The sequence below is a fragment of the Cibotium barometz genome, chromosome 39 (assembly GCF_041138505.1).
Source record: "Cibotium barometz isolate CiBa-2024 chromosome 39, ASM4113850v1, whole genome shotgun sequence".
NCBI classification, from domain to species: Eukaryota; Viridiplantae; Streptophyta; class Polypodiopsida; order Cyatheales; family Cibotiaceae; genus Cibotium; species Cibotium barometz.
The window spans coordinates 46,486,882-46,631,060 of record NC_141084.1 but is presented as its reverse complement, the minus strand read 5'-3'; the positions used below and the strand labels follow the sequence as shown (position 1 = coordinate 46,631,060).

Here is a 144,179-nt window from a genome sequence, read left to right as displayed (position 1 = left end):
GCAGTTAGAGGAATGGCTCGAGGGTGGGGGGTTTGAGTAGGGGATGGTATGGGTGTGACAATGGTTATGGTTACCAATGGGCATGCACTCGGTTCACCTTGGGTAAAATAGGCTCTAGTCAAGGCTTCTTGCTCTTCCACTCATTTTCCCCTCTCACCTCTGGGCATTCATCTCTTCCCTCAACTATCCCCCACAGATTTTTCCTCATGAGCAGATACATGGTTTTTGTCTGCCATGTGTAAAACTGCTCCCCATTAAATTTGGCTATCTCTTGTGCCGTACTCATGATGATGCAAAGGGTGTCTTACCTCTTGATCCGATTTCAAGACTCAAGGGCAGTGTCTACCCTTTTACAACTCAATTTGGTGTTTAGGTGATGATTACAACAGAATATAAAATCACCAAAAATTACATTAAACCAAGGTAAACAAATCTGTACGGAATGGTTGGAGTATCAAACCATCTCCGAATTGCAATTTGAAGTTATAGGGATCTGTATCAGATACCTAATGGTTAATTTGAACCCTCAATTGCACCAAAATATAGTGATTAGTGTTGATTAATCATTGAATAGTAAATTAATCCTCTATTTTATGTGTAAAAAATAGAGTATGCGGGGAGTCCAGATCTGAGGCCTTAGAGTTCAAATGAGCTCAAATCCTTTCAATATCAATTATTCTAGTAGAGGACTAAGCTAAGAAACATAAGATTTGACCAAACATTGAATGCTTAATCTCTGTTTTACCAAAGTCACTTGCAAATTTGATGAAGAGCTTAAATCTCACTGTAGACTTGATCAAATCAAAATCTGTCTTCACCAGCTTGTAGAGCACCCTTGAAAACCCCTAGGGCCAAGAGGAATTAGACCCTGCAACTAGAGAAGAGAGCTTGGATCTCACGGTAGACTTGATCAAATCAAAATCTGTCTTCACCAGCTTGTAGAGCACCCTTGAAAACCCCTAGGGCCAAGAGGAATTAGACCCATTGCAACTAGAGAAGAAGAGATATCATTTTTCCCTCAAAAAAATGGTGCCTGCAAATTAGCAAAAAACCGCAGCTCCAATAGGCAGTTTGACGTTTTTTCTTGATGGGCTGAAGCACAAGGGAGGTGGCTATGTATGGCTAAGAGCTTTTGCCCTAATGTTTCTGCTGGAGGGAGATCAAGCCCCTCCACTGGCTGGGGGTGCAGAGGTTAGTTGAAAAAAGAGGTTAAAAAATCTAATTATATACTAATCTTAATTAGCCAAGTGATTAGCAAGATAATGGGCTCATAAACTTGATGGATTCTAGGCTAGGCTCTCTGATACCATGTTAAATTTGCAGAGCAATGTGAGGAGCTATGGTGGATCAAATGCTAGATCAACATCATTTAACAAAGAGATTAGATGATAATTAAGACGTGATTAGTGAACAATTAACTGATAGCTTAATGTAGGCATGGATAATCAGAAACCAGCGAATTCTCATTAGGCCAATGCTTCAATTTATAGAGTTTACATCCAAGCATCTAATCCCACTGATTTCTCCTTGATTCACTCCACCTCTTTTGCTTGATTCTCTCTACCTCTCCCAAAATATCTCTACACCTCCTAAATCTCCTCATGCTACCCTTTTATTCTCTCCCAGTAGATACTTCTCACCTTTTCACAAGTTCTTTCCCATTTACAGATTCTCTTTTACAGCCTCTTGCTAAGGGCTTGTTCCCGCACACACCCTATTCACTTGTATATTTTAACACCTCCCCTCAAGTGAATACTCCTAGCACACCTAGACCCTATACCAAGTTTCCCTCTTACTTGATAGTCCGTGACCAGTGCCTCAAGTCCCTAAACTCATAGTCCTTGACATTCTCTCTCTCTCTCTCTCTATGTGTCCAATGCTACTACAAGTGCCCGTGACCTTGATTAAAGTGCTCACATATACATCTACCACATGGCCTACATCATCGATGGCTCAGAGGTGGTTTTACTCTGTTGGGGCAGGTGACATTGGGTTGTGGGGTTTCACTCTCTTAGAAAAGATGATCTGACTCCACTTCCTCAGGAGAATCCATGAAGTTTGCTAATGTCGTTCCTTCTCCACTGGGTTTGCTGTAGAGCAGTCTCTTGCCATGTGTCCTGGCTTTCCACAATTGTGGCAAATGAAGGTCCTTCCTCCTACTCTGCCTCTTCCTCATCCTTGTCCTCGAGAGAATCCTCCTCGGGTGAAGAATGCTTTTTCTTCTCCTGCTGTTGAGTCCATCCATTTCTTCTCTCTTTTCCTCTGGTCTCTTGCTCTAGTAGAGCTCCTTCCATCTCGTGTAGCTTCAATTCAGGTACATTCTTTAGTGTTGCTACAATGTTTTCATATTCACCTTTGTCCACACTCTTCAGAAGCACTACTAGTGCCTCATCATCGTCTACCTTTTTGCCAATAGCTGCTGCCAGTTGTTGCTTAATGCTTTTATATCTGTTCAAGTGTGTGATTAAATGTTCACTTTCCTTCATATCCAATTTGTAGAATTGCATTAACAGATTTATCTTTGAATTTTTAGCTTGTGTGCCGAATAATTTATTGAGTTCATCCCATGCATCTTTTGCCCACTGTATCCCTGTGATGTGATGAATGATTTCATCATTTAAACCAAGTGCGATAAGTCCCAATGCTTTTTCATTTGTGCTCTTCCACTCCTTTTTCCCTCTCACATCTGGGCATTCATCTCTTCCCTCAACTAGCCCCCACAGATTTTTCCTCATGAGCAGATACATGGTTTTTGTCTGCCATGTGTAAAACTACTTCCTATTAAATTTGGCTATCTCTTGTGTCGTACTCATGATAATGTGAAGGGGGTCTTACCTCTTGATCCGATTTCAAGACTCAAGGGCAGTGTCTACCCTTTTACAACTCAATTTGGTTTTTAGGTGATCATTACAACAGATTTATCAGCATAAAATCACCAGAAATTACATTAAACCAAGGTAAACAAATCTGTACGGAATGGTTGGAGTATCAAACCATCTCCGAATTGCAATCTGAAGTTATAGGGATTTGTATCAGATACCTAATGGTTAATTTGAATCCTCAATTGCACCAAAATATAGTGATTAGTGCTAATTAATCACTGATTTTATTAATCCTCTATTTTGTGTGCAAAAAATAGAGTATGCGGGGAGTCCAGATCTGAGGCCTTAGAGTTCAAATGAGTTCAAATCCTTTCAATATCAATTATTCTAGTAGAGGACTAAGCCAAGAAACACAAGATTTGACCAAACATTGAATGCTTAATCTCTGTTTTACCAAAGTCACCTGCAGATTTGATGAAGAGCTTGGATCTCACTGTAGACTTGATCAAATCAAAATCTGTCTTCACCAGCTTGTAGAGCACCCTTGAAAACCCCTAGGGCTAAGAGGAATTAGACCCATTGCAACTAGAGAAGAAGAGATATCATTTTTCCCTCAAAAAAATGGTGCCTGGCAAATTAGCAAAAAATCGCAGCTCTAGTTGGCGGTTTGAAGTTTTTTCTTGATGGGCTGAAGCACAAGGGAGGTGGCTATGTATGGCTAAGAGCTTTTGCCGTAATGTTTCTACTGGAGGGAGATCAAGCCCCTCCACTAGCTGGGGGTGCAGAGGTTAGTTGAAAAAAAAAAGCTAAAAAATCTAATTATATACTAATCTTAATTAGCCAAGTGATTAGTACGATAATGGGCTCATAAACTTGATGGATTCTAGGCTAGGCTCTGATACCATGTTAAATTTGTAGCAATGTGATGAGCTATGGTGGATCAAATGCTAGAATCAACGTTATTAAACAAAGAGATTAGATGATAATTAAGATGTGATTATTAGTGAGTAATTAACTGATAGCTTAATCTAGGCATAGATAATCAAAAACCAACAAATTCTCATTAGGCCAATGCTTCAATTTATAGAGTTTACATCCAAGCATCTAATCCCATTGATTTCTCCTTGATTCACTCCACCTCTTTTGCTTGATTCTCTCCATCTCTCCCAGAATATCTCCACACCTCCTAAATCTCCTCATGCTAAACTTTTATTCTCTCTCAGTAGATACTTCTCACCTTTTCACAGGTTCTTTCACATTTATAGATTCTCTTTTACAACCTCTTGCTAAGGGCTTGTTCCTGCACACACCCTATTCACTTGTATATTTCAACAAAAATGAGAGGAAAAAAATCACTATTTTTGGCCCCCCTAAGTTACGAGATTGATGATGTGGAAAGTGACAAGAGATCTCTAATTTGGTTGATTTGGTGCAGAAGTGGAGGCACTAAATGAAGGAGAAAAAGGTGGAGGCATTCAATGATGAGATAGAGTGTGTTTTAGGGGGAGCAAGCACGGTCAAACACAAGATTGACGCGTTGATGGACTCCGCCAATGGAGCTCCCTTGCTCGCCACCCCTCCACAAATCCCAGCCCATATTCTCAACCTCCAGCTCCTTCAACACACGACATCTTCATCGATGACCCCATCTCCCCTACCACCCTTTCCTACATCATCACCAAAACCGACTCCATCTCCTTCCTCGTCACCCTCTTCTTCCAATCCCAAATCTCCTTCTCCAAACCCACCACCCTTTTCAACCTTCCCATCCACCCTCTTTCTACAAATCTCATCAATTGGGCAAACCTCATCAGGTACGGTCGCCCCACCACCAGCGACACGTTCGACCTTGTTCTCGAGGGTCTCTACTCCTACCCTTACCCTTCGTCCAAAACCACCCAAGCCCTCCATTTCATACAGCACCAAGGGTGGGAGACAATTTACATGGCCTATAAATCCTTCCGTCACTATGGGCTCCCACCCTACACTCCCTCTGGGCTCCTCGTCCTATACCACTGCTACCACCTCCAACTCCAAGTCATCCATGCCACTGGGATCATGTAGTTTGATGATTCCCACATGGCCTTCCCCATCGACTTCTCCCCCCAAAAATTTGAAGACGCACGCATCTTCTATTACTCAAAGTGCCTCGACAACAACTCTGACGCAATGATGACAATGATGACGGCAATGACGGAGGAGCCAATCTCAGCAATCCCCCCACTCATCCACCCACACCCTCGTCCCCTCCTCACCAACCTCCACCCCCATCCTTCCCAACCTGACACCAACTCACAACCTCCACCCCCCCACCACCACCACTAGGTACCCACCAACATTGTACCTCAGCACCCCCCACCACTTCCACCACAACTCTTTCCCTATTCCCCTCACCATCCTCTACACCCCCTCATGTACCCTCTCCTCCTCCATCACCAACAGCTCCTTCACCACCCCCACCCCCACCCTCCACCTTCATCTGCACCTCCCCAAACCCTTTAAAGATATACCCTCAACATCAGCAAGGCCCCCACCCTTCTACCACACCACCCTCGCCATTGTAACCTCTCCCTCGACTGCTCCTCCCCCCCACTCGCACTCACATCCCGACCTCCCTTCCCCCACACCTTTGGCAGAAAGAGAAATTCCCCCGCCACCCTCGCAAGAGCACAAAGAGGTGGACCCACCCCTCAACCCCCTCAACTGGCATGACCCACTGGATCACATGGAGTTTGAGCAGGAAATCAGTATCCTACTCGATTGACAACTCCAACACACCCCAATCAGCATGCTTAGAGATTGACTGGACATCCATGTCCTTTGGCCTTATCTGGATGCCAAACATGATGCCTAGAAGCGCCAACACCTACATCGACAACATGGTGGTTACCAACGGCCCCCTTCTAATGCTTGCCCCATAAAATTTAAGCTCATGGGTGAGTAGCCCGTTTGGCGCCGCCATTTTCTCTTGAAGCCTTACATCTCGGAGCAATACTGCAAGGTACCCCGCCACCTGTGGATAAACCCCGCATACCTACCTATCCGTAGATGATGGGCTTGGGACTTATTCCATATAAGGAGTAGCAAATGCTCTTGGTTCACCCCACCGATGAATTAGGGAGGGGGTATGTTAACCACATTGGTTAACATTATTTTTAAGCGTGGTTACGCTTATTGTAACTCATTATTATGTAGTAATCGCGTGCTAAGCACTGCTTCATGATGAATGGGATGACTGAGCTTATGACATGTGTAATGCCAGAGCCATAAGAAAAATAAGCCTGTGTACATAGAGCTAGGAAATCAGTTTTGGGCCCCCAATTGTTAAACGAGCGGTGGGCCATTGTAAAAAGAAAACTCATGTATATAAGTGACTTATGAAATATAGAAAGGGACAATCTCATTATTAAAATTGAGTTTGCCTTCTCTCTCTCTCACTCACTCTCTTCTAGCTAAGGTGGTAGGCTTGTGTTTGTTGATGCTTGCTTTATTGTGGTGTGTGCATGCAGGTGATGGTTCTTGTCTTGTTTCTTCTTCTCCTTCTTCTTGTCTTCTTCTTGATATCACTCTTGCACACATAAAGGCATAGAGTAGAGGTTGAGCTCTCTATAGCTCCCTTCCTCTTTGCTCACTCCATTTGAGCGACACAAGTGGAGGTGGAGTGAGCCCCTAGAGGCCTCACATCAGGGAGTTAATCCTTAAAAGGGTTGGCTATTTTCTTTTTCTGAACTGACCATTAGGGAAATTAGGAGCTCATTTTGGGGCTATCTAAGAAGTTTCATGCTCTTTCTCTCTCTAAAAAATGGGGTCATGGTGAGCCCTATCAATCTTATGTCAGAACCCCTCCATGTGACATATCATTGAGTAGATTATAATGAGTAGATTTCAAATATACAATCTCCGATAACTTTCAAGCAGTAATGCTCAAGATACACCACAAACAAGATTTAAGATGCCAAAATGTAATGTTACATGCCACATAATCACTTTTGAAACCCCTTTTTGGGGAGCTTCACTATCCTATGTTAGAACCCCATGATGTTATATACCATTGGAAAGATCTTCAAGAGTACATTCTAAATCTACTAACTCCAAAAAATTTTGGAATGATGTGCTCAAATTTCACCATGGTCCCATTTTTGAGAGAGAGAAAGAGCATGAAACTCCTTAGAGGGCCCCAAAATGAGCTCATAATTTCATAATGCCTTGCATGGTCTTCCTTCTCTTCTTCTCTCCCTCTCTTGTGCAAGGTAGCATGTTGATTTGGTTAATATATTTCAAGGATCTTGTAACTTTGGCTCGATCCATATTTTAGCACTATTTGGCCCTGGCATTGATACCTAGTTTGCAGCATTATATGGTAGTGATTGTTGAAATTAGGGCATTGTGATGAGCTATGGTGGATCAAACACTAGAATCAATATCATTAACAAAGTGATTAGCAAATAATTAAGATGTAATTAGTGGGCAATTAACAAATAGATTAATGTAGGCATGGATAATCAAAAACCAGCAAATTCTCATTAGGCCAATGCCTCAATTTATAGAGTTTACATCCAAGCATCAAATCCCACTGATTTTTCCATGATTCACTCCACCTCTTTTCCCTGATTCTCTCTACCTCTTCACTTTTTCCAGAATATCTCCCAAAATATCTCCACACTTCCTCAAATATCTCCACACTTCCTAAATCTTCTCATGCTACCCTTTATTCTCTCCCAGTAGATTCTTCTCACCTTTTCACAGGTTCTTTCACATTTACATATTCTCTTTTACAGCCTCTAACCAAGGGCTTGTTCTCGCACACACCCTATTCACTTGTATATTTCAACACCTCCCCTCAAGTGAATACTCCTAGTACACCTAGACCCTATACCAAGTTTGCCTCCCCTTACTTGATAGTCCGCGAGACCAGTGTCTAGCACACCTCCCCTCAAGTTAACTTAGCACACCTCCCCTCAAGTTAACTTAGCACACCTGGACCCTGTACCAAGTTCCTCTCTTACTTGATAGCTCGCGACCAGTGCCTCGAGTCCCTAAACTCATAGTCCTTGACACTCTCTCTCTCTATGTGTCCAAGGCTTACTATAGTTGCCCGTGACCTTGACTAAAGTGCTCACACATACATCTACCACGTGGCCTACATCATCGGGTGGCTCAGAGGTGGTTTTACTTTGTTGGGGCAGGTTACATTGGGTTGTGGGGTCTCTCTCTCTCTCTCTCTCTCTCTCTCTCTCTCTCTCTCTCTCTCTCTCTCTGAGATTTTCACATGGCTCCTCACTCTTTGGAGCCTCACATCTTCTCTTGTCGTGGCAGCTTCTCTCCACGCGTCCGTCTCTTCTTTCAGTCTTCTTGGGGCAGCTTCTCTTCTCGTGTCCATGCCTTCCTTCAATGCTTCCTTTAGATCTTCTTGTCGGTGTGGATCCTCTTCCTGGAAAGAGCTGTTCTTCTTCTTTCATGACTGGGGCCATGAGCTTGTCCGTGTCACGTCTTTTGCTTCATGTGAGCAACATGTTTAAATGTTTTGCTGACAGTTCTTTTGGGCTTTTGATGTTTATCTTGTGTCATTATGCAATCAAACCCAAATTTATGCAGGAGGTCTTACCTCTTGCCTTATTCTGGACAAGGGCAGTGTCTGATCCCATATTTACACTGATGTAATGTGCCCAATACATAATGCGTATAGCATTCATTCTTATGCACATTCCCAAATGCAACTCTGGATGTGAATAATCTTGATTTTGAGTGAGATTTATAGGTATTAACCAAGGGTTAAATTCAAAATGATGATTATCACAATTTATCAGCACAATTTTCCCAAAAATTACATTAAATCAAGGGTAACCAATTTGTACGGAATGGTTGGAGTATCAAACTAACTCCGAATTGCAATTCGAAGTTATACGGATCTGTATCAGATACCTAATGGTTAATTTGAACCCTCAATTGTACCAAAATACAGTGATTAGCACTGATTGATCATTGATTAGCAAATTAATCCACTGATTTGTGTGCAAAAAATAGAGTATGCGGGGAGTCTAGATCTGGTGCCTTAGACTTCAAATGAGCTCAAATGCTTTCAAAGCCATCAATAGCAATGAGTCTAGTACACAATTAAGCCAAGAAACACAAGGTTTGACCAAATATTGAAAGCTTAATCTCTGTTTTACCAAAGTCACCTGCAGATTTGATGAAGAGCTTGGATCTCACTGTAGACTTGATGAAATTGAATTCTGTCTTCACCAGCTTGTAGAGCATGCTTGAAAACCCCCGGGGCTAAGAGGAATTAGAGAGATTTGATTTGATGAAGCAGCAATGGCAAAAACTCCTCAAAAAATTAGCGCCAGCAAAAATCACGATTTCTCTTAAACGCTTCAGCGGTTTACTGCGCTGATTTGATGAGCTTGAAGACCAGTAAGATACCTAGCTAGGGCTAGAATGGTTTGGCCTAATTTAAAGTATGCAAGGAGCTAGAGCTCCTCCACCAGTTGAGGGTACAGAGGTGAGTTGGAAAAAGAGGGATATTTTATAATTTTCTACTAATCCTAATTAGCAAAATGATTAGCAAGATAATGGGCTCACAAAATGATGGATTCTAGGCATGGCTCTGATACCATGTTGAAATTAGGGCATTGTGATGAGCTATGGTGGATCAAACACTAGAATCAACATCATTAACAAAGTGATTAGTAAATAATTAAGAGTAATTAACAAATAGATTAATGTAGACATGGATAATAAAAAACCAGCAAATTCTCATTAGGCCAATGCCTCAATTTATAGAGTTTACATCCAAGCATCAAATCCCACTGATTTCTCCATGATTCACTCCACCTCTTTTCCATGATTCTCTCCACCTCTTCACTTTTCCCAAAATATCTCCAAGAATATCTCCACACTTCCTAGAATATCTCCACACTTCCTAAATCTTCTCATGCTACCCTTTATTCTCTCCTAGTAGTTTCTTCTCACCTTTTCACTCACAGGCTTGTTCCCGCACACACCCTATTCACTTGTATATTTCAACAGTGATGTGTGTGAACACACTTAGGACCGTCGGGGAACTTTTTCCCTTGCTAGGAGGTTTTTTCCCCCGTGTGTATGTACACCCTCTTATTTACTCATTTTAGGGTGTGTACTTATCTTTTGTATCTGGCACACATTTGTTCATTCTAATCTAGTGAGTTTATGTGCTCTCAAGCTTCTCTATCTTGTGTGTGTGTATTGTTGTAAACCTAACCCTAATTCCAACCATTGGTATGAGAGCTAGCTTCCTTGACACTTGATCTAGTAGTCTACCTCCCTCCTCACGACCCTGTTTTTATATCATTGATTGATATGCCCTCTTAGGAGAAGAAGGTATATACTGTAGTTTTCTGTATACAAAGTATACAACTTTTGCAGGGTCCGCAGCACAATTCAAGCGTATTTTGGGCAACACAAGGTTTTTGTAGACGTTTTGGAGAGCCGTCATTTTGGATTGGTTCTACTCGATTTTGGGTGTTTTGGCCATGGAGCACAAAGATTTGGTGTGCAGCAGCATCTACAGTGTCTTCAACATCGACCAATCATAGTTTTGCCAGTAACACTCTATTCTCTACTCTGTGTTATTTTTCATACACTTTGCATGTGATCCAGTCAGTTGTTGGCAACCATCCAAGGTTGCATTCTCAGTGAATACTGAGTACTTGCAGCGTGTTGAAAGATTTTGCATTTGGTAGATAGTCATGGTTGGTAGTAGTAATGTATTCAACATGTTGTCTCTGCTGAGGACAAACTTAATGGAACTAACTACCCATTGTGGTCCTATATAATGAGGCATGTGCTGGTTGCTAAAGGCCTTTGGAATGTGGTCAATGGTAGTGAAACTGGTCTTGTTTCACAACTACCAGTGCAACCATGTGCTATAGGTACATCTAAAGTAGATTTTGATACAGAAGTGGCTCCTCCACATGCACCACCACTACCTCCCACTACTGCTCAAACAAGATGGGATGGAAGAGATGCACAGGCACATGCATTGCTTGCACTTTCTATGAAGAGAAGCATTATTCCTCATATTTGGTCATGTAAGACTTCAAAATAGGCATGGGATGCACTTGTTGCATTATCCCCAGGTATGTAATGAAGCACGTGTTTCATATTTGCGCCACCGCAAACAATCAGAATCTGAGCACATGAATGGGGGAGACTCAATGGACAGCTTCTTGACCAAGATCAAAGATTTTAAGGAGCAACTCGCTAGTATAGATAAGATATATCCTAGTAGTACATTGGTGTCCACAGTTCTCGATGCATTCCCAAATTCTTATCAGAGTTTTGCCTCTACTCTTATACTCATGATGAAGGGAAATCCAAATGCCCTTACATTTGATGAGCTGGTTTCAGTACTCTTACAAGAAGAGCAGTCTAGGAAAAATAGATCTGTTCTGCGAGTTGGTGACCAAGCTTTTGTTGCCAGACATAAAGGCAAAGGTAAAGCTTCTTCGCATGGTGGCTATAAGCCAAAATCAGAATCATAAGTAAGAATGCAAAGAAAGAAGGGGATAAGCCTAAAAAGAAGGGCAAGAGTCACTATAGGAAACCAGGGCACTACATAAATGAGTACAAGAAAAGGCTAGAGAATGAGAAAAAGAAAGAATCGGGCATGGCTATTGGGCTGATGCATCTGCACCAACTGCAGAGAAGAAGGAATCTACAAGTTTTGCTCAAGGTGATTGGGCATGGACTATACATTGCAATAATGATCCTTCTATTCATGATGTATGCATGTCAGTGGTGGCAGAATCGGATGCCTGGTACTTTGATAGTGGTGCTAGTAAGCACATTACTTCACAAAAAAAATTATTCTCATCTTTGGAATCTGTCCCAAGTGCAGGAACCGTCACATGTGCAAATGGTTTCTCATATCCTGTCAAGGAGTTGGTAGAGTTGTGCTCACTACTGTTGCAAATGGGGATGCATTTACTCTTTTTAAAGTTTTATATGTGTCAGGCATTAAGAAGAACTTGTTCAGTCTCAACCTTAGCCTTGTTAGGATTAATGGTGAAATTTGTGAATGATAGATATACAGTTCAAGATAGAAATGATGGTTATTCTATTATTGCCTCAGGTACCTTATTTCATGGCCTATACAAGATGGATGTATTTGAGAAGTTGCAGCATGATGCTTGCTCAGTCTCTACGACTCATGCTCTATGAATGATGCAGAATTATGGCATGCACGATTTGGCCATCTGAATTATGGCAGTTTGTTACGCCTTCAAAGGCATGATATGGTGTGTGAGATGCCAACTCTTGAGACCCCTGCTAGACATGTATGTGAGGTGTGTATTCTTGGTAAAATGCATCAGGCATCATTTCTAAAGGATGGATCTATGAGAGCTGTTAAGAAATTATAGCTTATATATAGTGACGTATGTGGTCCTATGAGGACACCATCTATTGGGAGATATCTCTACTTCGATGATTACTCCAGACATAGCTGGGTGTATCCATTAAAGTAGAAGTCAGAGGTTTTTATGTGCTTTAGACACTTTGTTTCCATGGCTAAAAATGCATGTGAATGTAAAGTCAGCACCCTTCGTTCAGATCGAGGGGGGGAGTATATGTCCAAGGAATTTCATCATATATGGCTGAAAAAGGCATAAGGCATCAATGTACAATGCCATACACACCTTAGCAAAATGGTGTGGCTGAGAGGAAGAACAAGTCTCTCATGGAGATGGCACGATGTATGGTGAAATCCCAAGATTTACCTCATGGTTTTTGGTTAGAGGCAACTATGTGTGCAAACTATGCGTTGAACAAATGCCCTACCAAGGCCTTGCAGTCTAAAACTCCTTATGAAACTTGGCATGGCAGGAAGCCTTCCGTGGCTCATTTGCGTGTTTTTTGTTATATTTCTTATTCTCTTGTGCCTGAGCAACAATGCAGTAAGCTTGATGATAAGGCAGTTAAATGCATATTTGTGGGATACAATTCAAAAAGTAAGGGATATAGACTCTACCATCCGGTCTCAAAGTGGATTTTGGAAAGTAAAGATGTTGTTTTTGTCAAAAACTCAGTTCAGCCCATGCTTTCATGCAGCAAAAAACAATAGAATGTATCCTCACAGGACATGTTTGATTCGCTCCTACCTTTGTTTAATGGAGGGCAGCCATATGTAGAGCAATTAAATGCTCAACCAAGTGCTAAAATTCAACCTTTGTTGTAAGTGCAAAATCCGCCTACAAATCAGCCTTTTGATGAGGTAATTATTGAGGATGTATTGGATGAGGAGAGAGCAGCCATAGAAGAATCTAGGTGTATGCCAAAATGGCTTATGCAGACATTGAGGGATAGCAAGTTGGCAGCTCCTTTACCTAGCAGAACTCATGTAGGTTCTCATCATGCAAATTATTCTCATGTGGATCATGTTCTCATTTCTACTTTATGTAATATGAGGAGGAACCTATTTCCTTTAAGGAAGCACAGGATGATCATTGGATGCATACTATGCAGTATGAGTATAACTCTATACTCAAGTATGACACCTGGTATTTGATAGATCGGTGGCAAGAAGGCCAGTGGTACTAAGTGGGTTTATAAGTTAAAACGCAAAGCAGATGGTAGCAATGATCGCTACAAGGCCAGACTTGTTGCAAAGGGGTATGCCCAGCAAAAGGGCATTGATTATGATGAGACCTTTGCACCCACATCTCATATGACTACCATTAGGTGTCTCATTGCTTTGGCAGCACATCATAGGTGGAATGTACATTAGTTGGACATTAAGACTGCATTCTTGAATGGTGATTTACATGAGGAGGTGTATGTATCGCAGCCTCCTAGTTTTGTTGTGAAAGGAGAAGAGTCTAAAGTATGCAGGTTGAAAAAGGCTCTTTATGGCCTTAAGCAGGCTCCTAGAGCATGGTATGAGAAGATTCATGCATACTTGGTTAATGGTTTTTGCAACAGTCCAAGAGAGAGTACCCTCTATGTGAAGAGGAGTAAGGACACATTTTTTATCATCATTCTATACATTGATGACAATGATGCTGCTCATGGGACCCAATATAGATCAGATTTCAGCCTTTAAGGCTGATTTGCAGTCTCGTTTGAGATGTCAAATTTGGGGCCCTTGCATTACTATTTGGGGATTCAGTTTATGCAACGCAATGATGGCATTGTTATGCTGTAGTCTAAATATATATAGAAGCTATTGAAGAGGTTTAATCTTGAAGACTGTAAACCTGTGGTACTTGACTTAGTCTTCAAGATGCAGGAGACTCTTTTGATACTAGTTTGTCAACAGGCTGTTGGATCCCTTCTATATATGTGCAACATGAGGCCAGATATATAGTATGCGGTCTCACAATTGAGCAGATTTATGCATAGCCCAGGTACGAAGCATTAGCAGGCTGTTAAGCGAGTTTTTTGCTATTTACAGGGCACTCGATATTTTGGATTATTTTATCCAAAGGGGGGTGAGTCACAGCTACATGCTTTTAGTGATTCTTCAGATTGGGCTGGATGTTATGACACATGTGGGTTTTGCTTTCACCTTGGTGATTCATGTATATCATGGCTCAGCAAGAAACAGCCTGCACTGGCCAGTTCTAGGTGTGAATCTAAGTACAGGACATCTTTTATAGCTACAGTTGAGTGTGTGTGGTTAGCAGTTGCGAGGAACCCAATGTTTCATGCTCACATTAAGCACATTGAGGTGCATTACCCCACTATTTCAGGGAAAGACTCTCTATAGCAGAGATCGACTTGGTTGATGTGCCTACACATGACAACATGGCAAATTTATTCACACGAAGCCTCTTCCTCATCATGAAAAGTTCGAAGCCTTTCGTAAAGCTTTGGGCTTACGGCCTTTTTGGGATTGATCGGCCATACCCTATACATGTTCACATCATCACTCTAGGTGGGATTTGTAGCATTATATGGTAGTGATGTTTGTGAACACACTTAGGACCGCCGGGGCACTTTTTCCCTCACTACGAGGTTTTTTCCCCCATGCGTATGTACACCCTCTTATCTACTCATTTTGGGGTGTATACTTATCTTTTGTGTCTGGGACACATTTGTTCATTCTAATCTAGTGAGTTTGTATGCTCTCAAGCTTCTCTATCTTGTGTGTGTGTATTGTTGCAATCCTAACCCTAATTCCAACAATTGGTATCAAAGCTAGCTCCCTTGACACTTGATCTAGTAGTCTGCCTCCCTCCTCATGACCCTGTTTTTCTGTCACCGATTGATATACCCTCTTAGGAGAAGGAGTAGATGAAGCCTAGAATGATATGAAATAGAAATGGATGAAGCCTAAGGTTATTTGGGTATGTTAATGGATGAATGTAATAAGGATTCAACGGTCAAAAAGTAGGCACGTGGAAAGTGCAAGGGTGCACAAGTCATGTGGCCATTTATGAACACAAGGATGGCACAAGGCATGTGGGCATTTATATGAACACAAGGATGGAACAAGGGTGCATGGAACATGTGAATAAGAGCCATAAAATGATGTATCAAACTCATTTCCTTAATTCAAGAAATTGTGATTTGGTGATCACTCTTGAGTCATACCTTAATTATCTCTATTTGCACTAATCTTATGCTTAGCAATGTTATATTCCACTTCTATCCACTATGTCTTTTGTTTCTCTTCATCTCATAGCTCATGTGTAGCTGGAATCATGATTTTTTCAAGTCTGGACACACCTACAACATTAGATTTCTTCAAAAACAACCAGAATAGCTGTTGTGAACTCACTGCACAAACAAAAACCTATTTTGGTAATAAATCTTTTAACCCATGTTGAAATTGCTTAATGCCATCAATTCTAGGTTCAAATTAGATCTTATACACTACTCCTCAAAGTGCTAAGAGAATTTTAGCTCAGTCATAGCCTAACTCCATCAATTTAATGCTCTATTTAGTGCACTATTAATAGTGAGTTAATCTCACTAATTGATTGTGCCTAATCTGAGTTGATCTCAATGTTAATAGTGAGTTGATCAAATCTGAGTCACTTGGTGCAATTGAAGGTTTAATCTTGACATTAGGCACTTACCAGCCCTATATCACTTCACATTGCAAAATCCCCTTGATTTTGTCCCACTCTAAATCAGTCTCTTCATTGTTTTATGTCTTTGGAAGTGTGTTTGACATTCATTACTTAATCATTGTGTTTAGTACTAATCAAATCCATTTGTAAAGTGATTACACACTACCTTAAGTGCTATTACTCAAAGGCAAGACCTTCCTTTATATTACATTTGCACATGGCTAGTCCCACTAAAATAGACAAATTTGAAGGCTGCTCATTTCATACTTGGAAAACTAAGATCGAGTTCACTCTTATGAGGAAGAGTTTGTGGAACATAGCATGTGGCAAGGAAAATAAGACAACCACAAGGGAAGCTGAAGCTATATATGGGTATCCAAAGACAAGAAATCGGTGATCAATTCATTCATCATATTGATGGAATGGATACATCCTTTGAAGATTGGGAAGAGTTGGAAAAACTCTTCTAAGTGCAAGCCAAGAGCTCAAAGATTAACTTGCTCATGAATTGTCTCACAATTAAACTTGTAGGTATTAAAATGAGCATTCATGAAGATATTTGCATTTCTTTGTTGCTTAAAAGTCTACCATATGAAGACTATGAAAACATAGTCACTACACTCACCAATCTACCATCTCCAAAGTTGGCCGACATCACTGCATCCTTGATGGAGGAAGAGAAGAAGATAAAGCAAAAACATGGAAGAAGCCATCTCTTCTCCCATAGTGAGACCTACTACACAAATAATATATCCAATGGGTCTACATCAACAAAAGGATACCTTCAAAAACAAAGCAAATGGTAAATGCAACTTTTGTGGTAGGCTAGGGCACTTCGAGAAGGATTGCTATATCAAGAAGAAGATCTCTACCAACCTTGTGGATGGAAGAAGACAATCAAGAAGAAGGTGAAGACAATACTACTAAGGCCTCACATAAGGCCAACCTTGTCGTTGATATTAAATGGGCCTTCTACGCCAGCTCACTTCTTGCATCCTAATCCACTATACTCATTATATGCCTTTTGAATTCCACTTACTTTGTAATCCTACAATAGGTTGGGGTTATGTACATTGTCACAAGGGTGGGCAAGTCATGAAGCATCCCATGGGCTACTGCTAGGGGTTGGGGTCATCAATTTTAATGTGGGATTATTAGACAAATTGATGTACTTGGGATTCTTGGATGTAGAGCATAAGTCTTAGGTCATTTTTCAAAAGGTTAAAATCTCACAGTATTTGTAAAATTTGTCAATAAAGGTGAAAGAATCCATGAGGTGTACTAGGAGAGCCAGGAGCATTAAATGTAGCCTTCTTTGCTGACTTTGGTGGAAGCTAGAATCTAGGGCATGTGGAGGCTACAATCATGGAGAGATTCTAGGGAGAGAATCATGGAGAGAATTTGAGAGAGAATCATGGAACTTTAGTAGCACTGAATCTTGATTAGCGTTGGCCTAATCATCTTGTACTCAGCCTATATAAGAGGCACACATCTAATGGAAATCATCTTGTACTTAGCCTATATAATAGGCACACATATAATGGAAATCATCTCTCTCATTCTACTCATTATGCCTTGTTTATGTTAATCTTTTATCATTAAGTTAATCTCTCATCATTATCATGTCATCAGCACCTAAACTATGAGCTTCCTTGTGCACTTTGATCCACCTTGAAGCCAACATGCATGCTGAAGCTTGGGCTAATAAAAAAATCTACTAGGTACACATAGGAAATGGAAATCTATATGTAATCTCATGCATATGTGAAATGTATCCTAGATGTCACTAGTGTGAGGTTTTAAAGATCATGACATTTGTCTTGCCAAAGTTCCATTTTGAGGTCCTCCTGCTCACAAAAATATTGTAGTGCTACTAGGTGTCTTTATAGCCCCTTTGTTAAGTTTGATATTGGGACTACATTTTCTAAATGTAGTCCCAATATAGTGCTACTAGGTGTCTTTATAGCCCCTTTGTTAAGTTTGATATTGGGACTACATTTTCTAAATGTAGTCCCAATATTGTAGTGCTACTAGGTGTCTTTATAGCCCCTTTGTTAAGTTTGATATTGGGACTACATTTTCTAAATGTCTTCCAAATATAGTAACATGGGGACCAATGTATTTGGGATCCTCGTTTTTCAAGTGTTTCAAGAATGGGTGGAGAATGTATGGTTTATTAAGGGATGTGATGGATAAAGGCCAAGATGCCTCACAGATAGTCAATAGTGTTGGATCCCACATCAATATATACATGGCCTCCTCATCTCTCTTAACCACTATGAAAATGGTGCAAACATGTAGCCTAAATAGAGTTGTAACTCCCCCTATGATTCTCAAACTCCTACACATACCCTAGTCTCTTTTCTACTATGGACTAACTCATAATAAACATAACATGAGACCTATTGTTGTAGGTGTCTCTTTGGGACTTTATGTATCTCAATATAGTCTTGTTCTATAAAATTTATTCGCAAACCCGCTATGATCTTATCATTGTGTGCCATTACAATTCCAAGTGTCAATATGTATGTGCCAACATGGTGTCATAAACATATGCCCCTATTTGGGGTGATGATCAACAATGATCACCCATCCATCCTTATAAATATCACACTTTCTTTTGTGCTTCCATCACTTGCATCCTACCAATCTTCCTCTACTATACCTATGATGGCATGAGGTTGTATTCAATGTAAATCTTAGTAGCATATAGGACTACCCTCCTTTTTAAGAAGAAAGGAAATTTAATTGTGTATCCCTAAACCTAAGTAGAAGATGTCTCTCTATTCAAGTCAAGAGCTTACCTTAGCCTTGCAGAAGCATGTGTCATTGGGCCTTGCCTTCGAACCATAAATACAACTTCCCAATGTGGGTGTGCTAGCTCATCCATTGTGTTCTCACTCCATTATCACACCAGAATTATCCTTGTTGGCTAATGGGGTGAAGGAAGATCTCTCTATGCCTAGTTTTCTAGCCAAACTTAAAAATCATCTGACCTCTATTATTAGTCTTAAGCAAGTATGTCTACAAAGTCCTTAGGCTTTCCCTATTTGACATTAAGCACAAGATAAGGCCACTTTATATGTTCCAATGTCATCTTACATAAAATAAGTGTGCATGTTTGAGCGGGTAAGATGGCAAAGTGCCTTATGATAGGTCAGGCAGGTGAACCATGTTAACCTATATAATGGTTAATGTACCCCCTTCCTAATTTTGTCCAACATCACCCAAGTTGGTGGTGAAGTTATTGTTGGGGTGAAGAGACATGGATGGTTCAAGATATGCAATAAATTTGGCATGCGAGGTTAAGTGGTATGGTTCAGAACCGATCTGTAGTCGAATATACAGGGCATAGTAGTGAGAAGCTTAGGGTAGCTCTGGTGGTAGGCAGCTTGTCGAGGTGGCATAAAAGCTATAGACAAGGTAGAAATGGCTAGGAACCTTCAAAATTAGGTACTTGGTAGCACCAAGATAGTTCATAGATTGATGCCTAGAGATTTGGTATAGATGAGGTAGAAATGGCTAGGACCCTTCAAAATTAGGTACTTGGTAGTGCCAAGACCGAGTTCATAGATTGATGCCTAGAGATTAGGCTCCTTAATACGTCAGCTAGGGCAAGGGTTAATTGGCCAGTTGGAGGTACTTGCAAGGTCGAGGGTTTTCCAAGGTGATGGGTCATGCCATGGACTAGGCTTGCACTCACCATGGTCTCCCCATCCAAATATGTACCTAGATGGTTGGAATTGACGAGATTAGGTGCACCTGCATGTGTTTGTGATTGTCATGAGATGCAAGATATGAAAAAATCATGTGATGTCTATAGTGAAATATACACGTGGTGCATGGGCAATGGCCAAAAGGTGTGCCCCTGTGTGTGTACTTCTCCAACTCAATTGCTTTCTTCGACTCTCGTTGTTTCTCTAACATTTTCTTAACATCCCTTTGCTTGGGGATTAAAGATCATTATATTGTTGATTCAGAGGCTTGTGGTGTGGGTTTTGTGACTTTAGAACCCAAATGTAGGGGGTTCCCTTCATAGAAGCCTTACACTTCTATCAACTCAACTTGGTTGGGACTCAATGAAATGTAGCTTGATGGGCTCAAACTGGTGCTCGTGATTGCCTAACTCTCTTTGGATTTTCAAATTAGGGTATAGTCTGCCAGATTTTTGAGACCCAAACAAAAGGGTTTCCATCATAGAAGCCTTGACATTTAACATCATGAGAGGGATCCAATGAGGCTTGACGGTTTGGTAAAACTTTGTTAGGTGGGGCTCCCACTTTTGGGAAATCTTTTCCCATGCATAGGCTTCTATCTAAATGATTATTTCTTGATCTTTTCTTAGGCATCGTAATTTTCTTGACTGGCCACCCACTCCTTCTTCGTGACCTCCTTGAAGGGTTGTTAAGGTTGAGGTTTGGAAGGTAGCCTTCATCTTCCTTAACAAGGTTTTGGATCTCCATAATAGTTTGAGGGGTTCAATGTGGCGAGGCAAGAGGAGTGTTGAGTATTAGGGTTTAGCTAAGGTGAGGGCTTGTAATTGGAGGACAAGGATTGGGATGTTGATAGGTGTAGGGTGCCCTACTCCACTAAGGGTACGGTAATAATTCCATAGGAAACCTTGAGTATTGCGATTCTTTTTTGCCAATTCACTACACAATCAATGGCTGCAATCCATCCCCTCCCAAGGATGATGCTCTCTTTGATCGTACCTACAAGGGTCACATAAAACTTGCAAGATATAGGTTTTTAGTTCTAATACAAAATTTAGCTTCAAAACAGCTAACAATCACGGACTGGGAATTGTTTATCGTGGTAATGGTTGTTGTGTATGGTGGGAGGAGTGGGTGGCCTAATGAGATCCATGTCTCCTATAAAGCAACTCTAGATCAAGGAGAGTAGGTTCACCATTGGTTTTATTTCAAAATGCATCGAGCACGAACAAGGATGTGATTTCAGCACTGTCCAATTGTGTAAACCTTGTCCCAAACTTCTATGGAAGAGTCTCCATAGTTGCCAAAACGTGAATCTAATCCTCAAAGTCGGTAGGCTTTGGGAGGGGTTCATATTCTTGGTCCTCATCTTCACCATCCATCTTGTTATAAGCTCTACACATATCAAAGTCGGTAGGCTTTGGGAGGGGTTCATATTCTTGGTCCTCATCTTCACCATCCATCTTGTTATAAGCTCTACACATGGTCTGAGTGGTTGTGTCAAACTCATTAGCAAGAATTCCTCAACCCATGGGAAGAATCTTTTCTATTTTCAAGGACTAGTTATGCTTGCATACGTAAATGTGATTGGTTTCCCAATCAAAAACTAGCCTTGTATCCATATGACCTCATCTTGATCTAGAGCCTTGTGATAACATAAGGGGTCCTATATATGAATAAGTCCACCTTGTACACTTAATAAGTTAAGGCTCATGGAAGTGTCGATGCTCCAACCACCAAGTGATTGTCACTTTGTTGGGAAAATCCTTGTAAGCATGGTCGAATCCACACTTAGCATGTGCCTCCATAAGAAATAACGTTGGGATTTGGCATGAGATGTAGAGTGCTTAGAGCGCTCAAGGGATTTGGTGCACAGTCTTTGTGGGGAGACTCTACTATACGGTGTGGGCCTTTATATCAGTGGCCTACATACCATATTGTTGAGGTCTTTCACTCTTTATTGCACCATGACTTCGAACAGAGACACATATTCAATAAGTGAAGCATGTTCGATATACCCATAGGGATCATATTGCTGCTCATATGGGTCTTGTCGGTCATAAGACTCATAGCTCTCTTGCTCCTAAGTTTATGTTTCTATTAGCAAAGTCATTGGGTATTGTTGTACTGGTGCGGTTATTGGAGGAACCGGATGAGGTGGTAGTATATCGGTAGAGGTGAATATGGAAGCTCAGGGAGTCTATACATGCCTCATAGGTAAGGGATTTTGATATGTAAACATTGGAGCTTGTTCTTATACTGAGGAGTGACTAGGGGCTGCCAAGGCCAACAGTTGTTTGGTGTCAAAGTCCACCCTGTTGGGTTTCCTTGGTACCAACAATGAGCTATGTCATGGTTGTTATCTAGGTCTCAACATTGCACTCTCTATACTCATACGATTATGACGAAAAATTCCACACACCAAACCATAACTCTTTGTGGGAATAGATGTGGGTGCCATGCTTGAGGTGCTAGTTATGGTTGGCCTTAAGGTTTCCTTTGAGGCTGTCCATGTTGCTGCTACACTGTGGAAATGAATGGTTTAGTAGGTTCTTTGCCAACTCATCCACGCTCATGTCCTTGACTAGGACTCTAGTTGGTGTACGTTTGGCACCCTTGGGTCATTGAGCCTTTGGATGATGCATCCCCTATCTCTTGGATCATTTGGATGACTTCTATATCCTTTTCTTGCAGATAATCTTCTAGGTCTATTGCCTTGCATGCAAAATTCATTAAAGATATAGTGTTTAGACCTGTAGAGATGGTCATGAAGCCTCTTACTCTTAAGGCTGATCATAAACCGATCAATGAGTGATAAGTCATCTAGTTTCTCACAGAGGCTACATCTCATGTAAAGATACTTGGTTCTAATAATATAGTCATGCCTCCTCTTGCTCGAGGTTATAGTTCTATGTGATGGGGCTCCATATGGTTCTAATAATAGGCAAGTATCCCACAATGAATATGTGTTTCAAGACCTCGTAGTTGGCCTTTTCATGTGCGTTTAGACACCTATACCATTGGCCTGCTTTGGCTTTCAAGGCATAGTCAGAATGAACAAATTTTGGTGGAATCTTCAATCTGTCCCATGTCACAATTTTGATCGAACTTCTCTAAGTACTAAATGGGATCTCCAATTTTATCAAATTCAGTCATCATTCTTGAGATGTGGATTGGTATTATTTTTCCCAACAACTGTGTATCTCCAACTATTATGTTTGTGGAAACCCCCCTTCCCATCTCCAATGCCATCCTTATTGCAAATTTTTGTGATAATGGAATATAAGAAAGTGGTTGCACAAAAACTCTATTTCAAGGTTTGGGATTTCTTCCTCCATGGGGTTAGGTTGTGCGGTTTCCAATGAAACTTGTCCTACTTTAGCCTGGCTTTGAGGCTTCTCTCATCACTAGGGACTTGTTATGTAAATTCCCTTATGGATCCATTTGGTTTGAGGTAGTCTCGTACATTTACTCTTTACCCTTCCTTGTATTCCATGTTCCTTATTAGAATGGAGAAGGACGAACTTTGTTCCGTGGTAAAGATGCTTCAATAATGAGCTCATGTGGAGAGTGGGACTCTTGCTTGCACTGTGTGGGTTTGGTATCGTGTATTGGAAAACACTCGTCGCTAATGGTATAGAGAAAGAGACATGTCTCAATTGCCATAATTTTGGTTTATTGGGCTGCTACTTGATCGTGGTGGTTAGCTTGGAATAAACCCACCTCAAGATTAACACCATATGTTTGAAACATTGTGGCATCCAGGGACATGGTTTGGCCACTTCTTGAGGAAGTGAACCTTGAGGTTCCTAGTCCTTCTCCTACTCCTTCGCTAGATCTTCACCCAAAAATACAGTGGTTTTTTACCCTTTCATGAAGTTTATGGCCTATTTATAGAGCCAGATGGTGAATCTAGGGCTCAGAGGACTGTGGTGACTCCTATTTCTAGGTGTTTCATTCCAAATCTCCTCGCTTGAGATGGATACAAATGATTTTTACCTTTTTAACAAGGGAGTGTTGTGTTGAGTGCTAGTAGGACCGAAGGCTGAGTGGGTTTGAGGAAGTGTGGTTTGATGTACTATAGTCGATTGTATTATCATTTCCAACAATTAGTCGAGATCGGGTTCGCATCAAAGGCTTCACTCTTGTGAAAAGGTCTCTAGTGCTTCCTAAATTAGGTCTAACACTGATTTCAGACACATCTATTATGCTCAAGTTACAAAAACACGTTTTTTTCACTTTTTGAGTTGAAAGATTTTTTGGGTTTTTTTTTCCAGAGTTTTTGTGTGCTCACGCCTCCAAACTCACATCATTAGGGTCCTCACCACGTGTCCAGAGTCCTTATATGTCCAAGTTCATGTCTACAGGCTCACACTTTATTTGTATGAAGTACGCTCACATACTTTATTTTTATTAAATATGCCTACCTGGGGCACAAGATTTTATATACTAGGCCTATGACAAGGTTAGTGTGCAATCGTTGGGTAATAGTTGTACTTTAATGTCCCAATAATTATAAAGGACAAGAATTTTTCTTGGAAATTATACTAGGCCTATGACAAGGTTAGTGTGCAATAAGTGTACTTTAATGTCCCAATAATTATAAAGGACAAGAATTTTCATTGAAAATTATAGATGGTAAAGATTATTTAACAAGGAAATCCTTAAAGAACATAAGTAGGTATGTCCTTACAAGTGACAAAAAAATCCTTAAAGGGCATGAGTAGGTATGTCCTTACAAGTCTTTAAGTTATGTCCTTACAATTCTTTAAGATAGTAATAAGGCATTTCCTTACAAGTCTTTAAGGTAGTAATAATTGGTTGGTACAACGTTAGGTAAATTTACCTCTAAAACCACATTTGGTTGACTCACGTCAGTTAACTCATGTCTCTAGATTCATGGCTCACCTATATAGGCTCACGGCTTCACGGCTCCAAGCTCACAACTCACGTCTCAATGCTCATGTGTATTGACTCACATGTTTAACTCACGCCGGTTTTTGAAGTTTTTTGAGATTTTGTGAACTTGATGATGATGATTAAGATCGTAATCCTAGTGAATAGGTGATATACAAGCACTTAAGTGTTGTTTGAAGTTTTTTTAGTTTTTTTGGACTTAATAAGGATGATAAAGGTCGTAATCCTAGTGAATGGGTGATATATAAGTAATTCACATCGTTTCATGCAATGTGGTCAAGTACAAGTGATTGATTGGATATTCGATTCGATGCAATAGGAAAATTGAGATTTGGCTCCAATTGCAAAGAAGATCATGTCAAAATTTTCCCAAAATTCTTTGCACATAACGGATTGAAGAAGGCAAAATACAGTGTTTATGATGTGCTTTGGAATCTCATTATGCTAATGATGCAAGGGAGGATGACCTTATACAATTGGAAGACAATTGGACTCTACTAGGAGTCACTTTGACAATTTCTGCAGAAAACGGAAAACCTTAATTCATCCGTGCACAATTGGATTGAGGCATTGACCAAACCCCTTATACCATTGTTTAGTACGCTCTTAGATCATTCTCAAGAGCTAAGAAACTTTCAATTCTGATAAGTTTTGAGAATTCTGGATTTGGTGAGGATGAGTAAGAGTCGTAATCCTAGTGAATGGGTGATATAAAAGTAATTAAGAGATTTTTATTGTTTTTTACTAGATTTGTATGCTTTCTAAGCCACCAATTCAAACAATGCATGAAAAAATATGAAATGCATAGATAAAAATTTAACTATCTCACTCTAATCCACACCTAATAGAGCTTAATGCTCATGTTTTTGGAGTGGATTCCACTCCTAATCACAAATGCTAAGCTATTCTTTGGCTCAATGCAATGAAATTTAAGCCTCTTGGGCTCCAAAACCATGCAAATCACTAAGAAACCATGATTTTCTCCTTCCAAGATATGAAAATAGAATGTCCTAATACAAATAAACAATCAAAAGCAAAGAACTAAACACATCCAAGACTCCAAAATCGTATATTTTTGAAAACATGGCCTCCTACTGAAGCTAAGTTCTAGGCTAGTCCCTAACAAAGTGACACATATGTTTAAGTCAAGAGCTTAATTTAGTCTTATCGAAGCATGTGTTGTTAGGCCTTGCCTTTGGAATACAAATGCAACTTCTCCATGTGGGTACACTAGTTCGTCCATCACGTCCTCACTTCGTTTTTTCACACCGGACTGCTCATTGTCAATGGGTTGAACCTACATGGAGGCAAAAAGAGATTCGTTTTCATAGTGGTCCTTTCTCGCACAAAAGATGGGGGAAGAAGAGGAACCTAATGGAAGAGGGGAACCTACAAACAAACCTATCTAGCATGCATCCATCAAGCAAGCAATATAATACTTATGATTCTCTGTCACATCCTCACTCCGTTGTCACACCGGGATGCTCCTTGCCAATGGGGTGAAGGAACAGCTCTCTATGCATAGATGGAGGCAGAAGATTCATCTTTGCGATGGTTCTTTCTCAGGGGGAAAGAAGAGGAAGCTGATGCAAGAGGGGAATCTACAAACAAACCTATCTAGCATGCATCCATCAAGCAAGCAAGATTCAATAGCATACAAGCAAGCAAGAGTAGAGAAGAAGGGGAGGTCACAAGTATTCTATTGCATAGGAATGACTATGTATTCCTTACTGTCAAAAATGACTTATATACAAGTGACTAGTTTTCACACTATGTCGACCAAACTTAAAAATGGTACATCCTCTATTACTAATATTAAGCATGTACACGAAATCTTTAGACTTCTCCTAGTTGATATTAAACACAAGGTTTGGCCATTTTAGATGTTCTAGTATCACCTTATAAAAAATAAGTGCCTATTCGAACGAGTAAGATGGCAAAGCGCCTTTTGGTAGTTCGGGTAGGTGAAAATATGTAAACCTATGGAGTGGTTAATAGTCTCCTTGGCATATCCTTCCTCGCTCACATAGCATCAACAAATGGAGTCTCATCAATACCAACTTGTTTGTATGACTTCTCCCTATTCTCCTTTGGTGAGCCTCTTGTAAGGAGCCTAATTTCCCTCATGTAGAGAGCTCTAGTTGAATACACTTCTCGTGCATATCTATCGTGATTGCAATTTGGCTTTGGGCATGTTTTTGCTTTTGAATCAATTTTGCCCATTTTGAAGCTTTATCCACTTCCACTGGTGGGGTATGTTGCGGCATAACCATGTATTTTTCCTCCTTGATTTGATACAACTCAATTTTCAATGCCTTCTATTAAGACTCTCATTGAGCTTTCTTTGCAAGTTTGTACCATCACTCTTCAAAGATAAGCTATCTTGAGGCCGGTAATCTCACTCTTATACTACTCTTCCGTGCAGGTTTGTGCCTTACCTTGAGGCCAGTAATCTCACTCTTATACTTCTCTTTTGTGCAAGATTAAAGCTTCCTTCAAAGTCAAACTCGACATGTTTGTTTTAGCTTCCTCCCATTTGGTTGACCATATGAGACTATTTCAAATGCGGCTTATATTATAGAATAAGTTTAAATTTAGGTATGATCTTAATAGATAGAAGTGCAAATACGTGACTTGCAAACCTCCACCATCCATCTACAATCTTGCAATGCATTGACAAGTGCATAGTGAAGAGGACCACTTTTGGTGTAGTGTAATTAACTTTGATACACACAAATATTACAGGTAACTCTGAAAACATCATCTTTATGGGTCGTGGAGAGAGCATCGTAGCTGTTGTATGGGGAGACTGGCTTTTTAAAATAAAACAAAGCTCAAGCTTTAAATGTAAAGTGCGTAAATCAATACCATCTTTTTCTTTTCGGAAGCCCCTTTCAAGGGATGAAATGCAAGCATTGCACCACTCACACACACCACTGATTTCAAGGTTTGAACCTGCGTCCAATCCATTCGTCTGGGTAGGGTAGAATGGCCCGGGCTAGAGACCACTCAAGCTGTGCACGCTGACAAATCAATACCATCTTTCAAGTCAACATGTTACATTAACAAATGTATGTCTTTTCACTAAAACTCCTTGATTTAACATTTCAAAGTAGTTATGCATTAACCATTAGAGAAGTTAAGTTGTCAAGTTAGTGAGACTAGCATGATGTTAAATTGGGCACTTGAAAGTCAAGGTTTTAAATATTGTAAGCACCATCAAAAGACTGAACCAACACCTCCAAAAATTCAGAGATCGTTATACTGAGCTAATCTTTTTTTTGGATTCTTAGCACAAATAATCGATCTGAAAGGCAATTGGCAATGATGTGTGTCAAAATGCTTCATGTACTCTCCTTAACAAAGTTTTACAGCTTGTAAGCACCATTTCATACCTTGACATATACACAGAATTACAATAGCAACAATGTGTCATTGTCGACTTCAAACTCGGCTAATCTTCATTTTTAACTGAGTACAAGAAATGCTCTAGTTGTCAATCTGGAACACAGTTGAGAATGATGTGTGTCAAAATGCTTCATGCACTCTCATTAACCCCCACTTACATTGTTCTAGATTCAGAAGTTAAGCCAAAAATGTCGTGGATGTAATATATATGGATAAGCCTGGATCACGACATCCTGCATTACAATCCAAAAAGAAAAACTACAAACCCTTCTGTGATAAAAATTGCTATCACAAAAAGATCTTCAACACATCCGAACTACAAGCCTGTCAAAACTGTTATGTATACCCCATAGGCCACTAACAGGTGGGTTCTTATTGCCTAACCACCAAATGGTTTCTGCTCTGTTCTATCAATCATGGCTGCTCTGGTAGGTGTGGAAATCATCACTTGAAAATGCATCATACCAACAAGATGAGGGAGAAACAAACCCCATCAGATTTCTCCACTGATGAAATGTGCAATTTTTGTTCATCACCAATATCATGCTGCTGTTTCCTAGAGAAAATCCATGCTTCTTCCATGGCTACCTTAATATTTCAAAATTGGTGAGCTGGTAAATTCGATTCTGAAGCACCTTTTGAAGAATCTGAGGACCTACATTTGATTTGGCTGCTCACCAAAGGCCCGACTTAGCACAAACAGCTCTAGGTAGCTCCACACCTTATTAATGACACCTCGTGCACACACCACAGACGCCTGCCGTGCATCCTCTCTACAAGCTTGTAATTTGCTCGAATCACTTAGGAGCAACTGCAAAGTAATCAATAACTCATCCCTGCCAGATACCTGCTGAATAGATAAGGGAGAAATCTGCTGGAAATCTCTGAGCATTTGTGAAAAATGCCCAATGTGAGGCCCTGTCACAAGATGACAATGCAGCAGCTCATTAATGCAAAATCTAGATAAAACACTCCAAGTTGCAAGATGTACACAGCAAGAAAGAAAGCCAACAAGACACTTGTATCCTAACCTGTAATAACTGCACAACTTGCAGCTGCAGCCTCAGCAAGATTATGCCCAGCCATTCCTTTGAAAAGAGATCCTCCAATAAATGCAACCCACGAGACCTGATAGAGCAGCTTCAATTCACCTATTACACATAAAAGCAGGCATTTTCTTCATAAGACTGGTCAGGATTCACATGCAAATGAACACGAGAATTCGTAAGTGTGTACAGTACCACACACGCATTGAAAGAAAACCATTATAAGAGATTATGAGTAAGGAGGAACCCACAACCTTGCTTTGCAGAATCCCCCATTTCCATAATAGCTTCTTATTAAACTTTTTTTCATAATTCCACACACATTAAAAGAAACCATTATGAGAGATTATGAGTAAGGAGGAAGTTAAGAACCCAACTTTGCAAGTCCGATGTTAAAGCAATCAAACTGTGAGCGCCCCCCCTCGAACTGCACCTGCCTGCCATTGGTTGGGAGGGAAGTAGGCCCTCAGGCAGCATAGCACCAAGACCCGGCCACAGACGACACTGCTGCTGGAGAGTGGCGGACCATTGGCCCGCGCCAAGGCCACCAACCGACTTCCAAAGCTGAGTGCCGCCGTGCGTGCAAGGCTAGCAGAGCACAGGAGGATTTGATTCTGTCAGAGAACTGTCTCGAACATATATCGCAGCGCCACACCCCCACCCCCCCCCCGGCGGCGCATCTCTCCTGAGCATTCCCGCCACCCTTCAGCTATGCCCGACCCGGAACGGAGGCAGACGGCGAGTTCAATCTGCCAATTGATTCATTGCTTCTTAGAGCCAGTAGAGATGACCATCGCCACGTCCCCGGTGAGGGCTCTCCTGCCAAAGTCGCCAGGTTTCCCCCGCCCCCACGGGATCCTGGGCAGCCAGTGGATTACAATTTCTTCCAATGTCTCCCTGTCGAAGGAACTGATATTTTCGAGGAGATGGTGGCTCCCATTCGGATCTGTGTGGTGTTCCATCATTCTAGAGGGGGGGGGGGGGGGGGGGGGGGGGGGGGGGGCATCCACGCCAAAGAGTGGCGCAATAATCTTTTCCTTTCCCTTAAGTGCAGCCCCGGGGATGGAGTGGGATTCGGAGTCGGTGTCTGCCGCCATCCTGGGGCAAGCACTGGAGCTTTTGCATCATCTTCATGATCTACGCATCACCGACATGCTTATCCATCTTTGGCCCCTGGCTCGGATGGAGCTGGGAGGCTCAAGCCATAGAGATCAAGACAGGGAGGTGGTGTCCTCTTTGTATTCCTTCATATCTCAGTTGCAGTTCCTCTTCCCCCCTCCTACAGGTACCTACATTGCGACCGATGGAGTTCAGAGTATGTGGAGGACAGGATCTGCACCCACCTGGAGCGCCTTCGTCCAAGGCTGACAATGACTACTCCCTGTCGTAACCCACGCCCAAAACTCTTGGAGTGGAGGGCAGTTCTGATAGCTCCGCCCTCCCACAGAGATTGATATAGATTGTGTTTTGGTAAAAGTTATCACACATTCAAAGGCATACACACAACTTGCTCTAATCCCTCATCTAACAAATCTGCACACCATCAAAATCTCGCTATAGCCGCATCCAACAAGATTTGCTTTTTAAGACTCATGGCTTTTTTTAAGCTTTGGGAAATCATTTAATGGGCAAGAATTTTCTAGAACTAAAGAACTTGTGTTACAAGAATAATTTAGATGCTCATTTCCATATCTTTTAGCTATCAAATATAATCACTAACAAGTTCACACACATTCTCACGTTGGCAGTCAAAAAAATTCAAGTAAAACTAAGGGCTTGTTGAGGTCCATCTTCCTATGCAAATGGATGGGAAAGACAATGTTCTCTCTCGCGTTGGTATTCATTGATTCACACAAGCTCTTGGTCACTAATTGGAGTGACATAGTGGGCCGCACCCATAAGTGCAGCTGTCCCTAGTGGAACCATCTCCCAGGCAGGCAGTCTTGATTAACGCCATTCCTTGGTTTTTGTTCTTCCAGCCTCCTGGCCCCAAAGACAGTGCTAACTAAAATTGACTCCAAAATTTATACTTCTTTGTGATCATGTCCTTGACATTGGAATGCTTGGATTCTCCTGAAGGCCGAAGGCCGGTTAGTATCAGCAATGTTCACCCTGAAGCTCAGACCACAACTTTGTGCAGTGTCATTGAACCGTCCTCGCCACAGTGCTAACTAAAATTGACTCCAAAATTTATACTTCTTTGTGATCATGTCCTTGACATTGGAATGCTTGGATTCTCCTGAAGGCCGAAGGCCGGTTAGTATCAGCAATGTTCACCCTGAAGCTCAGACCACAACTTTGTGCAGTGTCATTGAACCGTCCTCGCCCCTGGAACGAGCTGATGTGTTTGATGCTTCAGGAAGGTGCCCCTCAGGGGATCCAGCATCCCCCCTTTCCTAGCACTCAAATGAATCTTCCTTGACCCTACCTTAAACCCTGCAAGCATATCTCCTTGGACTTCAAGGATGATACTACCACTAATAACTGGGGCAACTCTAATATCTTGACCTCCACTGGTCAGGCCAGGATGCATCTTCTCTGGCACGCTCCCTTACGGATATGGGAAAATGTCAGAGTGCAAGTAAAGAGGATACCTCACCATTACAGGATGCCTTGCAGAAGGAAAATGCAGACCGGTGCAAGCTCATGGAGGATGGAAGAGCTGAAACAGTCAGAAGGGGAAGTAATGGAAGAAACAAAAACAGCAGCCAGCCACTTGAAAAGAGATATTGGTGAAATACTGGCCCACCAAGACTGGGCAAGAAACATTGGATCAAGAAAGGTAGAGAAAAGCTAAAGCACTCTATCTCAACTTGATGGGAACAAAATACTAAGCTGAAATGCCTCCACTGGAATGACCACAAATATAAAATCCTCAGGGCGTCCAGAGATGTACCAATGGTATCAGCAACATAGATATCTGTCGTTGAGAAAACATTGTCCCCATGGGATCTCTTTGCGACCTGCAAACCCTGCTGCTGCAATTTCTGCCCTATCAGAAGAGATCAAACATTAGTATATTAAAATTCCCTTCTATAGAGTTTCTAATTACTACATGCAAAGCAATAAGAGACACTGTCAAGGACCAGAATGAATTCAAGCTTGAGGAGTTTCCGCTTCACCATGGTGATCTCGTGTCCTCTTTCTGGGTGCCTTGGGGCAATGATTGTGATCAGATTGGGAAAGTTTTGTTTCAGCTCCACATGAACACTTGCTATTACTGCAGTTTCCATTTAAAGATATGCCAAAACAGAGTTAAAGAACATGTCAACAACATCAACAGAGAGGAAATCAACCAGACAAAGAAACCCAGTAATCAAACCAGGAGAACACATTGTTTAGAGTTTAAAAAGCACAAACCATCCTCTTCACCCGGATGTGTGGAGGCAGCAATCCATACACAACGGCTGCATAAAGCTGCTTTTAGTTGAGAGACTTCAGCATCTACATGGCTAAAATCATCCAGAGCTCCAACAGCTGTAAGCAGCAACCAATCCTTTGTTACAAACAGAAAAGGCAAAGCGACAAAGCCTAAACCATCATAACGTCCTAATGCAATGTCAACCAATTTTGGGATTAACAATTGCCACCATTACTATTCTACATCAAAGAGCAAAGACAAACACACTAAAAGGATGTACAATCAAGCTACGTAGCAACGGTGTCCAAATCTACAACTTGGACGGGCGCCCTTAATTGTCTTATGGTGATTCCGGCTCCTAGAGCATGTGGAAGCAAGCTAGTGTAATGTCCCTAAGGACATATTTCATGGATGTATTATGAAGTCAAGCATTGTATAAGCAATAGGTGACTTATGAACCTTGGGCAACCGGCCAGCCACTCTTTAAGTGTGTGTGAACACTTATGGCTTTGAAAATATGTCAATTTCTCTCATAACGCAAGAGACTCTCCCATTGTGCAATTGAGCCTTGCTCTTGCTAATCTTCTTCTTAATCACATGTTAGATCATCATCATGCACAACTCCGCATGTGCACAGCCAACCAACTGTTGTAACAAAATGTACCTTAGTATTTTTGTAATTTTGAGGAGTGGATGAGGTGAGAGGAAAGACGAGGACCCATAGTGCAACGTGGCGTGGCTGTGTGACAAGGCTCGCGGGAGAAAACGACAAAACTAACTACCAATCACGAGGTGTGGAGCTCTTCAAGCGCGGTTCGAGCTCGGCCAACGGCCGCAACAGTATTGGAGTTAGAGATAAAGTGGATCCCTATGCTCTAAAGTCAATACATTTTTTGCATCGTTGTCTGTCGACGAGGACAATCCCTTGGCTTTTTTGTTTACTTTTCTCTAAATCTACGGAGTAATCCTTTGCCCAAAGTATTGTGTGTGTGTTTTTTTTTTCCCGAGAAAAGATCCTTTCATTAGTTATATAAAAACGCCCGTAGGGCTACAAAAGATCTCTCCTGCTCATAAGAGAAACAGAGCAGTGAATACAGCAAGTCAGCCCGGGAGACTCTCCCTAGGTGCTGCAAAATACAAGCATCAGTACAAAGGACTGAGAGGCTAAATCATACAATAGGGGGGGGGGAAAGCCAAACAGGTGGCCTGTAATGCCAACGGGGGGATCCCGTGTGTAAGGTATAGAAGGGGCCACTGCGCCAGGTGGTGTGAAAGGCGCGCCGCAAGATCGCCTCATCCGAGTCACCCCGGATGCGGTCATACTGTCCTCGCAGGGTGTGGATCAACTCCTGCCAAATCCCCCGTACAGTCTCTGCTGGTGGCTCCAATCTCCCCTCAAAGGCCGTGAAACACCGGGCCCTCCAGGTGAACCAAATGGTGAGGTTGCTGAGGAGCTCCCATCGTAAATCCCTCTCCTGAGTCCAGCTGGCGGACGAGAAATCCGGTGCCGGAACCAGGCGAGGCTGGCCCCTAATGAATCTGATGGCCTGACTGTCCTGCTCCATCTCATAGCCCATAGCAGGCCCTGACGAAGTCAACCAAGCAGTGGCACCCCACGTAAACATACCCTCTGGAGAGAGGGGGGCTAGAATACGCAGCATCCGCAGCCAAATCTGTTGCGCCTGAGGGCAATCCCAAAGGCAATGTCTCTGTGTCTCCATAGGGTGGCCGCATCGGAAGCAGGCCGCCGGAAGACCGCTGTAAACAAGCCAGGTGCCAACTGCTGAGCCCCTGTGGGTGGGCGACCAGCCACTGGAAAGTCGAGATCCTGCGGGCCTGTCGACTAGCCCAGAGCCGAGCCCAAAAATCCTCCAAGAACTCCTGTGAGAGTCCCTGTATCCGCCAATGCCCCGCTGCAGCTGGAGAGACCATCCTCCTAGCCGTCAAAATATGCCGCCCCAGCCGAACTGTGTACTGGAAAAAGGTGATCTCTGTGGCCTCAAGGGATGCATAAGGATCATGCCACTCGTACTCCCCAGGGTCCCACTGTAGCCGGGCCAAGGGGCGCACTGCATATGCCCATATGCGCCAATCCGGGAGCACATCTGCAGGGTCGGGGTCAATATGCCACTTCCGGGAAGCGGCGGCCACTACCCGTATCCTCTGAAAGGTGCACTCTGCAACCAAAGGCGACTCCTCCTCCACTCTCTGAAGTATGCCCTCATCCTGAATCTCATAGTAGAGGCATCTCCCATCCTCAGTGCAAGCTCTCGCAGCAATCAGGATCTCCAACTGTGTAAAGGCTCCCATCCACCGTGGGGCAGTATTGTGTGTGTTAAACTCACTGCTATTGGTTGGATTTTGTGAAGTGAAAGAAGGGAATAAGAGAAAAAGCTTGTTTTCTTGTTTTGTATTTCTTATATCTACTCTAAATTTAGTGTTGTCTGTTGTTGTTTGGTGGATTAGAGAGCATCTTAAAGTAGTTATGATTGCACCAAATATTTAAAAGTAGCCATTAGGATACTGCAACTCAATTCGTGAGATTACAAGTTTCTTATTGTTTTTTCTATTTAAGTAAAATCTCCAAAAAATGAGCTAATTGGGAACCATTGAATTGTTAAATATTTAATGTGGGAATAAACGAGTGCTAGGTGGCTATGTCAACTAGCACTCTAGTGTGTGTAAGCTTAGGCTTTAAAATAAAGCGGTTCTAGTGTGTGTGAAGAGCCGCTAGTGCATAAGAGATTGTTCCCACACACAAAAGAACCCATAAGCAATGATGTATGCCTCTTAGGGGCACTTGGCATCATAGTTTGACATGTGGCATGTGGTGGCAGCATCTGTATGCACCTTGTAAAGGGGGGCCTCTCCTATAAAAGGATCATTTTCATAATGATTATAGCATGCCTAGTCTTTGGTTTCATATCGTGCCTCTTGCTAATCATTCTTGTTAACCTCTTGTGATTTAACCCCAATACCCAACTCCCCAGCTGTTCTACTGCAGCGATCATCACGGCCGCCCAGCTCTCTGGCTTTTCTGCCCATGCTCCACCATCAACGCTCAGCCTGTTTCTGCCCAGATCTGGATGCTCCCCCAACAAACGGCTGAGTTTGTAGCAGCTCCACTCAGCCCTTGTTTCTGCCCTGCAGATCAGCCCAACCCTGCCTCTACACTCCGTCCTCCGCAGCTCCACGTCACCATCGTCATCACCTATCATCACTGGCCAAATTTTGAGGCATTGATTTCTTGTTTTAGGGCTTTCTCTCAAAGATATCTTTTTGGATTAGGCATCCAAAGGCACCCTTGTTCTTGTGCAACACTTCCGAAGTCTTGTGTAAGCTCACTCCAGTGTACACCCTGTCTTTGGTGTACTCTGGCCACCTTACATCCCGTCGTTTCCCCGTGCCTTTGTGTGCACACTCTCGTAATTCTCTTCTTTACTTACTTTCCCAAGAGCTCACATCCAAGGGGAGGCTTTCTTGTTCTTTGCACCCTATCCAGCTTTGGGAAATCCTGTACTATAAGGATGTCGCAAAGAGAACTTGCCACTGATCTTTCTACTTTTGGTGGGTTTATGACAACTGAAGATCAGCTTGGCGGTCCAAACTACTCACTATGGACCTTCATGGTGAAGAGTCTGCTAATAGCCAAGGGGCTATGGGAGATTGTCACGGAGCAAGAGCCTCGTCCTGCAGCACCAACTCGCAACACCTCCCCCCGCAACACCAAGGGGGACTCGGCACAAGTGTCACACATTTCAACACCGCCGCCTCGACCCACTGAAGATCAAAGGCATGGGATGCCCATGATGCTCAAGCAATGGCCACCTTACCAAAGTAACAGACCTAAAAGAACAACTGTTGAATATAGATGAGGTAGTTAATAAAGAAATTGGTAAGGCCCCTCTCTTGAACCTCTAGGAGTAGCTGTCTAAATGTAAGCCGATCTCCAAGTGACCTAGCGGGACCCATGCTCACAGCTCCCCACGATACGTGCGGGCAAGCCCAAAACATGCGACCACTAGGCAGACGGACAAGGGGGTTCCAAATAGAGGCTATCGGAGACGCTCCTCGGAGACAACAGGAGCTGATTGCGGAAGGGCTGGCCTCAGATGATCCCAAGCATGCAAGAGACTGGCTGCAAAACTGTCCTCAAATGCAGGGCTAAAGCCACAAGCCCGCATCTCCGTGAAAATTCATCTCGTACTCAAGGGCCAAGGGCCTCCTAGAATCGGGGTGCTGGCGGGGATCCTAGCCAAGAGGAAGTCCTTCTAGGGCTCGCCGCCCGGAAGAAGGCCACGAACAATCAACTTGCCCAAAAGGGCATGGCTCTGAATGGAAGGGTCAATAATGCCTAGGCCCCCTCTGCGTCACGGCTGAATGATCACTCTCCACACTGCCTTGGCCTGGGCCGGCCTCCTGTCACACAGAAAGTTGTGGACCAACCGTTGAACCTAACCAATGCAAGCCCGGGAGAAGGCCTAGGAGGAGGTGACATGGTGGTGAGAAGAACCTGGTTTGCCACCACGACCAAGCCAACTAAAGAAAGCTTGGCTAAACTCTAGTATAACAGCTTCTTCTAAATGCTCAGAAGAAGAGATGCTAGTTGCTACTCAACGGAGATATCGATGCCCACCTTGACTCTTTAGTGTGAAGCGAGAGGAGTCAAGCACATCATCCCCTTTAGAAAGCCCCAGTCCACTCTGTCATAGGATTTCTCGAAGTCAAGGAGGAGAACAATACTATCACAACTTGTCGAAGGGTTGCCTCCTAGAAAGTGAAGATGTTGTCCTGAATGCTCCGATCCTGAACGCAACCCCTCTGTGTACCATGGATCAAGTCAGGGAGGAAGGGCTACAGTCACCGGCTGATGGCCTTGGCGTTGTTAGGAGTTTTTTGAGTGTGGTTTTCTGGCATATGTACATATAGATGCATGTTCATATAGCACTCGGATGCCCAATACTCCACCCACTGAAGTGGCAATGAAGCCTTTTTAGTATGTGATGATGTGTTTGATGCAGATAACCATTTTTCTTCTCTTTCTATCCTTTCATATCTCCCTCTGAGCCATGATGATTCCCTATGTCATGATGCTATAGCAAAGTCTTTGTATGCAACTCCAAAGCCAGCACAAAGAGATGATGGTTTCCATAGAGATGTGTCCTTTGATGTTATGTGTGCTTATGTGAGCTTGGACTTGACCAGGCAACATGATGTGGAAGATACATGGGACTCCTTTATGCAAGAGGAGATGGATAGTATTGAACCATTTTGGCCATGGTGGTATGCAATCCCAGGTGTAGTTGGAATGGAAAATAAAACAAAAACAAAACATGAACATATCTATCTCATTGGGGTGATAAAAAAACTGTCCATGGAAACTCATCATGGAATACTAGGAACATAGAAACATGAGAGCAGCATCAGCTCCCAATAGATGGTATACCACTCTCCAAAATTTCAAGCATGGGGCCAGTGAGTATGGCCGAGAGGTCTCCCTTAGTTATGTCACGTGGAAAGGTAGCTCGATGGCAGTGGAGCATGTCCTCAATCTAGAGCTGATGAGGGATCGTGGCCAACAGCCGGGGCCTGAGGGTGTCGAGCACGTTGGAGTGCGGAGGCCCAGTCCGAGGTAACTCCTCTCGGGTGAGGTGGGTCCGAAGCAGCTCGAGGTGGGTCCACAAGAACCACTGTATCGGTGTCCACCTCTTCAGTCTGGAAGAAACTGGTGATGGTTGGCTAGCGAGGGAGGGGGCTGGCTGGCTAGGGTCGAAGCTCTCTCAAGAAAGTGTCCATGTGTCTATGGAGCTCAAGCAGGAAGAGGCCTAGGCAACGCTAGTCCGGGAAGCCAATGATCCTAGAGAGTGGACCAAATCCCACGAAACAGACAGTGAAACCTCCCGCGGATCTCATAGTATACTCGGCAGCGGCATATGTAATGCTCCTCCATCTCCTTAGTATCCTTGTGAGAGAGCCGGAGAAAAGAGAGAGAGAGAGAGAGAGAGAGAGAGAGAGAGAGAGAGAAAGAAAGAAAGAAAGAAAGATTTTATTAACGTCTTCCAAAAGACCGAACTCGGCCTATGAGACAAATCGGAGTACATGTATGGGGTATCCTCTGTCATCCCAACAAAATGAAAAAGTACTGAATAAAAAAGCTGAATTTGGGTGTGTAGGGGATGGAGCTCTATTACTAGGAGAATGCAAAGCTATATGCATGGAGTATACAATCATGATATGCAACCTAGCTAGCTCCATCCTGTACCATACTGGGAGAGAGAGAGAGAAAGAAAGAAAGATATATTAAGTGTCTACTAAAGACCCACTGGGCCTATGAGAGAGAGAGAGAGAGAGAGAGAGAGAGAGAGAGAGAGAGAGAAAGAAAGAAAGAAAGCTGTATTAACGTCTACTAGAGGCCGAACTCGACCTATGAGACAAATCAATGTACAACTGTCAATGTCCTCTGGATGTCCAAAAAAAAGGACCAAATTTACATGAAATAAACTATGAAAGTACTGAGCTAGGGGGGGGGGGGGGGGTGATGGATGGAGCACTACTGCTAAAGGCTCAGTATGCAACCTGTATGCGTAGGGTATACAAGACTGCAATGCAGATCTGTCTAGCTCCAACCAGTACCATAATGGGGGTGTAATATGCGATACATAGGCGATGGCGAGGTAAAAATCCCTTGGAGCATGATCTCCGGGTGTGAGTGTAAGTGAGCTAGCCGCTCCTGGATATGGTGCTGATGTCGAGCCCGTATCTCTGTAATCTCCCTTTGATGTAGTCTGGGAGTCTAATAGCCTGGTGCTCTCAGTCTCCGTCTGGCTCGGAGGTCCACAGCGCACTGAAGTGTAACCCCCTGTGTCAGGGTAGGCACTGGGATAGATCTCTGGAAGAAATCGGTGACGCCCACCTCTCCCTGTGGTATGAGTCCGCAGTAGTGTCTCTCTGTGGCACTGTGTCTCTAGCAAGAACTGGCCAAATCTACGCTGGTCTGCGGATTCCAGCGGATTCCATGATCTAGCGGAGTGAGGGATGTCCACTGAAGATGGTGGTGTATCTCTCTCTAATGTCACTATATGCTCTGCATCTGCATACATAATGCTCCTCACTCTCAACCTCCTCCTAGCATAGTCTGCATATCCTCTCTGCTCTGGGGATCTGTGCTGCCCTACCTATCTTAATCTCAGGCTGGTGTTATGACACTCTGAGCTGGCTGATCGCCACTCGGGCATTGTGAGGCATGTACACATCCATATATCCGGCTCGCTCAATAAATCCATCCTCTGAGATGCTCATAAAACAATCTCTGTAGTATAGCATCTTCGTAGGCAGGGGCTGGTGGGGTGTGATCCATGTCCGCCTCATATAGCGTTGCAATAAGTCCTGTCGCATAACTTTGTTCCTCTCACTATGTGAGAGTTGCATATGTGGAGCATTAAGATCATACTAAAGAGGTGTGGTAAGTGATCTATGTCCCACCCACACTAGGTCAATAGCTGTATCATCTGTGCATACCATGATCCTGTGTCACCAGCCTCAGCTAACTGTCTCGATGCCTCAAAAGCTCTACGTGACAATCTGTCCGGAGCCATGGCTCGCACTCGATGAATAAAGCAGACCACCTGGAAGAGAGCCTCTACTAGCATGGGTGGTGCAGCAAACTCCGCTCTGACAATGTCATGTGGTATAGATGGTTTGCTGCGAATCATCCCTGAGAGCATCAGAACCTAGGGTCTCTCGATCTGTGTCCAAGAGGAGGCTGAGAGTCCGGGTGCCCATACTGCCGCTACGTACATCAGTGCAGGTGTGACCAGAGTGTCGAATAGCCACCCCTTTGTGCGGGGCTCCTGAAAGTGTGCCTGGTGGCACTATCGCTCAAGCATGGCCAAGGCAGCATATCCTCGTGTCAATCTGTCTCTGGCTGCTCGTGCCATAGAGAAGCGCCCTACTGTACTAGCAAATGTGATCCCCAAGTATACATATGCCTCCTGCAAGAGTGAAGATCACCTGTAGTCGGATCTGCCCCCACGTATGGAATATCATAACCTTGGTTTTCCCAAGGTTCACTATCAGCCCTCTCTGTGTACAAAAATCATCTAAAGCCTGTAGGTGTAGCTCTAGTCCCTCCTATGACTCAGACACTAGAATGATGTCATCAGCATATAGCATAATGTGGACGGGTGTACCTGAGATGTCAATCCCGCCGCCACCTCCGCGTAGAATGAAATCAGCCACCTCATCGATGTAGAGCCCAAAGAGAGTAGGGGAGAGTGGGCATCCTTGCTTCACACCAATGGTGCTAGCAATGGTCTCAGATAAGCCTCTTGGGCATCATACCCGTCCCAGTACCTGCTCATATAATGCATAGATGCCCCATGTCATCTCTGTGGGTATCCCCAATGACTGAAGTCGCTGGAAGAGTCGCTCTCGTGGCACTGTATCAAAGGCTTGGCGGAAATCCACAAAGCAACAGTAAAGCCTCCTCTTCCGCACCTTCGCCTGATCAATCAGGCAACACAAAGTGAAGATGTGGTCGATAGTAGAGAAGGCCCGTCTAAAGCCTGCCTGGCCAAGAGCGAGAACAATGCTCAAAAGAGAGACAATTGCTTGACACAAAGAAGCTTATGATTAATGTTGTGTAATCATCAAGTACAATGCCCCTTTTTGTAGACTGGGAGCCTTATCGTTTGACTTAAACACAATCAAACTCACATATGGGGACATGACACATGGCACACACTTATCTAGATAAGAGGGTGTTCACACACATATAGGCACACTTACACAAACATGGAGTGTTCACACCTATACAATATGGATACACACATACTAACACATATATGAGGTGGACATACAAGACACGAGACTCCGAAATACCCAACACAGATAAACTGCCAAACAGAAATCTTTAGTCAGCTGGCATTCGATGTTTTCAAATCGTATTGCCATGACAGGCAGTCAAAGTGGGAGCATTAACTTCCTTTGGTTCAAACACTCATTCATCTAGCATTGGTTGGACTCCGTACGAGGCACCATTTGGTCACCGCTTCTCGTCACTTCTTACAAGAATGGTGTCACCTTCCATGGAAGCCAACAAGGCCACCGGCGTTTTTTCAAAGATTATTGAGTGTATCAAGGAGCACCTTGCCAAAAGCACAGAAGCATACACAAGGCAAGCTAACAAATCAAGACCAGATGTCAACTTTAAAGAAGGGGATTGGGTATATCTTCGGATAATGAAGCAGAGATTGAAGCAACTGGGAAAACATTGTCCCAAACTCTCCTTTCAGAACTTTGGCCCCTTTCCTATCATTAAAAAGATAAATGATGACTCTATGAAGCTTAAGCTTCCTAATAGTTGGACTATGCATAATGTTTTCCATGTTTCTTGGTTGAAGCCCTACATTGGCCCACAACTTTGCAGGATATTGCAAACGAGCAACAACCGGAAGTGGTAGATAAAGCGGAAATTATTGAGCCTGAACAAATTCTCCTCCACAGATGGAAGCTGATCCAATCAAAGACAACGGCAATTCTACATGAAGTTCAAGGATCACGATACCCATGAAGCAGTATGGCTCAATGAAAAGTTCTTTTTTCCATAGTGCCCCCAACTCCTAGCGGACTATTTGGAAGCCATCTACCTACTGCCAAGCTATGCATGAGGGAATGTCACATCCACCCTACACTAGAGTGCTAGCTCTACATCCGTGCAACATGTATATAGCAGAATTACCTTTTTAAGGAATATTTTGTCATATGTTGTGTGTGACATGTCAAGCACAAGCTATGTAGGTCAGTCTCCATAGCCATAGAGAGTCCTACATGTGTCAGTCCTCTTACCCACTTGGAGAATTCAACAGATAGGTTCATGTAGAGGCCAACCTCAGCTTAGCCTTTACATTAGCAAGCATATAGAAGTGGCCAACCTCAGCTTAGCCTTTTCATGTAGAGGCCAACCTCAGCTTAGCCTTTACATTAGCAAGTAGTTGCATGGAAAGCATGCCTATGGGCCAGCCAAAGTCCAGCCCATGCATGGTAGGCAGCATGACCAACCCACAGGATGACTAGCTGTCCAGTCGGCAGCCTTCAGCAGCAGCAGGCCAACAGCATAAGATACCTACAAACATCAAGTCGGGCAGCACGTGCTGGTCGGCAAACATAAAGGACAGCAATGGAAACCTGCACAGCATTTAATGCTGTTAAAAAGCCTAGTTCTCAGCATAAATTATCATTCATCAAATCAGAGTACAAGGAGTTCAAGAGCACTTATGTGTGTCTAGAGTCCCCGACTTCTTGCGCATTCATTCAGCAGTCAGCGCTTTACTCTGCTACAGTCCCAAGGCCTCCGCGAAGAGCATTCAGCCAGCATATGTGCACCCCTCAGTTTTGGGTTTGCATAGTAGTCATTGAAGAGCTATTCAAAGGAGCTTGCACAGCATATGGTTCAGCCTCTGTCCGGTCTACTTCATCCTTGAATTCAGCAGTCCTCGGTCATCATTCATACTCATTGTACAAAGTTCTCCAAAGAAATATAAGCAAATACTCCTGCTTGCAGAGGGGGGGGGGGGGGGGGGGGGGGGGTGGGGGGCCTTCAATGGGTAATTGGGACTCAATATTGTGTCGACTATCTATTTTCTCTCTTTCTCTCAAAGAAGCATAAACTCACAGTGGGTATAAAGAAGGCTTTGTTGCCCGTTTCCGACAATCAACCTATTGCACGCTACGTCTCTCTTGCCAAACACCTGCAAGCTCATAATGATGACTGTGGGAGCTCATCTGGTTCATTTGTTTCTTGCATCCAAAGGAGTGAAGAACCTTCCTCTAAGAAGTTGCATGACTTCATCCTCGAATCATCCAACCCTTGCTCCAAAGCAGGAGCCTCAGTAGACACCAAATCAAGAACAATTGGTGCTCAAGGTGTACGGTCCACCCTATCTAGACGGAGATACACCTCTACCAAAAGAGCCACTTGTTTCTCCATGCGACCCCATCTATGGACGCCTTCCTACTAAGAAGCAAATCAAAGAGTTGTGAATCCATGTGACGAGTAGCGAGAAACTTGTGAGGAGACTACCCAAAGAGAGACTTTTCCCAAATTTAAACTTGTGCCCTAGTGGAAGTTAGGAGCTCTACCTTTTTTTTTTCCGGGAAAAAGATCCTTCTATTAGGTAATAAAAACAGCCACAAAGGGCTAAATACAACCACGAAGGGCTAGATACAAATTCGCCTCCATGTACGGGGCGCAAACAAATAGTCAAGAGGTGGAGAAAGATGCAGTTCGTGGGATCACCACCTCTATCGGTGAGAAAAGGGCCAGGCCACCAGAGCCTCAAGAAAGCTTCCCGCTGCTCCCGCATACGGTCAGAACCACCCTGCAACTTCCCCCACTGACCGTAGAGGCTATGGATGATGTCAAGCCAAATGCTCCTGATGGACTCTGTAGGTAGAGTGTGGGTACCCTCGATGGCTTCGCTGCATCTAGCTCTCCATATGTGCCAGGCTACAATGCTATTGCAAATCTCCCATATATAGAGATTCCCTACATCTCTTGATAGGTATGCTGCTGTGTCATCTACAAACTCTAAGTCCAACAGCTCCTCCTTTGTACGAAGGGGAAGACGCAATCCCTCGAGCCCCGTCTCCTGAGCTGAGAGAAAACTACTCATGGCCTCGGAGACGAATAAGAAAAGATAAGGTGCCAAAGGACAGCCCTGTCGTCGGACCGAGCGGGAAAGGGAGAATCTATCACCTCAGGCTCCTTGAATGAGAACCTAACTGTGAGAGGCCGAGTACAGTCTTGAAACACCACGGATACACTCCACAAGGAACCCCATCCGGCGCATCGTGCCCTCAAAAAGCTCCAATCGACCTTGTCATAAGCTTTCTCAAAGTCTAGGAGTAGCACTATGAGGTCCTGCTGCCGCATCGTGGCCGAAGTTCTCACCTCCCAGAAGGTGAAGATGTTGTCCAGAATACTCCAATCTTGAACAAAACCTATCTGAGTGTCGTGGATCAAGTCAAGGAGGAAAACCTGAGGTCACCGAGACTGATAGCCTTGGCCAAGATCTTGTAGGCGATTCCAAGAAGGATGATGGGTCTCCACTGTCGGATCTCCAATCTAACACCACCCTCCTTCGGGATCAAGTTTATCAAACCCTCTGAAAGCCTCTGGCATGGCTCTTGTGGTCATAATCTCGTTGAAGGCAACTCGAAGGCCACCTTCCATAAGATCCCAGGGGTGAAGAAAGAAAGAAACTGGAAGCATGCCCGCCCCTAAGCATTTTCCCCTAGGGAGAGCCGTCAATGCCTCCGCCAGCTCCTCTGTAGTGAAGGGGGTCAATAAGAAGGACCGAAGAGCGGGGGGGGATTAGAAACAATGGCTCCATCCTGGCCGCGCAACCTGCGAATACCATCTCTCCGCCTGTGGGGGCCTGCTATCTCAAAGGAGTCTCCCGTGACTCTATCGCCAGCCTGGGTCCAAATGATCTCCGTGCGGGCGGTAGCAAGGTGACTCTCAATCCACGGGATGTCTGGGGAACTCTCCTAAAGCCACTGGAGAGAAGCAAGACCCCTCCACAGGCTCCTCTCCTGCTCATGAAATCCCTCTAATCTGGTCTATGCTGCCTCTTGCAAAAATCTGTTGATCTCACCTAGGCCCACATCCAAGGTGCACGCAGCAAAGCCTGAAATAAAATCTAGTCCCGCCCATATCTGCTCTATCCTGCTGCAGATCTTGGGGTCATGTATGAGGCTATCCGAAATCCTAGTGCTCGTGTGCATGTCCTGCCTCCTAGGGTCCTCTAAGGACAGAATAACCGTAGCGTGATCAGAAAAAGTCGTGCCCGCCAAGATGCCAATCATGCCCCCATAGTCGCAAGCCCACTCATCCACATAAAACCTGTCAAGTTGGGAGAGGTTGGGGCCGGTGCTGCTCCTATCAGACCACGAGAAGCACATGCTCCCGAGGCTATACCCAAACTCTCGGAGATGCCAAGGGTCCTGTCCCCTGAGTGCGAGTACCAACTCCTCCCATGCAAAGTACTTTGCGCCTGAGACTGTAACAGTGCCTCCTCCGAGTCTATCCTCTGCTGCCTCAATCATGTTCAAGTCAATCATGCCCCCATGGTCGCAAGCCCACTCATCCACATAAAACCTGTCAAGTCGGGAGAGGTTTGGGACGGTGCTCCTCCTATCAGACCACGAGAAGCACAGGCTCCCGAGGCTGTACCCAAACTCTGGGAGATGCCAAGGGTCCTATCCCCTGAGTGCGAGGACCAACTCCTCCCATGCAGAGTACTTTGCGCATGAGACTGTGACAGTGCCTCCTCTGAGTCTATCCTCTGCCGCCTCAATCATGTTCAAGTCGCCACCCATGCACCAAAACTTAGCCTGAGGAAGGGCTTGACAAACTGTGCTCCAAAAGAGGGCTCTACCTGTTGCGGTGTTCGGGGCATAAACATTGAGGAAGCCCACGCTGTCCTCTCCAATCATAATGGTAACCCAATGTGCTCGCCCAGAGACGTTGATACCTGAGCCTGTCTCACTGCCGGCAAGAGCTGCTCGTTGACAGAAATACAAACTCCTCCCTGCGTCCTCGAGGGGCCGAAAGAAGGAGACCAAAAAGTGTGGCTCTTGCTTGGTAAAAACTTCCTGCAAAACGGCGGGTACACCCCTCAGACAGGTGGTGCTGCTAGAGGAAAATAATGTCGATGGGGCCCCCAACTATAGCTCTATGAAGCTCTCCTTTGAGGACGCCTCTCCTCTGAGGATGCCTCGTCTCTGAAAGCACTGAGGCCCCCCTAAACCCTAAATTTTCCATGAGACTATCCGCATATCAATCTCTATGGGAGACGGAACTATCAGAACTACCCTCCACTCGAAGAGTCTTGGGCATGGATTTAGATGGGGAATAATCACAATCAATCCTGGGTCAAAGGTGCACCAAGTAGGCGTGGACCGTGTCCTCTATGTGTCGCCACTCTGTCCAAGCACGAGAGTATGCATATTCCGAACTCCATCGATCACAATGGAGGTATCTATAAGAGGGGGGGAGAGGTACTGCGACTGAGATATAAAGGAACACAAAGAGCAGCACCTCCAGGCTGGAGGCCACCACCTCCCCATCCCGGTCTCTATGGCCTGAACCTCCAGGCTCCAGCCTAGCCAAGGGCCAAAGGTGGGTAAGCACGTCAATGATGTGTAAATCATAAAGATTGTGTGAGAGCTCTATTGACTGCCCCTGGATGGTGGCAGCCACCAACTCCGAATCCCACTGTCTCTGAGGCAGCACTCAAGGGAAAGGAGAAGATCATCGAGCCACTCTCTAGCATGGAGTGATGAAACGCCACACAAATCCGAATGGGAGCTACTCTCTCCTCAAAAATAAGTCCCTTCTGCAGGAAGACATCAGAAGAAACTGCAATCCACAGGCAGCCCCAAAATCCTAGGGGGCCCACTTGGGGAGAGCCCTCACCGGGGAAGCGGCGATGGTCATCTCAACTAGCGCCGAGAATCGATGAATCAAACGGCGGAGAGAGCTCACCGGCTACCTCCGCGTCGGGTCAGGCCCCACTGGAGGGCGACAAGAATGCTCTAAGCAGTCAACAAACACGAGTGCCTAATTTGCGAGTTCCCTAGGCTCTGATACCAATGAGCTCTTGTGCCTATGTACTAGGGTTTTGAGAATATAGAAATAGAAGAGAGCAGTGGAATTCAAACACAAAACACACACAATAGGCCTAAATTATTGAATTGTATTATGTACAAGAAAATGTGTTACAACTGAATTTCAGTACAAAAGATGATTGTAAATGTAGACCACCATTCTCAGCCCAATACTCTGCTGGAGTTTCTCCTTGGCCAGCCCATGCTTCAAAGAATCGCTCCGTAAGCCTCCAATGCTTGAAAGTTTGCAGATGGCTTGTCGAAATCTTGGCATTTTTCTCATGCGCAGGCGTACAACTAATAATATACTTTTACAAAGGTTATAAACCTTAGACTCACACAACTAATAATATACTTTCACAAAGGTTGTAAACCTTACACCTCATTTTAATATTTTTAATGAAAACAATGCTACCCTTTCAGTAATCGTGCTTCCCAACCTCCGCTTTTTTGTGCTGCTACCCCACTGCCACGTCGGCACCGCCCCCGACTTCACCTACTGCTGCCCGTAACATACGAAGCTGCGTCACACATTTCTTGTCAAAATAAAAAATCTTCGAGATCAAATGGTTGCAATGTGATGAGCATGGCTTTCCCAAATTTAGATGATTGTCTCACAATATTGCCAATCAAGTTTTCTCACATCTTAAACACTTGCATAAAGCTTAAGTTCAGCTCTCTTATTTTGAGATGATATAGTGTGGCTACATGGTAGTAGCATTGGTAACAAGCTAACAACGATAAGAAGAAGTGTAACGATTCCAGCTCTTCAAAGAAGAAGAAAAAGGTTAAAGATTTTACTACGGGCATAAGGCTATAGGGCATGAAAAAGAAAGTGGTAATCTGAAAACCAAAGAAGAATACAATTCTGCTACAGAGGTTCAGGTATTTGTGACATCAAGGAAATGTGTAACGTAATAGCCAATGTAGCAGTGCAAGATGATTCATGGATCATCCAAACTGAGACTCCTAGGCACACGATCAATCATATTCCTCCCTTAAGCCTATGGGAGATGACATCATGGTAGCAATGGAAAACAATGCAAAATGCCTTAGGGTACAGGTATAATCTCACTGATGTCTACAAAGGATCTTCAAAAAGCCTTCCAAATATTCTTGGAACCTCCTTTCTATCTTAGACATCACCGACTGTGACTTACAAATTCATTTTGATGTTGCACTATATTGTCAAAATGGCAAGGAGAATGCTCGATGGCAGAAATATTCCTAAACCTTTTTGGAATGAATGATGAGACGATTAATATTGATGTTTACATTCTTAACAGGAATCAAAACTAACGCATATAGTTGCAAGGAAGACCTAACGCAAAGCCATCTTGCATGTAAACCCTGATGCAAAGACTGCAAGGACCTATGCTGCATGTAAAACCTAAAGCAAAGCCTTGCTGCAAGTCTCCCCTTGGTAGAGACCTAGGCTCTGATACCATTGTTACATGCATGCAAAAGCATGCTTGATTATGCCCTAAGTAAAAGCACACTAGAAGGCTAACTACCGAGCACAACCTAAAAACGCATTGTATAAGAGGAGAGACTTTCGTTTACACCTAATCTACCATGTATATTGCTGATGAATATAGGCCATCATTACAATGTTGAAAACTCAAATCTGGACTTCTAAACCCTAGTGATAATGTTTACAATGCATAAACAAAATGTTGCCTCCCTGTGCCAAGACATGTGCAACTGTGTACTACAGATTGAGATTGCGTTACTTTGAGCCAATTATTGCCTGTGCTGCTTTGGGACCTAGCATTGCAGGCCTGGCACTAGGTACTTCAGTTTAAACCTGGCCAATGCTTAAATAGGTGCGTATCTGCTGGTCGGCCACTCTAGGTGGGCAGCACACATCCCCATAGTTGGCAATTCTAATTGTCCAACCAGATCCACACTTGCGTGCCTAATCCTGGCTCTTCTGGGCAGCTTCTTGGGTACCTAATATTTCCAATCCTGCCCCTAACTTGCCCTTGAACCTGCTAATGTTGCAAATTGTGTCCATGTGGCATCCCATTTATTGATGCACATGACAACAGCACATATAGTACACATATGCACCCCTAACCTCCTTTTTAAACTCGGCTTGCATGGCCAGCACTCACGGCTAAACCTTAACCCCATCATTTTCCAATAGTCATGACATATGTCTGGGGATGATGCATGTGACAACATCCAAAAACAATTCCTTACGAAATCTACAACAAAGTTAGATATAAGTTCAACTCAAGCATATCCAAAAGAAGTTTTTTTTTTTTAGCACCCTTTTTGGGTTCATGCAACTTTAAATTAATTACCATATTTCAGGTTACCGGCAAAATGAACGATTGTAGGAGGTGCCCCAAGAATTTGATAGCGCACAGCTTCCTTGGTGCTCTACCTTTCCATCCAGAAATGTTCAAAAAGTCAAGCATTCGACAATGAGCCACTATAAACCAAAAGCAGTAGAAAATTGTATGCCCATACCAAAGGAAGAATAAGGCAAAACTTTGAGAGCATTTGTGTCACCAAGGGTCTTGCAACCGGGAAGGACCACCACTCAAAGGACCTCAAAGACATTCTTGCATTCAACAATGCCAAGAACATCTGCATGAATAACAATAATAATCAATATTATTCAATAACCTTTTTATGCAGAAAACGCAGTTTTTCTAAACCCATATAATGAAGTGGCTTATTGGGCTGCAAAAGAACCCGCTGCTTTCCTCTTCTAAGGCAGTGATTCTTTTGCTTTCCTCTTTTAATGCAGTGCTAACATCCAAATTAAATCTCGGCTTCGAAGACCATACCCCTTTCAAAGATGCGATCAGAAGAAGGTTTGGCCACAGTTCACTCTCCATAAAGATGCCAGCCTCAGGATGCCAATGTGCAAGAAACCTCTCTGCTGCAGCTGGAGTATCTATAGGAGCAAACTACACACCTCACTTTTTAAGACAGTAAATAACCTTCTCAGGCTTCATGAAACAGATAAACAGAAACTTGCTGATTTTAAAAACTAAGTCTTCCATAATGCATGTGTGTCCAATCAAGTGAGCAATGCATTAAGGCCAGAGAGCGGAAGAATCGAAGCCATTTCGGGAAACGTTGAATCTACCCTATGAAGTCAATAAACTTAACAACCAACAAGTTACAGGCCACTAGTATGCAACCTAAAGAGTGTCTTCCCAATAATCAAAGAAAGGGAATCACTCTAAGTCTAATACAGACATGAATTTCTAAACTTTGAACAGGCAAGGTTGTTGGCGTGGAGAAAGTCTACAAGTACAAGATCATAGTTGCACAAGGTCCAAAAAATCTAGAATATTGGTTATATAATGTTGTACAGCTTAAACAAAACAAAATGTAAAGCATTCAAAAACCTCATGAAATGCTCATGAAAACATGTATAGATGTGGCTTGAATCCTGATTCTTGAGTCCCAACAGAGCCTAGGCAGCAGGCTGCAGGCTGATACACGAGATACATAATACATATTATATCCATTTATCATTCATAATTCAAACCTTTCACTTTTCAATAACCATCGACACGTCACATCAATGAATCATCATCAGAACAAGACAAGATTTTGAAAGAAAACAGAAAGAGTCAATACTCATCAAGACTATAGTCGTAGTGAAATGTCAAAAACCAAGACATCTATGCTCTGAAAGAGCCAAAATAGCAATCCATATGACATAAATGGTCCATAGAGTCCTCAATCATCAGTGACTGAGTGATCAAACTAAAAAATTTTGAAATTCTAATACAAATTGAAAATATAAAGATCCAAGGACCAAGCCTCTAGGATCTGTATCCTCTAGATCTTGAATACCCTCAATGTCCTCATCATCTAGCTCCTTTGCTGCCTCCGACTCAGTGTCACAAGCAGAAAATGCCTCGAGTAGATCATCCTCTCTTGCCGCACTTGTCAGTCACCGAAGCATCAAAATACAAGCTGTTGATACCAAAAAAACGCAACATGCAAGGAGGGGGGGTGACATGGCACTAACACGTGGCAGGATAGCAACGCATGGCCACCTTACAGGCTTGGAATGATACGACCAGCTTTTGGAAAGCAAAAGATTAAAAGCTTTTTAAATACTAAAAAGAGAAGAGCTTTTATTATTAAAAAGATCTTTTTTGGGCTATAAGTGAGTTTTAAAGCACTTTTCTCAAGTGCTTTTGGGCAAGAACTATAAATTCAGCTATTCTCTCATTGTTGAGACATGTAAAAAAACAAGAGAGCTCTCTGGCTCTAAACATCGCTCACCTGTTCATCCACCATTGGTACTCCATAGGAGGATTGCCAAGGACAATAACATCAGACAAGGATCCCAAGTTTATGTCATGGCCCTGTGAAAATGGAGCAGGACAAGTGTGTGCATGGTGGTTGCAGGGTCAGAATATTTTATGATTCACATGGGGGGTGCCCGGACAGTGTTTAAGATGTGTGGACATCCCTAGGTGTGAAGGGGGAACATTAAAACATTAAGTTTTAATGTTTATTGAAGTTTGCCCCTAGGCCTTAGTGGCCCTAGGAACTTATTAAGTTGGGGCCCTAGGGATTAAATTGGAAAGGAGTTTTCTCTCTCTTCACTCTCTCTCTTCCCTTTTTGGGGAATCGTGTAGTAAAAAGGAGAGCTCCCTCATGCGCTTGAGAACAATCGTGGAAGAGCTCAAGGAGGAGGAGGCGGCTGCTGAAGATCAGCTTTGTTGCTGTTTTTCTGAGAGAACCAGCCGTACAGCACTGTACGGCCAGTACTGGACTCTCTCTTTCTCTCTCTCTTTCTCCTCTGTTGCTGGCGGCGCACAGAGCAGCTGCTGGTGGCTGCGCAGAAGCCCTATACAGGCTGGACAGTCAGTTTTCCAGCCCATACCTTACTGTACGACTGCCGTACAGTGTACGGGCAGTCAGATACAGCTCATACAGGTGCAGGCGGCGCTTTACTGGGTGCTGGACAGACCTGTGCAGGCTGATTCAGGCAGGTACAGAAGTGGACAGCAGGTTGTTTATGCAAGTACAACGCCTGGCACGCATCCCGAGGCGGTACAATCAAGTACAGTGCTGATTTTCAGATCTGTACTTTCAAGGACAGCATAGGAGTGAGCATCAGGAGGAAGATACAGGCAAGTGCAAGCACACGTGTGAAGCAGGATTTTGGGTTCAAGTGCCTGCAGGCACAGATTAGTGCTGTTGCTTCCTCCAGTGTTGTTTCACGAGCTGAACTTGGTAAGCCTTGACTCTGTTCATCTATCTCTCTTTCTATTGCTTGATGTCTGCTACAGGTATGTACTATCTGGCTCCTTGTGAGAGGAGGAGTATGGCAGATTGACAAGGGATTAAGACAGAGATTGAACAGCATATGTATGTTGAGCTGAGAAGATGTATCATGCTCTTGAGTTATGCCAGATGTATGCCCATGGCTGGCCTGCTTTGTGAACTTGGCTGATCAGAGGGAGGCACAGTGTGTTGCTTGAGGACACAGATCTGTGTGCATAGATCCTCTGTGCTGAGAAGGATTTGTGGGCAGTCAGATTGGACTACAGGTGTAAACTCTTGGCTGGTTTTTGTGTTGTACTCAGCCATACATATTATTTTAATGGAATAAAGAAATACCGCAAGGGGCGCCAAGCTTTGGGGCCAACAGGTGTCGTTGTGTTTTCAGATTTGGGCACTCTAGCTCCAATCTGTGTTTTGTTTATCATCTAGACTACAAGTGGACGGGTGTTAGCTCTTACCGCACTCTGGTTTTCTATCAGAGGCCGGTTTCAAGGTTCCGTTGCCGGGACCAATCATCAACTTTCTGAAGGGGGTGAGCTCGTGGTTGTTTTGGAGAAAGCCATTGCTGAAAATTCAGCAATCATGTCTGATACAGAGGAAGAGTACTTCTATCAAGAAGAAGAAGAGCAAGAGTCTTCTCCTGAAAGAGATGTATCTGAGGATATTTTTGCAGGAGAACAGGCTGCAGATGTTGAGCCTTATGAGGATGTAACACAGCCAGAAGATGTGCATGGTAAAGAGGATGATGATGCTCGGTTCAAAGATCGCTTGGCTAGTGTTATGGATACTTTTATGCAGCTCACTCAGAGTGAGAGATTTGCTGAATTTTTGAGATCTCGCTCAGAGCCCCGCACAGAGCCCCAGAAAAAGAAGAAGAAGGTTCGTTCGAAGAATCTTCCTCAAGGTCATAGTGGTACCACTCCACAGGATCCATCTCCTGCACAGTTTCCGAACATGCAGCATGCTTTTGGTGCTAACCCACAGAGTTCCTTCTATGGACAGCCACCTATTCCTCAGCAGAACATGCATCCAGGTTATTTTGGTGGTGGCTCGGTGTTTCAATCCATGACTGGGGGATACCCTCAGGGAGGCATGGGTATGTATGGGCCTTTTGGAGCCAATTTTCAGCCTGGCATGCAAGGGAATATGTATGGTGGTATGCAGTCCGGTATGCAAGGAAATGTGTTTGGAAGCATGCAACCTGGGATGCAAGGCAATATGTTTGGTGGCATGCAGCCAGGTATGCAGCATGGAATGTATGGAAACATGGCTGGGATGTATGGTATGCCTGGTGTTGGAATGGGAAATGTTGACCCAATGATGGGTATGAATGTTGGGGGCAGCAATCTCACAAAACCACTTCCATATGATAATCTAACGCCTATGGGCAAGGCGAAGGATTACAAGGAAGGGGGAGCTGCAGTGAAGTTTGACACTTTCAGTGGGGCCAAGGATAAATTGAAGGCACTTACCTTTTTACAGCAGTTTGATGCTGCTTTTTCTGGTGGGAATTACACAGAGTCTTCAAAGGTGAGGAAAGCTGCCACTTTTCTCAAGGGCAATGCTTTGCAGTGGTGGTCTACTCTTCTTTTGCAGGGCATAGCACCCACCACATGGGTCCAATTCAAACAGGTTTTCTCTTCCGTATGGCTCACATCTACATTTGAGGTGGATGTTATGACCGCATGGCACAAGCTGGATGCTTCAAAGTGTGATAGTTTGGAGGATTATAACAAGAAGTTTTGGGAAGCTCTACTCCCAGTGACTTCTTAATTGAAGTTTGCCCCTAGGCCTTAGTGGCCCTAGGAACTTATTAAGTTGGGGCCCTAGGGATTAAATTGGAAAGGAGTTTTCTCTCTCTTCACTCTCTCTGTTCCCTTTTTGGGGAATCGTGTAGTAAAAAGGAGAGCTCCCTCATGCGCTTGAGAACAATCGTGGAAGAGCTCAAGGAGGAGGAGGCGGCTGCTGAAGATCAGCTTTGTTGCTGTTTTTCTGAGAGAACCAGCCGTACAGCACTGTACGGGACTCTCTCTTTCTCTCTCTCTTTCTCCTCTGTTGCTGGCGGCGCACAGAGCAGCTGCTGGTGGCTGCGCAGAAGCCCTATACAGGCTGGACAGTCAGTTTTCCAGCCCATACCTTACTGTACGACTGCCGTACAGTGTACGGGCAGTCAGATACAGCTCATACAGGTGCAGGCGGCGCTTTACTGGGTGCTGGACAGACCTGTGCAGGCTGATTCAGGCAGGTACAGAAGTGGACAGCAGGTTGTTTATGCAAGTACAACGCCTGGCACGCATCCCGAGGCGGTACAATCAAGTACAGTGCTGATTTTCAGATCTGTACTTTCAAGGACAGCATAGGAGTGAGCATCAGGAGGAAGATACAAGCAAGTGCAAGCACACGTGTGAAGCAGGATTTTGGGTTCAAGTGCCTCAGGCACAGATTAGTGCTGTTGCTTCCTCCAGTGTTGTTTCACGAGCTGAACTTGGTAAGCCTTGACTCTGTTCATCTATCTCTCTTTCTATTGCTTGATGTCTGCTACAGGTATGTACTATCTGGCTCCTTGTGAGAGGAGGAGTATGGCAGATTGACAAGGGATTAAGACAGAGATTGAACAGCATATGTATGTTGAGCTGAGAAGATGTATCATGCTCTTGAGTTATGCCAGATGTATGCCCATGGCTGGCCTGCTTTGTGAACTTGGCTGATCAGAGGGAGGCACAGTGTGTTGCTTGAGGACACAGATCTGTGTGCATAGATCCTCTGTGCTGAGAAGGATTTGTGGGCAGTCAGATTGGACTACAGGTGTAAACTCTTGGCTGGTTTTTGTGTTGTACTCAGCCATACATATTATTTTAATGGAATAAAGAAATACCGCAAGGGGCGCCAAGCTTTGGGGCCAACAGGTGTCGTTGTGTTTTCAGATTTGGGCACTCTAGCTCCAATCTGTGTTTTGTTTATCATCTAGACTACAAGTGGACGGGTGTTAGCTCTTACCGCACTCTGGTTTTCTATCAGAGGCCAGTTTCAGTTTACTTCAAATTTTTGGAGAGCATTATTCGACAACTTTGGGACCAAGTTGTGCATCTGTCCATCATATTCCATCCGCAAACCGATGGCCAAACTGAAATCTACAATCAGCTGGCCTTTGATGTTCTCAAATCGTATTGCCATGACATGCAGTCAAAGTGGGAGCATTACATTCCTTTGGTTTAGGCCATCCTCAATGAAACTCATTCATCTAGCATTGGCCGGAATCTGTATGAGGCAACATTTAGCTGCCATTTCTCGTCACTTCTTACAAGAATGGTGTCACCTTCCTTGGAGGCTAGCAAGACCACCGAAACATTTTCAGAGATCATTCTTGTCAAGGACAGCCTTGCCAAAGCATAGGAAGTATACTCTCGGCAAGCCAACAAATCAAGACGAGATATCGACTTTAAGGATTGGGTATATCTGTGGATAATGAAGTAGAGATTGAAGCAACTGGACAAACCAAATGATGTCTCTATGAAGCTTAAGCTTTCAGATCTATGCATAATATTTTCCATGTTTCTTGGTTGAAGCCCTACATTGGTCCAACTTTGCAAGATATTGTAGATGAGCAACAACTGGACATAGTACACAAAGCCGAAGTCATTGAGCCTGTGCAGATTCTCCTCCATAGATGGAAGCATGGATCCAGTCAAACTTTTAGGTCTGTTAACTTGGTAAGATGATTTGCAATGGAATCACCTTCGTTCTTAGTCAACTTGTCCAACTCTTGCATTAAGTACATGACTCATGCTTCATTACCGGACTGGAACATGGTCTTGAGGACCACCCAGGTAAACCTTGCAGAATTGCAGGATCGGATGTGAGGTACAATTGATCGCTTGACTGAAAGCAATCATAGCCATTGCTTGAGCATCACATGCATCCCACCATCTTTGATCTTCAGTGGGTCCAGGAGGCAGTGCTGCAATGCCTAACACAACTTGTGCCACAGTTTGAGTCGCTCTTGATGCCGAGGAGGTGCCAAGAGTTGATGCTGCAAGACAAGGCTCTTGCCCCGTAACAATCTCTCATAGCTCCTTGGTAATTGAAAGACTCTTCACCATGAAGCTCCATAATGAGTACTTGGGACCATCAAGCCGATCTTCAGTTGTCATGAAGGCACCAAACCGGGAAAGTTCAGTGGAAGCAACTCTTTGCGACATTCTCACAGTAGTACAAAATTTCCCAAAGCTAGAGAGAGAACTTGGGAACAGGAAAGCCTCCCCTTGATGTGAGCTCTTGGGAAAACATGAGAAAAAGAGAGTTACAAGAGTGTGCACACAAGGCACCGGGATATGACGGGATTGAAGGTGGGATCGCCGAAGTATGCCAAAAACACAGTATATACTTGAATGAGCTAACACAAGACTCCGGGAGTATTCCATAGGAATAGGAGTGCCTATGGATGCCTCCACTTTACAAAACTTCCCCTTATGAATAAGAATCCCCAAATATGCTGCACATATTGGCATATATGCTATGAGTAGTGCCACATGTGAATATGGGCTAACCAAAGGCACTTTTCTCCCTTTGGGTTTTTCCCCTTGGATATTAGGTGTGAAAGGACACCACTCATTTATTGTATTTTGATATTGTGGAGTCAACCCCCAAGCTCCACACACTTTTGTATCATATCTTCTTTGAGCATCAATCACTATCTCTCACTCTCTTGAGAGTGATTGCTGTTGTGCATCTCTGTGTGTCTCTGTTTTCTATGCAACCCTAACCTAACAGCGGTATCAGAGCTGGGTTGCAACCCTCTAGTCGTGCAGTTCCTGACGCCTGGCTTCCGGCAACCTTCCATCCGTCATCGACTGTGGCCTTCCGTCTTGCACAATCCGTCCGTCGCTGCCCGTCCGGCCGTTGCCTCAATTTTCGACCGCCCTCCAGCGCCGCCCGTGAGCCGGCTGCCCTCACCTCCACCGCCCATTTCAGCCTCTAAAGGGGGCAGCACTAGTGGGGAGAGCTTCACCACCACCCAGCCTGTCGGCGGTGCTCTCACCTCAGTGGGCAGCGCCTGGCTGAGCTCCGCCCACTTGAGGCTTATGTGGCAATTGACAAACTTGTGAGTTTTTTGGTGCCTTGCTTCCGTCGCCGTTCGACACCGTCCTGTCCGCCAGCCAGTTAGCTCATCGTCCTACGCCAAGTCACCGTTGCCTGCAAGTCACATCTCGTCTCCTGTCGGCCTACCTGCCGTTGCCGCCTTGCGTCCGCAGGCCCTATACGTCACCGGCTCCTGCCCATTGACTGAGGCCGCCAGCTCCTGCACGTCGACGTCGTCTGCCCACCTCATCAACTGTCTGCCCGCCTCATCAACCATTTGCCCGCCTGTAGCCGCCTACCCGTTATCTGCACGACGTCAGCAATCTCGCGATCTCTCACTGCAACATGTGCTGCATCTCCCGCCGGTTTCCCCTCTATGGTCGTCATCATCTACTAGCCAAAGGCCATCACCAGAGTCTACCATTTGCACACAACTTCTTCAATACGCATCTCTGCAAAAAAATCAAGGTTCCACCAGGTACTGATTTTTTGGTTCAGTTCAAGTGCTTTTGTTCATTTCTTGCTTCATTGCAAAAATCAGGTACAGGCAACAGTACAGGGCAGCATTAAGATGCAGGACAGAGAAAATTTTGGGGATTTTTCAAAATTTGTGCTTAATTGCACAATTGCAGTTTACAGGGCACAAAATTTTGGAGATTTTTTAAAATCAATGCTTAATTGCACAATTAAAGCTCATTGGTACACAGGTTTTTGGGGCTTTTGTAAATTATGTGCAATTGACACATAAATCAGCCCATTGGTGCTCAGAAATTTGGGGATTTTCAGCATTGCTTATATGCAACCTTGTATTCAGGGCAAAACATTTGCACAGGACTTTGTGGTTGCCTGGCATTGCACTCCGGTGCGTTTGGGATTTTGCCTGCAGGTGCTTTTTTACAGCATATTTGGTTGCACATGTTTGCATCTCTCTTGCAAGAGATTTCAGCACATGGCTGGAAATACGACTAATATATTCGAGGTTTTGTCCCAAGAGGACAAATTGGATAGCAGTAATTAATCCCTATGGAGTTTCATGGTCCGAAATCTACTAGTGGCCAAAGAATTATGGGGTTATGTGTGAGGTGAAGATGTATGCCCTCTTGACATAGCACCTAACATGCCTGGTCGTGGTGCTCAAGCTGCAATACCCACTCCTCCCTCATAGGAGCAGAAGAGATGGGATACTCGCGATGCCCAAGCGATAGCTTTGATTGCTTTGTCAATAAAGCGATCAATCATACCGCATATTCGGTCTTGCAAGACCTCACGGCGAGCTTGGGATGTACTTGAAACCATATATCAGACAAAGAATGAGGCCAAGGTTGCATTTCTCAAGAAAGAGCTTGAGAACTTGGACATGAATGAAGGTGATAGTATGGCTAATCATCTTACGAAGATCCAGGATCTTCGGGAGCAACTGCTCAATATTAATGAGGTCATTTTCGAAAAGGAGTAGGTTTCCAGAACACTATAATCTTTGCCAGAAACCTACTTGAACTTCCACACATCGTTCACTCTATCTATGCGGGGAAACCCAAAACCAATCTTGTTTGAAGAGTTGGTTGGTTTGTTACTATAGGAGGAGTAAAATCGGAAGAACAAATCTTCCAACATGCGTGGTAGTGACGGGGCTTTTGTTGCCCAAGATAAGGACAAGGGAAAAGCCAAACACAGTTTTCAGCCAAAGACTAATTCGGGACAGCCTTCACAAAAGACTAAAAATGATGCATGCAAGCCCAAGAAAAGGGCAAATGTCACTACTGCAAGAAACCAGGTCATTACTTGAATGAGTGAAGAAGAAAAAGGAAAGCAGCATGGTTGTATAGATTCTTCATCATCACCTACAGGGAAAGATGATGCATCAGTAAATCTTGTGCAGGATGAGTGGACTTTTCTTACTTACAGATATGATGCATCATTGGAGCATGTCTCTCAGTGTCAATGAAAGACACGACACATGGTACTTTGACAGTGGTGCTTCTAAACACATTACCTCATGGAGGGATTTGTTTAAGAAGCCTATGGCTTCCCCTGAAGGCAAGCAGGTAACATGTGCAAACAATTCTTCTTATCCAGCTCAGGGTGTTGGTGAGGTGATCCTCACAACAACAAATGGTATAGAATTATGTCTTCCGTATGTACCAGGGATTAAGAAGAACTTGTTGTTTGTCTCCTCTTTTGCTAAAAGAGGATATGCAGTGAACTTTGAGGACGACAGATGCACAGTGAAAGACCGTGAAGGTGGCTATGCATCGGTCACTTCCGGCACATTGTACCATGGGTTATATCAGCTTGACAGGAGAGAGCATGATGCTCATGTGGTTACCACTCTTACACCCGCCATGCATGAGGCAGAATTGTGGCATGCTAGGTTTGGGCATGTGAATTATGGCAATTTGATGCTATTGCAAAGCCATAAAATGGTACTAGATATACCTCAGGTAGAGCTGCCAACAAAACATGTATGTGAAGGGTGCATATTAGGTAAGATGCATAGAAATGGATTCCCAAAAGATGGATCAACAAGGGCTATCCGGAAATTACAGCTTGTGCACAGTGATGTGTGTGGCATAGTTACCATGGAACGTCGTTCCGTCATCCTGGAACGCCGGAACGCCGTTCCGGGCGAAGGCACGTTCCCGGAACGCCGGAACGTTCCGCAAAAAAAAAAAAAAAAAAAAAAAAAAAAAAAATGGGCGGAACGTTTGTTTTGCTTGCAGAAATGTATGTTCATGTCTTGGGGGAGCAAATATTAGGAAGCATATTTGGCTATCCGTATACAAAAAGTTACATTTTTTTGTGTCATATGCTGACATGTCATATGACGTGGCGTTCCGCGACGTTCCCGATCCGCTCCCGTTCCCGTTCCCGCTCCCGTTCTAGCATCCGACGTTCCCGGAACGTTCCCGTTCCGTGGTAACTATGGTGTGTGGTCCTATGCGGACACCATCTTTTGGAAAGCATCTGTACTTTGTAACCTTTATCAATGACTACTCCAGATTTGCTTGGGTGTATCCCTTGAAGGAAATATCTTATGTATTTGCATGTTTTCAGCATTTTGTGGCACAAGCTGAAAATCAAACAGGTTGCAAACTGCAGACCCATCGTACTGATCGAGGGGGGGAATACATGTCCATTGCTTTCAAAGCATTTATGGCAGAAAAAGGCATAAAGCATCAATGCACGATGCCATATTCTCCTCAACAAAATAATGTTGCTGAGAGAAAGAACAGGTCTTTGATGGAAATGGCTAGATGCATGGTTAAAGGCAAAGGAGTGCCTCACAAATTCTAGATGAAGCCAATAATGTGTGCTACACGTGTGTTGAATAGATGCCCTACCAAAGCATTGAAAACCATAACGCCACGAAAGGAAACCTAAAGTTGATCACTTTAAAGTTTAGAGTTTTTGGACGTATAGCATATGCACATGTACCTCAACAGTTGAGAGGAAAGCTTGATGACAAAGCAGCTAAGTTCTTATTTGTGGGTTATAGCAGTGGCAGTAAAGGCTACCGTCTCTTTAATCCATCCACACACAAAAGGATTTTGGACAGCATAGATGTATTTGTTGAAAATTTAGACCAGCCATTGGCTGAATTTTTTGGACAACCACCTTCGGGCCCACATAACATGTTTGAAGGACTTCTCCTGTTGGGAATTCATGGCTCAACAGATCAACCATCAACTTTGCCTAATGGAAAGCATTTGGGTACTCAAAATCAGCCCATGAATGAGCTCATTACACCTCAAAATGTGGAGGAAGCAATAGGACAGCAATGGAAGAGGCTAGAGTTGTGCCTCGTTGGCTGCTCCGTACTTTACAGGAGAGCAAACTTTCAACTCTACTTGGTAGCAAGACTAGGGCTAGTTCACGTAATGCAAGACAACACACAGATGTTGCTTGCATGAGTACTGCAAATGAGCCAGATTCATTTGAAGAGGCTCGTGAGGATGAGCATTGGATGCAAGTGAAACCGATCCCGTCAAGTGGGAAAGACTCCGTTGGACACCCACACGCTTAATAGCACGACTTTAAACCCACAAATTTGAAATGGACAACTTAAAACAACTTGAAATTTAAATGAACAGAAATGGAAAGATGGACACCAGCACTGGGGCCGGAACGGGCCGACCCCCCCCTCAATATATGATATATTTATTGGGAGTATTTAATGAATACAATGCTCCATGGGTTCTGAGAACCAGATAATGTCCATGTACATATGAAAACAGTACCAAACAAGTAGGCTCGAATTTCGATGTAGAAGCTTGAAGCAGAACGACCACTAGTGTGGTCCAATCTCTACGGTCCTGTGCTTTCACTGGACTCCGCGGAGAGCGCCTCACTGGTGTTCCGAGACCACGCACAAACAGGCGCTCTCGTACTAACGCCTGGCTCTCCCGATCTCAGCACCTTTGGACCGAGGTTCGCCAATACAGCTTGGACAACCCGGCACCGAACGGGTGTTGGCCGAGCGGGATGAATCCTTTATCAGATTTAAACATAAAATACTTTACTCAAATCTGAAAATCACTTACTTGAAGATGGTTGATAGAAAACCAATATTTGTGGTATGATGAAGATGAAACCACCCTTGTTGAAGAAAGAGTTGCCTCGTGAAGAATCACCAAGACAAGTTCCACCACCATGGGCACAGCCGCCTTTTGCCTGGTTGCTTCAAGTGGGGGCAGCCGCTTGTAAAAGGGAAGACGACTAGTTGCAGTAGTGTACACAGCCGTCAGTATGAGAAGGTAGCGCAGCAGTCTGGAGGTAACAGCCGCCTGCAGAAGGAAAGGCAGCGTAGCCTTGCTAGAGATAAAACACACAGCCGCCTGTAGAGTGGGCAGCCGTCAGCCTATGGTGCAGTCGCCTGTAGAGATAGACAGCCGCCTGTGAAGAGCAGCAACATGCGTGGAGTTAACAGCTGCTTGCAACAGCACTCGACCACCTGTAGATAGGCAGGCGCAGCCAGCAGCAGAGGGTCGCCTTCAGGAAAAGCATGCGCAGCAGTGCCTTGTGAGGATGGCCCACGTCTGAGAGCAGTAGCTGCTGCCTGAAGGAGTTGAAGGAAAACAAGCCGCCTCAGGGGAACATGCGCAGAGAGGGTGGTCGCCTGGTTCTCTACGTAAGAGAGAAGCGATGTTCTTCTACGCTTGATGGAGAAAGCTTTATTTAATAATTATCATGTGGAGATAACCTTGGTCATACCCACGTTTGCATGTGGGGGACTAGTGGGGGTAGGTGACCATGCCTACCCCCACACTCACTTAAAAGTGGGGCTCCCCACCTTGGCCCCAAAGTGGGTGCCCAAAGGGGGTGCCCACTTTTAAATAAGTGTGAACACCTAACCTTATAAAATAAAGGGTTAGAATTAAAAAAACATTAAAACAACATGTGTAACATACTTACCACCTGTTCACATGCACTAAAACTCGTCAGAATACAGAGCAGACTTCACGACTCACTGGCAGGCGTCCCCACTCAGTAAGTAACACGTCAAGCAGGCAAACACACAAATACATGTCATGCGAAAACAGTTTCAAACATGCAAAATATGTGTGCATGTGCAAATAGTAACATGGACATATCTCCCGTTCATGGAACATGTACAAAATATCTGTCGACACAAAACTGGCACGACATAAAACATAAAAACCTGGAAGACACAATTCCAGGCACGAGTTTCCCTATGGTGTGACAGTCCCATAGGCAAAACACGGCACGAATACTGGTTCTTCCATGGCGTGACAGTCCCATGGATCGAACACAGTCCAGGTCATACACGGGTGGCACTGATCTGGCTCCCGTCCATACGACACCATCCTGCTAACACACGGGTGCACCAGGCTGGCTCTCGTCCATGTCAGCAAAATACTGGCCTCTTCACACGAGACACCGGCCTGGCCTCAAGTGAACGAGACGCAAAAACTAGGAATGGACCAAATGGTCGGCCAATTGGTGACATCCCCCCGGGCTTCTAAAGAGTTGACCTCAACTGAAAAGCCTCAAGATATGCCTGCAACAATTGCGGATAATCTGCAAAATAATCTTCATTTACCCATTTGGCATCAATAGGCAAATAATTCTTAAACTTCACAAGGTATCTCCTGGAAAGCTTTCCTGCAGGTAGCTTTCTCTCCTTGTGAAAAACAATCTGTTCTGGCTGGAGGATCTCCTCAAGCTCTTCAATCTCTGGCGGATCTTCTGTGACAGGCTCATCAGGCAGAGTCACACGGGGACGCGGGGACGGCCCTTAGGGACGCGGGACGCGGGACGCGGGACGCGGGGACGCGCGGGACGGGGACGGGGACGGCCGGGGACGGGGGGGGACGCGCAGGGGACGCCGTGCAGAATGGGGACGCAGACAGTCGTCCCGGGGACGCGTTCCCGAAACGCGGGACGGGCAGGGGACGCAGACAGGGGACGCAGACAGGGGTCATAAACGGTCAGAAAACGGCCAGAAACGGCCAGAAACGGGCAAATTTCCAGCTATAAAAGAAGACACACTTTAGGACTTTTCTCCACACTCAAATTTGAAGCTTCAAGCCTCATTGCTCAAGCCTCAAGCTTCCAAAGTTCCAAGTTCCATTGTCCAAGCCTCAAGGCCCAAGTGGCAAGTTAGCCCTCTCTCTCTCTCTATACTATCTACATTGTGCCAAATTCCAAGCCATCTCTCTCTCTCTCTCTCTCTCTCTCTCTCTCTCTCTCTCTCTAACATTTTGTTTGGTCTCATAGACCCTTTGCGTCTGTTGAAGACGTTTAATATAATTCTCTCTCTCTCTCTCCCTCTCTCTCTCTCTCTCTACAACTCTCTCTCTCTCTCTCTCTCTCTCTCTCTCTCTCTCTCTCTCTCTCGCCTGTGCCCAGCATTTCGCTTCTGCACCCATTTCGCCAGCATTTCGCCTCTGCCTCCCTTTCCGCCATTTCGCCTCTGTCCAGCATTTCGCTTCTGCCTCCCTCCCCGCCATTTCGCTTCTGCCTCTCTCTCTCTCTCTCTCTCTCTCTCTCTCTCTCTCTCTCTCTCTCTCTCGCCTGTGCCCAGCATTTCGCCTCTGCACCCATTTCGCCAGCATTTCGCCTCTGCCTCCCTTTCCGCCATTTCGCCTCTGTCCAGCATTTCGCTTCTGCCTCCCTCCCCGCCATTTCGCTTCTGCCTCTCTCTGCTCGCTGTGCGCCGCCGCCGCCGCCGCCGCCACCGCCACCCTGCTCGCCCTGTTCGCTGTACGCCGCCGCCGCCGCCGCCCTGCTCACCTCCCCCGCCTGCTGCCCTGTTCGCTGTACGCCGCACAGGTCTGGTGGCAATGGCCACCCTTGTTCTCCGTTAGGCTGTGTGCCTGTGCCTCTCTTTCCCCACCCACCCTTGCTCAGGCCCCCAAGGCAGCAGCATAACTCTCTCTCTCTCACTTCTTCCATGGCTTCACCCTTGCGCAACCCGACGAAGGCGACCTTTATGGTCACAAACAAGAGGATAACAAATGTGGAAAAGGAAATGAAGGAATGGAAGGCAGAGATGGAGGGATGGTGGAAGGAGAAAGCAAACTTTCTCCAAATGGTATTCAATGAGGGTAAGCGGTGGAAAGAGGAGAAGGAGGACCTCATAGTGGAAGTCAAAGACCTTCACGGGGAAGTCAACACGCTCAAAGGCGTAATTTCAGCTCTTCAAAGGGAGCTTGCAGAGGCCAAGGCAAATGGTGGACTTGAAGAAGGTGAAATTCAGCCATCCATGATAGAAGAGCTCAAGGTTATCAAGGAACAAGTACGGGCAATTAAGGAAGAAGAGAAGCAACAGGAAGCAAAGACTTCCTCATGGGTGGAAGTCATCACCAAGACGCAAAAGAAGATGGATGAAGCGGAGAAGTGGATAGAGGTCGCCAAGAAGGGTAAAGGTAAGGAGATAACAACCCCTACACCTACAATCATTAATATGACTTTGGAAGAGGAACAACGAAGACGTACACGTGCTTTGCATGTGAGGATTACCGGCCTTAAAGACGGGGATAAAGTTGAAGAGGAGGTGAAAGAGCTTATGGTGTTGATGGGGATTGATAGTCCGACACACGCAAAAGCCTGGAGAGTGGGCAAAAAAAGCGGAGGCAACGGGGAAACATCAAAGGAAAGAGCTCTCATACTTCGCTTCCCTTCTATTGAGGCGAAGAAGGAGTTCTTGAAGAGACGACCCACTTTAAAGAATACAGGCATTTTTCTTGGTGATGATCTTACTCTTTCACAGCTTGCACATATGAAGGAAGTCATGCCAGAGATTAGAGCAGCAAGAGAAAAGGGTAAGATAGCATTTTATAGAGAAGGGAGGGTGGTCATCGTGGAGCGACGCTCTACATGACGGTGCGAGACCTATGGGACCAAATTAAAGCTGGCAGCCTGGAACTGCAATGGATCCCTCAGACTTGATGTAGGTGCCTTTGAGGACAGCTTTAGAGATAGAGATATAGTCTTCTACTCGGAGACTCACCAGGCCCCTGGTCAGATGATGCCACAGGTGACAGGATACAGATGGGAGACAGCTTGCAGAGTAGGGACGAGATCGGTACACAGTAGTAGAGGATCAGGAGGGGTGGCAGTTCTTTTCAGGGAGGAGCTGCAACCGCTTATACACATAGTTCGGAGAGATGATCAGGCCAGATATATGTGGGTGAGACTGAGGGCCGACACAGGCAGATTCCTGTATATTGCCATATGCTATTTTGCTCCTAGTACATCGACATATGCAGCACCTAGAGGGCAGTCTCCTTTCTCTGTGCTAGATGATGACATATGGGAGTTCTCTAGGGATGGAGACATCATCCTGTTAGGGGACTTTAATGCCCGGACGGGCAACCGCCAGACAGCCTTTTATGATACCTCGGAGGAGATGCTGAGAGAGTTGGACACTCTGGATATGGGATTAGACAGAAGCTCACAGGATGTGGAGTGCACAGAGTATGGGAGATATTTGGTAGATATGGGGACTGCGCATGGGTTGGCCATACTTAATGGCTTGCAGAGGTTTCCGTCAGCAGCTGGATTTACTTGCTTTCCACATAGACATGGTGCTAGCACAGTGGATTATGTTATGGCTATGCCCAGCTTTGTTTCATGCATTGAGGACTTCACAGTTGGATCTCGGCCCATTGGGGTAGTAGTGGATCATGCATTGTTGACATTGACTATCTCTTTTCACTTTACCACAGCTCAGAGGACACGAGGGGCAGATCACACTCGATATACTTTTACCTCAGAGACTGATGCTGTCTACACAGATGGGATTTATAGACGTCTGTACACAGAGGAGCCAGGGAGACCTTTGGAGGAGTTGACCCATATACTGACAGAGACTTTACATGATGCAGCGAGAGAGGCATATCCACATACTCAGCCTGGACAGAGACAGCATTCTAGATGTATGCCCCAGAACAGCTGGTATGATGAGGAGTGCAGAGAGACCAGAGCCCGACTGCAGCGGGAGGTTGCTTTGGGAGTCACTACTTACCGACAGTCACGTATTGCCTTCCGACGCCTTGTGCGAAGGAAGAAGCGGGCCTTCCTTGCTCAGCTAGAGCAGGAATTATACCAGCTATTCTTGAGCCAGGATTCGAGGGAGGCTTGGCGTCTGTTTCATGAGTCCTCCCCTGCTTTGGCCATCACTTCTACAGAGGTCTGGGGTAGTTATGCAGCATCTCTATATACAGTTCCTGGACAGACACCTTTTCCTGACCCGCCAGCACCATGCCCACAGACATGTACTTTCTTTACCGCAGAGATGGTAAGGAAGGCCATTGATAGGATGAAGACTGGGAGAGCATATGATCACGATGGATTGGTTGCTGAGCACTTTATTCATGCGAGAGACATGCTGGCAGAGCTTCTAGCAGTGATGTTCAATCGTGCTATGTGCGAAGGCTTACCCGAGACTTGGAGTAGGTCCACCATCGTGCCTATCTTCAAGTCAGGGGACCCTATGCAGCCAGGGAATTATCGCACTATTATGATTGGTCACACACTAGCACGATTGTATGCATCCATTCTTGAGCAGCAGTTGAGTAGATGGGCAGAGAGAGTTGGCATTCGAGCAGAGGGACAGGCAGGGTTCAGGAGAGGTTTCTCTACTCTTGACCACATCTTGACTCTCCGGGCCATTATTGAGGAGGGCAGGTCGCATGGGCGACGGATTTATTGTAGCTTTGTGGACTTCCGCAAAGCATTTGATACAGTGCCCAGAGCCAGATTGATGAGGCGATTACAGGAGATGGGGGTACCCACAGAGCTCATATGGGGAATTATGGCTTTATACAGATCAGTTGCAGGACAGGTACGCACCCCAGAGGGGGTCTCTACTTTGGTTCACTCCACTATAGGAGTGAAGCAAGGTTGCCCGTTATCTCCTTCACTGTTTGGTATGTATGTGGATGAGGCTTCTGACTACATTGAGAGATTGGGGGACAGAGGAGCCCAGCTAGCAGGTACATGGATCCCACTATTGTTATATGCTGATGATATTGTGTTGATCTCTGACTCTCCTGAGGGTATGCAGCGTCATCTGGATGCTTTACATGAGTTTGCATATGATAGTGGATTGTCTGTCAACCTTGGCAAAACCAAGGTTATGGTGTTTAACACCACGCCACAGTGGGTTCGGCGATCAGCTTCCACATTTACATATGGGCAGGAGATTGTGGAGTATACAGATGCATATACATATCTTGGGGTAGTATTCAGTGGGCCAGTGTTTTCGATGAGGAGAGCAGCAGAGACTAGATTGACTAGAGCACATGCAGCCCTGGGTGGTTTGGAGAGGATGTGTTCGCAGGTTCAGTTTCAGGAACCTCGAACAAAACTCTGGCTTTTTGACACTCTAGTGACATCAGCTATGCTTTATGGAGTGCAGATATGGGGACCTTCAGTGGGCCATCACAGCGCAGGCGGGTGGAGAGGTATGGAGAGGCCTTTGGTATCTATGATTGCTAGGCTTATTAGAGCCAAGGCTGTGGTACCTCATGAGATTATTCGAGCAGAGCTGGCGGCTGCCCCTCTGGTGATTGAGGCTCTTACGAGATCAGTCTCCTACATACATGGCTTGTGGGATCTCCCCCGAGACAGATATGCACGCCTCGCCCTGGAGTCCTCCCGACAGTTAGCTTTACAGGGAGACACGGCTTGTTGGTATGGACAGATGACATCTTGGTTCCAGGCACATGGTTTTAGCATGGACAGATTGCCTCCCTTCCAGTATTCTCTGGAGGCACCCTCTCTCACTCTTACACGGACAGAGATTACCAGACTCATCCGTCAGGATTTAGTTCAGCTGGACATTAGGAGGACATGGATACAGCCGACTGAGGAGCTGGGCACGAAGATGGCTTTCTACAGAGAACATTTTCTTCAGCTCACAGCAGATGGTTTTGTGATCAGACCCAGTTACATGGATGTACACTTGTCTCATGCAGTACGATGTGCTATTGGTCAGATTCGCACATCCTCACACCAGCTTGAGATTGAGATTGGCCGATATAGAGGTATACCAGCTGAGGCCAGGATATGCCGAGTATGCCATGGGGAGCCAGAGACAGAGCTGCATTATATATGCCATTGTACTGCATACTATGAGATACGTGGTCGTTTCCACTGTTTATTCAGAGAGGGTTTTGGACCACTTTCCAGAGTCATGGGGTACCAGGACCAGAGGTGTTTGGGATTGTTCTTGCTTGAGCTGCGGAGACATAGAGATAGCCTGCTTAGGCGCACAGAGAGCCAGACTCAGAGGCACATTACAGACTTCTTTAGTCCGGCCATCACTGCGCCAGATGGACCACAGCAGCAGCAGGACATGGATACCGCCCACACCAGAGGTACACTGATTGATCGTGCGATTGAGCTTGGGTGGTCCAGACGCCCACGACCACGGAGGAGGGCATCCCAGCATAGACGGATGTTGCAGCGGCAGATTCGGATTATTCTTGCGAGGCATGCGAGACACCCAGTCAGGGTGCTGACCACACAGGATATTGAGGAGATCCGCCAGTGTCCGATGCGGCACATATTATGAGATGGAGGTACCTCCATAGTGTACCTTCCAGTTCCAGTTTCATTTTTTAGGTGCCAGTAGTATCATCTTTATTTTTTCATTTTCTGGGTTTTTTTATCCAGACATTGTATCAGATCCACCATGATGTAACTTTTGGTCTCATAGGTCATTATGGCCTTTTGAAGACGTTAATATAACATTTCATTTCATTTCATTTCATTTCTCTCTCTCTCTCTAAATTCCATGATCCATCCCTCTTGAGACTTGCAAGCCTCAAGAGTCAAGCGGCAACTTGCAACTCTCTATTGCACCCTTCTTCCCTCTCTCTCACACTATCATCATTCATGGCATCTCAAGGTGAAGGCGCCGCCGCCACATCTTCCGTTGCGGGCTCTTCACGAAGGAGGCTGGCGGTGCACACATGGTCATGGTGGGATGAGGTCCACTACACTAGTCGTGGAGTGGGCGGTGGTTCAAGGGCATGGAATTGCATGATCTATTGTGATCTATCATCTAATGATCTATGATCTATCTAGTATCTCTATTTTGTACCCACTCTTTTTTGTAACCCTCACTGCCCATGAGGCATGTACTTATCTCTTTGTATCTATCAGACTATCAATCACATAATCAGTGTGCCATCGATGTTTTATTAGCGCATTTTGCTCAAAATGACTCTTGTTTTTATGTCTATTCGGTGTAAAATTTTGTTCAAAGTGTGTCTCTATATGTATGTCATGCATACAACTCCTGAATTGCTTTGAAAAAAGAGGTTTTTTTTGCCGTTCCCGACCCCGTCCCCGGGACGGCACTTCCCCGTCCCCGTCCCCGTCCCCGTCCCCCGTCCCCATGTGACTCTGTCATCAGGATCTGGCCCCACATATTTCCGAAATAGACTCACATGAAAAGCATTGTGAATCTTCCAATGACTAGGTAGAGCAAGCCTGTAGGACACTTCATTGATTTTGTGAATCACCTTGAAGGGTCCATAATAGCGAGGAGAAAGCTTAGGATATGATCCTTCTCGTCCTGGCCTCTTCCGAAGCCTAGCCTTCTCAAATTTCAGCAATACCCAATCACCTTCTTTGACTTCCATGTCCCTTCTATGCTTGTCAGCAGCCATTTTATGCTTATCCTGAGATCTTGCAATGGCTGTGCGCACCTGACCAAAGGCAACATCCAAGTCACGAACATATTCATCAGCTGCAAAAATCTCATCCTTTGTACGAAGGATGGGTGGCAAGACCACTCTGCCATAAATAATCTCAAACGGAGCCTTTCCTGTGGAAGCATGGATCGTATTGTTGTAGGCAAACTCAACAAGTGGAAGATACTTCTCCCATGCACTCTTTTGATCTACTACATAACACTTCAACAAATCCAACACGGCTGAATTTGCAGCTTCACTTTGGCCATCCGTTTGGGGATGATAAGCTGATGAAAACTCAAGCTTAGTACCCATATTATCAAACAAAGCCCTCCAAAATAGGCTTGTAGTCCTGGGATCTCTATCCCCAACAATGGATTTAGGCATACCATGATGCTTGAAAATATTAGCAAGAAAAAGCTTTACCATATGATCAGCTTTAATGGTTTTCTTGACGGGCAAGAAGTGAGCTTGCTTGCTAAACCTGTCCACAATAGTCCAAATAGCATCATTCCCATGCTGGGATCTAGGCAAATCCATAATAAAATCCATCGTGATACTTCCCCAAGGTTGCGAGGGAATAGGCAATGGCTGAAGCAAACATGGAGGCTTTTACCTGTCAAATTTCACCTTTTGGCAAGTGATACATGCACGCACATAAGCCTCAATGTCTTTACGCATGCTTGGCCAAAAGAAATACCTCTGAATCATGCGAGTAGTAGGCATAATACCTCGATGACCAGCATATGGTGGAGCGTGACATTCGTCCATAACCTTTGAACGCAAATCCTTCACCACACATAGGCAATTATCCTTCATGAGATAACCCTCGTGGATAACATAAGAGGCATGTGAATGACCAGCCATCAAATCAGTCCATATATGGCAAAAATCAGCATCCAAATGATACAAATCTCTCATAGCAGATAGATCTCCATGAGAGGCCACTGAGACTGCAGCAACATAAGGCCTCCTAGATAGTGCATCGGCCACTACATTTTTCTTTCCTGGAGTATGCACAATCTGAAAATGAAACATGGAAAGAAAATTTGCCATTCTCATCTGCTTCTCTGAAAGCTTGGTTTGAGATAGAAAGTATCTCAAGCTTTGATGATCTGTCTTGACTACAAATTCAGCCCCAAGAAGGTAATGTTTCCACATCTTTAAGGCGTGAATTACAGCCAAGAGCTCTTTCTCATAGATATCCATATGAAGCTCAGCATCATGCAAACGACGGCTCTCGTATGCAACTACATGCCCTTCTTGATTTAGGACAGCTCCTATGCAATCACCACAAGCATCACATTCAACCACGAATGACTTGTGCAAGTCAGGAACAATCAATACTGGACCACATATGATCGCATGCTTGAGCTGCAAGAAAGCATCATGTTCCTTTGAAGTCCATTTGAAAGCAGTTTTCTTCTTCGTGAGATCATGTAGAGGAGTGGCAATCATAGCAAAATGCCTTATGAAACGCCTGTAGTATGAACATAATCCCAGAAAACTACGTACTTGATGTACGTTTTGCAATTCGGGCCAATTCCGAATAGTCTCTATCTTTGCAGGATCCATTGTAACTCCATCCTTGGATACAATATGTCCCAGATAATGAATCTCTGAAAGGAAAAACTCACTTTTCTTGGCATTGACGAAAAGTTTATGCTTCCGCAACTCTTCGAACACTGTGACCAAATGAGTTCTGTGTTCCTGCTCATTCTTGGAGAAAACCAAGATATCATCAAAAAAGACTCCTGTAAACTTGCGATGGGTTCGGAATATCCTATCCATCATACGATTAAAGGTAGCAGGAGCATTGGTGAGACCAAAAGGCATCACCAAGAATTCATATAATCCGAAAGCTGTCCTGAATGCAGTCTTATGGACATCTTGTGGCACCATGCGTATCTGGTGATAACCACTCTTCAAATCAAGTCTGCTAAAGCAAGCCGAACCATCAAGCTTATCCAAGATATCATCAATACGTGGAATTGGGAATCTGTTCTTGATGGTAAGCTTGTTCAAAGCTCTATAGTCTACACACATACGGAATGATCCGTCCTTCTTTTGAACAAGAAGCACAGGAGAGCAGTAAGGTGAGGAACTGGGCTGAACCAAACCTTTCTCTAAAAGCTCGTTTACCTGCTTCATAATTTCTTCTTGTTGTGCAGCACTCACTCGGTATGCGGGTTTGTTAGGTGGAGAACTACCTGGCACAAGATCTATACGGTGATCTTCGGGCCTTTGGGGAGGTAATTCACCTGGCAACGAGTCAGCAAAACAGTCTTTGAATGCATTAAGAAAATTGAGCCTATCATTAGACATAGCATCCACATTTTGATGATTTGGCACAAGACTATCACGCACAAAAACCAAGTACGCTGAAAGACTCTTTTTCATTGCTTTATTAATTTGGATGTGTGATACAAGTGGGATGGAATCCCCTTCTTTGCCAGCATCAATAAAGTGCATGCGGCCTTTATGCATAAAAGAAATCATATTAGACTTGTAGTCTTTGCGGGGCTCAAGCCTATGGTGCCACGGCTTGCCCAACAATACATCACATCCATTCAGAGGAGCAACTAGGAAATGCTCATTATCAAGATAGCCCTGGATATGGATACGCAACTTCCCAATCAAAGGGGTAACCTGCACCTCTTTACCAATAGATGCAGCTTCGGCTTCAATCTGAGGTCCCATGTTTTCAACCTCAATACCTAATGCAGCTGCCATTTGCATAGAGATGAAATTGTCAGTTGCACAGTCATCAAACATGAAGAGTGCGGGCTGATCCTTGATTTGCCCCCCAGCCTTGCAAACAATACGCTCTTTTGCATCATGACCTGTATTACCTTGCACATCAGGAACTGCATGAACATTTGCTTTGGTGTGCTTGTCCTCGTGCTTTGGTTTACGATCTGGGCATTGTCGGAACATGTGGTCTTTGCTACCACAAGAAAAGCATTTTCCATCCTTAGCATATTGCTCTCTTTGCTCCGGGGTTAAGCCGAATTTGTTCTTTCTTGGGCCCTGTTCTTTAGATGTGTTATTTTCAGCTTTACCACCCTTGTAAGGCTCCCGGAAGTTCTTTTTAGATGGCTGTCCGCCCTTTTGCTGATTTGGGGCAGCCTTGTCCTTCCCCTTGGAACCTCCTTGATCCTGCTTGATCTTGAGCACCAATTGCTCCGTAGCAAGAGCAGAAGCTGTGAGTTGTTGCAACGTATGTTTTGGGTGCAATTCAATACCCGATCTATATGCAGGTTGCAATCCAGAACGAAACTTCCTCTTTCTTTCATCCTCTGTGATTAGCATGAAGGGAGTCACTTCCAGCAACACTTTCCAAAATTTGTTAACATACTGTTGCACACTCTCATTATCTTTTTGTTCCAACCTATCCCACTTTTGAGTGAGAGTTTGCTCTGCATTGGGTGGCAAGAACTGAGCATAAAATCTATTTTTGAATTCTTTCCAAGTAGAGATGGGATCCTTGGTGATCTTTTCGGTGATCCACCAATGGGCAGCAGTGCCTTTCAGAAACATGCTAGCATGGCGCACCTTCGACTTTTCTGCAAAGTCCTCATCGCTAAAAGCAATGTCGAACTGTGCCACAAACGCTAACACCTTAGAAGCATCATGTTCACCATGAAAGACATCAAATTTGACAGATTTATCACCTGCTTTGAATTCCTTGAGCTTCTTGGCATGAGGCTCATGGTCTTCTCTTTTTCTTTTCCCCTTATCCAACGGGGTAGCCCTATCTGCATGGGCTCCATGGGCCGTCATAGAAGCTTCATGGGGCACGGTGGCATGTGCTCCACGAACCCGAAACTCAGATGCATGTGACTTACCTGCATATGGCATGGTGTCTCCATGAGACAACTCAGAAGGCAAAATTTTTCTGGAAGTAGACCTGTCACCATGAGATACATATCTTGCATGCATGTGACTTTGATGCCCTCCATGAGCACTGGCATACATATATCTATCAGGCTTAGTGCCTTGGGGAGAGGATGCATGTCGAGAGGTGACAGTCACCTCTTCCTTTTGCATAAAAGATTTTAGCCTCTGGGATGCGGGATCATCATGCTTCAAACGAGGTGGATTTCTGAATTTCAGCTCTCCATCATCCCCCTCTTTGATATCACCTTTGCGAAGGAGATAGGCAAGTGCCAACTCCCTTGGTTTCTTGCCCACTTCACGAGCCATTGATTCAAAGGTTAAATCAACCATAGCATCAGTCTTCCTGGCTTCAATAGCACTTTGCAGATGTGGATCTTCATGCAAAAACTTTAATTCTTGCTCTTGAGCCTGCAAAAGTTTTCTCATATGTTCCATTTCAGCCCTCATAGCATCAGGCTCTTGTTCAAGCATAACTGTCTTTCCTGGAGACAGTTGACCCTTGGATTCACTATCCATAACCCTTTCAAGGGGCTTGTGTCTACCACGCAGGGCATCAGACCCACGAGAAACACTAGAGGGACCCCTCGAATTAGGCACTTCCAAAGGGTTGCCTTGGCTGTCCATTGTGTTCAAAGTTTGCTAAAAGCGGGATGTCCAGTACACAGGTTCGTTTCCCCACTAGGAAGAGGGAAACAACCGTGCTCTGATGCCAATGAAACCGATCCCGTCAAGTGGGAAAGACTCCGTTGGACACCCACACGCTTAATAGCACGACTTTAAAACCACAAATTTGAAATGGACAACTTAAAACAACTTGAAATTTAAATGAACAGAAATGGAAAGATGGACACCAGCACTGGGGCCGGAACGGGCCGACCCCCCCCTCAATATATGATATATTTATTGGGAGTATTTAATGAATACAATGCTCCATGGGTTCTGAGAACCAGATAATGTCCATGTACATATGAAAACAGTACCAAACAAGTAGGCTCGAATTTCGATGTAGAAGCTTGAAGCAGAACGACCACTAGTGTGGTCCAATCTCTACGGTCCTGTGCTTTCACTGGACTCCGATGAGAGCGCCTCACTGGTGTTCCGAGACCACGCACAAACAGGCGCTCTCGTACTAACGCCTGGCTCTCCCGATCTCAGCACCTTTGGACCGAGGTTCGCCAATACAGCTTGGACAACCCGGCACCGAACGGGTGTTGGCCAAGCGGGATGAATCCTTTATCAGATTTAAACATAATATACTTTACTCAAATCTGAAAATCACTTACTTGAAGATGGTTGATAGAAAACCAATATTTGTGGTATGATGAAGATGAAACCACCCTTGTTGAAGAAAGAGTTGCCTCGTGAAGAATCACCAAGACAAGTTCCACCACAATGGGCACAGCCGCCTTTTGCCTGGTTGCTTCAAGTGGGGGCAGCCGCTTGTAAAAGGGAAGACGACTAGTTGCAGTAGTGTACACAGCCGTCAGTATGAGAAGGTAGCGCAGCAGTCTGGAGGTAACAGCCGCCTGTAGAAGGAAAGGCAGCGTAGCCTTGCTAGAGATAAAACACACAGCCGCCTGTAGAGTGGGCAGCCGTCAGCCTATGGTGCAGTCGCCTGTAGAGATAGACAGCCACCTGTGAAGAGCAGCAGCATGCGTGGAGTTAACAGCTGCTTGCAACAGCACTCGACCACCTGTAGATAGGCAGGCGCAGCCAGCAGCAGAGGGTCGCCTTCAGGAAAAGCATGCGCAGCAGTGCCTTGTGAGGATGGCCAACGTCTGAGAGCAGTAGCTGCCGCCTGAAGGAGTTGAAGGAAAACAAGCCGCCTCAGGGGAACATGCGCAGAGAGGGTGGTCGCCTGGTTCTCTACGTAAGAGAGAAGCGATGTTCTTCTACGCTTGATGGAGAAAGCTTTATTTAATAATTATCATGTGGAGATAACCTTGGTCATACCCACGTTTGCATGTGGGGGACTAGTGGGGGTAGGTGACCATGCCTACCCCCACACTCACTTAAAAGTGGGGCTCCCCACCTTGGCCCCAAAGTGGGTGCCCAAAGGGGGTGCCCACTTTTAAATAAGTGTGAACACCTAACCTTATAAAATAAAGGGTTAGAATTAAAAAAACATTAAAACAACATGTGTAACATACTTACCACCTGTTCACATGCACTAAAACTCGTCAGAATACAGAGCAGACTTCACGACTCACTGGCAGGCGTCCCCGCTCAGTAAGTAACACGTCAAGCAGGCAAACACACAAATACATGTCATGCGAAAACAGTTTCAAACATGCAAAATATGTGTGCATGTGCAAATAGTAACATGGACATATCTCCCGTTCATGGAACATGTACAAAATATCTGTCGGCACAAAACTGGCACGACATAAAACATAAAAACCTGGTCTTCCTATGGAGTGACAATCCCATAGGTAAGACACAGTTCCAGGCACGAGTTTGTGACAGTCCCATAGGCAAAACACGGCACGAATACTGGTTCTTCCATGGCGTGACAGTCCCATGGATCGAACACAGTCCAAGTCATACACGGGTGGCACTGATCTGGCTCCCGTCCATACGACACCATCCTGCTAACACACAGGTGGCACCAGTCTGGCTCCCGTCCATGTCAGCAAAATACTGGCCTCTTCACACGAGACACCGGCCTGGCCTCAAGTGAACGAGACGCAAAAACTAGAAATGGACCAAATGGTCGGCCAATTGGTGACAGCAAGCCATGCAAAATGAGATGGATTCTATCCATAAAAACAGCACGTGGGATTTGGTAGACTTGCCTGCTGGCAAGAAGCCCATTGGCACAAAGTGGGTTTAGAAGTTAAAAAGAAAGTCTAATGGTACCATTGACAGGTACAAGGCCAGGCTAGTGGCCAAAGGATATGCCCAACAAAAAGGCATTGATTATGATGAGACTTTCACACCTACTTCTCGTATGGCCACAATTAGATGTGTTGTTGCATTGGCTGCCCATTATGGATGGAAAGTGCATTAGTTGGACATAAAATCAGCTTTTCTCAATGGGGACTTGCAGGAAGAAGTGTATGTAAATCAGCCCATTGGTTTTGTGATGCATGATCATGAAAACAAAGTATGCAAGCTTCGAAAAGCACTTTATGGTCTCAAACAAGCTCCTCGAGCTTGGTATGAGAAGATACATACTTATTTCACCACGCAGGGATTTCGCAATAGTCCAACGGAGAGCACCCTCTATGTGAAAGAGGATCATGGCACTTTGATTATGCTCATTCTTTATGTGGATGGCATGTTGCTAACTGGGAATCACATGGATAAAATTTCAGCATCAAAGCTGAATTGCAAACGTCATTTGAGATGACAGATTTGAGATTGTTGCATTATTATTTGGGAATACAATTTGTGCAGACAGATGTGGGGATTTATGTACACCAATCAAAGTACATTCAAAAGCTAATGCACAAATTTGGCTTCCAAGATTGTAAGCCCATCTCTACTCCAATGGAACCAAGGCTGAAATTGAGATGTATGATGTTGGGGAGCCTTTTGATACGAGTGTTTACAGCCCAGCCTGCCTCATATACCTATGCAACACACGCCTGGATATTCAATTTGGATTTTCCCAGTGTAGCAAATTTATGCACAGCCCAGGTACAAAGCATTGGCAAGCAGTGAAGCAGATCTTCCGCTATCTTCAGGGCTCCATGGATCTTGCGTCGATATATCTCGGGAGGTCAGCTTGCAGTTACATGCCAAAAGTGATTCCGACTGGGCTGGTGACTATGATACACAGCAATCCACCAATGGGAATTGTTTCTTTTTGGGGCATTCATACATATCATGGCTGAGCAAAAAGCAGCCCATTGTTGCCACATCTACTTGTGAGGCTAAGTACAGGGCAACCTTTACAGCCACCACAATAGATTGTGTATGGCTGAGAAGATTGATGAGACTGATCCATAGTTGTTACGAGGCGCGCCTTTAACAGTTCGAGGCGTTCGAGGCATACAACTGCTTGATCGAGGCGTCCACAAAGAAAAAAAAACTTTTTTTTTCTGGTTTGAGTCTTTAGACGGGGGCTTTAAGGGCACAAGGCAGCCCCTCTCACACACACTCTCCACTTTCCAGAGTCATGGGGTACCAAGACCAGAGGTGTTTGGGATTGTTCTTGCTTGAGTTGCGGAGATATAGAGATAGCCTGCTTAGGCGCACAGAGAGCCAGACTCAGAGGCACATTACAGACTTCTTTAGTCCAGCCATCACTGCGCCAGATGGACCACAGCAGCAGCAGGACATGGATACTGCCCACACCAACGGTACACTGATTGATCGTGCGATTGAGCTTGGGTGGTCCAGACGCCCACGACTACGGAGGAGGGCATCCCAGCATAGACAGAGGTTGCAGCGGCGGATTCGGATTATTCTTGCGAGACATGCGGGACACCCAGTCAGGGTGCTGACCACAGAGGATATTGAGGAGATCCGCCAGTGTCCGATGCGGACATATTATGAGATGGAGGCACCTCCATAGTGTACCCCCCGTCCCACATGATATTGTATCCCCTCACTGTACTCCACTCAACTCCATAGCGTACCCCCCCCCCTCACTATATTCACACCCTATAAGGGTTTCTGTTTACCTTCCAGTTCCAGTTTCATTTTCTAGGTGCCAGTAGTATCATCTTTAATTTTTCATTTTCTGGATTTTTATCCAGACATTGTATCAGATCCACCATGATGTAACTTTTTGGTCTCATAGGTCATTATGGCCTTTTGAAGACGTTAATATAACATTTCATTTCATTTTCATTTCTCCCTCATTCTCTCCCTCCCTCCCTTAAGCCTTTCTCAAGACCCAAAGTTCAAAGTTCAAAGTTCAAACTTCAAACACACTAGGACGATGATGTTTTTGATGATGTATCCAGATGATGAGGATGGATTATTTTGGTCTCATAGGTCATCTCAGATAGAGAGGCCTCAGATTCTCATGCTCTCACAGACGATCCGTAGCAAACCCTCCATCCCACATGACATTGTCCGGACAGAGTTTGCTGCACCTCCTATGCTATTAGAGACCCTCTTCCACACGATCTGCTTCATACAGAGGATCAGAGATATGCCATCAGATCGACTCTCACATAGAGCTTTTGAGGCATCCAGGCAGCTCGCAGAGGGTGGAGATAGGAGATCATTGTATTCACAGATGATACAGTGGCTCACTCAGCATGGTCTCGACATAGATCACCTGCCACCTTTCCAGTATGATATACATGCACCACACATCCAGCTCTCTCACAGTGAGAGGAACAGAGTCCTTTGGCAGGACTTATGGCAGCAATACACTCAAGAGACTTGGATTACACCCAGTCAGCCTCTACCGCCGAAGATGCTATACTACAGAGACCAGTTTATGCGTATCTCAGCGGATGGATTCATACAGAGACCTGGATACATGGATGTGTACATGCCTCTCAGTGCCCGAGTGGCGATTGGCCAGCTCAGAGTGTCATCACACCAGCTTGAGATTGAGGCAGGTAGGGCAGCACGGATCCCTAGAGCACAGAGGATATGCAGACTATGCCAGGAGGAGATTGAGAGTGAGGAACATTATGTATGCAGATGCAGAGCATATAGTGTCATTAGAGAGAGATACACCACCATCTTCAGTGGACATCCCTCACTCCGCCAGATCATGGAGTCCGCAGACCAGCGCAGATTTGGCCAGTTCTTGTTAGAGACACAACGCCACATAGAGACAGAACATCCCTCACTCCGCCAGATCATGGAGTCCGCAGACCAGCGCAGATTTGGCCAGTTCTTGTTAGAGACACCGATACGGACTCATACCACAAGGAGAGGTGGGCGACAGCTCCAACTCACTGATTTCTTCCAGAGATCTATCCCAGTGCCTACCCTGACACACGAGGGGGTTACACTTCAGCGCGCTACAGACCTCCAAGCCAGACGGAGACTGAGAGCACCAGGCTCAGACTACATCAGAGGGTGATCACAGAGATACGGGCTCAACATCAGCACCATATCCAGGAGCGAATAGCTCACTTACACTCACACCTGGAGATCATGCTCCGAGGTATTTTTGCCTCGCTATCGCCTATGTATCACATATTACACCCCCATTATGGTACTGGTTGGAGCTAGACAGATCTGCATTGCATTCTTCTACACCCTTTGCATATAGGTTGCATACTGAGCCTCTAGCAGTAGTGCTCCATCCATCACACCCCCCCACTAGCTCAGTACTTTCATACTTTATTTCATGTTCATTTTGTCCTTTTTTTTTCTGGACATCCAGAAGACATTGACAGTTGTACATTGATTTGTCTCATAGGTCGAGTTTGGCCTCTAGTAGACGTTAATACAACTTTCTTTCTTTCTTTCTCTCTCAATTTTCACTATATATATTATATCTATCTATCACTATATATATATATATATATATATATATATATATATATATATATAACAAACACCTCTAACACGCCTCTAACGTCTCTTAAAAATACGAGTCTTTCAAGGCGCGTACCATACCCGCCTCGTACCAAAAGCCTCTGATGCCTCTAACAACCTTGGACTGATCTTCGTGAGTGTCAGCAGACACCCACCACCATAATCACTGACAGTCATAGTCATATTGCTATAGCCGTGCCACGAAACCCAATGTTTCATGCACGTACTAAGCACATAGAGATTCATTATCACTATGTCAGGGAGAGGATTCATGCAGGGGAGATCTCATTATCTTACTGCTCTACACATGACAATGTTGCAGATCTGTTCACGAAGGCGTTGCCTCCAGAGAAGTTTGAAGCTTTCCGCAAAGCTTTAGGCTTACTCTCCTACAGAGAGTGATCTGCTGTACATGTTCACATTGCCACTACAAGGGGGATTTATTGGCATATATGCTATGAGTAGTGCCACATGTGAACATGCGCTAACCAAGGGCACTTTTCTCCCTTTGGGTTTTTCCCTTGGATATTAGGTGTGAAAGGACACCACTCATTTATTGTATTTTGATATTGTGGAGTCAACCCCCAAGCTCCACACACTTTTGTATCCTATCTTCTTTGAGCATCAATCACTATCTCTCACTCTCTTGAGAGTGCTTGCTGCTGTGCATCTCTGTTTTCTATGCAACCCTAACCTAACAGCATAGAGACTATAGCATGCACTAAGCTAAGTATGAAACAACGAAGACTTTCTTTAAACCTGAGTTTAGTGAGTCTTTAGCATACACGAATCTGAAAGAGATGTAGTAGAGGCGACACCAAATGGAGTCCCGAATCGCCCACTGAAGGGGCCCCCCTTGCAAGTAGGAGTATTTGCTTTATTTCTTATTCTAGAGAACTGTATACAAGCTGAACTGTGTCCACAAGACTGAAGGGGCTCCCCTTGCAAGTAGGAATATTTGCTTTATTTCTTATTCTAGAGAACTGTATACAAGCTGAACTGTGTCCACAAGATTGAGCGGACAAACTGACTGACTGACCGCCAAACACAAGGACAAAGCGACCAAACGTTGGGCAAAACTAAGCATAAGCTTTAAGCGACTGTGAAGAGATCTTCGAGAGAATACACTGGCCGGACACTAAGGGTTGGTGTGCTGAATACTCCTAAAGAGATTGAGCTTCTTTGCCTTGGGCTGAAAGCACACGAGTGGCTGTAAGTATGCACAAGCAAGATGCCTAGGCATACATGCTTGACTTAGCTTGATAATCTCTGAATTTTACCTGTTGATTTATGGGACTGAACATGGCATGCCTTTTTATATGCCCCACAGTGCTGGTCGATGTCACCATTTGGTCCATCTCCATTTCTGGAGCCACTTCTATGGGACTGTCACTCCATAGAGCGGCCAGATTTGTGCCATGTTCACATGGGGCCAGGCCAGTGTCCCATGTGGAAGGGCCAGTTTTATGGTGTCACATGGACGGGACCTAGATCAATGCCACCCGTGTGCGACCAGTGCTGCGTCACATGGACGGGAACCAATTTCGTGTCACCCGTGTGTGATTTGCTTCGTGCTGTATGGACGGGAGACTGTTGGTGCAACCCGTGTATGGCCAGGATGGTGTCTTACCTATGGGAGTGTCACTCCGTAGGAAGACCAGGACATATTTATTTATATTTGTCGCGCCAATTTTGTGCCCGACAGGAACCTCTTGTACAAGTTTCATGGAAGGGTGATTTCGTCCATTATTTGTATACATGCATTTATGCCTGCATGCATAAATTTGTGTTTGCATGACTTGTTTGCGTGTGTCTGCCTGTTATGCCGTGCCAGTACACTAGACGGAACGCCCCCAGTGTACCGTGGAATGCTGTTTGCTGACTTGGTGGTGTGGCATGTGAACAAGTAGTAAGTATTTTCATTTTGGCCTTTTTAAAAGGTAAAATCCATAAACTATGGTTAACTTTAATGTTTATAAGCCAATGTGTTCACACACATTTTAAAAAGGGGCTGGACATTTTCTTTTGATGGTGCCCATAGTAATAAATTGGTTTTAAGGCTTTATAACCTTCAAAAAAAGTATTGCGTGAGATATTAATATTTTATGCCCCACATGGGTGGTGGCTGAATTTTTTCTCTCCATCGCCTAGTATTCTACTCCATTTTTGTACTCGCCTGCTGCCCACCTGAATGGAACGGGCTGCCTGTGTGCTGTACGGCTGAAGTACCTACTCTACCTGCCTCCCACCTGCACACGTGTGCTGTGAGGCTGCTGAAAACTGTACCTGCCTGCTCTGAACCAGCCTGTACTTGCTGCCCATGTACTGAATCTGCAAGTACAGCACCTGATGTACCTGCTGCAAAATCTGAATAGCACTTGGCTGGTTGTGCCTGCACACGTGTGGAGCATCTAATATACCTACTGTACCTGCATAGTACCTGGCTGGTTGTACCTGCACACACGTGAAGCATTTAATGTATCTACTGAACCTCAATACTATCTGGCTGTACCTGATGTGCCTGATTGTACCTGCTGCAAATACAGAACCTCAATCTGGCTGTACCTGATGTGCCTGATTGTACCCGCTACAAATTGTACCTGTTGTACCTGGATTGTACTCACCATACCAGGTGCCCTCATGTTTTCTCATTTGTGTAATTCTGAAATTTGTTAATTTAAATTCACAGAATTCTTTAAGTTGTGTAGTGCAGGAGCAAAGCATGTATATGCTGACCATCCTCTGGAATGTTCTTCCTGGTGTGGTCAGTATATTTCCTTGTGTGGTGTTGTTAACCGCACTCTCAGAGCTTCTCAGAGCTAGTGAAGGTTTGACTCACCAAGGAATTTGGGAGCAAAGCTCATTGGGAAGAACCAGGCCGTGCTACCTCCGCGGTGTACCCCTTGGCCTACGTTAGTACGGGTGTGCCTGTTGGTGCACGGTCCCGGAAGACCAGTGAAGGCAGGTGTCCACCCAGTGAGGTGGGAATGAGCCTGTGATTTGGGGCTACTCCGACCAGCACCTCTTCATCGACTTGAACCAGTTTTATTTGGTTGTTTTCACTTCCTTGTGGAGAAATCTGGCCTGTCAGGCCCGTGACACTTGTACAAATATAAATACTCCAAGAAATACAAAAAGTATTGAGGGGGGAGCCGGCCCTTTCCGGCCCCTGTGCTGGTGTCATTTGTATTTTCAATATTTCCAGTATTTGTGTTACTGATGTTGTTTCCATTGTTTAATAATGGTTAAATTAAGTGTTCTAAATATGTGTATATTGTCTTATGATCTATAGGCCTCCTGTAGGGAGCAGTCACATTGGTATCAGAGCCCGGTCGTCTCTCTTTCTCAAGAGGAGACACGGAGTTTTGAGATCGGAAGCAAGCACGCACACTTAATTCAATGGACAACCACGGCAACCCATTGGAGTGCCAAATTCGAGGGACCAATCAAGTGCTTCACGGGATTCCAATGCATTGCATGGAAGGCATAAGCCTCTTGAGAAAGTCTATGACAGTGCATACATGGGACAGCCATCACGTGGTAAAGAACCCATGCACGAGGAAGAGCCCAATTCATTGAGGGCTGAGTTGGAGCACATGAAGAGGCTCTTGCAGGCAAAAGAGCAAGAGCTGAAATTCTTGCATGAAGACCCTCATGTACAAAGTGTCATATAACCCAAGAAAGCTGACGCTAAGGGGAAGAGAAAAAGAGAAGAACATGTACCACATCCCAAGAAGCTCAAGGAGTTCAAGACGAGAGACAAGTCCGTGAAATTTGATGCCTTTCATGGAGAGTATGATGCCTCTAAGGTGCTAGCTTTTGTGGCCCAGTTTGATATTGCTTTTAGTGATGAGGACTTCACTGAGAAGTCCAAAATTCGTCATGCAAGCATGTTCTTGAAGGGGACAGCTGCCCATTGGTGGATCACCGAAAAGACCCCAAGGTTCCCTTTTGCACTTGGAAAGAGTTTAAGGACAGATTTTATGTCCAATTATTGCCTCCTAATGCGGAGCAAACTCTCACCCAAAAGTGGGATAGACTTGAGCAAAAAGATAATGAAAGTGTGGAGCAGTATGTCAATAAGTTTTGGAAAGTGTTGCTTGAGGTAACTCCCTTTATATGCAACTCTCCGAGGATGAAAGAAAGAGGAAGTTTCGCTCCGGATTGCAACCAGCTTATCGTTCGGGCATTGAATTGCACCCGAAACACGCTCTGCAATAGCTTATAGCCTCTGCTCTTGCTACGGAGCAATTGGTGCTCAAAATTAAGCAAGATCAAGGGGGTTCTAAGGGCAAAGAGAAGGCTGTCCCAAACTTGCAAAAAGGTGGACAGCCACCTAAAAAGAGCTTTCGGGATGTCCAGAAGGGAGGTAAAGCTGAAAATACCCCATCCTAGGATCATGGGCCAAAGAAGAACAAATTTGGCTTGACCCTCGAGCAAAGGGAGCAATATGCAAAGGAGGGGAAATGCTTTTCTTGTGGCAGCAAAGAGCATATGTTTAGATAATGCCCCAACCGCAAACCAAAGCATGAGGACAAGCAACCTAAGGCAAATGTGCATGCGGTTCCCGACGCGCACGGAAACACAAAGCATGATGGAAAAGAGAGGATGGTATGCAAAGCATGGGGTCAAATCAAGGATCAGCCCGCTCTATTTATGTTTGATGATTGTGCAACAGATAACTTCATCTCTATTCAGATGGCAGTCACCTTGGGTATTGAGGTTGAGGACATGGGGCCTCAAATTGAAGCAGAAGCTGCCTTTGTTGGTAAAGAGGTACAGGTTACCCCACTTATTGGGAAGTTGTGTTGAGATATCGAGCTCTAGTGAGGCGGTGGACACTGATGACCCGCCTGGGGGATAGGCCCCACACTTACACCACTGGCATGGTTGGTGAGATCTTGGGTGATATGCGACCAGTGGGATGACAGGCTGTGTGACAGCCATTCTAGAGACTGGCATAGTTATAGCGCTGTCACGCGCATTTTGGGAAAAAAACTCAGCTTTTTGTACTTATTGTATATATGTGTGCATAAGCCGATGAAAGTATGATGGTTAGTTTTTTTTTGGGGGTTTTATAAACCTTATTTAGAGCCCATATGCACATGAGTGCATGGGTTGTGATGTAGATAGTGTTGAGGATCTGCTGTGGGATGACACCTTGGAAGGTGTCCATCATTTGTTTGAAAAGTATCTAGATATGGATGATGGTGGGCTATTTGATGCTCAGGAGAATGCTAAAAAATGCATGGGAGATAATCAGGTTTGGAATGCCGTGAGCAGGTTGAAGAATAAAGAGTTTGTGGATGTTGACCAAGAGATGCAGCTAGTTGCGAAGGAAAAGGCACAGTTGCAGTTTGAAGGCAGGCTGCAGGTTGTTCATCCGGGCAGTTGGATCAGTGCAGCTAAAAGGTTTTGGAACATTTTATTGTTCCCCTTTAATCCAGGAGGGTTATATGTGAAGGGCAGAATAAATTCCTCACAAACACAATGCAAAGGCAAAAGAATGGTGATGCATGGTTAATCCAGAATGGTGAAAAAGGCCCGTGGCAACTAAAAGAAAAAAGCGCAGGTCTGCAGTTCAAAATAGAAGGTATGTAGCGATCACGAGGAGACAGGGTGGAGCAAAGTTCTAGAGAGAAGACGAAGGCGGCATCGGCTGGGGGAAGCGAGTACAGTTCGGGCTACCACAAAAAGAGAAGAGAATGGAAGCTCAGAATGGAAAACTGCTTCAGGTTTGATTTCACTTCAATACATGTAAGTTAGAGCTCCCACAGTTCCTTTCAGTGCGCAGTGATGGCCAGCGCAGCATGAGAATAGCAGTTCATGGAACAAAGCAAAGAGAGGGTTGAATGCTGGAGAATTGGTCATGGTATGTCCCAGGGTTCTCAGAGTGGCTCCTCTATTAGATACATGATTTGGTTCAATTTCTTCTCCGACAGTGGCCACTGAAGATGGGGCTTTGAAGTGCTATGGTTAGGATCTATCTGTGGAAGTTCTTTGAGCTTTTTGTGGAGTTTCTTCTTGTCTGATTTTTCCCATGTCTTATGGTTGAGACACTACAATGATCTTGTATATGAAGAAGACAGAGAGGGGCTTATGTCAGTCGTGTCAGTTTCCTTCTTTGACGTTTAGCTATGATATGTGTGGTATCTTTGCATGGTGATGTAGTCTGAGAGCTAGGGAGAGTGTGTGGTACACAAAGGGAAAGATTTGTTTCTGTAAAGGTTTTGAAAGTAGAATTCTGCATCAGAATGCTGAGGTAGAAGTCAATCTAGATAAGTCAGAAGAGAGATAGAGAAGTGTCAACACAGGGCAACATCTCCTCCTCGTCAATCTTGCTGCAGTTTGTGGCAGCTTTGGTGTAATTCCGTGTAGTGGGCGCTACCTCCATATGTATACAAATTATGAGGGATATGTCTGAAGTGAATGATTTGGGGTGTTGAATTGCTGAAGAGGAAGCTCTTGTCTTCAAGTGCATTGGTAGATGTGTGTCGTAATTCCATGTCAAGACAGGTGCTTTCTGGGTGTATGGAGTGATCTTTTGGGTGGGCGTGTGCTAGTAAACTCCCATGAGATCATTTCTTTGAATCCTCATGGTTCATGGAGGATTGTGTGTAGAGATTTGTGGTGCTGATCTTGTATCTTGAGCACTTTTGGGAGACCTTGCTATAGAGGTGTTTTGTTTTCTTGTTATCCCAACAGTGTTTTGGTGCCCCCACTGAGGAACGCTTTCAAGTGACCTTGGGTTTACAGGTTTTGTTAAAGATGGCTGCAAATTTTCCCGAGTTTCATGGACATGAAGAGGAGAATGCTGAAAAGTTTATTGAAGACATGGAGTTCCAATGTTTACTTGCTGATAGGCAGGACCCTGCAGTTGTGTTGAGAATTTTCTTTTTTTGTCTTAAGGATGAAGCTAGAGCTTGGCTGAGGGAATATCAAGCTTTTGTACAAACATCTCAGCCACCTCAAGTAGTTACTTATGATGGAGCACGGCAGGTTTTCTTGGAACGTTTTCGGAGGGTAGAAGACCCTGATAAGGTATGGCATTCCATTCAAAGTCTTGTTCAAGGTGAAGACCAAAGCGTGGATGCTTATGTGAAGAAATTTAGTGAGTTATGGGAGAGATGGTGTGTGGCTTTAGGTGCTGAAAACCCTCCTATTATGTTGAAGAAAAACAGGTTTCTTAGAAGTTTGAAGGCTAGTCTACGCTTGAAGGTGGAATTAAAGCAACCAAAGACATTTGATGAAGCAGTTGAAGTGGCAAAAAATAAAGAGTGGAAGATGCAACGTTTACATCAGCTTGGAATTAAAGTGGACCCTAAGGTTGAAGTGAGGGCTATGGATCTACCACAAGTACCTATAAAAGAGTCAATGATTGGGAATGGTATGCAGGTTTCTCAAGGAGTATGTGGTGCCCCTTCGGGAGCTTCTGATGTTCTTCACAGGGATATGCAAGAAGTGGTTGGTCTCATGAAGAATCTTAGTGTCCATATGATGGGAGGTGGGAGAGGTCAAGGTTATGGTTATGCTCGGGGTTATGGAAGTTATGAAGCAGGAACAAATGGTAGAGGAAGAGGCACATATGGAAGGGGTGAGATTCCTCAATGCTACAATTGTGGAGAAATTGGTCATAAGAGTCCTCAATGTGATAAGCCAAAGAGAATGGGTGGTGATATGTTCCCTCTTCCATCACAGGTTCCTTCACGTTCCCATGATTATGGTATTGAAATCAAAGGGGAAGCAGGACCAAGTGGTTTGACAGCTGAAGAGAAGGGTAAGACTAAAGTGGTAAATGTGATTGGTTTGGAGAAAGCTAGGGCTGATTCGGAAGCAATGGTTATGCCCATGGGTAAGAGGGCTACAAGAGAGCAAGAGGCTAGTGATCCAGGTCCCAGCCATAAAAAAGGAAAGCAGGGTGAAGCGGGTGCAACCAAAGAAAAGAAGAAGAGGAGACCTAGGCGGCACTATGATACGGGAGACTTGCCATTGGGAGAGGGGCAATCAAATTATAATTTGAGAGCTGATTTGGTGAGTAGAAAGGTGGATATTACCTTTGGTCAACTCATGCAACTTTGCCCAAGATTAAAAAAGCAATGGAAGCAGGTTGTCAACCCTATGAAGAAAGAACCTACTCGGGGATCAGTGAGAGTTCTCTCTTTTAGTGAATTACCTGACATATGCCCTACTGTGGATGCATGGCATAGGAAGCAAAGCATTGGAGAGGCTTACATTGATGGTGGTGCTCAGGTATGTGTTATTACTCAAGCATGTGTGACAAAGCTAGGCCTCAATGTTGTGAAGAAATCAGGTTTTCGCATCAAGCTAGCCAACCAAGCAAGGGTGAAGTGTTTGGGCATCGTAAAGGACTTGGAAGTGGATGTTTTTGATATCAAGACACTGGTCAGTTGCCATGTCATGCCCGCAGGTATTGGTGCTTTTCCTCTTATACTTGGAAGACCATGGTTGCAAGCAACTAAAGCCATACAAGATTGGGGACATGGTACCATAACCCTCTACAACAAAAGGGGTGATAAGAAGAGCTTTGACATGGCAAGTAAGCAACCTTTGGGTGCTGAATTTGATGAAGGTGATGATGAAGAATACTCAAGTGATGAAGAAGATTCAAGGGATGAAGAAAGTGAATCAAACTCTAGCTATGAAAGTGATGTGGATGTCTCCTCCTTGTTTCTTGAAGAAGAAGGGAAAATGAATCATAAAGTTATCTACCTTATGGATGATGAAGGCACTTCTGGTCCTTATGAGCAAATTGAAGGGCTGATGCAACCCAAAGTTCAACCTCATGTGAAGAAGGAGCTTCTCGAAAGCATGTTATCTGCAGATTTGACTAGTCATGAGAGAGGTGAGTACTTACATATGCTAGAGCAGTTCCCTGATTTGTTTATCACTTCTTATGAGGAAATTAGAGGTTTTAAGGGAGAGGATATTCACATTCCACTCAAGGAAGGGGCTCAGCCCATACGTCAAAAGTTAAGAAGGATGGGACAGGTACAACTTGATGCTCTTAAAGAAGAGGTGGACAAGCTTCTTAAAGCCGGCTTCATCTGTCCTGTGAGTATTACAGATTGGGTAAGTCCTGTGGTTGTTACACCAAAGAAGGATGGTAAATGGAGGATTTGTGTAGATTATAAGCCACTTAATGCAGCAATGAAGAGGGATCCGTATCCTCTTCCTTTCATTGATGACATATTGGATACGGTTGCAGGGCATGAGAGGTATAGTGTATGTGATGGATTCTCAGGATATTTTCAGCTTTCTTTATCTCTTGAAGATCAAAAGAAGACCACATTTATCACTCCATGGGGATGTTTTTGCTATCGGGTTCTCCCTTTTGGCCTCATGAATGGTTGTGCTTGGTATCAAAGATGTGTCAACAAGGTGTTCCTTCCTTTCCTTGGAAAGTTTGTGAAGGATCTTATTGATGATTTTTGTGTCTATAGTTCCAGGAAAGATCATTGCTCAAAGCTTGAGTTGGCATTTGGAAGATATGATGAAAGTGGCGGTCAATTGAATCCAAAGAAGTGTCATATTGCACAACCAAGAGTGAAGTTTTTGGGTCATATGATTTCAGAAAATGGAATTGAAGCGGATCCTGATAAAGTCAAAGCTTTGGTTCTCTTATCATCACCCAAGGATACAAAGCAATTGTCTACATTTATACAAAAGGTGAAGTATATGTCAAGGTTTATTCCTTTATCTTCTCAAATTCTTTATCCTCTACAACAAGTGGCAAAGTTGGATCCTCTAGAGTGGACAAGTGAATGTGAAGAGGTGTTTCAAAGCGTCAAGGAAGTTCTTGGTTCTCTTTCAGCCATGCAAGCTCCTAATTGGGATAAAGAATTTTATGTTAATCCAACAGTGGGTGAGGATGCTATCGGAGCTATGCTGCTTCAACAAGGTAAAGATTCTCACTATATGAGACCGGTTTATTGTGCTAGTAGGGTGAAGATGGAGACAGAAAGAAGCTATACAGAAGTGGAGCTTATTATGGTGAGTGTGGTTTATGCTTGTAGAAGGTTTAGGCATTACCTTCTTCCAAAGCCATTCACTTTTCTCACAAGCTACACTTTATTGCCACAATTGGTGAATAGCTCTAACTTGTCAAAGAGGCTTATGAAGTGGATTGTGGAGCTACAGGAATTTCAGTTTTCTTTTCTTGTTGAGGAAAGTACAAGAGCTACTTTGGCTGATTTGCTTACATACAAAGAGAGTCCTCTTCTCATCAAGGAGGATATCGTGAAGAAGCGGCACATAGAAGCCCCAGACATAGATGATGCTTTTACATTATTTTTTGATGGTTCTTACAGGAAAAGCCATAGTGAAGCTTCAGGGGGGATTGTAATCTATGATCCAAAAGGCATTTTGGTAACTAAGAGAGGTTTGAAGATTATGGCACAAAGCAACAATGAAGCAGAGTATGCTACTTTGGAGAGAGGTCTCCACTTTTGCCTACATCTTGGGATACACCGTGTAAGGGTAAGAGGTGATGCACTTTTAGTAGTAAAACAAGTACTTGGGGTGTGGCAGAGTAAAAATCAGAGGCTTAAGGTTTTGTGTTTTCAAGTGAAGAGTTTGCTTAAGCGTTTTGAAGCATGGAGTTTGAGGCATATTGACAGAAGTCAGAATGAAGAAGCACATGGTGCAGCTCAAACTATGATAGAGCAATTGTATGTGATTAGGGCTGATTCTCCTCTTTATTTGGGAAGGGAAACCTTGGATAAGGAAGAGGAATTTCTTCAAACAGGTATGCTTCCAGGAAATTTGGAGTCATCAAAGAAAGACGCCTTTATTCGACGTGCTAAAAGGTATGTACTTCTTGGAGATACTTTGTTTATGAGGGGAGCTGATCTTGTCATGAGAAGGGTGCCTTGGAAAGAGGAAATTTACAGGATCTTGGAGGAAAATCATGAAGGTTCTTGTGGCGGCCATTTTGCTTCAAAAATCACCCTACATAAGATTTTACAGGAGGGGTATGTATGGCCAAGTATACAACGTGATGTTCATCATTGGTGTAAGTCTTGCAAGGAATGTCAAAGCATGGCAAGTAGGGTGCTAAAATCAGAAATTAGAGGCACTATTTTGGCTTATGATGTCTTTGAGAAGTGGGGTATTGATGCAATTGGCCCATTGCCCATGACAGGTAGAGGTAAATGTTACATACTCACTGCTGTTGACTATCTTTCTAGATGGGCTGAAGCTAAAGGCGTGAAGCATGTTACAAGTAAAGATGTTTCCAAATTTGTTTATGAAGATATTTGTTGTAAATTTGGCATGCCTTTGGAGCTACTTTCTGACAAAGGTCCAGGTTTCAGAGGAGAGCTTGTGAACTTTCTATGTGAGAAACTTCATATACATCGCAGGTACACTACTCCATACTATCCTCAATGCAATGGTATGAATGAAAGGTTCAATGGAGAGCTCATTAGAATGCTTACGAAGATGACAAAGAATCATGTGAAGACTTGGGATTTAGAACTACCTTGTGCTCTATGGGCTTATAGGACTGCAATCAAGTCAGGTACTAATTTCTCTCCTTTTCACTTGGTGTTTGGTAGAGAAGCTTTGCTTCCCATTGAAGTAGAGATTCCGGCATTAAGGCTGATGTGTGAGCTTCAAGAGAAAGGTTATGATGAGTTCAAAGAAAGGCTTTTGTATCTTCAACGCGTGCAATTAGATAGAGTGCTTGCCCTTGAACACTATGAGCAGGTATTGAAGACTAATCAAGCAAAGGCAAATGCTAAAGTGAAGGATAAAGACATCAAAAAAGGTGATATAGTTCTTCGTTATAATAGTAAGCTTGATAAAACTTTTCAAAAGAAGTTTCAAATCAAATGGCAAGGTCCTTTCATGGTAATGAACAGATTTCCAAATGGTACATATCTCCTTGCTGATTTAGATGGCACTCCACATAAATCGCGTGTGAATGGATACAGGTTGAAAAAGTACTTTACAAGATTGATGTCCGTGGTTAAAGATGAGGAAAATTCTGATGTGTTTTCTGATCATGAGAAGGAAAGTAATACTTCATCAATGGACTTACAACTTCTCTTTTCTGCTGCTGACCATGAATGATCGAGCAGACATGGGGTGTGGCAAACTATGTCACGCGCATTTTGGGAAAAAAACTCAGCTTTTTGTACTTATTGTATATATGTGTGCATAAGCCGATGAAAGTATGATGGTTAGTTTTTTTTTTGGGGTTTTATAAACCTTATTTAGAGCCCATATGCACATGAGTGCATGGGTTGTGATGTAGATAGTGTTGAGGATCTGCTGTGGGATGACACCTTGGAAGGTGTCCATCATTTGTTTGAAAAGTATCTAGATATGGATGATGGTGGGCTATTTGATGCTCAGGAGAATGCTAAAAAATGCATGGGAGATAATCAGGTTTGGAATGCCGTGAGCAGGTTGAAGAATAAAGAGTTTGTGGATGTTGACCAAGAGATGCAGCTAGTTGCGAAGGAAAAGGCACAGTTGCAGTTTGAAGGCAGGCTGCAGGTTGTTCATCCGGGCAGTTGGATCAGTGCAGCTAAAAGGTTTTGGAACATTTTATTGTTCCCCTTTAATCCAGGAGGGTTATATGTGAAGGGCAGAATAAATTCCTCACAAACACAATGCAAAGGCAAAAGAATGGTGATGCATGGTTAATCCAGAATGGTGAAAAAGGCCCGTGGCAACTAAAAGAAAAAAGTGCAGGTCTGCAGTTCAAAATAGAAGGTATGTAGCGATCACGAGGAGACAGGGTGGAGCAAAGTTCTAGAGAGAAGACGAAGGCGGCATCGGCTGGGGGAAGCGAGTACAGTTCGGGCTACCACAAAAAGAGAAGAGAATGGAAGCTCAGAATGGAAAACTGCTGCAGGTTTGATTTCACTTCAATACATGTAAGTTAGAGCTCCCACAGTTCCTTTCAGTGCGCAGTGATGGCCAGCGCAGCATGAGAATAGCAGTTCATGGAACAAAGCAAAGAGAGGGTTGAATGCTGGAGAATTGGTCATGGTATGTCCCAGGGTTCTCAGAGTGGCTCCTCTATTAGATACATGATTTGGTTCAATTTCTTCTCCGACAGTGGCCACTGAAGATGGGGCTTTGAAGTGCTATGGTTAGGATCTATCTGTGGAAGTTCTTTGAGCTTTTTGTGGAGTTTCTTCTTGTCTGATTTTTCCCATGTCTTATGGTTGAGACACTACAATGATCTTGTATATGAAGAAGACAGAGAGGGGCTTATGTCAGTCGTGTCAGTTTCCTTCTTTGACGTTTAGCTATGATATGTGTGGTATCTTTGCATGGTGATGTAGTCTGAGAGCTAGGGAGAGTGTGTGGTACACAAAGGGAAAGATTTGTTTCTGTAAAGGTTTTGAAAGTAGAATTCTGCATCAGAATGCTGAGGTAGAAGTCAATCTAGATAAGTCAGAAGAGAGATAGAGAAGTGTCAACACAGGGCAACATCTCCTCCTCGTCAATCTTGCTGCAGTTTGTGGCAGCTTTGGTGTAATTCCGTGTAGTGGGCGCTACCTCCATATGTATACAAATTATGAGGGATATGTCTGAAGTGAATGATTTGGGGTGTTGAATTGCTGAAGAGGAAGCTCTTGTCTTCAAGTGCATTGGTAGATGTGTGTCGTAATTCCATGTCAAGACAGGTGCTTTCTGGGTGTATGGAGTGATCTTTTGGGTGGGCGTGTGCTAGTAAACTCCCATGAGATCATTTCTTTGAATCCTCATGGTTCATGGAGGATTGTGTGTAGAGATTTGTGGTGCTGATCTTGTATCTTGAGCACTTTTGGGAGACCTTGCTATAGAGGTGTTTTGTTTTCTTGTTATCCCAACAGCGCCAGCTCATTTAGTCGGGTTCACACTATAGAGAACCCGTGTATGTATTGGTTGAGTACCTTTCATATTATTGTGTACTCATATCTTTGTATATGGTGTGTTGAGTGTTGAGTAGAGAAAAAGAAGATTTTCAGCCTCTCACCTTGTGTGTTCTCTATTAGGGTTTTGTGAGTGTGTGTGTGTGCTTGCAAGAGCTCAAGCTCTCTTCCCCCCTGCATCTTTTCATGGTATCAGAGCCTGGTTCGTGCTAAGGGCTGAGCTGCAAGAGAACCACAGGAAGCGGTACGAGGGTAAGAGCTTCAACTACTCTTCCCTATTGTGTTGGTGACTACACCCTTGTCGGGAGCTCTACGGGAGGCACCGGCAAACGATCTCTGATTGAGGAGCTTTCTTCGCGGGAGTGAAGCTATAGGGCAACTATACAGTCCTACGGACTAATATTTTCGGGCCGAAAACGCGTTTCGGACACGTCTGGACCTCCGTTTTGCAGAAAGCAGGCGATTACAAGCACTGCGGGTAAGTCATCGATTCACTGCAGAACTCTGTTTTAAGAACTGCAGGAAGACAGATTGACTGTGCAGACACTGTGGGTGCTGCAAGAGGTCTACAGTTGCCATTGGGTGTATGTATGTGCATTGAAGTCACTGGTTGTGACATTTGAGAGTACTACAGTACCGCTGTGCAGAAAATACAGCATTTGTGCAGAAAAACCAGAGTGCAGTTTCTGGTAAAATTGTGTGTTTGGCAAGATGTCTAATGATGGCATAACACAGATTGTGGCTGAGAAGCTGGATAAGAATAACTTCCATGCTTGGAGGTTCAGGTTGACGAATTTCCTGATGGGAAAAGGCTATTGGGACTACATAGAAGGCGAGCATGAAGAGGCACCGGAGATACCGGATATAAATCCGACTGCTGCAGATGTGAAAGAGTTTAAAGACTGGAACCAAGGAGCCAGGAAGGTTATGTATTGGCTCTCCATTAGTATACAGGACACCATGATTGGGCACATTCAGGATGCCAAGTCCCCAAAGGAGGCGTGGGACACCTTGGTAAAGCTTTATGAAACAAATACCAAGGCTCGTAAGATACAGTTGAAGAATGAACTTCATACTGTAGAGAAAAAGAGCATGTCTGTGAATGACTATGCGTTGAAGATAAAGGGTATTGTGGAATCCCTTGCATCTATTGGTGTGTCAGTAGATGATGATAACAAGGTGGAAGTCTGTCTACGTGGTCTCGGGCCACAATACAAGGCGTTCAAGACGTCTATTCAGACTCGAGAAAACATTCCCAACTTTACAGATTTGGTGTCTATGCTGATTATCGAAGAGAAGAGCTTGGGTGAAGACCAACAGACTTCACAAAGCAAAAACAGTTCAGAGCAACAGGCCTTCTACACGAGTTCAGGAAGAGGACGAGGTAGAGGAGGCCGTGGACGCGGTCAAGGAGGTGGCCGAACAGGTAATCAGAATTATGGCCAGCAGCAGCAACAACAACAACAGTCCCAGAATCAACAACAACAACAACACGCAGGTGGAAGAGGCAAATTCAGAGGCAGGGGGAGTCAAAGAGGCCGTGGAAATTGGCAAAGGCAATATAATGATGCACGTGAATGCTATTATTGTGGTAAGCCTGGACATGTGCAGTCAGAATGTTATAAGAAGCAGGCTGACATGCAAAATGGGAAAGTGCAGCAAAACAACTATGCATCCTCAAGCAGAAATAATGAGGATAATGAAAGGTTGTTTGTTATGCAGCATGTCGTGAATGCCATGTCTGAAAATGTTGATGCAGCATAAAAAGATAATGTATGGTATGTGGATTCAGGCGCTTCGAAGCACATGACGAGTCATGGGGAGTGGTTCAAGGAGATGAAAAACCCGGAAAGACCAGGTTTTGTGGAAACAGGGGATGACACTGCTCATCCAATTGCCCACGTTGGAGATGTGCCATTGTCTATGCAGGATGGCAAAGTGAAGTACCTTGCAGATGTACTTCATGTACCGAACATAACAAAGAATCTGGTTTCAGTTGGCCAGATGATTGAGCAGGGTTTGCAGGTTCGGTTTAACCCTGATGGGTGTTATGTTGAAGATTTCAAAGACAAGTGCAGGTTGGTTGCAAAAGGCAACAGAGTGGGCAGAATGTTTACGTTGGATGTAGACATGCCTGAAATGAGTGCTGCGATGTTTGCAAATGATTCAGGAATTGTTGCAGACACAGACATATGGCATAAAAGAATTGGACATGTGAATGTGCAGAGATTGAAGTCTATGCAGACAAAAGGAATTGTGACAGGGCTGCCAAAATTTAAAGTGGAAGGTATGCATAAAATCTGTGAAGCATGCCAATTTGGGAAGCAAACAAAGCATGTGTTTCCACGTAACAGATATGTGAGCAGAAATGCACTAGATGTTGTGCATTCAGATGTATGGGGTCCTACGAAGACCGTGTCTATGGGAGGCTGCAGGTACTATGTCACTTTCATTGATGACCACACAGGGAAAGTGTGGGTATATTTCATGAAGGAGAAGAGTGAGGTGTTCACTCACTTTCAGAATTTCAGAATTTTGGTTGAAAAGCAAACAGGAAAATATGTCAAGTGCCTAAGGTCAGATGGAGGGGGAGAATACTTCTCCAATGAGTTCTCTGATTTTTTGAAAAAGAATGGTATTCGGAGACAGTTCACATGCAGATACACTCCGCAGCAAAATGGAGTTGCTGAGCGGAAAAACAGGCACATTGCTGAGATTGCGCGAGCATTGATGGAAGAGAAGAATATGCCGCATTGCTATTGGGCTGAGGCTGTTTCTACAGCAGTATACATCATGAACAGGACTCCAACTGCAGCCATACATGATGTAACTCCAGAGGAGAGGTTTACTGGCAGAAAACCAGATTTATCTCATCTGAAAGTCTTTGGATGCATTGCATATGTGCATGTGCCAGATGAGCTGAGAACTAAGCTGGATCCAAAAGCTGAAAAATGTGTGTTTATTGGATACTCCCTTGAGCAAAAGGGATACAGATGTTATAACCCTGCTACACGTGAGTTGAGGGTAAGCAGGGATGTTGTTTTTGATGAGATGAGCAGCTGGTATGCTGCTGAAAAAGAAGCTGTTGGGGCTGATGTGAGTGGAAGTGTGGTTGCACAGAATGCAGGTCACAATGGTTACATGTCCGTTCGGCCTTCAAAACATCACGCTCTGAGTCGAACTTCTTCTCAGAAGACTTCGTCAGTAAAGACTTCCCTTTGCCTTGTTGTTGTTGTTGCGGCCTTTCAACCGTTGGCCAATCAAAGGCTCAGAACCTCCGCCTTGTGGAGAGTTCCTAAACCGCTCTTCCTAGTCCAAAACTGAAATTACCCCAAATAGGGCTGAGCACAATCTTGTCGCACACTTAAACTATTAATACTATTAAACAAGATGAAATGGCACAAAACCAAACGAGATAGCAATGCTGAAATTTTAAATGACACTGCAATAGGGCCGGAAAGGGCCAACCTCCTTGTAACTTGATTGTATTACCAAGGTAGATTACATACAAGCTTCATAGGCAATGCGTGCCAGATTTCCAATGACATCCATGCATATGAAAACATCTTCAAACAAGTTGTATCTTTGAAGAGGTTGAATCCACAGCTTCTTTCGAAGAAGAATCTCACTTCCCAATCCCTAGTGTCTTACCACAAGCAGCTATGCTCTACTAGCATCCATACAAATGCAAATGTGTGTGCCAGGCCGAGACATAGGAGACCATAATGGCCAAGAACGCGGATGTAGAGTAGATTAGAGAACACAGGAAGCTCTTATCCAAAAACGGTTGACAAATGCAGACTCCTTCTAGCTTTAGGTTGAAGTAGTGATGAAAGAATTCTCCATTGTACTCCCGGCTGAAATTACGGTTTCTGCAAATTAGGGTTTTAGCTAAATTCAGGGTTTCTAGAACACTAGGACTCTGAAATTGGGTTTTTTGCAAAAATTAGGGTTTCTGAAATTTAGAGTTTCAAAATTCAGCAGCACCATATGTAGAGATAAGCATAAGTAAAGATTGAATAACCTGTTTTTGTTGAAAAAAATTTGAAAATTAGGGTTTTACAAAAATTAGGGTTTCACATATGCGCCCATCTAATGCGAGAGAGGAAGAGAGGATAAGCCTTGGTCCAATTCTGGCAAAAGATTTTCATTGGGCCACTTTCCAAGTGTCCATAACTCTCCCAAGAGTGGGAGGGTGGCCAAGCCTTGGCCAAGCGCCCAAACCCACTTATAAGTTGTCCGCCTATACTTTAATGAAGTGTGAATGAAAGTCACTTATAACTTATCCGCCCACACTCAAATGAGGTGTGGACTTGCAAAACAGCAAATTTGGCCATAACTCTTAAATGAAGAAACATAGAGTTTAGAGGCACACCTACCACCTGTCTACAGCCCACAAGCTAGGTCAGAATACAGATTCACGCGCACAGTTCACGGGCGGGCGTCCCCTGCCCATTAACTACACATACAGGTCTTGCAGGTAGTAAAACAGTGCACACAAAAACAGTTTCGTACATGCAAGTATGCCATGCATAAGAATGTATTGGACAAACTCCCTTTCATTTAGCTTGTAAAAAACGGTCATTCCGAGCGTAGATATTACATCCCCAGGCCAACCGGAATACCGTAATCTCGACATGGGCACGAACCAAAATCCCCAACCTCTCATGTCCAGCCTATTGGCCCCTGGTGTAGACATTAGTCCCCTACCATGAAGTGCCAGTCCGCATGACCATTGACGGAGACATAAGTCCCCTGTTATGAAGTGTCATGTCCACACAATGAAGTCTATCCATAGGTCCTGAAGCGTAGAGAATTCCCAACTAGTGACATCCAAAACCATCGGCACAAGCTCCTCCCGTGTAATGGTACTAAGCCTCCCACTGGTGATCAAAGAAGAATAGAAAGCTGAGTACTGAGGGGTAAGATGAGACAGCAAAGTGATGGCCATATCCTCTAAAGCTATCTCCTTCCCAACCTAAAGAACCTCCTGCTAAAGAGCCTGGAGTTTGTTGATGTGCTCTCGCATTGTCGAAGACTTTGCAGGATTCATCACCCGCATCTGCACTTCCAAGGAAATTCTCTTCATGGGTGATACCTTGTTGTACAAAGAATCCAAGTGCTTCCAAATTCCTCGGGCCAACATCATGTATTTGATGTGATTGATCACTTGGGGTGTGCAATTAAGGAAGATGAAAGAACGCACACGAACAATGACACGATCCCAAGGTGGCTGAGATTGTCAATTGGGAAGTACCACATACTGCTTTTGACATCAGATCCTTTGTGGGTATATACTAGGCATACTCCACCCACATAGACAAGTTTTCTGACCTCTCGGGCGGATCTCACTGATCTGCTAAAGGGTGTCACAACTAGAAAGCAACGGATTCGAATGACTCCACGGGCATTGGAGGCATTCAAGAACCTCAAGGTGGCTTTGTCAGAAACACCTTGTCTAGCCCTTACCTCGTGGGACGAGCCATTCCAGGTGATCACCGATGCAAGTAACATCGCAATTGGAGGTCTATTACAACAAAATGGCCATCCAATGGCTTACATCTCTCGTAAGTTACTGTCCGCAGAAAAGAATTACTCGGTCTACGATCAAGACCTCCTATCAGTCATTCAGGCCTTGAAACATTGGAAACATTTCCTTTATGGCCATTCGCACCAACCATCAAGCATTACGATGGATCCAGACAATGCCAAGTGCACACTACTAGAGTGACCGTCAGCACCGCTGGAGCTAGATCTTCCAGCACTTTGGTGGTTTGATCGAGTAACTTCCAAGAAAGGCCAACCTAGTGGCCGCCGACAAGTGACTTTGATTCAGACCACTAGACTCGACCTCACTGGTATGGGACTAGATGACATGACGCACACGTACACGGATTCCGAGGAATTCGGTGCATAGTGGGAACAGGCATTGACTACCACAAGACCATGCCACTTTTTGTTATGCAATGGTTGGCTTTTCTACAAAGGCCGACTTTATGTCATGAAGTTGTTCAAGGCAGCTCTCCTCCATGATGCCCATGACGCCATCACAGGTGGTCATCGAGGCATGAATTCGACTCTAAAGAAGTTAGAAAGGCAATATTATTGGCCAAGAATGAGGCGAGATGTGTTTGCACATGTGCAACAATGTGACATTTGTCAAAAAGTGAAGGCTCCTCGTGGGAAGAAGATAAGGGTTGTTACAACCTTTACTAATTCCCGACACACCTTTCCAAGATGTCTCGATGGATTTTGTTACGAATCTGCCTCCCAGTCCGGATAAGCATAATACTCGGTGCTTGACTATTGTTGATAGATTTAGCAAATTTGTTATGCTTATCCCATGCAGGGCCAATGTGACCGCCAAAGATGTTGCCCATTAGTTCATTCGGCATTGGTACCTGATTGGCGAGATCCCTAGGTAGTAGGACCATAGTGTTAGACCAAGATGCCAAGTTTACCAGTCATTTTTGGAGGGCATTGTTTGATAACTTTGGTACTAAATTGAATTTTTCCAGTGCATTTCACCCACAGACTGATGGCCAGATAGAAATCTACAACCAGTTGGCCTTTGATGTGCTGAAGTGTTATGTCCACAATCAACAAGGTAAGTGGGAATCATATTTGTCTTTAGTTCAAGCTGTTTTGAATGATTCCTTTTCTTCAGCTATTGGCAAGACTCCATATAAAGCAGCATTAGGAAGACCATTCCAATCGCTATTGACCAGAACCTCGTCTTCAGTACCTGAAGCGAACAGAACGACGGACTTACAAGGAGATTTTGGAGTCAGTGAAAGACAAGTTGGCTAAAGCACAAGAGGCCTCCACTCGACAAGCCAACAAAGACCGAAGGGATATGAAGTTCTCAGAAAGAGATTGGGTTTATCTTCGGATCATGAAGCAAAGGTTGAAACAAGTAGGCAAGCAATGCCCAGAGTTATCATTCAGGAGCATCAAACCTTTTCCCATCGGGAGAAAGATTAACGAGGTTTCAACGAAGTTGAAGCTACCTCCGAGCTAGACTATGCATGATGTGTTCCATGCCAGTTGGCTAAAACCGTATGCAGGTCCAATCCCTTCAGAAGTGAAAGACAAAGTGGAACCAGATATAGTTGACGAAGCTGAAGTGATGATTCTAGAACAAATCCTTTTGCACCGCTTCAAGCATGGCTCCGGTCGAAGACAAAGACTGTTCCTCATGAAGTTTCAAGACCGAGGGACGCATGAAGCAGTATGGCTTGACAAAGAGTTCTTCGACGACATCCGGCTTTATTGACGGACTAGTTGGAGGCTATGCAGCTTCCATCAAGTTAAGCAGAAGGAGATGTCACGTGCATCCAGCACTTGGATGCCACGTGGAGTCGTGGACATATCTGAACAAGAAGGTGCAGGACCTGGAGTGGAAACTGGTCCCATGTGTGCCTAGTCCGGGACGAGTCAGCCAAGGTTCCACTCTATGCGTCCGAGGTCAGGTGTGCATTGTCCTGCACATGAAGTAGTTCCAGTCCATGTTGTGATTCTCCCTCTGGAATGATGTCAGGTGATCTAAGTATCTGGTCTGCAACCAGGTGCCAGGCATCTGTGTAGGCATGTAGGTTTGCATGTAGAGAAGGGGTCAACCCATAGGGCTACCCCAGGGAAGAGCCTAGAGCTCTTATTGTGGGAGGTGTAGAACCACCCCCAAGGCCCCGGGCTATGCCACTAGACTTGGCTTGGGCTAGAGGGGTTGTCGACCAGCCCTAGGGCCTTTGGACAAGCAACCGACAGGGCCCCAACAAGCCCTGGACAGCTTGTTGGCCACGTGTGGGAAAGCCCGCAGAGGCCGGCCAACAGCCCAGCAGGAATACACATAAGGTCCCGCCCAGTATTGGGTGTGAAATGTTGGGAATTAAAAGCATTAAATGCGATCTTGTGCAAGTCGTGAGGATTTTATGCCATCCAAATTCAGTAAACTGGCCGACTGGATGCATGAAGGGGTATAAATACCCAAGCCCTGTATTCAGTCCAGCATCTCATTATTCACACGGGATTGGCGCTTCCAAGGGCCAGGACAGCCAACAAGGTGAACATTGCAAGTCAAGATTCTCTCTTTATTTTCTGATTTACATCATTCTAATAAAGCAAATACACCATTCGTGGTGGGGGCCCTATAGAAGGTATTTGGGACCCAATATTGTGTCCTCTTCTCCCTCTCTCTCTCTCTCTCTCTCTATTTTTATGCACATCTACTTCAGTTGTGTGCGTTATATTCGTCGTGAAAGATTGCTGAATTCTGAGCATTGAAGTTACCGATTCAAACACGAAACTTCCGCATGTTACATATATACTGTGTCTTCATATTGTCTAAATCTTTTCCTTGTATCTCCAACACAGTGGACTCCTGTACTGTCTGAATACTACCTTTGCGACTCAAAGCGTCTTGCTACAAGGTAGTTCTTACCTAGTACATACTCAATCATTCCGCCAAACTGTTGGAACAACAGACCCCATCAGTACTGTCTATCGCTCCACTGGGCACTTGGCATAGTTTGCAACCACTTCAAGGCTTGGTGGTCCATCTTCACAGTAAATTCCCTTCCATGAAGAAAAGGTTTCCACCGTCTCAAGGCTGTGATAACCCCTAGCAACTCTTTGTCATAGACAAAATAATTTTTTCTGCATCATTTAACTTTCTGTTGTAATATGCCACAAGTCTTCCTTCTTGTTGCAAAATTGCTCCTATGGCGAGATTACTGGCATCGATGATCACCTCGAAGGGATCATCCCATGATGTGAGTTTAAGGACTGGTGCTTCGGAAGCCGCCTTTTGCAGAGCAAAGAACGCTTCTAAAGCCTTACCTGATTGAAACTTTCTGTCTTCTCGTCTTCACTTCTTTGAGCAAATTTGTCAATGGTGCTGTAAGGTTAGAAAACCGATCCATATGTGAGCTATATGCTTCGCACAAGCCCACGAAGAAACATATCTCTTGGGCTATCTTTGGAACGTCCCAATTGAGCATCGCCTTTATCTTTTCAAGGTCAAGGCGAATGCCGTCGGAACCGATCACATAGACCAGGTACTGGACTTCTTGAACTCCAAATATGCTCTTCTTTGAATTGATGTAGAGTTTGTTGTCTCACAAAAGCTGCAAGACCTTTTGAACATCTTTCACGTGCTATTCTACAGTGGCAGAAAAAATAAGAATGTCATCCAAAAAAATGAAGACATACACCGATGAGTGGCAAAGACTCGAAACATTATCTTGTTGAATGTTATTGGTGCATTGGTCAAACCAAAGGGCATGACCACAAACTCATAATGACCTTGTTCTATTCGAAAGGCCATCTTTGGGATATCGGCCTCGAAAATTATGACTTGATGATAGCCACTTTTGAGGTCGATCTTGGTGAAGTACTTAGCATTGTTGAGTCTTTCAAGGATGTACTCTATCCTTGGCATGGGAAACTTGTTCTTGATTGTCAACTTGTTCAAGGCTTGGTAATCCACACAGAGACGTGCGGTCTTATCTTTCTTTTGCACAAAAAGAATCAGTGCAGCAAATGGAGAGGATGAAAGCCTGATGAACCCAGACCGAAGCAACTATGCTAGTTGCGTCTCCAACTCAGCTTCCGACGCTTTGGAAAGACGATACGGAAACTTACTGGGTGGCTCAGCTCCAGGTACCAACTCAATACGACGAGAGGGTGGAGGTCTTGGTGGAAGTTCATCCCTCCACATGATGTTCTGAAACTACTGGAGGAGACCCGCATCTATGGCTCTAATGGAGTCACCGTGGATGTTGCTATCTGCCATGTGCGAATATAGATCATCGTACACTCAACTCCCTTTCTAATAGCTCTACCGACTTGAAGGTGGGAAATAAGCGGAATACCTTGAATGCTCCGATCCCCGCGAATGATAGTCGGCACAGGCAAACCTTCGACGATCATGAAGGTGTCCTGCCTCCGATCAAGAATGGGCGTATAGCGAAACCACTTAATCCCAAGGATCATGTCGCACCCAAGAAGGGGCGAGACGATGAAATCCCTCAAAAACTGAGCCTTCTAAACTATAAAGGCAAACTGTTGAGCTTTCTGGGAAATATGGGTACGTAGGCCGCGAGTGAACCCATCCACGTCCAAATGATACGGCACAAGGGCACATTTCATCTTGGTCCCCAACTATGAAGAGGTGACATCTTCTGAACTGCCCATGTCGAAGAGAACAACAAATTGTTGCCCCTTCGTTGTGCCATATGGCACAAGCTCGAATAAGACCTTTCTGACGCTCCTCAACTCCACCCTCGTGCTTATCATCGAATACCTCTGCGGGTACCACATTCAAAGCGGGCAAAAGTTGAACAGCATTGGTGGTTGAGGGCGAGGGTGGAGGGGGTGGTACAGCTGTGGCAGTAGCCACTGTAGAGGATGGTTGTTTGCCTTTTTCCGCTTGCCATTTGGTACAATCCTTCTTGGCATGTCCTGTGTGGTGGCAGAAAAAACAACGGTTCTCTTTGAAGTACCGCTCCTTTTCATCTCACTGTAAGAATCCTCCCGTAAAGTAGGTCCTTTTTGTAGGAGAGACCTCATTACATAATCTAAAGCATATGCTAGATGTGATGCCACCACATATGCTAAATATGATTCCACCACATATGCTAAGTATGATGCCACCAGTGACATATGTCAAATATGATGCCACCACATATGCCTTTTAAGAGGTTGTTCCCACACAAGAGACTTTTACAAACTAGCGGTTGTTCACACACATTGGAACCGCTTTATTTAAGGCCTACATTCAGTGATAGTTTACTCAACCACCAGCACTTGTTTATTCCCACATTAATCACTATTAATATTTAACAAATGTGGCCGTGGTGGGAGAACTTGTGCGGCATGCCCTTGTGCACAGTGTCATTCACCTTGATGTCCACATAGTCGCCGATCCTAGAGGTGCATGGTAGAAGGAAAGAACCTAGCCCTTGCGCCTAAAAGACGAGACAAAAGGTCACAAAGTGCAAGACCGTTGGCATGGCTTGCAAGCATCTTCATCACTCTGTTACACTCCAAATAAAAATTAATTAAGTAAAACACTCGTCCTAAACTCACTCTAATGAAAGGCTAAAACAAACTAATCACACATAATTAAACTCAAAGAGTAGATAAAGCTATGAGAGAGAGATTGCTCTCAAGCTTATAGACAATTACAGCTTCCACAAAGCTATCACTCCCTTGTACTAACAAGAAAAGAATACATGCTTATAAATGTATTCTCTTCTTGTACTAACAAGAAGAGAATACATGCTTATAAAGGTATAGAAAGGCACCTCAAAGTGGCATCTATATGCCATCTATACCACATAGATGTCCATCTCTTGTGACACCTTCTTAGAGCCTTCCTGAAGTAATTCTGTAATCCCATTTTACAAGGAATTCTAACCTTTGAATAAACAATACTCCTCTTTTGATGTCACCTAGACACACATGGATGGAAATCATCCATAAATTCAGTTCGTTTAAAAAACTCTCTTCAGCAGCAACTCTATGTATGAAAGTGGTTTAGCAACATAACAGCTCTCTACTCAAGCTCTATGTGCTCTAGTGTCTATGGTCAGCTTGGCTATGAGCTACAGGTGAAGAGGCAGCTTAAGAGAGCAACTACATGGGTGAAGTGTATAACTCGAGCATTTAAGACTATTTGTAAATGCTGTAGAGCTTTCTTTCACCTCTCATAACCTTTTTGAGATATTTCTTATTCTAGAAAATTTATGAGCCATTGCTTTTACAAAGAAATCCCCCTTGCTTAAATTATAAAAGATCCCCCAAACCTCTCACTAAGATGCTAATCGTCCTCTAAATAAAATGATACATTTTACAAATATATACAAAGGAAAAAATAAAACAACTCACATGACAAAGCACTCCATAGGGAAGAATTTTCTGCAAAACAAAACTGCAAATGCAACACAGAGGTTACCCACCCTCTTGAGAGTCGAACTGATATACCAATACAAAATTGCAAGAAAACAAGGATATCTACTCTAGTAAATGCTGATTTAAGATACAAATGTGCACTTACTAGGATGTCACCGTGGAAGTCGTGAGAAGAATATTGAGAGAAGGCCTCATCAAAATGCAATGCTTAATCACTGGGATTGCTGCCATTGCTTCCCCTATGGCCAACAGGGATCACATGTCAGCCACAATTGTTCATCATTCAATGCACGTTTTTTTTTTAAACGTGGCTATGATCTACAAGACTACTTTTCCAATCTTATGGAAACCCTGCAAAGAAATTTATTTACACGATGAGGTCTCTTGCTGTGGTCAGCATGTTTTTCTTGACACCAACCATGCCTTGTTGATGGCTAGCAAAATGATGAATACACCAGCCTAAGTTTGGAACATAGTTACCAAGCATTTTGGTAACATTCCATATGAAACACATTTCATATGCTTCATAAAGAATAGAAACGTCTCATAAAAAGAAGAAAGTACTGTTTTAACTGGGGTCACACCTAGATTAGCAAAAACTAAACATTTTAAATAAGATGAAAAAATGGCCCCAAAAATATGCAATATATAGTGCAAACACCAGTAAAAGCTTAAATCAGGAATCTGGACTCAACACCATAAATCATGACGTTGGGAAGCAAGTGGGATTTCTTTGGGAAAAAAAAACGGCTGCAGCTACACATGGAGAAGGCTGATCGTGGGGAGAAGGTTGGCACACAGGCGGCTGCAGCAAAGAGGTGTCTGGACTAGAGTTACACGCAGGTGCTGGGGATTGTGGAAAAGCAGGCGGGCTAGTCGAGCAGCAACGCTGACTGGTTTTTCTCTCTCTAAGCACACAGTCGGGCAGCAACACTTGCTTGGTCTTTACTTGTTCACAGGTGGCTGCAGCAGAAACGCACAGTGGACAGAGAGCAGGGCTGGACTGTACATTGGTTAGGCAGGCGGTGCACAGGGGCTGCACAGCAGGTGTTTTTCCTCCTTGCAACAGGCTGGCGCACAGGGGCTACAGCTGCTGCACGTTTTCCTTCTCTCTCTAGGCAACTGGCTGGGCCGCAGAGAAGACAATTTTGGACTGCACGTGGCCAGGACTGCAGGCTGATAAGACTGTCTTTCTCTCTTACTCTCTCTCTCATGGAGGGTGGCAAGTTGCAGGAGAAACAGGGAGGAGTGTTGCTGGACAGAGACAGCCAGCTACTATTCTCTCTCTCCTTCTTTTTACAGGCTTGTGCGCGGTGTCAGACGCACACAGGTTAAAGCTCTTCTTTCTCCCGCTCGTGGGCTGCTCAGGAGTGCTTCTCTTGGTCCCTTGTGAGAGGACGGATTTGCAGCCCAAGAGGGTAGAAACAGGAGCAAACTTAGTATGTTTTTGGAAGAGATTACGAACTGATGTATGGCTGTGTTTTTGGCTATGGGCCAGTTAGATGCATATTCGAAGCCTCGTGGATGTACTATCTTGGCTGATTAGAGGTGAATAACAGTGTGGTGTTTTGGGGCACATGGCTATGTGAAACCTCTATGCTAAGAGGTCCAGAGGACTAGCAGTTTGGACGTGCATATGTATAAGCCATGAATGGCCATGATGTATTCGGTTAAACTCTTCCATTGAATGTGAATAAAGAAATACCGAAAGGGGCGCCAAGCTTTGGGGCCAACAGGTGTCGTTGTTCTTTTTGTGTAGGAGCACTCTAGCTCCCTTTTGTCTGTCTTATTTGCTGGACTACAAATGTGTTTGGGTGACTACTAGTCTACCGCACTTTGGTTTCTACCAGAGGCCGATTTCAAGGTTCCGTTGCACCATCACCAACTTTCCCAGGGGGGTGAGCTCGTGATTGTCTCAAGGGAAGTCATTGCTGAAAATTTCAGTAAGATGTCTGACTATGAGGAGACTATGATGATGAGGAAGAGCAGGAGACCACTCCTGAGAGGACTGAATCTAAAAGAACAGGCTGCAGGAGATGCACGTTATGAGGATGTAACGCAGCCAAAAGATATGCCAAGTAAAGAGGAAGAGGATGCCCAATTCAAAGCCCATTTGGCAAGGGCAGTGGATGTGCTCATGCAGCTCACGCAAAGTGAGAAGTTTGCTAAATTTATGAGGGCCCCTTCTGAGCCTAAGAAGAAGAAGAAGAAGGTGCGTTCTAGGAACCCACCTCAGGGCAACAGTGGTGCCTTTCCACAGGATCCTACTTTTGGACAGTTTTCTAACATGCAGAACACTTCTGTGCAAACCCACAGAGTTCCTTTTCGGGCAGCTGAAACCGGCCTTTAGAAACTTGACGGGCGGTGAAACAAACACTCGCACACAAAACACTTCAACACCCATGGGGACCTGGAAAAGGAAAATAAACAGGGAGAGCTAGAGTGCTCCTGCAAACAAAAACTGCCCTTTCTTGTCCGAATCAGATAAGCCTAATTGCAAACACAAGGTCGAAATTCTATTGGCAAACTGAAGGACTCGTTGCGCATTTTGACGCGCTCCCCTGAACTCGTCTTCGAGTCACTCAAGGTAGTGGGGCGGTAGAACCGCTGCTTAAGGTCGCGGACAAACTCGTCCCACACATAAGCTGCCATACCTAATCTGGTGTGGGCATGAGCCCACTGAGTCCACCAAGGAATGGCCTCACCTTCCAAGTACCAACTGGCTAAGATCACTCTGTCAGTATTTGCTTTTCTAACTGCGGCAAAGTAAGCTTCAAACTAATGCAACCATGAATAGAGAGTTGTGGGATCGAGTTTACCATTATATTACTGAAATTCATTTTCTTGGGAAAATGATTCAAGGGCGCTACCGGTGTCAATCTGGCGTCCAAAGCTGCTAGGTAACGTTCATGCTCCACGCATCGCATGGCTTCGTCTTCACGTTGTCGGATCTCCAATGCACGCATCTGCAACTCAAGCAAAGAGCTCGGCTGTGGTCGTGACCCCGCGAGAGGGTCCTTGTGACGAGGACCTAGAAACTGGGATACGGAAAGAGAGGGAGGAGGAGATGGAAAACGCGACGCTGAAGAACGGGTACGCTCTTCCAGAGCCAAGATCTGCGCCTTGCTGCTCGTCCAACTTGGTTGTCTGGTCTGCGATTGCTCGCATCATCTGCTGGAACTTATCTGTAACACTCAAGCCTGGTGCCCCAGCTGGGCTGCCTGGTGTACTCTGGTCCCATGGTTCTTGGTCTCTCTCGTCGTCGAAGCTCGCCATAGCAAGAAAACGCACTTCCTTTCCGGAGCGTAATCTGACCATCCACTATCTGCGTGGGAGGCTTCCGGAGGCTGAAAACCAACCGTCCTTTGAGGGACAAGAGTCACTCCGAAAGGGGTAGTCCACCGGCGTCTGAAAACCAACCACACGAGCGAGAAAAAATTTTGGTTTCTTTGCTGAATCTTTGCACTTGAAGTAGAGGCTCTGATACCACTGTAACATGCGGAAGCTTCGGAGAAGATCGGTAACTTCAATGCTCACCCTTTTCGCGACGGAATTAACGCACAAACTGAATGAAGATGTGCAAAATATATATATATATAGAGAGAGAGAGAGAGGGAGAGATAGAGAGGACACAGTATTGGGGGTCCCAAATACCCTCTGTAGGGCCCCCACCATGGATGGTGTATTTGCTTTATTAGAATGATGTAAATCTGAAAAGAAAATACAAAAATCTTGACCCTTCTTGGCTGAGAAAACTCTGCCCTTGACTTGCAGTCCTTCAAGCGGCCAGCAACAATTTGTCCCACGACTGATAAATCAGCATTAAATGCTGGAAAAATCAGTAAAAATGCAGCGCATCTCTGATTTGGCTGGCTGGCACTAGGCGCCTGAGTTCCAAGATGCTGGGCACTGATTTTGCAAGTCCCCTGGGGCTGGGCAACTTGTATGGGCTGCCCCATACTTGCTCTACACCCCTCCTAGGGCTGGATAACCAGTCGGCTACCCCCAGCCTGCCCCTGGGGCTGTCCTACAGCCCCTCCATGGCTGGTGGGTTCAGCTAGGGCCTTCTTGGCCCTCATGGGGGTGGTTTCACATCATCCCCATGCCCACACTAAGACTTGGGGTAGCCCTATGGGCTGGCCCCTTGTTCTAAAAGCAAACCCTAACAAACTGGACAATGATCTGGCATCTGGTACCATACCAGATACACATAATCACTGACATCATTCCAGAGGGAGACTCACCGCGGAGACTGGCACTATTTCATGTGCAGGACAGTGCACATGAATCAGATACACAGAATCACTGACATCATTCCAGAGGGAGACTCACCGTGGAGACTGGCACTGTTTCATGTGCATGACTGTTGACAGTGCACACCTGACCTTGGACTCCTATGCAGGACAATGCACACCTAACCTCGGACGACTGAGATGGTTCCCTGGTTGACTCGTCCCGGACTGGGCTCACATGGGACCAGTTCACCATCTCAGGTCCTGCATCTTCTGTACAGGTATGTCTACGTGGCATCCAAGTGCGGGATGCACATGACATATAAAGACAGGACCGATTTCCTACGTGAGTACCAAGATTGCTTTTCCCAGTCATTGTCAAGAAAGCTTCCTCCGGAAAGGCCAAAAGATCATGCAATTGATCTTATTCCGGGGAGTACCCCACCAAATAGACCACTGTATTGTGTTAGTGCAGCCCAACAAGAGGAAATTATGAGCTAGGTACAGGAGTTGTTGAAAAAGGGACTGATTCAGCCAAGCTCATCACCCTTTTGCTCACCAGTGCTCTTAGTGCAAAAGAAAGATGATTCTTGGCGCATGTGCATAGATTACAAAGCGCTAAACAAGAATACCATCAAGAATCGATTCCCTATTCCGAGAATCGACAGCATTTTGGATCGTTTACAGGACTCCACAGTCTTCAGTCTGATAGACTTGAAAAGCGGGGTATCACCAGATACACATTAGACCCGAGGATGTACATAAGACAGCATTTCGCACCACCTTTGGGCTATATGAGTTCTTGGTCATGCCCCTTGGCTTGACAAATGCTCCCGCCACCTTTAACAGGATGATGGACAGGATTTTCTGGCCTCATCGAGCGTTTGTGGACACATTCTTTGATGACATGATTGTGCATTCCTGCTTAGAGGAGGAGCATAGGGAGCATTTGGCCACAGTGTTTGAAGAACTTTGGAAGCATAGGTTGGTCATAAATGGCAAGAAGAGTGAGTTCTTCTTGGAAGAAATACACTTCTTGGAACACATCGTGTCTAAAGATGGAGTCCGTATGGATCCTTAAAAAGTAGAAGCAATTCTCAATTGGCCAAATTTGAGAACCATGCATAATGTATGCAGCTTTTTAGGATTGTGTTCCTATTACATGCAGTACATACGGTATTTTGCTAAGATTGCATTGACAAAGAAGGGAACTGCGTTTCAATGGACTGATCAAGAAATTACAGCCTTTAAGAAGCTTAAAGAAAAGCTTACTTCGGATCCCGTATTGGTACTACGAGATCTCCGAAAGGCTTTTGTTGTCCAGTGTGATGCATGTGGGAACAACATTGGCCCAGTTCTCATGCAGGAAGGACATGTGATAGCTTATGAGAGTTGTATATTGCAGAATGCCGAGAAGCATTTACAGGTCTATGAGAGAGATGTTGGCTGTAATTCATGCTCTTTCTACTTGGAAACACTATTTGCTTGGGGCTGATTTCACTGTGCAGACAGATCATCAGACTTTGCATTATTTCCTCAAGCAAACTAAGCTTTCTGAGAAGCATATGAGATGGACCAACTTTTTGTCTATGTTCCACTTCCAGATCGTACATGTGAAAGCCAAAAAGAATGTTGTGGCAGATGCTTTGTCACACAAGCCACAGGTCTCGACAGTTTCACTTGCTTATCATCATGAGCTTGATGAGATGAAAGAGCAGGATGCACAAGATGAGGATTTTGGCAAGGTCTATGATCAGATGTCTGAGGGTCAACGACATGATCATTATACTCTCAGGGATGGGTTTTTGTTGATGCATGGTAGATTGTGTGTTAGGTAGTTACGGCTCAAGGTTATAATTGAAAGTCATGCTCCACCGTATGCAGGTCATAGGGGCATTGACGCCACGGTAAAGGCAGTTGAGGCTTTCTTTCATTGGCCAACCTTGAGAAGGATGTTGATGCTTTTGTTAGGCAATGCATCGTATGTCAGAAGGTGAAGTTTGACCGTCAAAAGACACCAGGGTTACTTAAGCCTTTACCTATTCCAGATAGACCATGGGAGAGCATTGCCATGGATTTTATATTTGATCCTCCGTGGACACAAACGGGCAATGATGGCATTTGGACTATCATATGTAGGTTCAGTAAGCAGGCTCATTTCATTCCCGTGCGTAAGAAGATCAAAGTAGATCACATGGTGAAGTTGTTCATGGCGAACATCTTTAAGTATCATGTCATGCCTTCGTCTATCATTAGTAACCGTGATCCACGGATGACAAGTTTATTTTGGAGAGGGCTTTTTGACAACATGGATACAACTCTCAAGTTTTCATCATCATTTCATCCATAGACAGATAGGCAGTTGGAAGAGGCCAATTCCACAGTGTTAGATCTTCTCAAGTGCTATGTGTCAGAGCACAAGCAACAATGGGAAAAGTATCTTCCTTTGGTGGAGATCGCTTATAACAACACCGTCCATACCTCGACGAGCAAGGCGTCTTTTGAGATTGTGGAAGGAGGGAAGAAGGTACCACCCATTTTGCACACAAAGGATAAGATTTTTCAGGCTGACCAGTATGTAGAGAACATGGATGAAGCTTATAGGAGAGTTAAGTTGGCACTCCAAAGAACTCAACAAAAGCAAAAGAAGGCAGCAGACCGTCACAGGCGTGCATTAGAGTTTGCATTGAGTGACGAGATTCTTTTACGTTTTGAGAAAGCCAGGCTCAAGAAGATGAAGGGTAAACAGCGCTTATTCCCTAAGTTGAGCACGCGCTACTATGGACCTTTTCAGGTATCGGAAAAGATCGGTGAGGCCTATCGTTTGAAGCTACCAGATCACTGGAGGATTCACAATGCATTTCATGTGAGTCTTCTTAGACCTTTCCGAGGAGATGTGCCTGAGGATGTATCGGATGAGGCTCAGTCGGAAGTGGAAGAACTTGATGAGGTTCTTATTCCCGAGCAAATACTGGCACATAAGGAAAGAAAGGTACGAGGTAAAGTTTCCTGTCGCTATCTTGTGAAGTTCAAGAACTATTCACCGACGATGGATGCGAAGTGGATAGAGGAGGGTGACTTAGCAAATTCACCTCAGGTATTGCAGCTATATCTTGATGTCTTTGGAGCCGACTCTTGCTACGGCTCATTCAGGTTTAGCAGAGCATAGGTCTGGAGCATTGCCTGATCCTCAAGAGGGGGGTAGCACCTCCGTTCCCTTGATACAAACAGGCTCGAATGTTATCTAGAGGTCGCTTGGTGCAGCTTTTGTCTCACCCGAAGGTACTGACAACTGACAGTACATCTGCTTATGGGACTTCTATGATATATGTGTACTAGTCACATTGGATGTTGTGGTTATGTATGGTTCCCAATGGTATTCAACTTGGACTATTACTACACCATTGGCTTGCAGTGACTGTTGCTACATATGCATGGCTCAGAGAGATTGGGACGCTGATCTTGCCATATTGTACTTTTCACTTTCAATTGGATCACATGGTTGATATCTTGTTGTATGGGTAGCCTTCGTTATCAGTGTGGTTCCTCTTTGGATGTCTTGTTGTCTACCAGAATGCAATCGAGGACGCTTGCCATTTTTCAAGAGGGGGATATGTCACGACCCTGTAAATTTGTGCAACATATGTGTGAGCATGGTGGTCGGTGTGCAAGACATATTTTTAATGTTCACACTTGGGACAAGGGTGACATTAGGAATTAATAAGGTCCTTTTTACATAATCCCATGTAGGGACAAATGTTTGGAGGGGACAAAGGTTTTTAAAACCTTTAAAACAAAAGAACACTCTTTTCAGAGAATCGTGGCCCTTTTGGGTGGCTCCACGTTATTTTTCGAGAACTCTTTTTCTTTGGGGAAAAAAAAACAGCTACAGCTACACGTGGAGAAGGCTGATCGTGGGGAGAAGGTTGGCACACAGGTGGCTTCAGCAAAGAGGTGTGCTTTTCTCTTTTAGAGGGGCTGGCGACTGGACTAGAGTTACACGTAGGTGCTAGGGATTGTGGAAAAGCAGGCGGGCTATTCAAGCAACAACGCTGGCTAGTTTTTCTCTCTCTAAGCACACACTCGAGCAGCAACGCTTGCTTGGTCTTGACTTGTGCACATGCGGCTGGCTGCAACAAAAACGCACAATGGACAGAGAGCAAGGTTGGATTGTGTGTTAGTTAGGCAAGCGGTGCATAGGGGCTGCACAGAAGGTGTTTTTCCTCCTTGCAACAGGCTGGCGCACAGGGGCTACAACTACACGTTTTCCTTCTCTCTCTAGGCGACTGGCTGGGCTGCAGAGAAGACAGTTTTGGACTGCACGTGGCCAGGACTGCAAGCTGATAGGACTGTCTTTCTCTCTCTCGTGGAGGGTGGCAGGTTGCAGGAGAAACAAGGAGGAGGAGTGTTGCTGGCCAAAGACAACCAGCTACTATTCTCTCTCTCCTTTTTACAGGCTTGTGGGCGGTGTCAGACGCACACAGGTTGTTAAAGCTCTTCTTTCTCCGGCTCATGGGCTGCTCGGGAGTGCTTCTCTTGGTCCCTTGTGAGAGGAGGGATTTGCAACCTAAGAGAGCAGAAACATGAGCAAACTTAGTATGTTTTTGGAAGAGAATACGAACTGATGTATGGTTGTGTTTTTGGCTATGTGCATGCGCCAGTTAGATGCGTATTCAAGGCCTCGTGGATGTACTATCTTGGCTGATTAGAGGTGTAACAGTGTGGTGTTTTGGGGCACAGGGCTGTGTGAAACCTCTATGCTAAGAGGTCCAGAGGACTTGCAGTTTGGACATGCATATGTATAAGCCATGAATGGCCATGATGTATTCAGTTAAACTCTTCCATTGAATATGAATAAAGAAATACCGAAAGGGGCGCCAAGCTTTGGGGCCAAGAGGTGTCGTTGTTCTTTTTGTGTAGGAACACTCTAGCTCCCTTTTGTCTATCTTATTTGCTGGACTACAACTGTGTTTGGGTGATTGCTAGTCTACCACACTTTGGTTTCTACCGGGGGCCGGTTTCAGTGTCCTTCCAAAAAAAATGATTCTTTAAATCGCTCCATGTGTCCTTCCACATTGTGATGTAATAAGTCTGTTGTCCATGTTCTTCTAGATACTGTAATTACAGGCACAGAAATTTGGTAAGGATTCAAAATGTATTGTCTATGTCCTTCAAGGTACATTAAAGACATGCATCACTACCTTTATCCTTATACATCATCCATGTGCTACTGACAGAATGTGAGTGCCTGCCTTCAGATTGTGTGCCTGGATGTCTTGAGAAAATGCAGGGTGAGATAGGGTATACGGTATAGTCGTTGCAGCAACGCTTTAGGGAAGGTTGCAATGACTTCATGTATGTGACCGCCACTGCATAACCTTACTGAGGCATGTATAAATGAAGCAGGATGTGATAGGATATGCAGATTAATGAGACGGCTTTCAACAGCTGGAGAGAATGAGAAGGCTCTCTGGGCATGCTCCACAGCATGGTAGTAAAGGCACAGCAGCATGACATGCATCACTGACTGTAGTCCTGTAGCAAGAATTGAATGTGCGACAAATGTATTGTCTATGCATACTCTAATGGCATGCATCACTGCCCCTTGTCCTTATTCAGCCATGTGGTGATGGCTTGATGTATGTGTTTGCATTAGTAACCATGTTCAGATATGGATGGGGAATGAAAATTGATGTGAGAACTTACCTACAGAGACGGCATGGAACCAGAGGAGGGGGCCGGGGGGGCGGGGTAGGGAAGCGCGGCCGAGCCTCTCGGGCCAATGCAGGACATGCTCCAGACCGCGGCGGCGTCTCCAGAAGAGGTGCAGCAGGAGAAAGGGGGATGCTGCAGACGTGAGGGCTTGGTAGAGGGCCACCACTCGGCTGCCTCCTGCTAAAGGAGCCATAGACGCATCCTATTGACTTGACACAGTCCTATTCAAACACCTTCTCGTGCCCGCCGTCTCCTTCACTTCCTTTTTCACACATTTTGGCCCCCTAAATATGATATGGCACCAAAATGCGCACCAAAATGCTGGTTTGCTATTAATTAATTAGTTACAAAGGAGCAAAGTGAATGGGCAAAGGACCTTAGATAAAAGATTTTTAAAAAAATGATGGGACTTTAGACAAAAGGACGCTTTTAGAGGATTCTTGCAAATGATTTTATTTTCTTTTTCTTTTGTTCTTCTCAATCTTCTAGACAGCTTGCACGAACGAGGAGAGAAAGAATAGAGGGGCCATGGGGGGGAGCGAGGGAAGGTGTGGGGCTGTGTGTAGAGAGCGAGGGAGGGTGTGGGGCTAAGCAAAGAGCAAGGCACAGTGTGGGGCTAAGCAGAGAGCGAGGGAGGGTGTGGGGCTAAGAGAGTGAGGGAGAGTGTGGGGCTAAGCAGAGAGCGAGGGAGAGTGTGGGGCAAAGCAGACAGAAACGTGGAGAGAGGGAGGGAGGGTGCGAGGAAGCGTAGAGAGAAACGGGGCTGCCTCAATACTATTAATTAATTAGTCCAAAAGATTGAATAGGGGTAGTAGAATAAATATATGGGTCCCAAATTTCATTTTTGATTAATTAATTAAACTGTCGAGAGTAAACCTTGGAACAAAAGAAATCATAGTTTAAAAATGAACATAAACCAATGTTGGATTTAGAATAGGATTACGAGTGATTTATTTTTTAACTGACGGGCATGTAACTAAACTGGTAGAGCCGTTGGGTTCCACAATAAGGACCCGGGTTCAATACCTAAGGGCTACACGACGAACGGTAGCGCACACACAGCACGCACAAATGCACCCTCCTGAAAAAAAAAGGAGTGATTTATTTTTGTTCGAATATAAGGCTTAGTTATGATTTCTTTTTAAACCTTACCTTTGATTAAGGTGATTTATTTTTGTTTGACTATAAGGCTTAGTTACAATTTCTTTTTAAACCTTACCCTTGCTTAAGGTTGATTCTCATTGTTTTATAAAGATCGTGTTGATTCTAACAGATATAGAACTAGAATGCTAGCTAACTAGGGCAGTAATTTTTTGCGTATTTTCAAAATGTACATTACCACCTAGATGTACTCTAGTATTTTTTATTTGATTCGTAGTCACTCATGTGATTTTTTTGTAAAGATCATGTTGATTCTAAAAAATATAGAACTAGAATGCTATAGCTAGGGTAGTAAGTTCTCGTGTATATTCAAAGTAAACATCACGAGCTAGGTGCACTCTAGTCTTTTTTATTTGATCCATAGTTGCACAATCACACAACGCTATAGAATATATTTTTTATCTCAATGGAAGCAAAGACAATAAATCTTTTAGTCTTGTATTCAAATTCTCTTTTATGTCTCTCATGGTAGTAGCCAGAGAAACTATTGATAATGAGAACATACTAAAAGAATGATTATTTCCCTAAGATTGTTCAACTACAAAATGTTAATCTACTCTTAATTTTTTTCACTTCAAGAAGTAATATTTTCTACTCTTCATGGGGTCCATCAAGTGTGTTGTGTATCCTAGCCCTATAGTCTTGTATCTGTATATAGCTATGTTTAAGTGTTCTTGCCTTGTCCATGTTATCTATTGTCTCCAAAATTGTGACTTGGAAATTGCCACGAAAGGGCTTTATTTTTTTATGTCGTTGATTTTTTATTTGCGAATGAGTTATCATGCTTTGTGATTCTCTTTGTCAAGTATGTCATGTGCCATGTGTATTTTCTTCTGCTTTGCAATATGGGAGATGTTATAAACTATGTGTTTGCTTCTTGTATCCCTGTGGGAGTGGAGGTTCCTAAATTCCCTTATAGAGTTCAATTTGTAGTGGCTTCTCTGCATCATATTATTTCTTTATTAGTACATGGTTAGGTTGGTTAGGAAATGGTGAAACTAACTATTTTGAAGAAACAAATCATGGTTTTCTATTTTTGAAGCACTATTTGAATAGATCCTTTTTGGGTGTTCATGTGATTTTCTTACTGTTATTACTAGACAAGATGTATCGTGTACATGGTTGAACACATCCATGAACTCTTTACTTCGTCTTGCTCAGTTTGTACAAGGAGGTCAACAAACATGTTGCAGTCATAATGTATCAATTTTATAGCATATGTTAAAATACCCCTTGTATTTTTATCCACATGAGTTGTTAAGTATGTACGTCTTCTGTGATGTGTCTATCTCAATGTATGTGGCACCTAGCTGGGTCAATATTATAAGGCCTCTAACAAGTTTCTACTAGAACTGAGCATGTTATTTGTGCTTACATGGCGTTTGTTCTTATTTTATACTATCAGTTATCATTTGCATATCTAGAGATCCTAGGATCCAACTTTATTGCCAAATGAGTGCTACATCATATCCATGAAATCGTGTCGCTCCTTAAAATTGTTGAATGCATTGAGTGGATTGCAAGCTTCTCACCCACAATATTAGCCAACTGTATTTGCTTTGTTTGTGAGGTGTGCAACTTTATGCATGTATGCTTCATTACTTTGGCCTTATTCTTGAACATGTTAAAGAGCCATTTTGACCAACCACCAATATGAGATTTTTCCTTGTCTTATGATACATAAAGGCATTGGATTTTTTACTTATTTCTATTGCCATGTTTTTTTCCTAAATCTCTTATATAGAACAATGCAATAAGGATGAACTCAAATCAAATGTTATCATAATGACTAAGCTTTTTAAATTTTCCTTTTGATTTTTTAACGCCTTTTTCACAAAATGGCACACTTGTCATGTCTGTGATGCTAGTTAGCATGGGAATGAAGAAGTCTAGGTGAGGGGTGTCAAGGATTTGTAATTATGAATGTTCGATTACTCATGCAACCAAACTCAAATTTTAACCTTGTTGAATCAGAATGTGTTACGAGATTTTTCCTTGTCTTGTAATATGTAAAGGCATTGGATTTTTAACTTATTTGTGTCCATTGCCATGTTTTTTTTCTACATTTCCTATATAGAATAATTCAACTTTTTAATTTTTTCTTTGGATTTTTTTACACCTTTTCATAAAATGGCACACTTGTCGTGTCTATAATGCTAGCTAGTATCATAGTCATGGGAACAAAGAAGTGTGGGTGAGGAGTGTTAAGGATTAGCATGGGATTAGCAAGATCTTATCCTAATAATTCAACTTTTTAATTTTTTTTCATTGAAATTTTTAACACCTTTTCATAAATGGCACATTGTCATGTCTATAATGCTAGCTAGCATCATAGTCATGGGAACAAAGAAGTGGGGGTGAGGAGTGTTAAATATTAGCATAGGAATGAAGAAGTGTGGGTGAGGAGTGTTAAGGATTCTTAATTGTGAATGTTTGATTACTTGAGATAGCATCATGCAGCCAAACTCAAAGCAATTGTCTTTATGAATACCATGGGCATGTTTGATTACTTGAGATAGCATCATGCAGCCAAACTCAAAGCAATTGTCTTTATGAATACCATGGGAATGAAGAAGCGTGGGTGATGAGTGTTAAGGATTCTTAATTATGAATGTTTGATTACTTGAGATAGCATCATACAACCCAAACTCAAAGCGACTACCTTTTTGAATACCAGTAGTGCCTTTGTTGAGATTGTTCCCCCTTGCACCTCATGGCCTCGAATAACATATGTGAATGTTAACTTATGATACCATAATCTATGATAGCCTTGCATTGGTGCCTTGAACAACATATTGTGATTGTTTCTCCAGTTATTTTAATAATCACAAAGATTCTTATGATGATGACTGTGCTCGAGGCGTCGATATCTTAAATTTGGCATATAGCTATGTTACAACGAAAAAGAATTACTTGTAAAAATTACAATCGTCTATATGCGCGTAGGAAATAACATCGCTATAAAATCGTCGAAATGAGCATCGAAAAAGATGTCACGATACACGTCAAAATAAACATTGGAGAAAACGTCAGAAATAAAAATATTTCTGATGCTTTTAGCGACGTTTAATCTGACGGACACATGCAATTTTTGACCTAAATTATGATGGACACAGGCAATTTTTGAGTCCCATTTTGACGCTTTTTTGATGGATACAGGTTTTTTTTTGGCATAATGGTGCATCCAGGTATAGCTCTGTACCTGGATGCACCATTATGCCAAATATGTAAAGACTTTATTGCATTTGTACTCAACTAAAGTTTTACACAAACTTAAAAAATTAAGGCAAACAAAGATACATGGATACAAAATCAAGTTTCATTATTGGATATCAAACCACAAAGATACATTGATACAAATCGCTGGATATTAATCCTTATATAATAAATGTTGTATACAAAAACATTGCCGCACACGCGAGCAAACTATACATGCCCAAAAGGGGTGCAAAAAAGATCTATACAATTCCAAAAATGTGCATAACATGCAAGCTAAAGTCTGCAAGCTAGGCTGAACGAGAAGGCTCAGGTATTGCTCTCTGCAAAAAATAATGCAATACCCAATAGCATATACAAACTTACCGAAACCTCAAAATTGGGATATGGTACGAAGCACTTACCGAAACCATATCTGCCCAATCTACATTTCCATCGTCTCGCTCAATGCACTCAAGCAAGGTATAAGTGCCATACTTGAATGCATAACGCTCCTCTAGCTCGCAGTAGCCTCGCATCCAACCACCCTCTCTTGCATACATGAAAACAAAACATAAATAAAAACATTTAACTATACACTAGTTGACATACAAACGAGAGGCTACAGAAAGTGTGGATACTTACAAAATACTCATAAAATGAGTCCCATCCACCACTGCTCCCGAGCGAGCTCCCCACACTCGCTAGTCGCCTTGCGGCTTCTTCCTCCTCTTGTTGCGCATATTGTCGAGGGTTTTCAGAGTGCTTTCTCACCTCCTCGTCCCATCTCTCTTGGTCGCAGAACCAAGGCTTTTTCTCCCCCCATTTTCACCGCTTGGGTGACATCTGACCTCTTGTGTTTCATACAATCTCTCATGAGATCGTAGATCCGCTTGTTAGGTACTTCCGTGCTACCTGGGGAAGGCTTGAACTTGTTCTTGATTTGATTACAGATTCTTGTTTTCTTCTTTGATTAGAGGTGGAGGAATTTGGTTAGAGTGTGATGGGCAAACACTATGCCACATAGCTTTCTCACACGACTCCGCATCTCGTGACCTACATCATCATCAAGAATGACCTTCCCTTCCCGCACCATGTAAAGATGCTGATTTGCATTGGGGAGAGGGCTACTACCAGAACACCAACTAGATCGACGCAATGAGATGAGAGTGTTGGCCACATTATGTATGGGTGGACGCTCTCATGTGTTAAATTTGCAGCAGTGTGATGAGCTATGGTGAATCAAATGTAAGAATCAACATCATTAACAAAGAGATTAGATGATGATTACAATAAGATTAGATGATGATTAAGATAAGATTAGTGAGCAATTAACTAATAGCTTAATGTAGGCATGGATAATCAAAAACTAGCACATTCTCATTAGGCCAATGCCTCAATTTATAGAGTTTACATCCAAGCATCTAATCCCACTGATCTCTCCTTGATTCACTCCACCTCTTTTGCTTGATTCTCTCCACCTCTTGACTTTTCCCAGAATATCTCCACACATCCTAAATCTTCTCATGATACCCTTTATTCTCTCCCAGTAGATACCTCTCACCTTTTCACAGCTTCTCTCTTATTTATAGATTCTCTTTTACAGCCTCTTGCTAAGGGCTTCTTCCCGTACACACCCTATTCACTTGTATATTTCAACACCTCCCCTCAAGTGAATAATCCTAGCACACCTGGACCCTATACCAAGTTTCCCTCTTACTTGGTAGTCCGCAACCCAGTGCCTCAAGTCCCTAAACTCATAGTCCTTGACACACACTCTCTCTCTATGCGTCCAACGCTACTACAAGTGCCCATGACCTTGACTAAAGTGCTCACACATACATCTACCACATGGCCTACATCATTGGTGGCTCAGAGGTGGGGTCTCTATGCGTCCAACGCTACTACAAGTGCCCGTGACCTTGACTAAAGTGCTCACACATACATTTACCACATGGCCTACATCATCGGTGGCTCAGAGGTGGTTTTACTCTATTGGGGCAAGTTACATTGGGTTGTGGGGTCTCTCTCTCTCTCTCTCTCTCAGAAAAGATGATGTAACTCCACTTCCTTAGGAGTCTCCATGAAGTTTGCCGATGTCGTTCCTTCTCCACTGGGTTTGCTGCAGTAGTCTCTTGCCACCATGTGTCCTCACAGTTGTGGCAAGTGAAGGTCCTTCCTCCTACTCTGCCTCTTCCCGCGAGAATCCTCCTCGGGTGAAGAATGCTTTTTCCTCTCCAGCTGTTGAGTCCAGCCATTTCTTCTCTTGACCTTGGTCCCTTGCTCTAGTAGAGCTCCTTCTATCTCATGTAGCTTCAATTCAGGTACATTCTTTAAGGTTGCCATAATGTTTTCATATTCACCTTTGTCCACACTCTTCAGAAGCACTGCTAGTGCCTCATCATCCTCTACCTTCTTGCCAATGGCTGCCAGTTGTTGCTTAATGCTTTTGTATTTGTTCAAGTGTGTGACTAAAGGTTCACTTTCCTTCATATCAAGTTTGTAGAATTGCATTAATAGATTTATCTTTGAATTTTTCGTTTGAGTGCCAAATAATTTATTTTCATCCCATGCATCTTTTGCCCATTGTATCCCTGTGATGTGATGAATGATTTTATCATTTAAACTGAGTGCAATGAGTCCTAATGTTTTCTCATTCCTGCTCTTCCACTCATTTTCCCCACTCACCTCTGGGCATTCATCTCTTCCCTCAACTAGCCCCCACAGGTTTTTCCTCATGAGCAAATACATGATTTTTGTTTGCCATGTATAAAACTACTCCCCATTAAATTTGGCTATCTCTTGTGCCGTGATCATGAGATGATGTGAAGGGGGTCTTACCTCTTGATCCAATTTCAAGATTCAAGGGCAGTGTCTACTCTTTTACAACTCAATTTAGTGTTTAGGTGATGATTACAACAGATTTATCAGCATAAATTCACCAAAAATTACATAAAGCCAAGGGGGTAACAAATATGTTACTGAATGGTTGGAGTATCAAACCATCTTCGAATTGTAATATGAAGTTATAGGGATCTGTATCAGATACCCAATGGTAAATTTGAACCCTCAATTGTATCAAAATATAATAATTAGTGTTGATTAATCATTGATTAACAAAATAATCCTCAGTTTTGTTTGTAGAAAACAGAGTGTGCGGGGAGGCTAGATCTGGGGCCTTAGAGTTCAAATGAGCTCAACTTCTTTCAAAGCCATCAATAATAGTTAGTCTAGTAGAGGATCAAGCCAAGAAACACAAGATTTGACCAAACATTGAATGCTTAATCTCTGTTTTACCAAAGTCAACTTGCAGATTTGATGCAGAGCTTGATGCCACTTCTCCTTGAGGAATTTCACAAATTTGACATCACCAGCATGTAGAGCACCCTTGAAAACCCCTGGGGCCAAGAGGAATTAGACCAATTGCTTCTGTGGAAGAGAAGATCTCAGTTTTGCTTTCTTCAGAAAGAAGGCGCCTGTAAATTCACGAGAATCTGCACAGCGGTTTGACGTTTCGACTTGATGGGCTGAAGCATGGGCAGTGTAGCTATGTGTGGCTAAGAGGGTTTGGGCTAATGTTATGGCAGGAGGGAGATCAATCCCCTCCACCAGCTGGGGTACAGAGGCTAATTGAAAAAGAGCTAAAAATTTGATTTTTTCTAATCCTAATTAACTGGGTGATTAGCAAGATAATGAGCTCATAAATTTGATGGATTCTAAGCTAGGCTCTGATACCATGTTAAATTTGCAGCAATGTGATGAGCTATGATGGATCAAATGTAAGAATCAACATCATTAATAAAGAGATTAGATGATGATTAAGATAAGATTAGTGAGCAATTAACTGATAGCTTAATGTATGCATGGATAATCAAAAACCAACACATTCTCATTAGGCCAATGCCTCAATTTATAGAGTTTACATCCAAGCATCTAATCCCAATGATCTCTCCTTGATTCACTCCACCTCTTTTACTTGATTCTCTCCACCTCTTCACTTTTCCAGAATATCTCCACACATCCTAAATCTTCTCATGCTACCCTTTATTCTCTCCCAGTAGATACCTCTCACCTTTTCACTACTTCTCACTCATTTACAGATTCTGTTTTACTATAGCCTCTTGCTAAGGGCTTGTTCCCGCACACACCCTATTCACTTGTATATTTCAACATCATGGAGAGGTAGATGCATCCGTGGCATTACCACCACAACCACCACCACTACCCTTATGACATGAACTGCAAGTGCGGTTAGAGGAATGGCCCGAGGGTGGGGGGTTTGAGTAGGGGATGGTATGGGTGTGACAGTGGTTGCGATTACCAATGGGCATTCGCCTTGGGCAAAATAGGCTCTAGTCAAGGCTGCTTGCTCGAGGGTGGCTTGCGTAATGAAGGAAAAAAAATTGGTCAGGGCACATGACACGTGTAGTAGGTGGGACAGTTGGTAGGGGGGTAATGTCGAGGGTGATTTCTGGGCTATATATGTGGTCCTCCATCTGTGTATATGGTCCTCCATCTGCGTATGTGCATGGATATGGTTATGCAGGTTGATATGCAGATTATGCAAGAGCATATGAACATGTTACAAAAAAAAAGAGCATAAGATTATAGGGCTTACCTCTGATAGTGAGGAGGTAAAGTTATTAGAGTTCTTGCATCACAAAAGCATAAAACCCACACTAATCAGCTACATTCTAAAATCATAAAATCAAATAAATATGGAGAAATCAGGGAGAGGAAAAAGGGGCTTACCTCTGAGACATTAGGGATAGCTAGTAGAGATATGTAACCTGCAAAAAAAACCCAAAAAAAGATTAGAACACTATGGAAGTTTAAGAAAACACAAAAGCAAGAAAGTACATGGGTGTAGGAGACTACAGAGATGTAGGAGAGAGAGAGAGAGAGGACAACCAATAGGACATGTGGGGGGGTGGAGATGAACTTACCTCCTCCACAAATGAAAACAATGAAAATGGTGTAAACAGAGTCCGTTGTTCGACGCTGTAATTTTTTTCCAATATCTGATAAAACGTTGAAAACATCGTCGAAGAAAACATCAGAAAGAGTGTCGAAAAAACATTGAAACAATGCGGGAAAAACCTTTTTACAACGCTCTTTCCGATGCTTTCTTTGACACTCTTTGCGGCGGATGACTATTTTGATATTTTTTTCGATAATGATTTCGATGCCCATGGGAAATATTATACACAAAAAATATATGTAACCTTTGAAATTTTTTACCCCGACACCTTTCCCATTAGAATTTAAACTTTGCCAACTAGAATATGGTCTAATATATAAAGGGACATTCCCCCCCTCCCAAAAAACACAAATTTACAGTCATGGATGGTGTGAACACTACAAACATGTTGTCGGAATGCCGAACGTAGAGGAGAAATGATTGTGCCCTTGCAATCAGTGCAAGTACTAAATCTCTTTGTGACGACGAAGAATTTGCAAACGACCATATAAAAAAAATGATATATTTCGAGTTGAACATCTAAATGCCTTACTTGGTGTTGCGAATGTGTGTCCTAAAAATGATGAACCAATCGATTACTTCTTGGACCTTCAACCCAAGCAGGGTACTAGATGTACAACGACACAAGCAAGTACTACTTAGCCTCATGTTGAAGAAGAAACTATGGTGGACTCTCTGATGTATTTGGAGCAAGACATGGATAACATAATAGACACCCTACATGATGCAAGGGATATTGAGCGAGAAATAACACAGGAAATGGGCGGTGTCCATCGACGCATGGAGCAGGTCTCGAGAGAAGAGCAAGAGTTGTGTAGGCTAGTTTGTACACCTCTGTATCATGGTGCACGTATATCTATTTTGCGTACATGCCTCGCAATGCTAAACTTGTAATCAATATTTGGATATCCGATACTAGCGTATCAAAACTTTTTGCATAAGTACTTATCACCCTTTCCATTTTTATCTCTTTCTTTTACCTTTTTTAAATCATCGTGGGTCAATATGATAGGTCATTGAGAGATCAAATATTGCCAGAAGGCAACGAGATGCCTATGGACCGTATGCGTGCAAAATCCATATTACAATGCATTGGTATGGACTACAATTCTTACCATGCCTGTCCAAATGATTGTGTTCTCTATTGGTACGAGCATGTAAGCATTGTACAATGTCCATAGTGTGATCCAGATCTAGGAAAGATGTCCAAGGAGAAAGGGTTCCTGCAAAAGTACTCAAGCACTTCCATGTTATTCCACGGATTCAAACCATGTTAAATCCATGGTGTTTATGATGTCTTGGCATCGAACCATTAGATCCACGGACGATGTTATGCGCATGCCCGGGCCGCTGATTGCCCTGCATGGAGACACATTGAAGAGAAGTGGCCAGATTTTAATAAGGAACCTCGTAATATTCGCCTTGGACTAGCTATGGATGGTGTGAACCCGTTTGGTCTTAAAAGTGTAACATGGAGTACATGGCCAATTTGTCTTGTGAACTACAATCTTCCAACATGGTTAGCAATAAAGAAGGGACATCTTTTGCTCTCATTGATAGTCCCTAGGAGGTACAAGGTAGCCAACATGGATGTGTACTTATCCCCGCTGATAGAGGAGCTACAAAGATTGTGGGAAGGAATTGATGTTCATGACATGTCAAAGAGGTTTGGACAAAGTGAGAATACTAATGTGGACTATGCATGATTGGCCCAGGCTACGGAGAATGCAATGGTAACTATTTTGTTATTATGTAACTATTGATATATATGTGGATGGTTGTATAATATTATTTATTTTAATAGGACTATCAATCTTTGGATACAATGCATGCCCTTTGTGCGGACCTAGACTAAAGGCTTGTCATTTAAGAGGCTTGAGAAAGATTGTGTATGAGGGTCACAAGAAGTATCTACTAGAGGACCATGAGCTACGTTGTGAGGGCTATTTGGGTCGGCCTCCTCTTACACTATAAAGGCAAGCCATTGGAAGAGAGCATGGGAGGAAAACAAAGGGTCTCCAGCCCCCGGAATGAAGCGGCTGTCCATATTCTACCAAATACCATATTGGAAAGGTCTTCTAATTAACCATTTGCTTGACCCTATGTATAGTTTTTTAAAAGCAGCCATAGTGCTTTGGAAGACTATTAATGAGGTCACAAAGAGCAAGGGCCAAAGGGATGATTTAAAAATAAGTGATTGTATGCAGCACTTATGGCCACAAACCAAAACTAATGGTAAGTTGCTACTACCTAAAGCTCCTTGGGTATTGACGAAAGAAGAGAAAGCTCAAGTTAAGAAGTGTGTTTTGGAGTTTCTTACTTTGAGTGAATGTATGCACTACCTAAAGGGGGCGTTTACAAATGATAACGAGCTCTTCGGCTTAAGATCACACAATTGGCACAAGTTCTTTTAATTTGTCTTGCCTATGGCCATAAAGGGTTGCCTCTTTTGTACTTTGACTGAATGTATGCATTGCCTAAAGGGGGCGTTTACAAAGGATAACAAGCTCTTCGGCTTAAAATCACACAATTGGCACAAATTCTTTCAATTTGTCTTGCCTATGGCTATAAAGAGTTGCCTCATGACAACATAAGGGATACAATATACAAGATTGGCACCGTGGTCCACTGGATTTCATTGAAGGAGATAAGAAAAGACACTTTGGAAGTAGCCCGCTGAAATGCCATCGAAGAAATTACATTGGTGGAGAAGTTTCTCCCAACAACCAACATATTAACTGTACAGATGCATCTCCTAGTTCATGTTGTGGATAAGGTGGTTGTGGGGCAGGGGTCATCCATTCACGTTGGATGTTCTTTTTGGAGAGGTTTATGAAGACGCTAAAAGGGTTTGTCTGTCAAAGAGCTCGCCCAGAGGAAAGTATGGCAATGGGATGGCTTGTGCAAGAATCCCTGGTGTACATCATAGAGTTTTTTAGTACCCTAAACCCTGAAATGCCTAAATTGTGGTCAATGGAAGAGGATGATAGGGTAGTTGAAGAAGAGCCACAAGGACAAGATAAGGATGGATGTGGCCTTACAAGACAAGATCAATAAATTTTGTATCTTAAACTCAAGGAGTATGCAAAAGTGGATCGACCTGTATGGAGAGGCCAAGAACAAAAGGAATCAAACTCTTCAAGCTTTTTAAAGGAGTCAGATTACGGCTTGCCAACCATACCCTTCATCGCTTACTATACTTCCAGACTTCGCATCAAGTAGATGGCTCCAACAAACCTTACAAAAAGCAAAAATTTATGGTGAAGTTATTATGGAGGACAAGGAAGAGGAGCTTGCATACGGTTGTGACTACTGTGTAGGTGATTTCATTCATTCAAAGCCTTGATATGTTCACATGTTCTCTAAGTATTATTTATAAAATTTTCATAAACTAATAATGTTATTTTCTTTTAGTACAAAAAATTTACAGCACTATGGTCACATGGATGCTATTTTCGAGTAGAGCCGATCAATAAGAATAGAACAACATTCGATTGTGCTGTTAAAGAAAATTTCATGCAAGAAAGCAGGACTAGTGCAAGTGATCTAAATACGGATGTGAAAATACTTGATTACTTTAGAACCATCCAAGATATCTTCAAGATATCTTCAAGGTTGTCTTTATAAAGTTTCATATGTTTATCTTTGATGTTAAGTAGTTCAAGGTAGGCACAACAGGATCACATGCAACTGTACAAAGAGACAAATCTAGATTAGTTCAAGTGGACTCTACAAAGATATGGACATACCAAAAAGACACATTTGTACTACTAGAGAATTTTAAGCAAATATTCTTTAAGGAGGGCCCAAGGGATATAAGATGGTGGTTTGTAATCCAAGTGGAACTACGTAGGAAACAAATATATGAAGACATGGAAATAGTAGAAGATGAAGCAGCAATTGGTGTGGGCCAACAAGATCAAGTTCCACTAAATGTCAAAGTACGGCAAGAGCAAGGGCTAGAGAGATCAGACAATTAGACATAGGAGATATCTCAAACACAATAGATGGTGATATTGATGAAGAGTCAGCAACAACAAATGAGGAACCAGAGCCAGAGCTAGAAGATTTAGAGGCCAACATAGATGCATCTTCTATTCCTACATGATTCAAAGATGGAGGGATTTTCCTTGAAATATATCTTTTTGGGACCAATGAACTTTTTGAAGATGAGAGAGGTGATAATGATCACAACTATGATTTTGTAAACATGCAAATATTCTCACATGCTAAGATTTAAAGGTCGCATTTGTGTACCAAAAGAAGAAAATATTCGTGTGAGAATATTTTACTAGAATGTCATGATAATCCAAGTGCGGGGCACTCAAGGATTTCTAAGACCTATGCACTTGTTAGAAGGACGTCCAAAATTATGTTATAAAATGCCCTAAGTGCCAAGTTAATAAAGTTGAGCGCCTAAAAGTAGGTGGATTATTACAACCACTACAAATACCTGAGGGTAAGTGGGAAAGTATCTCTATGGATTTCATAGTAGGAGTACCCATACTAAGTAGAGGGCATGATTTAGTGTGGGTAGTAGTGGGTAGCTTAACCAAGTTGGTACAATTTGTACCAACTAAAAAAGAAGTAAAAACACAAGAATTGGCTAGAATGTTTATCCATCATCTATACAGATTGTAGTATAATTTCCAAAAGATATAGTATTAGACCGAGATAAAAATTCACAAGCCATTTTTGGAAAGAAGTGTTCAAAAAGTGATGGGCAGATAGAAAGGATTAATCAAGTCCTAGAAGATATGCTTTGAGCATATGTTAATCATAAGCAAAACAACTGGGATGAGTATCTTCCATTATTAGAATTTGCTTATAATAGTGCTAAACATTCTGCTACCGGTTTTAGTCCATTCATGCTAATATATGGATTTTAACCTAGAGCTTGGCTACCCAAAAAAAAATTTGCTGAGTGTAAAAGACTTTCTCAAAGACATGCAAGAAATGCTAAACGTTGCAAAAAGCAATGTTAAAACAGCCCAGGATCATTCTAATAGTTATGAGAAAAGTAAAAGAAGGCCAATTAATTTTGAGGAAGGTGATTTAGTTTATGTAAAAGTTTCTGAAAAGTCAGAAACTTTAAAATGTGGAAAAATTCCAAAGTTAAGTCCAAGGTATTGTGGTCCTTATGCAATACTTAAAAAAATTGGAAGTGTAGCTTTACCTGAAGGATCCAGAGTACATCATGTGTTTCATGTTAGTAGACTAAAATGAAAGATGGGAAACAATGACAACATCATTGGAAATGTGCAATCGGTAGAGACTCACCCTAGGGACACGTGCATGGAACGTCAACCTCACAGAGAGAATTCACACCACCGCTAGAACCTAGACTGGAGGTGCAGGAGAGCCCAAGTAGCCCAATCCATACTAATCTAGCAGTTTGGGGAGCCATGCCAACTATTGTAATGGTAGATTCATACCAAGACCGTAGGCCAACACTAAATCTAGGTCAAGAGCCAACTCACCAAGGTCCAAGGAACTCTTACCAAAGAGAACGAGCCCATGTAGAACATTTCAGCTAACACAGGGCACAAATGTACAACCACTACATGCCTCTTAGAGTGTATCCCGAATACCACGTGGATCCTTACAAAGCACACGCTAGCCCACCACTGAGACAAGGTTTACAGATGGGATACTATCCTCTAGGTCTAGCTCACCTACCTATCATAACCCAACCTGGACCACCAACCATGGCAGGACTGACATGAAAATGTTAGGGATACCCATGGAAATAGGGAGGGGGTAGCTTCAAGAATTGAACCACCAGCACTTGCACAACTGGTGCAATGGCTAAAACCATAAAGGAATAAACTAGCCCACATCCCCAAACTTATCACTAAGTTTGACGATCAAAAGACCCCATTCCTCATCTAGAAATGTTCAACCAGATTTGTGAGGCATTTGGCCATATGGATGATCAGATTAAGTTAAGTGCCTTTGGCCTTACCCTTGATGGAAAAGTAGGATAGTGGTTTCATTCATTGAAAATGGAAGACAAGGCTACCTTTGACGCCTTGAAAGAGGCTTTCAAATTTGGATATTCAAAACAAGGAACTCGATGGAGCCCAATATAATAGTTACACAATGTAAAACAAAAAGAGGGAGAATCCATTCGGGGACTATATCAACTAGGTGAGATACCTCCACTCTCCTTGTAATGATAGAGACAAGTTCTCTGATGAAAGATTGATCGGGCGATTCCTAGATGGCCTTGAAGATGTAGCCTTGCATGACTCCTTGTATGCTCTAGCCCATACCTCCTTTGAGTAGTGCTCTGCAAAAGTGCCATGGATTCTGAGGAAAATTCAAATGGAACTCATTCCCGAGAATTGCACGAGGGCACTTTTGAAGCTTTCCTAAAAAATACAAGCACAAAATTTGAAGGAAAGGGAAAAGAGTCCTCTTTAGGACAACAAGTGGAGCATCCAACAAATGACCCAACAATGGAGAGTAGGCTAAGGCTGTGATCAAGTTGGGCAATCCCATCTCTAGCCTAAGAGAGAACTAGTATTGTGCTCGATTTGTTGAGAAAACCACACTAGTTACAGAGTGTTCGCATTTGAGACCCCAATCCACTCTCTACTATGCTTACTGCGAAAGGTGCGGTAATCATGAAACCTCCAATTACTACAACCGTTGGCCTTTCCAACCCCAACACAACATAATGTACATCAACCTAGCCATGAAGTGGCTGGCCCCCAAGGGGAATCCTTAGGGTGCTGGAAGTGCCCTTACCACTCGCAATTCTTCAATTGTAACCACCATTACCTCGAGTGACCCCTATCCACCAGTTGACCCTGACATAGATCTTTGAAGAAGGTGAGGAAGGAGAAACCATTAACACCACCACCTTTGAATCCACTTAGTAAGGTAGCCCACCCCTAAAAATCCTAAGTCATTACGTGATGGAGGGTGAGCACATGTACCTCGTGTGCCTGCCGGCGGGAGGGAGACTTGAATAGCATGGCTAAATGATCACCTATGCACTTCTATCACTGTGTTGGACCTCATCGGATAGCTGAGTGTCCGGCAAAAAAAAGGGATGGCTAGTACTCATGTGAGTGCTCCCACCTTAACTCCTTTATGCACATGATGTGGGATAGACTATATGTACAAGGATTGTCCACTAAGAAAATGGGTACAATGGGAAAGGAAATGAATCTAAACCTAGTACCAACATTAACTTGTTAAGTATACGAGATGGCTTCATTTACACAGTGCCTTTAAACACAGTCACTTGAATGCAAAGTAGAAGGAGAGCTGCAGCTCACGTTGTCGTTCGCCAAAGCGTCTACTTCGCAAAAAAATAGGAAACCCCAGGACATGCAAGGATTTTATCTCATAAAGACATTCATGATGAACAAGCACGAGTAACTAGGCGCTCTCGGAAGAAAAAGGCCACAAAGATCGATAGGGGAGATAGCCGCGTGATTATAAAAAGTGGGTCAATGAGGGGGCAACCACCAATGTGTCATCTTCCTCATGTGATGAGGAAAGGAAACTACCATCCGCTCCTTAAGAAAGAGAGAAAATAGATCCCAATTGGCTACCCCAAAAGTTAGCCAAATATCCAAATCCCATCGAGGAGAAGGGAAAGCTAAATGCTCAGGAGTTGGTCATGGAGTGTCAAGCTTGATTGGAGGAGAAACCTCAAGCAGTACATGCTATAGGAAGTTCCGCTATGCCGACAACCAAGGAAACCTAAGAGAGGGTCCCGACAACCAAGCACTCCTAAGAATCTCCCTTGAAAGATAGACTTAAAAGCTATGCTAGTCCTACACCAAGTAGATCTTGTTACTGCACACCTCAAAAATTTGAGGGCGATCACCCAAGAAGAATTGACATGGAAGTTCATATCCCAATGCTCTACACCACCCTAAAAAGCCTAAGCATGAATAGGGATAATCTGATTCATGAACCCGCATCCATTCCAAGAGACATTGCAGGTCTTTCCTCCTTTCTGTCATCACAAGTCCAGATTCCCATTGGCACCTTACTTCAAGGTAGCACGAGTTTATGGGGGGAAGGACTTGAAGGATTAGATGGAAGGATGGCTTGGAGCAGGAATGGAAGAATAGGCAGAACTAGGGAGTTTCAATGAGACTAATGAGGATGGATTCATAGAACCATATGAATTACAGATGTTCCCATGGTCCGAGTAAACAAGTTAGGGGAGTATTTTGAAGGAGACAAACTCAACGGAGAATTTCCCTTAACTTTTGAGATGACCTTCAAGTCATCGCTATCCTAGATGGCAGGGCCGGAGTAAGCATTGTTACCAAAAAATGTTGGAAAAAATGGGGAAAACCTCCTATGGGATGATATCATTAATAGTGAAACTATCTAGATGAAGCCACGGCAAAGCCCATAGGTCATCTGTAGGATTTGAGGACTAAGATTCTCAAAACCAACTTCCAACACACCTTCATGGTGATGAACCAACTTTTGACACACCTTCATGGTGATGAACCAACTTCCGACACACCTTCATAGTGATGAACTTTAGCTAGCAACCTGTTCCTTATAATTGCATCTTAGGACATCCCTTCATGAGAGAAACCAGGATGATCCATGACTGGAACACGTATCATATTTACATTTAGAAGAAATATCAAACGTTAAAGGTTAGGCTACGTACTTGGAAGATCCATCATATGAGTGGGAAACTCTTAGTAGAGGATCTAGTGAGACGGCCTATGTCCATGGCAGTCCACTTGTGCAAAACATGCCATAAAACACTAGATGATAAATAGGATAGCATCAAATTTGTACCTCTCCAAAAGCCAAAAGTCTAAGAATTGGATGCACATCTTGGCTACCATGGACATAATTCCAAAATACACTGGTACAAGATTCACCTACAGTGGATGGGTAGGAGATCACATCCTCTACATGCTCAGTGCCGTGTGTATGCCTGATACCACAATCCGTGAACCTGTGAGTGTCAAAGAGGAATGACCATTATAGGAAAAACATTCCTGCAAACTCATAAATCCAACGGCTTCATAGGAACGAAGGTATACATCTTCTTGATAGAATCCGAAGAACATTGGTTGAGATATGTGGAAGTCATTAAGACACATTCCTACTTATGCCAAGTCTCGTAAAAGGAGCTCGATGAGTTTCCCATTCTGGTTAACACCATGACCATAAAAGAGGAAGACTCAACTAATTCCCATCTTGAACCACAAAAGCTTTGCCGCTCTGCGTGCAAAGCATGAAACAAAAAATTGGAACTAGCTGAGAAAGAAGCCAAAAAGCTAATGGAGGAAGAAAGTGCTAAAGCTGAACGAGTCCCCAAACACTTCAGGGCATACAAGGTAGGAGACCATTTTGTATAATACGAGAAGCCCAAAGAACCTATGATGGGAAGCCAAGAAAATATTATGATGGTCTAGCTAAGGTTAAGAAAATTAACCTGGCAGGCCCAAGGGAAGATCCGAAACCCATCTACATAGGGGAGGACCTCTCTGCAGGGGTGGAAGAAGAGAAAGACCTTATCACTCTCCTCATAGAATTTCAAGATTTCTTCACCTGGATATGAAGGTATACCTCCTAAAGTGGTCAAACACACCATCCCCATGGTCGAGGGAGCAAGGAGGTAAAGTAGAGAGCATACCCTATGAACCCAAAATATTGCAAGATGGTCGGGGAAGAAAGTAATCGGCTCATAGATGCCAAATTCATCTATGAGATAGAGCACACCAAATGGATCTCACCCTTAGTGATAGTGCCCAAAAAGAATGGAAAAGTGAGAGTATGTGTGGATCTCAAAAAGATCAATGCCACCACAATATAGGACCATTATCCATTGCCCTTCATAGTTTCAGCTACAGCACACCAAATGGATCTCACCCTTAAGTGATAGTACCCAAAAAGAATGGAAAAGTGAGAGTATGTGTGGATCTCAAAAAGATCAATGCCACCACAATATAGGACCATTATCCATTGCCCTTCATAGAACATGTGCTGAAACGGGTCCTAGGAAAGGAAGCCTATAGCTTCCTTGATGGATTTTTCAGCTACAACCAAGTGCTGATTGACCCAAAAGATCAACATAAAATAGCTTTTGTCGTACCCCACTAAATGGGGCACGTATGTATATCAGGTCATACCATTTGGGTTGATCAATGCCCCAGGCATATTCCAACGCCTATGTGTATAGCCTATAAGGAGTATCTACGAAAATTCCTTGAAGTCTTCATGGGCAACCTTTGTGTCAACTCTACATGGAAAGCATATTTGTGGAGTCTTCAAAAAGTGCTACAGAGATGTTGGCTTTACAGAATCTCTCTTAACCCTTTGAAATGTCAATTGTGGGTTCATCATGGAGAAATCCTTGGACACATTGTCTCAAAACACGGTATCTCCACAAATGACAGCAAGGTGTGACTCATTGTTGAGCTGCCACCTCCTACCAACTTCAAAGGAGTCCATCGATTCATGGGACATGTCGGTTATTACTAGTGTTTCATCTTTATATATGCTGATAAAGCTCATCCCTTTTACGGAATCTTAGTGATTTTTGAATGGACAGAGGAGTGCCAACAAGCATATGATACCCTAAAAAAGACATTGGCATGCACTCCTATTTTAAGATCCCCTAATTGGGAAATCATATTCCATGTCCACATAGACACTTCTGCCTTCACAATTAGGTGTGTATTGGCTCACCTTGGAGAACACAACATGGATTTTTGTATTTGCTTTGCCGAGTCACCGATTAAATAAAGTAGAATGAAACTATACCACCACAGAAAGAGAAGGGCTGAAGAATACGCACAAGGTTGAGCACAAGCTACTCTATTACACAAAGCCTTGTTATCGGGCCATTGTAGACCTTGCTATAGTCACCCGCCTGTAGCAGTAGATAGGGCTCGTGCATATTGTCCATGATGTAGCCACCATGGGCAGGCCAGACCTACTAAACTACCTTTACTTCATACAGACCTACAATGCCAACCAAGCTATAGGGAAGGTCATTGGATAGAAAGGGTGCTCCCCACAACATCCACCTAACCCTCAATCTGATCAGGGATGCACTCCACCTCCCTAGAGTTGAGCAACCATATGTGTGAAATAACAATGTCATGCACCACGCGCACAATGTCTTTTAGGGGCCAACCACCAAGAATAGAGTCGAGTGGTAGAATATCACTCACGACGAGGAGCTTATTATGAATTCTAGTGCCCTTTCCTTCCTCCTCACAACCCGTTGGGCAGATAGGTTCAATAGGTGCAACCTCTCGACTCTCGCCTATGTCCACCAAGGTATCACAGTGAATTGGACAGAGTACTTGCACAAGAGCTACACGTGATCTACTCAAACCTCCCATGGTAGCCTCTTCATTGCTCACAAAACTACTCTACCACGCCACCATCTAGGAGGACCTTACACACCCTATTCGCCTCCAGAGCATCACATTCATTCCTCCCCCTATCCATGAACCCTAGACCTCACCAACCTTGCCCCCCACTAAACGCCACCATGCAAATCCTCAAGCGGAGAAGGAGGCCCATCACAAAGCTGCAAGTGGAGGAGGCCCATTACAAAGTCGCTAAGGAGGAGCAACTTTGCCACTGCACTGCCCAGTACCTCAAGGAGAACCTTCTCCATACACTCAGCCCAACAAGCTAGCCCCTTCCTTCTCACCGCCCCCAGCTCATCTAGAAGAAGGTACCTTGGCATCCCCATCTACTTCACAATAGCATGTTGAAATCATGGATCGAGATCTCCTAAATAACTTCCTAATAACAAGACATTTACCTAATCATAAACTAATCCTACACTAATGACAACACTAATCTAAGATGGATAAAAAAGTGAACAATACTCATGGTGATGAGTGTGTGCTAATTAAGTTTAGACTCAAGTTTAGTTAGGTTACAAGATGGAATCTTGTACTCATAAAAAGACTTGAGATGTTGTGCTTGTATTCCAATGCTTGAAATGTCCTCCTTTTATATAAGGAGAGTACAACAAAGCTATGATAGCTCATGTGTGGGATAACTTAGCTAGGTGACTTGTTGGCACTCTAGCATCACTCATTTCAACACCCCCCCCTTGATGCTAGATTGGGTACAATTTTTAGGCTTCACTCTTCCTCTCCCTCTCCTTGTGCTAGGCGACTTTGGCCGTTATGCTACTTTGGCATTATAGCTACTTTGGCTATGAATTTCAGCTTGAGTGCATCATATGGCATCAGAGACTAATTACATCACACTTTTTGTAGAGACAAGAGGGGTGAAAAGTACAATGGTTTTTTCTCTAGAAGAGCACGTCTTCAGCTGGGGGATAGCTTTGGCCTCGATGTAGTTTGCCTGCTTCTTTTTTTGATAGCAATCTTCTTCGAGGTGACCAATTTTTCCACAATAGTCACAAACAAGCTTTGGTTTATCTTTATTGCGACATTCATTCTTGGTATGACCAAGTTTTCCACAGTGATAGCATCTTAGAAGTTGAGATGTTGATTGATTTGTCCTTTGAAATCTCCCACCCTTTGTATAGAGTGCTTGCACACTTGAATGTGATTTGAATGATTCTTTATCTTTGAATTTGGATTCTTGTTCAAGTAGAGATGATTCTACATCTTGAAGTTTAGTGTTGGGCATATTTTTAAGTGTAGCCAACAATTGATTCATAAGGTTCTTTGTCAACACTTTTTAGCAATACAACAATAGATTTATCTTCCTCAATGACTTTCTTTAATGCACTAAGTTGTTTGATACCTTTGAATTTACTGATGTGTTGTGCCACGGTCTCGGTGTCCTTGTTGAGCTTGTAGAACTGCATGAGAAGGTTGATCTTTGTTTGAGCTCTTTGAGTCGGTGTCGAAAATTTTATTGAGTTCCTACCATGCCAACTTGGCATCCTTGATGCCAAGCAATGTGGCTAATCACATCATCTCATCAAGATTTTGAGCGATGAGGCCCAATACTTTGTTGTTTTGAAGTGGCCTAACCTCCACTTTTTCATCCTCAATAAGGTGCCATAGCCCCTTATGCATAAGCAAGTACATGGTCTTGCTTTGCCATGTGAAAAAACCATCACCATTAAATCTTGAAACAACTTCAACACGCTCCATGCTGAGAAGGTCTTACTAACAAGCTTTTATTGTGCTTTGTTAGCAGTGTCTAATCTCATACAAATTTGTAGTGTAAAGGTCGGGAAGGTCTTTGCACGTGATAATGATTCACGGCCAGTGTCTAGTCCCAGTATAAGGACCCTAATGAAACAAATTCTCTTCAATTGAGTAATGCAAGAGGATACAATGAATTTTGATGTAAAGGAGAAATTTCCACAGTGAAGTTACACTCCAAGTTTCTAATTTTGGACTTAACTTAGCCCAATTTATGTTAATACAGCACTAATGATAGTGATTAGTGCTTAATTTCTATGATTAAGTGAGATGAATCTTGGAGGATGAAATTGGGCATGTGGAAGCAACCATTGAGGGGGCTTTTTGCATGAGGATATTATGCTTGAAGTGTGGAAGAGGCCTATGTAGCTCAAACTCCAACATACAAGCTCATTTGCCCTAAACATGGTGACTGGTTTTCTACTTGCCGTGTGACTAGTTCAGTGGATGATATGCTACCAAATTCAAGTTTTAAACTCCTCTTACTATTACTAACAAGATCCTAAAGGGGCTTGCCCCAATTCGAAGTACATGCGGAGAATGATGTAGAAAACTAGTAGGCGCACTTTTGTAATTTTCGGGCTGCTGTCATCGAATTGGTGTGAGAATGGCTTGAGCTGTAGGTTTGCCTAGGCTTGTGTGAGATGCCTCTTGAAAGACTTGGCCAAAGATGGAGAGATTGAGGAGAACAAACTTAAGCAAGTTTGGCCACAAGGAGGGAAATGAAGATAAGATTAGGATTAGTGGGGCTGATTAAGTGATTAATGAAGAGATTATACAAATGTGAGTTAAAGCTAAGCTAATGGGGAGCTTACCAAGCTTTGATACCATGTTGAAATCATGGATCAAGCTCTCCTAAACAACTTCCTAATAACAAGATATTTACTTAATCATAAACTAATCCTACACTAATGATGACACTAATCTAAGGTGGATAAAAGTGAACAATACTCATGGTGATGAGTGTGTGCTAATTAAGTTTAGACTCAAGTTCAGTTAGGTTACAAGATGAAAACTTGTACTCATAAAAAGACTTGAGATGTTGTGCGTGTATTCCAATGCTTGAAATGTCCTCCTTTTATATGAGGAGAGTACAACAAAGCATGGTGATGAGTGTGTGCTAATTAAGTTTAGACTCAAGTTCAGTTAGGTTACAAGATGAAAACTTGTACTCATAAAAAGACTTGAGATGTTGTGCGTGTATTCCAATGCTTGAAATGTCCTCCTTTTATATGAGGAGAGTACAACAAAGCTATGATAGTTCATGCGGGATAACTTGGCTAGGTGACTTGGCACTCTAGTATCACTCATTTCAACATAGCATATGATGGACACTCTCTATTGGGTCTAAACTAGGTGTTTTTGCTCCCAACAAGCCTACTCGGAAGGCATCATGTCATCATGGCACCCTTCCTAACTTTACCAAGGGATTTTTGAACCTTTCAAGGGAGCTTGTCACATCTATGAGATAGATAGACTACATGCAGAGCAGTAAAACAAGTAAGTTACAACCACCCAACAGGCCATGCTCCTAGCCACAGTGGATCAACAGCTCCAAACCAACAAGATCTCCAAGTAGCCCTTCTTGCCAACACCCACGTGCAGACATACCTAGAGTACCACGAGAATATACTTGCCGTCGCCCTGGCTACTATTACCCAGCTCCAGCAACAACTCCATGCGGCTAGGGAGGATGCCTACTCTGCCAACCACCCCCTTTTCCTCACCCAAAAGGAAGCTCACGACTTCTGCTATGCCCAAACCGCCAAGGATGGTTGCAACTGAATCCATGCCTCTTTTGATTCTTATAAACAGGTGGCCAAGCAGACCCTATAGTAGCAGAAGGATGCCTAGCTGTGGTAGATGAAGAGCGTGCCCTCCAAAGCAAATGTCCAGCACCATGAAGTGAACCGAGTTTCCAACCCTCTCCACCCCACCCTTAAACCCTCCACAAGTTCTCAAACTCCACTACCACACCCTCCACCTTAACCTTCTCCAACACAACATCTACATCAACGATGATCCCCTCACCTCATCTACCCTCTCCTACCTCATCATCACTAAACTCCCCCACCCCCCTCTTTTTCCAAAACTAGGTTTCCTTTGATGACCCCATTAACCTCTTCACCCTTCCCATACACCACCCCATCGTCATGCTAACCTCATCAGCTGGGCCACACTTCTAGAGTATGGGCATGCCACTCACACCAATGCCACTATTGATCTCTGTGTCCCCCATGGCCGCCTGCCCTATGACTCCTCCAAATCCATCGCCACCCTCACCTTCCTCGAGCAGCTTGGCTAAACCACAATCTTCTATGTTTACAAGGCCCTTTGTCTCATCGATCCCTCCCACCATACTCCCCCTATGGCCTCCTTATTCTTTACCATCAATGCTATTGCCAACTCGACCCTGACATCATCCAATTTGATGACTCGCACATCATCTAGTTTGATGACTTGCACATCGCCTTCCCCTATGACATCTCCATTGAAGAGGCAAGGTCGACAAAAATCTTCTTCTTCTTTAAAACAGCTGGCCTGCGACCCCAACAATGTGATGATAACAATGGTGGGGACGAGGGCATCGATCCGCTAGTCCGCTAGTCAAGTGCACATCCCCTTGCCTCCCACTCTCCTCCTTCTCAACCTCCACCCCCACCACATTCCCACTCCCAATCTAGCCCTACTTCTCAACCGCCACCCAACCCACCCCACATTGGTGTGCCCACCAACACTCCTTCGAACCCCCCACCCTCCCTGTAAAAATCCTCACGGGCACTAGCTTCCCTCCTTCTGCCACTTCACTCGCCACCTTGCACCTTTTCCCCTCTCCTTCTACAACCCCTCCTCAAGTTCCCTTGCCACCTCCTTCACCCACATCACAATCACCCCCTTCATCCCTCCATCTTGGATTGGGCCTCCCCATGCCCCCCCAAGATCTTCCCTCTACATCGGCACATCCACCCCCTTTCCTCGATGCCTCCCTTGGCATCGCCCCCTCTTCCTTCAAAGCTCGCCCCCCTCTTCCTTCAAAACTACATCTCTTTGCTGACCTCCCTTCACCCACCCCCCTGGAGAGGGGTGACATCGCACCCCTCTCTCTCTCTCTCTTGTGGCTATGGTGGTAAGCTTGTGTGCATGCATGCTTGCTTGCTTGATTGTGTGTGTGCATGTAGGTGATGTTCTCCTTGCTTGCCTCTTCTTCTTCTTCTTCTTCTTGCTTTCTCTCTCCTTCACTCTTGCACATATGGAGGCATCGAGTAGGATTTGAGCTCTCCATATAGCTCCTTCTCTCATTGCTCCCCACCTACTTGGAGGAAATCTCCACTTGAGTGATACAAGTGGTGGTGGAGTGAGCCCCTAGCGGCTTCACATTGAGGCATTAACCCTCATTACGGTTGGCTAAATGCTAGTCCCTGAACTGACCCTGCATTGTCTCCTCTCTCTCTCTCTCTCTTGTGCAAAGAAGTATGCTCATCCTGGTGAACATCACTACATGACATATATAGAGAGGGAGTCAATAGAGATGACTCTTGACCTTCACGAGCAGGCAATGTAGAGTCTATCCTCACCTCAACTTGATGGCCATTTAGTAGCGTGGCTCCCCCCTTCCTTAGTCATGATCCATATCTTGCATCATTGAGTGCCATCATCGTAAATGGTGAGGAGAATCTGCTCATGCAAGATCTACTTGAGGTCTTGGACATGAGGGATGAGGAGCTTTACTACGTGCTCACTCTATATTAGAGATGACTTCTTTGATTTTAATTCCACAGATCAGCAAGATCAACCAGCATGACGACACTAGCATGGATGATGTATGTGCAATCATCCACATCCCAAAAGGCTATTAATGTTTCCCTTGAGTACCAGATCTTAGATGCAAAGATCTGCGTAAGGTCTTGGACATGAGGGATGAGGATCTTTACTATGTGCTCACCCCAATATATTACCCGATGACTTCTTTGACTTTGATTCCATAGATCAGCAAGATTAACCGGCATGATGACACTAGCATGGATGATGTATGTGTAATCATCCAAGTCCAAAAGGCTTTTAATGTTTCCCCTGATGCGGATTTTAAAAGGTTGTAGGAAGAGATATTCAGACCTTGACCAACCGATGACGTGCCAGATGAGCTTCTGGATGATACAAAGCTAGTTGTTGCTAGGGTTGACCTTGATGCACGGCAAATCGAGAAAGCAAATGATGAAGCAGAGAAGGTTTTTTAAAACGCCCCCATGAAAATTTAGACGAGGGGTCCCTAGCCCTTATATAAGCACCACGTGGATTGGGCGGGGGGGGGCATCTAGGCCCTGCAAGGCCTTGACCTAAAGGCTGGAGAGGATGGCCTCCTTTTTCAATGTGTGGAGTGGGGGCCATCTTGGCCCTACCAAAGCTAGTGAGGATGGCCCTTCTTTTTCAAGGGGGGCCATTTGGATCCTCTAGGGCCATCTGTCAAAGGCTAACAAGGATGGCCCTTCTTTTTCAAGGGGGACCATCTGGGGCCCTCCAGGACCATTAGCCAAAGGCTGGCAAGGATGGGCTTGCTTTGAAAAGAATGGCCCTTTGATATGCCTTTTGCTTCAAATAAAACATTCCACTGATAGAGGGCTAGGTCTTAATGACATGCTTTTAGGTTTATCTGAACACACTAAAGAATCTAATAGGGGCACAAAAGGTCGGACCACCAACGTCAAGGCTAGATCAGATTGGTCTAGTCCCCATTGGCCCGGTAGAAGGGTGAGGTGTTGAAAAGCAGAGGCACCCTTGCCAGTTTTTGGCTGTGGGGCTTGACAAAGTAGAGCCATCCTTGGATCATGGCCTATAGGGCCCAAAAGATGGTCCTCCCACTCCACATTAGGCCTCTATATAAGGGCTACAGACTTCAGTAAGCAAGGCCATCACCAGACTTTGGTTGATGGCCCAATAGGGCCTAGATGCCCCCCCACTCCATGTGGGGCCTCTATGGGAACTAGAGACCCTCCACATTAATTTTATTATTTTTTTACCCACTCAATATGCACGTATACGAGAGTCATTTTTTGCAAGACACC

The 144,179-nt window shown here is 44.0% G+C and overlaps 1 protein-coding gene and 1 pseudogene across 3 annotated transcripts; one reads left to right on the top strand and one right to left on the bottom strand.

The window, feature by feature from the left end:
- Positions 1-27,840: 27,840 nt before the first annotated feature.
- KDTA (KDO transferase A) lies at positions 27,841-116,896 on the bottom strand. 3 transcript variants are annotated; one of them, XM_086778794.1, is made up of 12 exons: positions 116,617-116,740; positions 115,777-116,025; positions 106,824-106,917; positions 106,655-106,697; positions 49,794-49,916; positions 49,471-49,590; positions 49,302-49,380; positions 32,322-32,438; positions 32,084-32,181; positions 31,858-31,948; positions 28,947-29,066; positions 27,841-28,833 (listed from the first exon to the last, which is right to left on the bottom strand). In XM_086778794.1, exons 3-12 carry the CDS (start codon positions 106,907-106,909, stop codon positions 28,571-28,573), a joined length of 1,140 nt encoding a protein of 379 aa, XP_086634920.1. In that variant the 5' UTR covers positions 106,910-106,917; positions 115,777-116,025; positions 116,617-116,740; the 3' UTR covers positions 27,841-28,570. The 3 variants fall into 3 exon arrangements, with proteins under 3 accessions (XP_086634920.1, XP_086634918.1, XP_086634919.1); XM_086778792.1 differs by lacking the exon at positions 115,777-116,025 and having other exon boundaries at positions 116,617-116,896; XM_086778793.1 differs by lacking the exon at positions 115,777-116,025 and having other exon boundaries at positions 49,317-49,380; positions 116,617-116,896.
- Positions 116,897-127,243: 10,347 nt separating this feature from the next.
- LOC147616163 (uncharacterized) lies at positions 127,244-130,070 on the top strand (annotated as a pseudogene).
- Positions 130,071-144,179: the final 14,109 nt, after the last annotated feature.

Coding starts and splice junctions, on each gene's coding strand:
- KDTA (XM_086778792.1), bottom strand. CDS start 116,818: ATGGCTCCTTTAGCAGGAGGCAGCCGAGTGGTGGCCCTCTACCAAGCC. Junction 31,949..32,083: donor GAGGACACGAGATCACCATG/GTGAAGCGGAAA, acceptor CTGATAGGGCAG/AAATTGCAGCAGCAGGGTTT. Junction 28,834..28,946: donor AAGTTGTGCAGTTATTACAG/GTTAGGATACAA, acceptor ATCTTGTGACAG/GGCCTCACATTGGGCATTTT.